A 130,016-nucleotide genomic window follows, 5' to 3' on the forward strand; every position below is an offset into this window, starting at 1 on the left:
TCAATTCTTTGTGTGGAATACGCAGCGGTTTGACACCTGCTCCATTACCAGGTGTCAAAACGCAGAGGAAATCCGCAGGTAAAACGCAGGTCTTTTGACCTGCAGATTTAGCCAAATCCGCGTGGAAAAATCCGCAGCAGAACTGCAACATGTGCACACACCCTTAAACCACACATGGGATATCGGTGAGCTCTGGACCGCAAAATTTTGCAATTTCTCCAATTTATCCTGTTACCTTTGTGAAAATATTAAATTTGGAGCTAAAAAAAATATTTTTCTAGGAAAAATTTGATTTTTTTTTAAATTTTCTGGGCTCTTGTTCTAAACTTCTGTGAAGCACCAAGGTGCTCATCACACATCTAGATAATATAAGTTCCCTGAAGGGTCTAGTTTCCAAAATGATGTCACTTGTGGGGGGTTTCCACTGTTTAGGCACATCAGGGGCTCTCCAAACACGACATGGCGTCCGCTAATTATGCCAGCAAATGTTACTTTCAAAAAGTGAAATGGCGGCCCTTCCCTTCTCTGCCGTGTGCCCAGTTGTTTTTTCCCACATATGGGGTATCAGCATGCTTAGGAGACATTGCACAACACATTATATGGTCCATTTTCTCCTGTTACCTTTGCGAAAGTAAAAAAAAATTAGGTCTAAAGGAAATTTTTTGTGAAAAAAAGTTGAATGTTTATTTTTTCCATCCACATTCCATTAATTCCTGTGAAGCACCTGAAAGGTTAATTAACTCCTTGAATGTTTTGACCACCTTGAGGTGTGGAGTTTTTAGAATATTGTCACTTTTGGGTATTTTCTGTCATATAGGCCCCTAAATGTCATTTCAAATGTTAGGTGGTCCCTTAAAATGGTTTTGCAAATTTTGTTGGAAAAATTAGAAATCGCTTTTAATGCTTATACCTTCCCCAAAAAAATTATGGTTCAAAAATTGTGCTGATGTAAAATAGACATGTGGGAAATGTTATTTATTAACTACTTTGTGTGACATGACTCTCTGATTTAAGGGCATAACAATGAAAAGTTTCAAAATTGCTAAATTTTCCAAATTTTCTCCAAATTTCTGTTTTTTTCCACTAATAAAAGTAAGTCATATCAAAGAAATTTTACCACGATCATGCAGTACAATAAGTCACAAAAAAAGTCTCAGAATCAGTGGGATCCATTGAAACGTTCTAGAGTTATCACCTCATAAACTGATAGTGGTCAGAATTGAAAAATATGGCCTGGTGAGGAAGGTGAAAACAAGCTTCGGGGTGAAGGGTTTATACAAAATGTTTGTATTTGTCTTTTAATATGAACTTTACTCACCAGAAACTCCAGTTCTGTTAAGATTTTAAGATAAAACTTAAAATAGAAACAAAATGAACATGTAAGGAGGTGTACGAGAGAGAAGACGAATACAGTTGATGCCTGAGTGACTGAAAGCTAACATCGCCATCTGCTGGTCAAATGTGAAAGTAAAAAAGAATTATACTAGTAGGAACCCCAAGAGTAGAAGTGCATATTCTGGGGGGAAGCGGTTGACGATGATGCCGAATCAGGTGACAGTTGTGTTACGGTTGCAAAGTATAAAAGGCCTGGCCGGGCCGAGAAGGCGGGAGTTGGTGCCAGAATCTGCACCAGGCAGGTCATGTGGCTGCGAAGTAAGTCTATAGTCACCATCACCACAGAAGAGTCCGAGAGCAGTCAGACAGTCAGATGCTGGAGAAGGCCTGAGCTGAAAGGAAAATTAGTGCCCCACGCCAGTAGAAATCCGTGACCCCAGCCAGTAGAAGTCTCTAACCAGAGCATTACCAGGCTCGAGAGAAGATTCAGCTGTAGCAGAGGACCATTCCTGTGGGGCAAAAGAAAGACGAACGGAGGTATCACTTATGCGCTGCTGAGATGGAATATCCTTAGAATAAAAATATTTATTGGAACAGGTTAAAAGGCAACGCGTTTCGAGGTCATGCAGGACCTCTTCATCAGGACAAACCTGGTGAGACTGTATGGTGGGGCTGTCTTTTATGCTGTATTTCTTGAAAAGCCTCCAAACCGGGCACATGGTGTGTCAAAGTTCAAATATGTCACGAGGACGATCGCCTATATCAGCCAATTTTCCAATTTCAGAACCAAAATACAATTAACACAAAAAATATTGGTATGCTTTTAAAATGTCCTTACAAAAACCCAAGAGATAAAACAATAAAACACATAGATAAATGAAGTAACAACAATCCATTAAAAAATCAATCACAAAATGTGTATAGGATTCGAACTGATGAGTGAACTATACATTGCAGCGTCTGACAAATTGAAGATTGCTGCTGTGTACCACTGCAGCGCTTAAAAACTGATAAATAAGGCTGGTTTCACATTAGCGTTGAAACAACGCTGCGCACTGCGTCGGTAAGCCCCGCCCCGATCTGGCTCCCTGCCCGCCCCATCCGGGATCACCGCCTACTTTCGCATTTGCACGCATGCGATCGGCGCACCCTATCTTTAGCATAGGGTGCGCAGATCATGCGCTGCCACTGTGAAAGTAATGTGCTGCACATCTTTGACGGTGCGCCGTGCGCGCCGAAATGCAACATGCTGCATTACGGCGCACCGTCAAAAGTGCGCAGCACGCTACTTTCACACTGGCAGCGCATGATCTGCGCACCCTATGCTAAAGATAGGGTGCGCCGATCGCATGCGTGCAAATGCGAAAGTAGGCGGTGATCCCGGATGGGGCGGGCAGGGAGCCGGATCGGGGCGGGGCTTACCGACGCAGTGCGCAGCGTTGTTTCAACGCTAATGTGAAACCAGCCTGAATTAAGTATTATGCGGAACCAGTTTAGCAATTTACACTAAAACTATAAAATAAATTATTCTATAAAATTCAGAGTCTATAATTTAAAAAACAGAGGGATTAATATGATCTATGTGAGGTAAGGAGTATTTAAGTGATACAGTAATTTAAAATATATGAAACAAGTTATTACTCAACATTTCAATTGTGAAAAAATATGAAGAGGATGCTTAAATATTGTGAGTACATGAATATATGAGTAATATATAAATATAACAACCTGGAATTGTGTCACTGGAGGAGATGTTGGGAGTGGAATATGAATGAACACGAACTAATACAGACTTGTAATTTAAGGGCGAAGGGGGGGGGGGGAGCTAGGTGAATGATGATATCCAGGTCTGCTAAAGCACAGAGTTGGATGGTAAGTGGGAATAGGTGTGAAAAGAAATCACATGAGGAATTCACAAAAGGAATACCCACGGGGGTCCTAGTGATTACTGGGAAGGATCACAGTGCGTATTGCCGGCATGCCTGCACAGCAAAGAGAGAGAAAGCCACATCCTGGAATGATCATGGTAGAAAAGGAGATACAGCTTGAGAACAAGAAAAAAAACAAAAATACTGGATTTCTGGAATTCAAGCAGGTGCCATACTGGAAGAGGAGTGGTAAATCAAATTGACAGAATTTATTTGAAGTGTTGTTGTGTAAAGAACAGTTTTTAATGTGCTGTGCTGATGAAAAATCAGTGGAAGGCAATAAAGAAGGAAGGAAAATGAAATGTGAGTAATAATACCAATGAAATATTGATGAAATAGAATAATGAATAGTTTATAATGAATAAATTAATTATTTGAAATTAATTAATTATTAATTTAATTGGTAGATTTTATGAACACAGCGAAGTACTTCCGGGACATAGCAAATCCGGCGCATGCGCACTAATGCTTTTTGGCTTTGCCCGTAGTAGGGCAAAGCATACTGCGCACGCGCGGGAGACAATTTGAATGCGCACGCGCGGAACCTGTATAGAAAAAGGCTATTCACAATATAGAATGCGTACAACACGCCGATTTGGGGTGGAGAGAGGAACCAGAGGAACTAATATCCCATATCTTTTTATCTTTTTGCACTTTTTATCATTTTTGCAGGATGCAGCTAGACCTCTTTATGTTGGCTTGGTTTTTTCTGTGTGATGCATATATATAGTGCTGAGCAGCCCCCCTGCTAATACTATGGGCGTCATTAATAGGCTGTTCAGACACTTTGCACCACACTTATCTGTGTGACTGATGTCCTATGCAAGCCCTATTTGTGTGCATTTTTTCCACTAGGCAGCCAGACCCTCTTGGGTTACTGGCTGCTTTCATCAGTGGTTTGCACCTGTGCTGCCCCAGCCTTTATCATTGGAGGTCTGCTGCATCCTGCTAGTGCATTAGTCAGGGTTTTGTGAGTCAACCTTTTAAGGCCATGTGCACACGATGCAGATTTGCAGCGTTTCCGCAGCAGATTTTACCGCGCAGAAACGTTGCATATCCGCATTGTGATGTACAGTACCTTTAAAATGAATGAAAAAAAAAAACGCTGTGCAGACGCTGCGGATTTTTCCGCGCGGTTTTCCTGCGGTACAAAATCCGCAGCATGTTGCTTCTTTTGTGCGGTTTTCTATCTCCCCTGTTACCAAATCCGCAGGGGGAAGACCGCAATGGAAAACCGCACAAAAACCGCATGAAAACCGCGTGAAAAATGGAAGAAATCCGCAGGAAAAATGCAGGTCATTTGACCTGCGGTTTTCTTCCATTCTGCACGGAAAAATCGGCAGGGCTCAAAACTCCGTCTGCACTCAGCCTTAATGTGTTTTTTTTGGAGAGAGGAACCAGAACCAACGCCCATCGGACCGGACCGAGGATATTACCATACAGCAAGGGGGCAATATAAAAGTTTTTTTATGGGGGATTCATGGGGAGTCAGGGGGTTTCACAAGTAGTTGGGGAATGTATAGCTCACACTCTATTAGATGATAATTTTAATTGATAGGCCAAAAAACTGGTGACAGATTCCCTTTAAGTGCTGCAGTGGTATACAGCAGTAGTCTTCAATTTGTCAGACACTGCAATGTATAGTTCACTCATCAGTTCGAATCCTATACACATTTCGTGATTGATTTTTTTTTTTATGGGTTGTTGTTATTTCATTTATCTATGTATTTTATTGTTTTATCTCTTGGGTTTTTGTAAGGACATTTTAAAAGCATACCAATATTTTTTGTGTTAATTGTATTTTGGTTCTGAAATTGGAAAACTGTCTGATATCGGCGCTCATCCTCGTGACATATTTGAACTTTGATACACTTTGTGCCCAGTTTGGCGGCTTTTTCAAGAAACACAGCATAAAAGACAGCCCCACCATACAGTCTCACCAGGTTTGTCCTGATGAAGAGGTCCTGTGAGACCTTGAAATAAGTTGACTTTTAACCTGTTCTAATAAATGTTTTTATTCTAAGGATATTCCATCTCAGCAGCGCATAAGTGATACCTTTGCTCGTCTTTCTTTTATACCTGTGGTCGTCCTGTCGACCGGTATTTGTGCAGCGGCTGTTACATGCCTTTTGTGAGTTGCTATCTAGCAACTCAACAAGGTCAGTGTATCTCCCCCTTTTACTGACACCCCATTGTCATTGGATAAGACCCTATTGCACTTTTTCACTTTTTGTTTTCCCAGTTTCTATTCGTATTTATTCCTGTGGGGCATTACTTCCAGCGTAGACGCACGATACAGGGTGTGGGCTGAGGCCATGCTTCAGGAAATGAAGACGGTCATTGTGACGTGCATACTCTGTACCAAGTGATGAGCATAGCTAGGACTTGCGGCCTAGCTGGAAATACCGGTGACCCACATTAGGGCCAGTGTAATGATCAAAGGCGCTTAAAGAGAATACAACGGTGACGGACCTAGTATTGAGATTCATGTCTGTTAAGCTGAGACATAAAGGCACTAATAGTCGTTTAACTGCTAGATAATAAGAACATTAAGAACAGTTGTAGGGGTTTTACTCACTTTGGAGCGACGGGAGGAAAACAGGAGGTTTGTTCCTTTTAAAAATTCATGGAGGTTCATTGCTTCATAAACCCCAGAAGCAAAACAGAAAATAAACAGCCTTTAGATCAGGCAAATACAACACAAAATGTCCATAGCAGGGTTCTGCTCCGCCAGGCCTGTGGGCACACAGGCTGGGTTAGTGTCCAGTTTTCATTCTCGGTCTGGAGCAAATGAACCTCTTAGTGCTTACGTGCACTAAAGAAAATACTCCGGGTTGCATCACAGAGAGCAGCGATCTCTGTGACACATACCTCCCATCGACTATGTGGCCACTAGCCTCCTTACGCAGTGTATATAATAGAACGTTGCATACTATCGTATTTAGTCGCATCGCTGTGTTCTGATAGTGTCATACCATAGCGTATTGACCTTACTACTGTCACCCACAATATAGTGCTTACGTGTGTGTATGTATTGTGGGGAATAGATAGCTCAGCTGGGATCTTTGCTTTGGCACAAGCGTGTGGCTATGGAGTCACTACAGCAGACTAGCAAGTTCCACATGGATATTGACACGGCATATTTATTGTGCACACTTGTTAATCAATGTTACACATGCCAAACATGAAATAAAACGTCTAAGGCCGTCTGGCCACTAACTAACAATAGCAGGCTAACTACAAAATAAACCTATATAACAGCAAAGAAGTCCATGTAATCTTACTGTGTCAGCTCCCAGCTCAGCAGAGGAGATAGACTGCGAGATCCCAGCTCCTCCTGATTATATCAGCTGGACCAGTCAGGAAACCAAAACCTGGATTGAATTAGTGGAGGGGGAACTACCAATCCTTCCCATGCTGATCACTAAGGAAACCAGGAATGGATTACAGTGAAATAAACTGGCTTCATCATCAGTACAGGGAGACATATGAAATGAAACGGGGAGAAAAATACCTGTTTTCTAGTACCTCTCCCCTTGGCACCTCACACACCCCCCTCCTCTGTTCGAGCCCGTGGGGTCGGACACGACGAGTCACCAAGCAGTGCGTTCTAGACAACGCATCTGCATTTCTGTGCGCTGTGCCCGCCCTGTGCTCAACGGAAAATTTAAACCCTTGTAATGCTAAGAACCAGCGTGTCACCCGCGCATTGCCCTCTTTTGCCCGGGACATCCACATTAGGGGCGAATGGTCCGTCACTAGCCTAAACTGGCGACCTAGTAAATAATAGCGCAAGATGCACAGGGCCCATTTCACAGCCAGGGCTTCCCGCTCAACTACACTGTAGTTCTTTTCTGCTCTCATAAGCTTTCTGCTTAGATAGGCCACTGGGTGTTCCTCGCCATTTACTTCTTGAGACAAAACCGCGCCGAGGCCCACCCCAGAGGCATCCGTTTGGACAATAAACTCCCATTTAAAGTCTGGTGCAACCAACACTGGATGGTCACAGAGGACTGTTTTCAATCGTTGAAAGGCCTCCTCTGCTTCTGCGTTCCACTTTATTGTGACAGATTTCGACCCCTTAGTAAGATCTGTGAGAGGAGCTGCGATGGTCGCAAAATGTTTGATGAACCGCCTATAATAACCAACGATCCCTAAAAAAGCTCCAACCTGTTTTTTGGTTACCGGTCATGGCCAATTTTGAATAGCGTCCACTTTATTGGCTTGAGGCTTCATGACTCCTCTCCCTATGCTATATCCCAGATAGCGAGCCTCTTCCAATCCCAACGCACATTTCTTGGGATTGGCAGTCAACCCAGCTGTTTTTAGGGAGTCTAAGACGGCTTGTACTTTTTACAAATGCGTGTCCCAGTTATCGCTAAAGATAATGATGTCGTCCAAGTATGCGGACGCATACTGGCCATGGGATTTTAGGACAATATCCATTAGACGTTGGAAGGTGGCTGCGGCACCATGCAACCCAAATGGCATATCTTGGTACTGGAATAATCCCTGGGGCGTAACAAAGGCAGTTTTCTCTTTGGCTGATTCTATGAGGGGAATCTGCCAATAACCTTTTGTTAAGTCAATAGTGGATATGTACCTGGCCGAACCCAGTCTCTCTATCAGTTCATCGACTCTTGGCATCGGGTAGGCATCGAATTTCGATACTTCGTTTACTTTCCGAAAATCGTTACAAAATCGGATAGTCCCATCGGGTTTGGGCACCAGTACGATAGGGCTAGCCCAATCACTCCGGGACTCCTCAATGACCCCGAACTCTAACATCATCTTCACTTCCTGGGCAATGGCTTGTCTCCGAGCCTCCGGAATTCGATATGGTTTTAGCCGTACCCGCGCCTGTGGATCAGTAACAATGTCATGTTTAATTAGGTGAGTCCAGCCAGGGAGTTCCGAGAAAACATCTGCGTTCCTCTGTATGAACTCCCTGGTCTCTCGTTATTGGCTTTTGGATAGCGTGTCTGCAATACCCACTTCTGGCAGAGCTACCTGGGGGTCCTTTACCTTAGAAGGTGGTGCCCCTCGAGGCCCATCCTCAAGGGCAGCTCCTGCCACCAGACTCTCCCTGTCCCGCCAGGCCTTAAGCAAGTTTATGTGGTATATTTGTTCGGGCTTTCTCTTGTCTGTTTGGTGTATCTTATAATTTACTTCACCTATTCGTTCCAGCACTTCGTATGGTCCCTGCCATTTCGCAAGAAATTTATTTTCTACGGTAGGTACCAATACCAATACCCTGTCTCCAGGTTGAAAGACTCGTGTTTTAGCCGCTCGGTTGTATACCGTGCTTTGGGCATGTTGTGTGCGCTCCAAACACTCTTTAACTATTGGCATAACTGCTGCAATTCGGTCCTGCATAAGTGTTATGTGTTCAATTACACTGCGATAAGGAGTCACCTCTTGTTCCCAAGTCTCCTTGGCAATATCTAACAGGCCTCTAGGACACCGCCCATAAACCAACTCAAAAGGTGAAAAGCCTGTGGAGGATTGGGGTACCTCACGTATAGCGAACAGGAGGTATGGTAGTAGGGCATCCCAATCTCTACCGTCCTTATCCACCACCCTTTTCAACATTCCCTTTAGGGTTTTGTTAAAGCGCTCCACCAAACCGTCAGTCTGAGGGTGATATACTGAGGTACGCAAATGGGAGATTTTTAGTAGTTTACATAAATCCTTAAGTATACGAGACATAAAGGGGGTCCCTTGATCCGTAAGTATCTCTTTCGGAAAGCCGGTGCGGGAAAACATATTAACCAGCTCCTTTGAAATTGATTTCGCATTGGCATTCCGCAAGGGCACTGCTTCGGGATAACGCGTGGCATAATCCAATACTACCAAAATGTACTGATGACCCCTGGCAGATTTAACTAACGGTCCGACTATATCCATTGCTATCCTCTCGAAGGGCACCTCTATTATTGGTAAGGGCACTAAGGGGCTTCTAAAATGTGACATAGGTGCGGTCAATTGACACGTAGGACATGACCGACAGTACTGGGTCACGTCTCCCACTAGACCCGGCCAAAAGAAACGTTGCAGAATACGGTGTTTTGTCTTTTCTACTGCCAGGTGTCCTCCCAAGGGATGTTTATGTGCCAACTCTAAAACTACCTGGCGAAAGGACTTAGGTACCACTAGTTGTTCTACCACCACTCCTCGCACCTTGTCTATGTGATACAGCATATCCTGCTGCACCGCTATGTGTGGGAACTCGGTTTGAGCCCCTGGGTACAATGGTCTTCCCTCGGAGACCTTTATGTTTTCCCACGCCCTTGCTAGAGTAGGATCCTGGTGCTGAGCGGTCCCGAACTTACCACGGGCCAGCTCAAGATCAGGCATTTCTAAACATCCTCTAGCTCGTCTGCCTCGCCTGCATACACAGCCAGAGGAGAGTCCACAGATCCTGGTACTTCCTCTGCGATGGGTTCTCCGTCGTCTTGCTGTAATGGTTCATGGGCTAGCTCCAGAGTACCGTCATCAACTAGAGGGTTCATGCCACTTTTGAAGTTCCACAAGTCCCAAAATAAGGGAAAGTCTCTCCCCAGGATTACACTATGTCCCATAGACTTTATGACTGCCGCCTGATGTCTTTTGGTCCCTACTGGCATGGCAAGAGTAACCCAGGCAGTGGGGTAGTTCTTAGTATCCCCATGGATGCAACTAATGCCCACGGTTAAGTTTGTTAGGGCGCTAGAGTCCACCAAACTGGCATGTACCAAAGTTACTTGACTGCCGGAATCCAAGACGGCATTCACACTATAACCGTCAACCTCGACGTGGCACACGTGTTGTTCATTTCCCGTGAGGGTCTCCGCCACACAGACTGACTGCACATATAACGAAAGACGTCTCATAGCGTTACAGTCCATTGGCTCTGTAGTCATTGGGCAGTTAGCTGCTACATGGCCAAGCCCGCGACATCGCCAACATTGTATAGGCCCTTGCCTCCTCGATGGAGATCTCAGACGAGGTCTGCTGGCTTGCTGTGAGCCCGTACCACCTCCATAGTCCTTTGTAGGTCTGCCACCCTTCATTGTGACGTTCTCTTCTTTTGAAGATGAAGTAGGTTTCGCAGGACTCTCCAGCGCTTTCTTGCGGAGTCAGTGGGGTGCTAACGTCCCTTGGAGTAGGCTTTCAGAAGCATTGTAGCGTTCGACCATATTCACCAACTGGTCAGCGGTAGTTGGGTCACCCTGTCCAACCCACCTCTGGATCTTAGCGGGTAAGGACCGCAGGTACTTGTCTAGAACAACACGCTCCACCATCTGTGCGGACGTCAAAGCCTCTGGTTGCAGCCATTTTTTTACTAGATGGATGAGATCATGCATTTGTGAGCGGGCTGGCTGATGCTCCACAAAAGTCCATAAATGCACCCTCTGTGCCCGTACATACGTGTTTACTCCCAGCCTTGCCAGGATTTCGCCTTTGAGTTTGATATAGTCCATAGCATCCGCTCCACTCAGATCGTAATAGACCTTTTGTGGATCTCCGCTCAGAAACGGAGCAACTACCTCAGCCCATCTGTCCAGCGGTAAGTGCTCACGTTCTGCAATACGTTCGAACACGGTGAGGTATGCTTCCACATCATCGTCTGCGGTCATTTTAAGCAAAGTCTTTTGTACGGCTTTCTGCGCACTAGCAACGCTTTGTGCACGGTCTCCCTCATCTCGGGGTTGCCGAACCAAGGCCTGTTTTATTGCCTCCAACTGCTCTTGCTGCATCTGGTGTTGCTGCTCCAGAGCCTTCTGGAAGCAAGTATTAGTCTGCTGTTGTTGCACATTTGCTTGCAATAACTGCTTCACTAGTTCCTCCATATTACTGGACTCTTGGCTCTTCAAAAGCGCAGAAGCTTTCAGCCAGGACATACACAGCGTTTTCTCTGTAGTCACAGTCCAGCAGCCACAGTTGCCCGCATTCGAAACACCATTTGTGGGGAAAAGATAGCTCAGCTGGGATCTTTGCTTTGGCACAAGCGTGTGGCTATGGAGTCACTACAGCAGACTAGCAAGTTCCACATGGATATTGACACGGCATATTTATTGTGCACACTTGTTAATCAATGTTACACATGCCAAACATAAAATAAAACGTCTAAGGCCGTCTGGCCACTAACTAACAATAGCAGGCTAACTACAAAATAAACCTATATAACAGCAAAGAAGTCCATGTAATCTTACTGTGTCAGCTCCCAGCTCAGCAAAGGAGATAGACTGAGAGATCCCAGCTCCTCCTGATTATATCAGCTGGACCAGTCAGGAAACCAAAACCTGGATTGAATTAGTGGAGGGGGAACTACCAATCCTTCCCATGCTGATCACTAAGGAAACCAGGACTGGATTACAGTGAAATAAACTGGCTTCATCATCAGTACAGGGAGACATATGAAATGAAATGGGGAGAAATATACCTGTTTTCTAGTACCTCTCCCTTTGGCACCTCACAGTATATATATATATATATATATACACACACACACACACACATGTACTTACATTTATAGATATATTTTCTTTCTGCGTCTGTCAAACAAATAGTGTTAGATGATTACTACTGTTTAGTTTATAATTTATGTCAATGCTTGACATAGTTGAGATGAAGCCGGAAGTGCCCACACAAGAAAAGTTTGTTGATTGGTTGCACTGCAGCCTTTCAACAAGCTTTGTTCGGTCTACTAAACATGGGAGAACTCCGTGTTTGGGGTCCATCCACGGACACCAGGTGTTTGGTACGGACCCCGAACTTTACTTTTAGGGTTTACCCATCTCTAGTCACAGGCAAAATAAAAAAAATCACATGCACAAGTCATACGTAATAAGACATATTTTACTGTGACAGTGAAACTACACCTTTCAGTATAACCTTAACCATCAAAATGATATGCTGGGAGTTTTTTCACAAAGAAGAAAGCTATGCTGGGAGTTTTTTCACAAAGAAGAAAGCTATAATCCGTCATCAATTTGCATGACATAAAGTGACTAAAGTACTAATCGTACACATTCAGGAGCACAATTAAACACAACTAGTTGTGAGTCGTTCTTTCTTTTCTTCTCTAAACATTAAAGCGCCTTTTTCTGGCCATGAGTCGTCTCTGCAGAATTTACTGACCAAACGTTTCTTGCATTTGCAGCAGATCCACTGCTCCAAAATGAAAAACTAGGCTGTGGTCAGATGAATAAAAATATGAAATTCTTTATGGAAACTACGATCACTGTGTCCTGCAAACTCAAGCTGGATGGTCCCACTCCTCTTAGCACAGTTCAAAAGCCGGCATCTCTGCTGGTATGGGGCTGTATTACTGCCTATGGCATGGGGCAGCTTGTATACAGATCATGAGAAGCACGATCAATGCTGAGCATTATAGACGTTTTAGAGAAACAATTGCTCCATCCAGACAACATCTACAGTATTTCAGGTAAGGCTATATATCTTTCAGATAGTTTGTGTGTGTATAGTGTAAGTGTACAAGTAATATACACTGATCACCAGTGACATTGTACACAGGAGCTCTGCAGATGGTATATTGTAAGTGTACAGGTAAAGCCAGTGAATCAACAGTGATATCTACAATTGAAATAATAGACTTTTGGACTTTTCTTTTTCATAGCAGACCACTTTGACTTTGTTTATAGCACACTCCCCAATTTTTCGCCCACTTATACACTGCGCCGGATGAAGAAAACTATAATAGTACCACCCTGGTGCCCAGTAACAATACCTCCCTTCTGTTCCCCCTACAGTAAAATTATACCAACAAAAATATACTACAGTAATGATGTCCAACTTTGTGATCTTCTCACAGAAAAAGTTGTGGCCCCATAAATTATTGTAATAATAAAGTTCCCCCATTGTGGCGCCATAAAGGAATAAAATCCCCAAATGTGGTCTTAATATAGTAATAATGTCATCCATATAGTAAATAGTATTAACATCTTCCATTCTGGTCCCGATAGAATAATAGCGTCCTCTATTCCTGCCTATACTAAAACAATATACATCCCAATTCTGGCTCCCGATATAGTAAAAACGTCACACATTCTGGCCCTAATACAGTAATAATATTCCTCCATTTGGGCTGTGTCCCCTGATATAAAAATAATGTCCCCCATTCTGGCCCCCAATACAGTAATAACGTCCCCCATTCTTGCCCCCAATACAGCAATAATATCACCCTTTCTGGCCCCCAATACAGTAATAACATCCCCCATTCTGGGCTCCAATACAGCAATAATATTCCTCCATTCATGCTGTGTCTATTATGGCCCCTGATATAAAAATAAATTTTGGCCTCAATACAGTAATAACATCCCCCATTCTGGCCCCCAATACAGTATTAATGCCCCCCATTCAGTAATAACATCCCCCATTCTGGCCCCAAGACAGTAATAACATCCCCCATTCTGGCCCCAAATACAGTAATAACTTCCCCCATTCAGGCCCCCAATACAGTAACAACATCCCCTATTCTGGCCCCCCATACAGTAATGTCCCCCATTCTGGTCCCCAATAGAGTAATAATGTACCCCACTCTGGCCCCAATACAGTAATAACATCCCCATTCTGGCCCCCAATACAGTAATAATGTCCCCCATTCTGGGCCCCAATACAGTAATAACGTCCCCCATTCTGGCCCTCAATACAGTAATAACATCCCCCATTCTGGCCCCCAATATAGTAATAACGTCCCCCATTCTGGGCCCCAATACAATAATAATGTCCCCCATTCTGGCCCCCAATACAGTAATAATGTCCCCCATTCTGGTCCCCAATCTATACATATAAAACAATGTATGTATGTGTGTATCACCAACCAATCACGAAGCATCTTTCATTTCATCAGAGCTGTTCAAAAGAAGCTGAGCTGTGATTGGTTGCTATGAGCAACAGTTTTCCGTGCAACCAATCACTAAGCATCTCTCATTTCACCAGAGCTGGATAAAAGAAGCTGAGCTGTGATTGGTTGCTATGAGCAAGTTTTCCCACTTGACAACACCTCAGCAGACACTGATATAGTGGGAGAAATCTAGCATCCCTGGGAACATAAGCTCCCAGCCATTGTCCGCCCCCCAGAAAGGAGCAGCGAGCACATGACAGAAATCCCCCTCCTGTGCCTATATACCCATTGCACATCCTCCATACCAAACCGTCAAAGTGTGAAAAAACGGATCCGTTGCAGATGTGCAAAAAACTGATGCGCCGGATCCGATTTTTGGACGGATCTGTCGCAGCAGCCAGTGTATGAAATTTAAAAGAACAGAACTCTGGAAAAGGGGAGAGAGAGAGAGACCCCAGGGTCTCATAAAGGGCTCATTAGTATGGAAGTTAGGGCAAATCCACACTGCGCTTTGGTACTGACCCTAGGCCTTTTTTAAAGGGATCTCTGGTATGGAAGTCACGGCAAATCCATCCAGCGCTTTGGTTCTGACCCCAGGCCTCTCTTAACCCCTTTCCTACATTGGACATAATATTCCGTCCATGTGATCTGGGACCTAAGTCCCAAGGACGGAATATTACGTCACAAGCGAAATGCGGCGCTCACGGGGGCAGCGCCGCTGATCGCGGCTGGGTGTCAGCTGATTATCACAGCTGACACCCGACACTATGTGTCAGGGGCGGTCACGGACCACCCCCGGCACATTAACCCCTGGCACACTGCAATCAAACATGATCACAGTGTAGCGGGGGCATAGGAGAGAAGCGCGCAGGGAGGGGGCTCCCTCCGTGCTTCCCTGCGACCCCTGGAGCGACGCAATGTGCTGCGTCGCTCCGAGAGTCCTCTTACCTGCAGGCCCCCGGACCCAATATGGCCGCGGGGGCCTTCGGGGTCCTGCAGGGAGGCGACTTCCTCACTGCCTGCTGAAAGCAGGCATGAGGAAGCCTGCAGCAGCGCCTGTCAGATCGCTGATCTGACACAGCACTTTTCTAAGTGTCAGATCAGCGACAGTTAGGACCGTTCCACTCAGCGCTCTGGTTCTGACCCCAGATTGATGGGATGATGTGGGATATTAGGGGGAGTAGTCCGGTGACTCAGGCTGACAGGATGATGTGGGATATTAGGGGTAGTTGTCCGGTGACTCTGGCTGACGGGATGATGTGGGATATTAGGGGTAGTAGTCCGGTGGCTCTGGCTGACGGAATGATGTGGGATATTAGGGGTAGTAGTCCGGTGGCTCTGGCTGACGGAATGATGTGGGATATTAGTGGTAGCAGTCCAGTGGTTCTGGCGGACGGGATGATGTGGGATATTGTGGGTAGTAGTCCGGTAGCTCTGACTAACGGGATGATGTGGGATATTAGTGGTAGTAGTCTGGTGGCTTTGGTTGATGGGATGATGTGGGATATTAGTGGTAGTTGTCCGGTGGCTCTGGCTGACGGGATGATGTGGGATATTAGGGGTAGTAGTCCGGTGGCTCTGGCTGACGGGATGATGTGGGATATTAGGGGTAGTAGTCCGGTGGCTTTGACGGGATGATGTGGGATATTAGGGGTAGTAGTCCGGTGGCACTGGCTGACAGGACGATGTGGGATATTAGGGGTAGTAGTCCGGTAGCTGTTTGACAAGATGATGTGGGATATTATAGTGAATGTGGTTATGCGGAGTGGGTGGAGCTCTACACTTAGCTTTATATATAAAGATATAATCATTATAATTTGTTATAACTAACCATAGTTAGTTACTATGCCCGGGCAGCGCTGAGCTCTTCAGCTAGTACAGTAATAACGTCCTCTATTCTGGCCCCCAATACAGTAATAACATTCCCCATTCCATTTTATGGCTCTCATGTAATAACAATGTCCTCCATTCTGTCTGGCGCTCTTCATATAGCAATTTAAAAAAAAATCCTCTCATCTGTCCCTGTTCCCACAATGAGCAGATTCATCTTTCAGTGTCATCAGTGTGCCGCCTCTGATGGGATGCCGTCATCAGCTGCTGGCCTCGGATATGCCGGTGGAGTGAATAGGCATTGCAGGGCAGGAAACTAGTGGCTCAATGCTTTGCAATACTTTTCAACTGGATGTGCATCAGGGAGCACATCCAGGTGAAAACAGCTGTAGCAAAGGTGGCCCCCTTCTGGTCGCATCCTTACTGTAATACCCTGTCCTGTGGAGAGCCAATCCAAGCCTGTCTGCCTCTAATATCAGTGGTTGGAGCTTTCTTTGATCTCTACTTTTTGCTACTTAGATGCAACTGATTGACAGCAGCTCCCCAAATTAGATGATCATGGGGAGCTGATGGGTTAACACGGCAGCCATGGGCCTGCTGAATGCCCCCATGCCTGCTATTTTAGTCAAGGCTGGGCGTCATATGATAACTGCAATTATACTATATACTGAAGTACTATTACATTGCAGAATATGGAATAAGCAATTGTTCAAATAAACTAAAAAATAAGGTAAAAATGTAAAAAAAAATTTCAGAAATATAAATAAACATATACAATAATATAAATGCTCCCTTTTCCCTATTTAAAAATAAAGAAAGGATATATTATTCTATCTGATAGTCATACCATGCACATTATGCACTTTTTATTTCCTTATTGGCTCTCTAGCACTCTACAGCAGTTGCTCAATCAATTGATCTTTGAGTATCCATCTTCTTAAGTCGCCTGGCCCTTTAATATAAATTCTGGCCTTTCTTGCCCTGCGTTCTGGCATCTTAGTAGTGGTGCATCGCATGCTAATGTCATCAGTAAAAGGGGTATTCCCATCTATAATATCCCATCCAAATATGCAGTAGGTGTAACAATAATAATATTAACAAATATCTTCAATTAGAAATGTAGTATAGTTCTTCTGATTTACCCCAAGTGCAAGGCTTTGCAGTTAGCACCACTCCTATAGTGACAGATAGTTAAGCTGTTAGTAGTTGTAATCATGGACACCTAAGCTACTGTAAAGTCCTGCACATGGCGTAAGCTACAGAGTGAATCAGAAGAACTGTACTACATTTCTAACTGGAGGTATTTGATAATATTATTACACATACTACATATTGGGATAGGATCATGGAGATGGGAATCCTTTAAGGAATGCGTATTTTGCCGCAGGATGCAGTGTGGTGAGGGGTTGATAAGGAACAGGAAACTTTTTTAATTGATTTTAGGTCTTGATTTTCTATCTGTCCGTTGGCCAGATATAAATTAAATACAGGTCTCTGGGGAGATGACACTACCTGACAAAGGTTTTCCGAAATGCAAATTGGGATTGGCGTCATTCCAGAGGAAATTCATGTCTACGTCATGGTTATTTTTTTGTCATTATTTATTCTATACAAGTATCCATAGGTTCTACTTAGGGCCATCTCTAGGATCATGTAACTCGCCTAATTGTGTCCGGTATTTACGTTATATTTTATGGTACCATACTATCCTCTTCTGGCAACATTCAGTATTGGCCTGATATACTACTTGGGCAGGCAAGCAAAAAAATTTCCTTTTCGCTGATAACATTATGAAATATATACAACTTTATCACTCTGGGGGTTTTTTGCTTTTCTTTTTTTTTTTTTTTTAAAGCCGAGATCAACAAACACAGCAGTTTTGGCATAGCTTTATATTTCTAAGCGATTACTGAACCATTACACAGTGAAAAGAAGAAAAACAAATTAAGTGAGGATGTAAAGCTGCAAGACATAATAAACAATAACAAATTAGATAGTGACAATGAGTGCGGACAAAAAAAAGCAAAAGTATATCAGATCATAATGATGGAAGTAATATAGCAACAAGAGCAAAATGTACTATTTAATGAAGCTGCCAGTTGAGGACCTGTGAGGCGTCGATTTCTCAAACTACAGACTAATGTGTACTTGTCTTGTTGCTCAGTTGTGCAGCAGGGCCTCCCACTTCTCTTTCTACTCTGGTTAGAGCCTGTTTGTGCTCTCCTCTGAAGGGAGTAGTACACACCGTTGTAGGAAATCTTCAGTTTCTTGACAATTTCGCGCATGGAATAGCCTTCATTTCTAAGAACAAGAATAGACTGTCGAGTTTCACATGAAATTTCTTTTTTTCTGGCAATTTTGAGAGTTTAATGGAACCAACAAATGTAATGCTCCAGATTCTCAACTAGCACAACCCCTATCTGTGGACGTTGGACACTCAGACCATTTTCATGGAGACGGTTTCTAACCGATTGTGCAGACACATGCACATTTGTGGCCTGCTGGAGGTCATTTTGCAGGGCTCTGGCAATGCCCCTCCTGTTCCTACTTGCACAAAGGCTGAGGTAGCGGTCCTGCTGCTGGGTTGTTGCTCTCCTGCGGCCCCCTCCACGTCTCCTGGTGTACTGGCCTGTCTCCTGGTAGTGCCTCCAGCCTCTGGACACTACGCTGACAGACACAGAAAACCTTCTAGCCACAGCTCAGATTGATGTGCCATCCTGGATGAGCTGCACTACCTGAGCCACTTGTGAGGGTTGTAGAGTCCGTCTCATGCTACCACGAGTGTGAAAGCACAACCAACATTCAAAAGTGACCAAAACATCAGCCAGAAAGCATTGGTACTGAGCTGTGGTCTGTGGTCCCCACCTGCAGAACCACTCCTTTATTGAGGGTGTCTTGATAATTGCCAGTAATTTCCATCTGTTGTCTATTCCATTTGCACAACAGCATGTGAAATTGATTGTCAATCTGTGTTGCTTCCTAAGTGGACAGTTTGATTTCACAGAAGTTTGGTTTACTTTGGAGTTATATTCTGTTGTTTAAAGGGAATCTGTCACCCTTTTTTCGAATATGAGCTGCTGGCACCGACATCAGGGGCTTATCTACAGCATTCTGTAATGCTGTAGATAAGCCCCCGATGTAACCTGAAAGATAAGAAAAAAGAGTTAGATTATACTCACCGGGGGGGCGGTCCGGTCCGATGGGTGTCGCAATCTGCAATCCGTGAAAAACCCTATCAAAATAAGAGCCAACAGACTGACAGGGAAAAAGGCCCTGAAGACACTAGGCTTCAAAAAGACTATGTCAGTACTCAGGTATTTTCTGAAGACAGAGCAAACCGACAAAAAATGGATTCAGCTCACCCCACCAGGGAATGGCAGAATCCAGAAAAGCAAGGCAAACTAAAACCAAACCACAAATGCAAAAAGGCAAAGCAGAAAATTTAGCTTTTGAGGAGCAGGAATCAGACTGGTCTCCTAGAATTCCACAGAGAAATCACCAGCGAGGCAGAAGGGCGTCGGCTGCCTTATATCCAGTCAGAGATCCCCGTCGCCCAGTCATCCTCTCTCAGCTCAGGTGCTTGGTAATCAGCCTCACTAGCTTCCTTCACCAGAAGAGGGAGTTCATCAGACCTCAATGGTGAAGGGGAAAATGAACTCATAACACTAAAGGCTGACTACTCTGTGTTTATGCTGCTGGGGATATGGAGCAATAAACCCAGGAGAACTTTTAAGGAAATTGAGTCTTCCTGTATGTTATAGCGCTGCCAAGCACACGTTCCCCAATGCACTCAGTGAGTGCTGCCTTACATATGGTGAAGAAGGCTAAGGGCACTTTTGTAGCCTTGTTGCTAGGGACAACGGATGAGGTCTACAAACTTGGTTGCTAAGGGCAACGGTCCAGGAGGCACGTGTGAGGTGTTTTGCTATGACTCGGTGGGGTCACAAAGTTTTCTTTTTCTTCAAGTCAGCTTGCGGTGGCTCAGTGGGGTCACAAAGTTTTTTTTCATTTTTTTTCTCAAGTCAGCGTGCTGTGGCTCGGCGTGGTCACAAAGGTGACAAGCGTCTGGCTGTAACTCGGCGGGGTTACGAAGGTTGCTGTGGATCGGCGGGTCCACGAAGACGGCACAGCGGAAGCATGCAGTGACTTGTGGCAGCGGGATCTGCAATTACGGTTGCAGCAGGAGCTGCAGTGGCACCATCAGCTGCTTGTTCGGCTGCCGGAGGTGCCGGTGGTTTGTGGCTACAGCAGGAGCTGTGGCAGTGCCAGCAGGAGTTGGTGGGGTGTCATAAAAGACATTAGTGGTCCAGGTCGCACAAACTCTTAAAGAGCCAGTACAAGCCCAGAGGCATACGTGTACAGTGCGAACTAGGGCCTGAGAGTGCCGTGGGGGAGAGAGTGTGTACCTGAATGGTTCAGGGTACAAGGTCCTGGAGGGTCAGTGTTGGGAGATCCTGGGAGGAGGATCGGATACCTGGAGCACGTGCTGTGACTTTGGACCTGGTGAGGCATGAGTGTTGGATGGTCTCAGGAGGGGATGGACATCCTGAATAGCACCCGCTGAGGCCCTGGACCTGGTGGCCAGTGTGTTGGGAGACCCTGGGAGGGTCAGATCCCTGAATAGCACACGGTGAGGCCTGTGTGTTGGACAGTTCCAAAGTGGGGATGGAAGTCCTAAATAGCACACAGACAGGCCACCTGTGTTTGCAGAGTCAGTGACGGCCCTGCGTTGGTGGGGAGAGCTACCAACCTTCTGCGGGTCTGGACTATCAGGAGTGCCCTGGTCACATGGACGGTGATCCCAGCAAGGCAGCTTCCCCTGGAGAAAACGGGGTGGTGTCCCAAAAATGGAGGCGGTAACCCAAATGGTGATGGCTGCCCAAAAAGGGGTGGAGTCCCAAAATGGGGCTGTATCCCAAGAGGGACTATTTGCCCAAAAAGGGGTGGTGTCCCAAAAGGGGGCGGTATCCCAAAAGGGAGTAGTTGCCCAAAAAGGGGTGGAGACCCGGGGGTGGAGCTTCCCAAAGTTAAAGGGGTGGCGCAGACAGACAGTTGCCAGGGGCAAGTGTACTATGTGAGTCCAGTCTGCTATTTAAACTACCCACCCGGCAAGAACGTGTGCCCTGCAGATGAATGAGACAGAAATGTACGGACTGGTCGATTCTGGGACCCCAATGACTATGGTGAGGGTGGCGCCCCAAGAATTTGTAATACCCAATAGGAAGGTCGGGGTCACTTGCGTTCATGGGAGCACTATGGACTATCCAGTGGCCAGGGTGATCCTTGAGACAATCTGGGACAATACCGGACAGGATGTCGCTATAGTCCCGAATTTATGTTATCCGGTATTCATAGGCCAGGGGACTCTTAGCTTTTCTCTGACTTGTTGTAGAGGGGAGCGGCTCTACAGCAGGAGGATGGAGGGCTCTTAGCTGAGGGGGTTGTGTACCTTAAGGCGGTAATACCTCCTAAAATTGACGGGTCAGACGCAGGAGTAACCGGAGGAAAGGGTACGTTTGCCCAACTTACTGACCAGAAGTCACCTGACAGGTACCACAGTGTGACGGATAGCTGAGCTTACACCCGAACAGAGTGCAATTTGTGCATTTACCATACTGTGGAAGGTGACACAGGCGCCAGGGGTGACGTGTTGTCGCCGTTAGCCACCACTAAGGCAGAGGACAACCTTGGGCGGACAGAAGCTCGAACATGTTGTCGCCGTTAGCCACCACTAAGGCGGAGGACAACCTTGGGCGGACAGAAGCTCGAACCCAGAGTAATGATAGTGTGCCACAAGGTGAAGGCAGCATGACGCTGGTAGTCCTACCAGAATGTGTGACCATTGAAGATGGGGAAGCTCCGGGAATGGGGTCTAACACTGTTAAAAATGGGGACCGCTGCTTACAGAAGGACCGGTCGGGTGGTGGTGACTCCCATTCAGACGGTGACGACAGTGGCAAGGAGTGCTGTAAGACTGACTAAGGTCTAAAAGCAGGGCTTCCATCAGGGCATTACTGCCCTTACTGGCGTATGGGGCCCAATGACCAGAAGAGGCTCGCATCGGGCCCCCTCTCCTCTGCTCACCGAGCCTGCAGTAGCAGGCTTCTGTGGCTCAGTAACTGCCCGTGCATCCTCAGATGCACGAGCAGTTAAAATTTGTTGTTGTGCGAGAGATTCCCGCAAGGCAACAGTTAACAGCCACCGGCCAATCATAGGCTGGCAGCTGACGTCAGTGGGAACATCGCCGGCATATGACGTCATTGTCATACGACTCTGCGTGCCTCAGATGTGTCGGGTGGAGGATATCGCTGGAGCTCAGCCAGGTAAGGAGAAACTTTTTATTTTTTTGTAAAGCCGCAGTATGGGGGAGCATGGTACCTCTATGGGGGAGCATTATACCCCTGTGAGGGGAGCATGATACCCCTATGGGGTGCATTAAATTATGATGAGCATGATACCCCGGTGGGGTTCATTATATTATGGGGGAGCATTATACCCCTATGGTTGAGCATAATATCCCTATGGGGTGCATTATATTTTGGGGAGCATTATACCTCTATGAGAGAGCATGATACCCCTATGGCATGCATTATATTATAGGGGAGCATTACACCCCTATAGGGGGAGTAGTATACTCCTATGGGGTGCATTATGTTATGCGGGAGCATTATACCCCTATGGGAGAGCATGATACCCCTATGGGGCTGCATTATATTATAGGGGAGCATTATACCCCTATGGGGGAGCATTATATTATAGAGGTGCATTATACCACTATAGGGCTGTTTTATACCACTATGGGGTGCATTATACCGTTATGAGGCTGCATTATACTGCTATATATAATGACTATGGGGCTGCATTATACTGCTATGGGGCTGCATTATACTGTTATGGGTCTGCATTGTACTGCTATATATGACTATGGGATGCATTATATTACTATATATGACTATGGGATGCATTATACTGTACTATTATGGATGACTATGGGGCAATATGGAAAGACATGAGGCAAAATGGGAGGACACGTGGGGAAGAGAATGGGAGGACATGTGGAGTCCACAATGTGGGATATTACTGTAGGGGCTAATTAAAGGATGTTATTATTGAGGATACTGTTTTCAGTGTGGGGTATGGGAGGTTCTGTTACTGTGCAGGGCGACACAGTTGCTTTTTCTTCATCTGGCTTAGTATAGAGGTTGGGGAATGCGCTCTAGATATCTGTGTCGTTTCGTTCAGAGATGAGTCCTGGCTGGAAGAAGTGATGGCAGTCTGAACTGGATGAAGAAAAAAAGTAAGGATGAAGGGACTTCAACTAGAGATGTCACTGGTGAGTCAGTGTGTTACTTGTACACTTACACTATGTACTGTATACTATATACAGAGCTCCTGTGTATAATGTCTCTAGTTATCACGGTATTACCTGTACACTGACATTATATACAGAGCTCCTGTTTATAATGTTGCTGGTGATCCCTGTATTACCTGTACACTGACACTATATACAGAGCTCCTGTATATAATGACATTGGGGATCCCTGTATTACCTGTACACTGACATTATATAAAGAGATCCTGTGTATAATGTCACCGGTGATCACTACACAGACACTGTATACTAAGTACAGAGCTCCTGTGTATAATGGCATTAGTATTGTGCTTTTTTTATTAATGATCAGTATTGTAGTATTTGGTCACTATGTGGTGGTAATATATGATCCAGTCATGGTGTGGCAGTATTTTCTCCTTGTATGTGCTATTATTTGATCGCTATGTGATGGTAATTTGTGGTCAGATCATAGCGTGCTGATATTCGTCCCTTGTATGTGGTATAATTGGTCTACATGTGGTGGTAATATGTGGTCTGGTCATGGTGTGGTGATATTTGTCCCTTGTACGTAATATTATTGGTCATTTTAAACATTGAAAAATAAATAAAAATATATTTAAAATTGTATTGGATATTTTAACAAATGTTTAACAAGTTACAGTAAAGTAGAGCCCGGCCAAAAGAGTCTACCTAGTCATGGTGGCGGATTAAAAAATCCTTTAGCCAAAACAAAAGCTGCTAGCTATGTATGTGGCTATGGGAACTGTTAATGTGCGATTGGTGAGGACATGGTGCAGAAGTGGAGTTTTTCCAAGAGAGGCTGGTGGGACTGTGGAAGGTTCAATGAATGGAGGCGGAGCTGGGGTGGAGCCTGGGCGGAGTTTCAAGGGGCCCTGAAAATTTTGCCAGTATGGGGCCCCGAAATTCCTAGTGCCAGCCCCGTCTAAATGGCAAGTATACTGCCCGTCGCCGGAGATGTAAAAGGCAAAAAGGGGCTGAACAAATGGCTGCCTCTGAGAAGATGGATAAGGAGGAGACAGAGATCTGTCAACAGCTGGCAAAAGAGTGTTTAAAGGTGGCAGATTTACAGGCCGAAATAAAGACAATTAAAGAGCAGATCGTATAAGAAAAGGCCCTGAGACAAACGGCTGAGCACAGAGTGGATGACCTGGAGAAGGAAGTCTCTGAGCTCAGAGGTCACCTATCAGCGTGTCAAACCATGAACCAGGCTATACTGAAAGATATGGAGGTGCTCAGACAGGTCCAAGAGAAGCATCAGCAGGAGCTTCTCCGGAGAGAGGATGAGAATCGCTGCCTGGCAGAGGAGTGAGATACAGATCTTCAGAAGCTCAAGATAGAGAAGGAGGCTAATGCCCAGCTCCAGAAACACACGGTTGACAGGGAAATCAAACTGTCGCACTCTCTCGGTTTGAGGGCAATGAAGCAGAGTGAGCTGGAGAGGCTGACCAGAGAAGGAGCCTCCATGGAGGAAGAAATCCCGCAGAGGAAGAGCCCTGCAGGTGGACACATAAGGGAGGTCAACGTCTTGGAAAACTGCGCTGTCTCTCAGGACAAGGAGGTCCAACAGTATGTTCAAGAAGGAGAGACTCCGGGTTTCAAACGCATAATAGAGATACCCGAAGGCATGCGAGAAGCATGTGCTAGTGAGAGTGTGCATGAGGCCTTTAAAAAGGCAGTAAAAGAATCCAGTGTGGACTGGGCCCCCGAAACGAACCAGTTGGTGATACTGGCGGATAGCGAGGTCACAGAGAAGCAGGTGGCTGTCCTGAGGGATATGCATCTACAGTGTCTCCGCACAAAACAGAGGATCATGGTGGGTAATATGAAAGCCGCTCGACATCTGGAGCTTGCGAGGGAAGCTCACAATCAACTGGGCTTGGTGGAAGACATCATTACGGTACCCAGAAATCTGGTGGGGAAAGTCATTGGAAGACTTGGGGAGGTGATGCAAGAGCTCGTGGATAGATCCGGTGTGGTGAGAGTGAGGATTCCACCGGATGGTGAAGTCCGGGTAGTAGATGAAGATGGCATGGTTCCTTTCATTGTTGTTCGCTCAGTGGAAACCGTTGGGAACCTCCGCATGCTCCTGGAATATCAAGTGACGTACCTACAAGAGGTAGAGCAGCTGATCCAGAAAAAAATGCAGATTAAGGTACAGCTACAGGAGTTGGAAAGGAAATGGTGACTGCTTCCGGCCTGGGATATGGAGAGACGAGGGGCTTCTCTTGAGACGGGCAGTACGTCATCTGAAACAAAGGGGGCTAGAGGGGGCGACTCCTCTGTTAACGCAAGGGCTGAAGCCCAAGGCAGACATACTGACCGCTGGGGGCGGGGGTGGCCTAACAAAGAGGTGATGCGGAATGACGCCCAAACCTGACTGAGACGTCCTCTCGACTTGCGGGGCAAGGTGACATGGGTGACAGGTCTCGAGGCCCCGGGTGTGTGACAAATGTTCAACCCCACAAGTTTGAACAGGGGGGGTATGAAATGCAGTGACCCCAGTTATAGCTAGGGGGAGCTATGTGGGCTCCCCAGGTCATGTATACATGCGTTCCCTCTGTGGTGATGCAGAAACAGTGACTGGCAGGGTTGTGAATGGCCGATATATGTCACAGGGATGGATGCTCCCTGAGATGCAACCCGGAGCGTTTTATTATTAGTGCACGTGAGCACTAATATAACGGTTAGTGCAGCTGGGTCCGGGGTGCTATGAGAGATGGGAGGGTCAGGCTACCCATATTACCTCACCTTTCGGTGAGGGTGCTGGCTGTACCCCTGTTTTGCTTCAAGACCTGCAGGTATTTTCAGGACCTGCCGTGAGGTCATGACCAGGTGACCAGCCAAGTGATCCATACCTCACCTGGGGGTGGGGTTACAGCCTACCTAATGAAGGTGTGCTTAGCACATGAGAGAGTGTTGGGAGTCTGGATTGTGCAGAGTCTTTCATGTGTCCAAGTGGGACACTACAGAGTTGTCTGTAACCTGGGAGGTACAAGGCCTCCTGTGTGTGTGGCTCCAGTTCAACCCTGCTTGCTGGATATCGCACAGCCTGGGGAAGCAGTGCTGGCTTTCCTGAACCAGAGGAATGAGGTCTGTGAGATACCTCCAGAGTGGACGGTCGGACAACCGTGAGTGGCACTGACCTCGGTCAGTAAGAGATTATACTGTCCTATGGAAGAGAGTGTATAACGGACATTGCTCTGGCCAGTGTGTGAACAGGGTCTCAGGGAGCAAAGCCCTGTTTATGGACACTATTATTTTATGTTGCCGGACCTAATGGCTCACTACTCTGTGTTTGTGATGCTGGGGATATGGAGCAATAAAACCAGGAGAACTTTTAAGGAAACTGAGTCTTCCTGTATGTTATAGCGCTGCCAAGCGGGCGTTCCCCAATGCACTCAGTGAGCGCTGCCTTACAATATACACACCTATACTATGTGTAAACATGTATTCTATCTTTTGTATTATAACATGTCAGTGTGATTATACTGTATAGCCGCATATGAATTGCCGGCTTTTCAAAGGACACCGGTGCGTAAAATCGGACAGCACTCGCATGGTGCGAGTGCTGTCTGATTTTTTTCTCGCACCCGTTGACTTGCATTGGTTAGTCACGTCCAAGATATGCAGCATGCTGCGATTTTTTTTCTCAGTCCGATTTCAGCTGAGAAAAAAATTGCAGATGAGATGTAACTCATTGAATAACATTGATCCGAGTGCAATCCAATTTTTTTATCAGATTGCACTGGTCCGTATTTCTCGCAAGTGAGTATGAGCCCTAAAGCAGAGTGCCGAATTGGCATCCCATCTACAGTATGTTTAAAGGAAATGTTTCTTCAGAAATTTTCCTATTGTTTAAATGAGGTTTTTGTGTTAAATATATATATATTTTTTAAAGATTGTCAATGCTGGGGAAAGGGAAGAGAGCAGGGGGGACAATTCACCCGGAATGGCTCAAATGTTTAAACATGGGAACTATTAAAAATGATATTGTTGAGTTTTTTCAGTTAAACGAAGGTACTGCGGATCCACTTATTGTATGGGATACCATGAAAGCTTACTTGCGGGGATTATTCATACGAGATATCTCGAGACAGAAGACACGAACGAGGCAAGTGAATCAGGAGGCAGCAGATAGGCTTAGCAGGGCAGAGGAAGAAATGATAGTTAGACCCAATGCCGACACCCAAAACGCATTAAAAGAAGCACAAGAGGAAGTAAATAAGTTATACCTACAAGGGATAGATAAGAAAAGGGCATTCCAAAAAGCATTGTTCTATGAGGAGGGGGAAAAGGTGGGACATTTATTATCAGTGATTACTGCAGCACAGAAAAAACCCTCACAAATATATGAAATTGTCACTAAAGATGGGGCAGTCCATAAGGATACCACCGGGATATTGGAGTGCTTTAAGGAATATTATGTTGAACTGTATACCTCGGAATTGAGGGCCTCGGATCTGGAGATGGATAGATATTTACAAGAGATAGAGCTACCTAAGTTAGATGATATTGATAAACAAAACTTGGAAGAATTATTTACTGTGGAAGAGGTAGAGAAGGCTATCCTATCATTAACAAATGACAGGTCACCTGGATCTGACGGGATCCCAGGAGAAGTGTACAAAGAATTAATAGAAATTGTAGCACCCAAACTTAAGCACGTACTTGAGGTGGCAGTAGAGAAAGGGGTATTGCCAGGATCTATGAGGGAGGCTGTAATCGTGGTGATTCCTAAGGAAGGGAAGGATGCCTCATCCGTAGAATCCTATAGACCAATCTCGTTATTGACATCAGATGTTAAAATACTAGCCAAAATGTTGGCGATAAGAATGTCTAGCGTTGTCCCCAAATTGATACATCCAGACCAATCAGGGTTCTTACAAAATAGATCCACCGCCATTAATCTGCGAAGACTTTTTTTAAATATTCAAATTCCAGCAGATAATAGGGGGGAAAGGGTGGTGGTCTCACTGGATGCACGAAAGGCATTTGATAGGGTAGAGTGGAAGTATTTATGGGCAGTACTGAAATGTATGGGATTTGGGCATAGATTTATCTCCTGGGTTAAGTTACTGTATGTAGACCCGAAAGGATATATTAGGATTAATGGGGAGACTTCGGGGGCATTTGGGTTGTTCAGAGGAACTCGTCAGGGATGTCCATTGTCACCGTTATTGTTTGCTGTAGCGATGGAACCGTTAGCGATAAAAATTCGTAACTCCAAAGAAATACAAGGCTTTAGATATGGGGAATTGGAGGAAAAGATCGCCCTATACGCGGATGATATACTCCTTTTCTTAAAAGACGGCGGAGAAGCATTGACTGAGGTCATGGGCCTTATAGGGAAATTTGGATACTTTTCCGGATTGAGAATTAATTGGGACAAGTCATGTATCATGGGGATTGATAGAGAGCTGGGAGATCAAGATGTGGGGGGGGTAGTTAGACACTTGAAAGTAGTTAAGGAATTTAAATACCTCGGAATATGGGTATCTATGCCTATATCTAGATTTCTCTAACTAAACTTGGACCCATTACTAGTTAAATTTAAAGTTAAGATGACAGCGTGGTGTAAGCTAGTACTATCAATAGTGGGGAGGACAAATCTAATTAAAATGATTCTGATGCCTCAGTTGATGTACGTCCTCCATAATGCCCCGGTTTGGATTCCCAAGAAAAAATTTTACAAAATTAATACCATTTTTAGAGAATTGATTTGGGGGAAAAAACAAGCAAAAATTAAATTGGAAATACTGCAAAGGGGGAAGGAAGAGGGTGGGTTGGCGGCGCCAAATCCATGGATATACTTTGTGGCAACGCAGGGGCAGCACTTTAGGGGTTGGCGAGAGGAGGGGAACTTGAGCGTTATGGGGAGAGTTTTGGCCCAACTGACCAACAAGAGAACATTGGTACAGAGTCTAGAAGCAGGAAACTTTGGGAGATTAGGGAAGGACATGCCCACATTTGGACTAATGCACAAAATATGGCAACATATCAAAATTCTTAGAAGAGTTGAGGAATTGACGACATACACACCTATCTGGGATAATGTGAACCTTTCTGAACTATACAAACTGAAGGACTTTATTGATTGGGAGAGGAGAGGTTTGCAATATGTGTGGCAACTATTGGAGGGGTCTGAGATCAAGTCTTTTACTGTTTTGAAAGAAGAGTTTGGACTCCCATGTAGCGGGGAATTTCGATATTTTGGTCTCAGGCATGCATTTCAAGCGCAGAAACCGATAATGAATATGACGGTGCAGAGGGATGTGGTATTGGACTATGTGTGTGCGTCCGGGGGTACGAGAGGTGTTATATCTACCATCTATAGAGATTTATTATATTCTTACTTGACTGGGTTTCCTCTAACAGTAAAATCTAAATGGGAGAGAGAAGTGGGGGAAATAGTAGATGACACATGGGAGTCTATTTTAGAGTATATACCTAAACTCTCTTTGAGTGAGCCAGGTAGGATATCGCAAATATATATTGTACATAGAACATATAAGACTCCAGAACTTATGAGGAAAATGGGCTTGAGGGATAATGCGGAGTGTCCAAGATGTGGGTATGAACCTGCGGGAATGCTCCATATGCTTTGGTCTTGTCCAAGACTTTCATTATACTGGGAGGAGGTTATAGGGCTTGTTGAGAAGATATACCGATGTGATATAGGAAGGGACCCAGTAACGTGTGTGTTGGGGTATGTGGAGGAGGTGTCGGTGGGGAATGCCTATAAGTCCATCATAGCAAAACTCTTATATATTGCCCGTAAGCTGATAGCTCAAAAATGGATCGATGCTGAACCCCCAACGACTGGGGAGTTTGTTATCCGTGTGAATAACGTAATCCGATTGGAGGAGAGAATTTATAGAAGGCGACATACGGAAGCTCACTTTGAAAAACTCTGGGCCATGTGGTTACAGTGGAGACAATCACATTGAGAAAGTCTGTATTGCAGTTGGGAAGGGGGGGGAGGGAGGAGGTCGGGTTAGGTTATCTTCTTTTTTATGACGGGGAGGAAATTGAATGTCGAGTATTCTTCTATATGCAATGGAGATTATTTGAAAGCTTTGCTTGAATGTAATTATAACGACATTTGAATATAATAAAAATCTTTGGTTTAAAAAAAAAAAGATTGTCAATGCTTTTTTTTCTTATTCAACATCACAATCTTTATTAAAAATAAAAATTAGATCTTGAAATATTTACACTGGCCACTGAGGCCAAATTTCATATTATTTCAGAAAAATTATATGTACATGCCACAAAGAACAGACTCAATGAGCGTGTGCAACAGTCAATGTAAAAATGACGGTGAGCAGGGTCAGCAGTAGTATCGCCTGATTTAAACAATAGGCAAGATTCTGATCACACATTCCCTTTAAGAGCTTATTAACACGTCAGTATTTTGCATCAGTGTTTTGTATCCCAAAACCAGGCGTGGAACTTACAGATAAACTATAAGGCCAGGATCGCACAAGCGAGGAATACGGCTGAGTCTCACATGTTAATACCCGACACTGCCGACGGCACTCAAAAGCGGAGCATGCGGCTCCATGTATTGCTATGCGGACGCACGCTCCGATTCGAGTGCCGGCGGCAGTGCCGGGTATTAACATGCGATACTCGGCCGTATTCCTCACATGTTTTATCCCGGCGTAATTGAAAGATTGACAGCTGTTCTGTGTTTTGAAGACATTCCTGCTTTTGGCTTACACATACAGGTGAAATACTGATCAAAAGTACTGATATGTGAATAAAGCCTTAAGGGCATGTCACACTAAGAGATATCGCTAGCAATATCGCTATAACTAATGACGTTATAGCGATATTGCTAGCGATATCGCTGTGTCTGATACTTACCTACGACCGACTCCCCCGCTGGTTATCGCTGATTGCGCGAGAACGTTCAGGACTGTTTCTCGTCGTCAGCTTCCTGCGGCGCTTCCAGCTGTGACGACGAGCGACACGTGGAGCCGGGCGGGAGGACGCAGGATCACCTCGTCTGACAGGTAAGTAGCGATCCCCGTCCCCAGCAATGTCGCTAGTGAGATCTTCCTGTGTGGCAGCTCACTAGCGACCACTTAGCGATGTACCAGCGATCCTGACAGCGTCATATCGCTGGTCGGGATCGCTGGTACATCGCTAAGTGTGACAGTACCTTTAGACATAGAGGATGGCCCACAATTCTTAAAGCGTGGTTTAATTTGTATTGCTGCTGTTCAGCATGGCACATTAAGGCCGTTTTCACACATGTAGTGTAGTTGCTGTGCTTTTCCTGCTTCTTTTAATCTCGATTTTTTTTTTTTTTCACACCAAAATACAAAATAAGAATCTTTTGCTTTGCTATTATTGCATTTTTTTGTATTTTATTTTAAGTTTTCCCCTTAATTTGTTGCATTTTTTTGGTACAGATTTGGCGCAGAATATTGAATGTTTATTTCAGTACAGAAATAATTTTATTCTGCACTTAAAAACACAGCTGCATGTTTAACATGTGTTTTTTTTTCATGCTTCCCATAGAAGCATTTAGATAAAAAATGTACAGTTCAATGGCGTCTTTCAACACATGGTGGTTATAAGTTTTCATTAAATCACACCCACTTTGCTTGGACAGTTCGCAGCATATTTACTGCACACAAGCAAAAAAACTCAACAGAAAAAAAACTTCTCTCCTCAGGACATAATAGTACATCATTGGGAGGAGGTGGGTGTATAGGGCAGGCTCAGAAGTTGCGCCTGCTGCATCCAGGTCTTGTCCCAACTGTGTTACACATTCACATCTGTTCTATTATATAAAGCCGGTTAGGTGGATTTGTGAGTGGGTGGACTGGCTCAGTGATCGTATTCTACAGTGTCACTTGTCTTTCGCTAGGGGGACTTGTTAGGGAGTCAGAAAAACACTGAACTTTAGGAAGGCAAGATTTGACCAGCTTAGAGATGCCCCTAATCTGGTTGACTGGGACAATGTCCTCAGAAATAAGAATATAGATAGTAAATAGGCACTGTAAGCGGTTTATACCTTGTGGGAATAAAAGGCCAAGAAATAGGAAAAACCCAATGTGGATAACCAAAGTAAGAGGGGCAAATAACAGGAAAAAGAAAGCATTTAAACTACTAAAGCAGGATAGCACCATTGAAGCTCTAAAAAACTATAGGGCTAAAAATAATTTAATCAAAAAAACTAATTACAGCTGCCAAAAAGGAAACAAAGAAGCACATTGCTAAGGAGAGTAAAACTAATCCCAAACTTCTTTTACTACATCAATAGTAAAAGAATCGTAAGTGAAAGTGTAGGCCCCTTAAAAAATTGTGAGGAAAGAATGGTTGTAGATGACGAGGAAAAGCTAATATATTAAACACCTTCTTCTCCACGGTATTCACGGTGGAAAATGAAATGCTAGGTGAAATGCCGAGAGACAAAGAAAACCCTATAATAGGCTATGTGCCCACGTATGCAGAAAATTTCTGCTTCAAAAACAGACTACTTCCCAGAAAACGCGCGTTTTATTTCCGTGCGTTTTCCGCATGTTTTTTGCTCAAAAAACACGCGTTTTTGATGCGTTTTTTTCCGCGCGTCTTCTGACTCATGGGAAATAGCTAAAAACGCAGACTTTTCCACAAAATTAATGAGCATGCTGCGTTTTTAACCGCTAAGGGTTTTATTTGCGGGAAAAAAAATGCATCAATTGGCACAAAAAAGGCAAAATGCATTAAAATGAATGGGATGCTTATTTTAACCCCTTCATGACCCAGCCTATTTTGACCTTAATGACCTGGCCATTTTTTGCAATTCTGACCAGTGTCCCTTTATGAGGTAATAACTCAGGAACACTTCAACGGGTCTTAGCGATTCTGAGATTGTTTTTTCGTTACATATTGGGCTTCATGTTAGTGGTAAATTTAGGTCGATAATTTTTGTGTTTATTTGTGAAAAAATCAGAAATTTAGTGACGTTTTGGAATGCAGACTTTGATGGAATGGTCTGCAGGCATCATGTTACATTTGCAGAGCCCCTGATGTACCTAAACTGTGGAAACTCCCCACAAATGAAATTCATTTTGGAAACTAGACCCCCCCAAGGAACTTATCTAGATGTGTGGTGAGCACTTTGAACCCCCAAGTGCTTCACAGGCGTTTATAACGCAGAGCCGTGATAATAAAAAATCATTTTTTTCCTCAAAAAAAAAAGATTTTTAGCTCACAATTTTTTTTTCACAAGGGTAACAGGATAAATTGGACCCCAAAAGTTCTTGTCCAGTTTGTCCTGAGTAAATATGTGGGTGGGGACCACTGTTTGGGCACACGTTGTGGCTCGGAAGGGAACTAGTGGCATTATGAAATGCTGACTTTGATGGAATGGTCTGCGGGCGTCATGTTACATTTGCAGAGCCCCTGGTGTGCCTAAACTGTGGAACCCCCCACAAGTGACCCCATTTTGGAAATTAGACCCCCCAAGGAACTTATCTAGATGTGTGGTGAGCACTTTGAACCTCCAAGTGCTTCACAGAAGTTTATAACGCAAAGCTGTGAAAATAAAAAAATCATTTTTTTTCCTCAAAAAATGATTTTTTAGCTCGCAAATTTTTATTTTCCCAAGGGAAACAGGAGAAATTGGACCCCAAAAGTTGTTGTCCAGTTTGTCCTGAGTACGCTGATACCCCATATGTGGGGAGGAACCATTGTTTGGGCGCACATAAGGGCTGAGAATGGAAGTTGTGACATTTTGAAATGCAGACTTTGATGGAAAGGTCTGCGGTCGTCGTTACGTTTGCAGAGCCCCTGATGTGCCTAAACAGTAGAAACCCAACAAGTGACCCCATTTTGGAAACTAGACCTTCCAAGGAACTTATCTAGATGTCTGGTGAGCACTTGGATCCCCCAAGTGCTTCACAGACGTTTATAACGCAGAGACGTGAAAATAAAAAAATCATTTCATTTCCAAAAAAATAATTTTTTAGCACCCAATTTTTTATTTTCCCAAGGGTAACAGGAGAAATTAGACCACCAAAGTTGTTGTGCAATTTTTCCTGAGTACGCTGATACCCCATATGTTGGGGTAAACCACTGTTTGGGCACACGTCGGGGCTTGGAAAGGAGGGAGCACCGTTTGACTTTTTGAACGCAAAATTGGCTGGAATCAATGGTTGCACCATGTCGCGTTTGGAGACCCGCTGATGTGCCTAAACAGTGGAAACCCCTCAATTCTAACTCCAACCCTAACCCCAACACACCCCTAACCCTAATCCCAACCATAACCCTAACCCCAACACACCCCTAACCCTATCCGTAACCCTAATTCCAACCCTAACCCTAATTCCACTCTAACCCTAATTCCAACACTAACCCTATTTCCAACCCTAACCCTATTTCCAACCCTAACCCTATTTCCAACCCTAACCCTAACCCTCTTTCCAACCCTAATCCTAACCCTCTTTCCAACCCTAACCCTCTTTCCAACCCTAACCATAATGGAAAAATAAAAATAAAAATAATTTCTTTATTAGTTGATCCTGCCTATGGGGGTGATAAACTGGGGGTTTATTTACTTTTCATTCTATTTTGATCACTGTGAGAGTTTATCACAGTGATCAAAATAGAATGAAGGGAAATTGCAGCCAGCGGGAGGACTGCGCATGCGCCCGCCATTTTCAAGATGGCGGCGCCCATGGCCCGGGACCGCGGGACACCGGGAGGCGCAGAGGGACATCGGAGGTACTGGGGGGGGGTCGGAAGGTGGGGGGAGCACAGAGAAGGGGGAAGGGAGCCGATGATGACGGCGGCGGCGGCACATTGCCGCCGTCAGTCGGTATCGGGGGCCGATCGGCCCCGTGAGCCGGTGGGGGGGGGTCGGATCACGGTCTCCAGTAATGTCCGATGCTACTGCAGCATCGGCCATAGCTGGATTGTAATATTTCATCAATTTTCATTGATGAAATATAACTATCGCTCTGATTGGCTGTTAAAAGTGAAACAGCCAATCAGAGCAATCGTAGCCATGTGGGGGCGAAGCCACGCCCACTGAAGAACAAAGCCCCCTGTATCTGCGGGTCGGGTGACCTTTCAGTGACCTAGGTCACCCGACCCGCAGGGGGGTTTTAAAGTCATGATGCCACATAGGCGTCATGGGTCGTTCTGGCACGACTTTTCATGACGCCTACGTGGAGTCAAAGGTCGTGAAGGGGTTAAGCGTTTGTGAAGCGTTTTGACCGGGACAAACGCTTCAAAAACGCTTACGTGGGCACACAGCCTTAAGGGTCACCAATCTAACCCAAGAAGAGGTGTGAAACCGGCTAAATAAGATTAAAATAGGTAAATCTCCAGATCCGGATGGCATACACCCACGAGTACTAAGAGAACTAAGTAATGTAATAGACAACCATTATTTCTTATATTTATGGACTCTATAGTGACGGGGTCTGTTCCACAGGACTGGCGCATAGCAAATGTGGTACCAATATTAAAAAAGGGCTCTAAAAGTGAACCTGGAAATTATAGGCCAGTAAGTCTAACCTCTATTGTTGGTAAAATATTTGAAGGGTTTCTGAGGGATGTTATTCTGGATTATCTCAATGAGAATAACTGTGTAACTCCATATTAGCATGGGTTTATGAGAAATCGCTCCTGTCAAACCAATGAAATCAGTTTTTATGAAGAGGTAAGCAATAGACTGGACCAAGGTGAGTCATTGGATGTGGTATATCTTGATTTTTCCAAAGAGTTTGATTCTCTGCCACATAAGAGGTTGGTACACAAAATGAGAATGCTAGGTCTGGGGGAAAATGTGTGTAAATGGGTAAGTAACTGGCTTAGTGATAGAAAGCAGAGGGTGGTTATAAATGGTATATTCTCTAACTGGGTCGCTGTGACCAGTGGGGTACCGCAGGGGTCGGTGTTGGGACCTATTCTCTTCAACATATTTATTAATGATCTGGTAGAAAGTTTACACAGTAAAATATCGATATTTGCAGATGATACAAAACTATGTAAAGCAGTCAATACAAGAGACTATAGTATTCTGCTACAGATGGATGTGGATAAGTTGGAAACTTGGGCTGAAAGGTGGCAGATGCGGTTTAACAATGATAAATGTAAGGTTATACACATGGGAAGAAGGAATCAATATCACCATTACACACTGAATGGGAAACCACTGGGTAAATCTGACCTGGAGAAGGACTTGGGGATCCTAGCTAATAATAAACACACCTGGAGCAGCCAGTGCCAGGCAGCGGCTGCCAAGTCAAACAGGATCATGGGATGCATTAAAAGAGGTCTGGATACACATGATGAGAGCATTATACTGCCTCTGTACAAATCCCTTGTTAGATTGCACATAGAGTACTGCGTACAGTTTTGGGTACTGGTGCTCAGGAAGGATATAATGGAACTTGAGCGAGTACAAAGGAGGGCAACAAAATTAATAAAGGGGATGGGGGGACTATAATACACAGAGAGATTAGCAAAATTAGGATTATTTAGTCTAGAAAAAAATATGACTGTGGGGTGTTCTAGTAACCATGTATAAGTATATAAGGGGAAAATACAAATATTTCTCCGAGGATCTGTTTATACCAAGGGAGGTGACGATCACAAGGGGTCATTCTCTGCGTCTGGAGGAGAGAAGGTTTTTCCACCAACATAGAAGAGGATTCTTTACTGTTAGGGCAGTGAAAATCTGGAATTCCTGGAGTGAGGGTTGGTGATGGTGAACTCAGTCGAGGGGTTCAAGAGTGGTTCAAGAGAGGCCTGGATGTCTTCCTGGAGTGTAACAATATTATATCTTACAGTTATTACGTTCTTTAGAAGGACGTAGATCTGGGGATTTATTCTGATGGAATATAGGCTGAACTGGATGGACTAATGTCTTTTTTTCAGCCTTGCAAACTATGATACTATGTTATCGTACTCAAAGAGTAGTGATAAATGGTTGCACATCCAATTGGAATAGTGTTTCAACTGGGGTACGACAAAGCCCTGTCCTGGCCCCAGTGTTGTTCAACAACACTTTTATAAATTATCTAGATAAGGGAACTCAAGATAGAAAAAAGATTTAGAAGGACCTAGATAAGCTTGAACAATGCGCAGCAACTAACAATATGGTATTTAACAGGGAGAAATGCAAGATTCTTCATCTGGGCAAGAAAAATAAAAATGACATCTACACAATGGGAGGAATAGAACTAAGCAACAGCACGTGTGTTGTGAGTTCATTTTTCCCTTCACCATTGAGGTCTGATGAACTCCCTCCTCTGGTGAAGGAAGGTAGTGAGGCTGATTACCAAACACCTGGGCAGCTAGATGATGACTGGGTGGCTGGAATTGAGGACTGGATATAAGGCTGCCGACGCCCTTCTTCCTGGCTGGTGATTTTCCTGCTGGATTCTTGGAGACCAGTCTGATTCCTGCATCTCACAGCTAAGTTTTTCTGCTCTTCTTTGTACTCTTCAGTTTTGTTTTTGTTTTGCCTTGTTTTTTGGGAGTTCTGCCATCCCCGGCCGGGGGTGAGCTGAACTCCATTTTTGTCTCTGATCTGTTGATATTTTGCTCTGTCTTCAGAATATACCTGAGTGCTGATATAGTCTTTTGAAGCCTAGCGACTACAGGGCCTGTTTTTCCTATCAGTCGGTTGGCTCATTTTGATAGGGTTTTTGCGGATGGCAGACAGCAGCTTTCCTATCCTGTCCTATGTAGTTAGCTTGGGCCCCATCATTTGCTCAACCTATCTTTCTATCTGTGTTAGTGTTTTCATCTTGCTTCACCGTCATTATATGTTGGGGGCTGCCTATTGCTTTGGGGTCTGCTCTGGGGCAGTTTAGTTTTTCCCCTTTCTGTCTTTAGGCTATATAGTTCTCCGGCTGTGATCGAGGGGTCTAGGGCACCGTAGGAACCCCCCACGGCTACTGCTAGTTGTTGTGGATAGGTTCAGGGGTCTGCAATCCAATAGCTGCCAACCTCTCTGGTTTTTCTGGACTTAGATGGTATTTTGTTTTTTCCTCCTTCGGTTACTCATCATAACAGAATCACCAGCCATACCGCAGATCCTAGGGTACTCAATAGCAGGAGAGAATTGTAAAAAAAAAAAAAAAAAAAAAAGGGTGTCAGAATTTTTTTATTTTTTTTTGTGTGCATATTTTTTCTTCTATATCTCTGAGGCCGTAGGGGGAATTTTTCTCTCAATAGAGATGAAGCAATTGTCTGATCGTGTGGAGCAGCTCGCTGCTGAAGTGCGGGGAATTTCCGCCTATCTTGCTCATTCACATGCTGCTGAACCAAAGATTCCTACTCCTGATGTATGTTTGGGGGATCGGTCTAAATTCTTGAATTTCAAGAATTGTAAATTATTTTTTGCCTTGAAGCCTAACTCGTCGGGGAACTCCGCTCAGCAGGTTAAAATTGTCATCTCTTTGCTGCGCGGCGATCCCCAGGATTGGGCGTTTTCTTTGAAACCTGATGATCCTATCTGAATAATGTGAACGCATTTTTTCAAGCCTTGGGGTTGTTGTATGATGAACCTAATGCTATTGATCAGGCTGAAAAGACCCTGTTGGCATTAAGCCAGGGTCGGGATTCGTCAGAGTTGTACTGTCAAAAATTCCGAAAGTGGGCGGTCCTTACTACCTGGAATGATGGTGCCTTGGCAGCACTCTTTCGGAAGGGTTTGTCAGAAACTGTAAAAGATACTATGGTGGGATTTCCTGTTCCCTCTGGTCTTGACGATTCTATGTCATTAGCCATTCAGGTGGATCGGCGTTTAGGTGAACGCAAAACTACACGAGAGATGTTGCCACCTGTTGAACAAATGTCTGAACCTATGCAATGTGATAGAGTTTTGTCTAGGGCGCAACGTCAGGAGTTCAGAAGGCGTAATAAGCTGTTTTGTTTTTTTTTTGTGGAGATGCCTCGCATATTATTTCTGTCTGCCCTAAACGAGAGAAACGTTGTGCACATACGTTTTCTGTGGGTGGTGTTCAACCTAAGTTTCTTCTGGCAATTGCTCTGATCTGCTCCCTGTCCACATTTTCCGCTAAGGCTTTTGTGGATTCGGGAGCAGCTCTGAACCTGATGGACTTGGATTTTGCTAAACGTTGTGGATTTCCTATGACACCTCTGTGGACGCCTATCCCTTTGAGGGGTATTGATGCTACTCCTTTGGCGAAGAATAAACCTCAGTTTTGGACCCAGGTGGTAATGCAGGTCGCCCCAGACCATCAAGAAAATTGCAGATTTTTGGTGTTGCATAATTTGCATGATACCATTGTTCTGGGGTTTCCCTGGTTGCAAATCCATAATCCAGTTCTGGATTGGAAATCTTTGTCTGTGGTGAGTTGGGGTTGTCGGTGTGCCCTTGGTGATGCTCCTGCTTTCTCCACCTCTCCCCAGTCGCATGATGTTCCTGACTATTTGGCTGACTTTTATGATGTATTTAGTGAGAATGAGTCTGCGTCTTTGCCTCCTCATAGGAGTTATGACTGTGCAATTGAGCTGAACCCGGGGTGTAAATTCCCCAAGGGTCGGCTTTTCAATTTATCTGTACCCGAGCACGAGGCTATGCGATCCTATATTAAGTAGGCATTGGAGAAGGGTCATATTAGACCATCCTCTTCACCCTTAGGTGCTGGTTTTTTTTTCGTGGCTAAAAAGGATGGTTCATTAAGGCCTTGTATTGACTATCGTGCCCTCAACAAAATTACTGTTAAATATCAGTATCCGTTACCCCTGATTTCTGATCTATTCTCCAGAGTTAAAGGTGCTTGCTGGTTTACCAAGCTTGACCTCAGGGGGGCGTATAATCTTATTCGCATTAAGCATGGGGATGAATGGAAGACGGCGTTTAATACTCCGGAGGGACATTTTGAGTACCTGGTGATGCCTTTTGGGCTCACTAATGCCCCTTCTGTCTTCCAGTGCTTCATGAATAATATATTCCGAGACTTTGTGGATAAATTTTTGATTATCTATCTGGATGATATTTTGATCTTCTCCAAGAATTGGGACTCTCATGTGGAACATGTTCGGACTGTGTTCCGGATTTTGAGGGAGAATTCCCTGTATGTCAAGGGATCGAAATGCCTTTTTGGGGTACAGAGGATTTCATTTTTGGGATTTATTTTGTCTCCGTCAACTATTGAAATGGACCCGGCCAAGGTACAGGCCATTTATGACTGGGTTCAGCCCACTTCTTTGAAGGCCCTCCAGAAGTTTTTGGGTTTTGCTAATTTTTATCGGAAATTTATAGCTAATTTTTCTGGTATTGCCAAGCCATTGACAGATTTGACTAGGAAGGGTGCTGATGTGCTGAATTGGTCTCCGGAGGCTGTTTCTTCCTTTCAGGAGCTGAAGCGAAGATTCACTTCTGCTCCGGTTTTGCGGCAACCTGATGTCTCACTCCCATTTCAGGTGGAGGTGGACGCTTCTGAGATTGGTGCAGGAGCGGTGTTGTCCCAAAAAGATCCTGTGACATCTAAAATGAATCCTTGTGCTTTCTTTTCCCGAAAGTTCTCCCCATCCGAACGTAACTATGATGTGGGGAATTGGGAACTGTTGGCCATGAAATGGGCATTTGAGGAGTGGAGACATTGGTTGAAGGGAGCTAAACACCAGGTCGTGGTCCTTACTGACCATAAGAATTTGATTTACCTGGAGTCGGCCAAGCGCTTGAATCCTAGACCGGCTAGGTGGGCCTTGTTTTTCACACGTTTTGATTTTGTGGTCTCTTTTCTTACGGGCACTAAGAATGTCAAGGCAGACGCCCTCTCTAGGAGTTTCCTTGCTGATTCTCCTGTTGTGACTAAGCCTGCTACCATCTTAGGCGAGGGGGTAGTTCTTTCTGCCATCTCGCCCGATTTGAGACGTGCTCTGGAAGAGTTTCAGGAGGACAAACCTGAGCGTTGTCCCAGTGGAAAGTTGTATGTTCCTGACCAGTGGAGGAAGAGAGTGATGTCTGAAGTTCATTGCGCTGCATTGGCTGGTCATCCAGGTATTTTTGGTACTAGAGATCTGGTGAGTTGGTCTTTTTGGTGGCCCGCCTTGTCTCATGATGTCAGAAATTTTGTGCAGTCCTGTGGGACTTGCTCCCGGTCTAAACCTTGTTCTCGCTCTAGTGGCTTGTTGTTGCCTTTGACGCTGCCCAGGAGGCCATGGACCCATATTTCAATGGATTTTATCTCTGATATGCCTGTCTCTCAGAGAATGACTGTTATTTGGGTGATTTGTGATAGCTTCTCTAAGATGGTCCATCTTGTACCACTCGCTAAGTTGCCATCTTCCTCTGAGTTGGTGCCCTTGTTTTTGCAACAGGTGGTTCGCTTGCACGGGATTCCTGAGAACATTGTATCTGACAGAGGAGTTCAGTTTGTGTCTAGATTTTGGAGGACTTTCTGTTCCAAGCTGGGAATTCAGTTGTCCTTCTCCTCTGCGTTTCACCCTCAGACCAATGGGCAGACGGAGAGAACAAACCAGACTTTGGAGTCGTATTTGAGATGTTTTATTTCTGCTGATCAGGATGATTGGGTTTCATTTTTGCCCTTGGCCGAATTTGCTTTAAATAATAGAGCTAGTTCTGCCACTTTGATGTCACCTTTTTTTTGTAACTTTGGTTTTCACCCTCGATTTTCTTCAGGGCAGGTGGAGCCTTCTGCCTGCCCAGGTGTTGACACTGTGGTGGAGAGAATGCACCAGATCTGGGACCAAGTAGTGGATAAGCTGTCTCTCTCCCAGGAAAAGGCCCAGCGGTTTTCCAACCGGCGTAGGACCGTTGGTCCCCAGTTTAAGGTGGGTGATATGGTTTGGTTGTCATCAAAAAATATCGCTATGAAGGTGGCTTCTCCTAAGTTTAAGCCTAGATTTATTGGACCTTACAAGATTTTGGAGATTATTAATCTGGTCTCTTTTCGGTTGGCTCTTCCTGTCACATTTAAAATTCATAATGTGTTTCATAAGTCCTTGTTGAAGAGGTTTGTTGAACCAGTAGTTCCTGTGGTGGCACCTCCTGACCCTATATTGGTTGAAGGTAACATGGAATATGAGGTAGAGAAGATACTGGATTCCCGTCTGGCTAGACGGAGACTCCAGTATTTGGTTAAGTGGAAGGGTTATGGTCAGGAGGATAATTACTGGGTCTCTGCCTCTGATATTCATGCCGAAAGATTGGTGCGTGCCTTTCATCGGGCTCACCCGGATCGCCCTGGTGGCATGGATGAGGGTTCGGTGACCCCTCCTCAAGGGGGAGGTACTGTTGTGAGTTCATTTTTCCCTTCACCATTGAGGTCTGATGAACTCCCTCCTCTGGTGAAGGAAGGTAGTGAGGCTGATTACCAAACACCTGGGCAGCTAGATGATGACTGGGTGGCTGGAATTGAGGACTGGATATAAGGCTGCCGATGCCCTTCTTCCTGGCTGGTGATTTTCCTGCTGGATTCTTGGAGACCAGTCTGATTCCTGCATCTCACAGCTAAGTTTTTCTGCTCTTCTTTGTACTCTTCAGTTTTGTTTTTGTTTTGCCTTGTTTTTTGGGAGTTCTGCCATCCCCGGCCGGGGGTGAGCTGAACTCCATTTTTGTCTCTGATCTGTTGATATTTTGCTCTGTCTTCAGAATATACCTGAGTGCTGATATAGTCTTTTGAAGCCTAGCGACTACAGGGCCTGTTTTTCCTATCAGTCGGTTGGCTCATTTTGATAGGGTTTTTGCGGATGGCAGACAGCAGCTTTCCTATCCTGTCCTATGTAGTTAGCTTGGGCCCCATCATTTGCTCAACCTATCTTTCTATCTGTGTTAGTGTTTTCATCTTGCTTCACCGTCATTATATGTTGGGGGCTGCCTATTGCTTTGGGGTCTGCTCTGGGGCAGTTTAGTTTTTCCCCTTTCTGTCTTTAGGCTATATAGTTCTCCGGCTGTGATCGAGGGGTCTAGGGCACCGTAGGAACCCCCCACGGCTACTGCTAGTTGTTGTGGATAGGTTCAGGGGTCTGCAATCCGATAGCTGCCAACCTCTCTGGTTTTTCTGGACTTAGCTGGTATTTTGTTTTTTCCTCCTTCGGTTACTCATCATCACAATGTGTGAAAAAAGACTTGGGTATACTAATAGATCACAGACTGCACATGAGTCAACAGTATGATGCTGCAAACAGTTCTGGGATGTATTAAGAGAAAAAAAACGAAGAAGAACCGACCATAAAGTTCAGATGTAATGAAGAGGAAAAATCAATATTAGTTTATTAAATTACATTATAGCAGGCAAAAATAACAGAAAAAAACACATCAATATATATATAACAAAGTAAAAAAATAAAAACAAGGCTACACACTCAGATATGAAAAATGAGGCTAAATGTTGAGTGCCAATCACTACAAGTCAATGGATAAATGTACAGGAATATGATTAATATAAAATAGAAATACAGTATATAAGGAAACCACGGAGTATGTAAGGTGCATATAAAGAGTTGTGCAAAGTGTTTATTTAATAATAAAGTGCAATTCAGCTCCAGTAGGTGTCACCATAGATCCATGGTATTAGTATACACAATCATGATGGTATCAGAGCACAATGAAACATAGCAATGTATTAGAAAGAGAAGAGACCATATGCTGCTGTGAAAGATCAGTCCAAAGTGGAGCGGCAATGGTACTTACAAGGGCAGTCTAGGTCTCAATCTCCTGGATGGTGTCCTCCGCAAAGCGCATTTCGGCATGCTGCCCACTGAGGAAGCAAAAAAAGCAGGTATCAGTTTTAGCTGCGTTTTTGGTGCAAAAACCTAAGGAAGTTAAATCATGCATTTTTGGGCCACTAAACTTTATCAACATGCAAGAGACAATAAAAACGCTGCAATAAAAACACATTCTATAATGCTGTAGATAAGCCCCCAAACCGACCTGAAAAATAAAAATAACTTATATTATACTCATCCGGGGGGCGGTCCTGTCCGTCCATTGGATGTCACAGGTCCGGGTCTGGCGCCTCTCTTCTTCTTGCGATGCCGCCCTCCTGCTTGCTTCATGGCTCCCCGGCATCACGGTTCTGCACAGGCGTACTTATCTGCCCTGTTGAGGGCAGAGCAAAGTACTGCAGTGCGCAGGCGCTGGGCCTCTCTGACATTTCCCGGCGCCTGTGCACTGCAGTACTTTGCTCTGCCCTCAACAGAGCAGATAAGTACGCCTGTGCAGGAGTGCGATGCTGGAGAGCCATGAAGCAACAGGAGGGCGGCAATCATAAGAAGATGGGAGGCACCGGACCCAGACCTGGGACACTCATCGGCCCGGACCGCCCCGCAGGTGACTATAATAAAAATTATTTTTCTTCTCTTGCAGGGTGGATCGGGGGGCTTATCTACAGCATTATAGAATGTTTTTTTGTGTTATAGAATGTGTTGAAAGGCGGTGGTTGTATCTCATATTGGCCAAACCTGATGACAAGTTCCCTTTAACCCAAAATGGTACCATTAAATACTACAGCTCTGCATGCAAAAACAAGCATTCAGTTCCATTGCTGGGTTACCCGGGGATCTTGGAAAAATGGAAAAATAGCCAGAGAAACTACTTTTTGTTACACAAACTTCAGAATTTTTTAAAACTACTAAAATAATAATAAGGCTGTGTACCAACGTTGCGGATTGTATGTGTTTTTGCTGTGTTTTTCGCCTCGAAAATGCAAACAGAACGCACCCCATGCATTCCCATGGCATTCTGCACCTGCTGTGCTAATGCTGCGTTTTTTTCCGCGGCAAAATTGCATAGCGGAAAAAAACGCAGCAGGCTCATTATTTTTGCGGAATCGCCACAAATCCGCAAAGAATCGTCGCAATTCTGCACACATAGGAATGCATGAGATCCACTTACTTTCCACTTGTGGCTATGCCCACCTTGCGCAAAGTGAGCGGCTCATGTGCAGATGGTACCCACGGTCTGGAGGAGAGGAGACTGTACTCCAGGCCCTGGGTACCATACCCCTGTAAAAAAAGAATAAAAAATAAAAAATCGGGTTATACTCACCTTCCGGCGTCCCACGCAGCCTTACCAATGCTCCCGCCAACTCCCGTTCCCAGTAATGCCTTGCGGCAAGGACTTGTGATGAGGTAGACCGCTACAGTATCGTAAGAGGTCTTAGTCGCAAGGCATCGCTGGGAACGGGAGCATCGCTGAGGCCTGGGGACGTTGCGCAGGACGCCGGAAGGTGAGTTTATCACGATTTTTTATTATTATTTTTAACATTCTATCTTTTACTACTGATGCCGCATAGGCAGCCTCAATAGTAAAAAGTTGGTCACACTTGTCAAACACTATGTTTGACGAGTGTGACCAACCTGTCAATCACATTCCAAGCGATGTTTCAAATCGCTTGGTATGCGCTTGAATTCCGTACACGAAAATCACGTGAAAAACGCTTGTTTTCGCGGGAAAAACGCATGCAAATTCCATGCGTTTTTCCGGCGGTGGGAGTCGCGGAAATGCTGCGGAAATTTCCGCAGCATCTCTGCAAAGTGGGTAGCTATAACTTTGGTCTTAACCCCTTAGTGACGGCACCAATTTGCAGCTTAATGACCGGGCCAATTTTTACAATTCTGACCACTGTCACTTTATGAGGTTATAACTCTGGAACTCTTTAACGGATCCCGCTGATTCTGAGAATGTTTTTTTGTGACATATTGTACTTCATGTTAGTGGTAAAATTTCTTTGATATGACTTGTGTTTATTTATGAAAAAAACGGAAATATGGCAAAAAAAATTGCAATTTTCAAACTTTTAATTTTTTAATTGCCCTTAAATAAGGGAGATATGTCAGAAAAAAATACATAACTTTTCACACATGTTTGCCTTACATCAGCACAATTTTGGAACCAAATTTTTTTTTTTGTTAAGAAGTTATGAGGGTTAAAATTTAACCGGCGATTTCTCATTTTTACAACAAAATTTACAAAACCATTTTTTTTTAAGGACCACATCACATTTGAAGTCACTTTGAGAGGTCAATATGACAGAAAATACCCAAAAGTGACACCATTCTATAAACTGCACCCCTCAAGGTGCTCAAAACCACAATCAAGAAGTTTATTAACCCTTTACGTGCTTCACAGGAACTGAAGCAATGTAGAAGGAAAAAATTATAATGTTTGTAAAAAAAGTTAAATGTTATTTCAGAACCAATTTTTTTTATATTCACAAGTGTAAAAAGAGAAAATGAACCACAAAATTTGTTGTACAATTTCTTGTGAATACGCAGATACCCCATATGTGGGGGTAAACCACTGTTTGGGAGCACGGCAGGGCTTGGAATGGAAGGAGCACCGTTTGACTTTTTCAATGCAGAATTGGCTGGAATTGAGTTGGACGCCATGTCTCGTTTGCAGAGCCCCTGATGTGTCTAAACAGTGAAAACCCCCCACAAGTGACTCCATTTTGGAAACTAGACCCCCCCAAGGAACTTATCTAGATGTGTGGTGAGCACTTTGCACCCTCAAGTGCTTCACAGAAGTTTATAACGCAGAGCCGTGAAAATAAAAAATCATTTTTTTTCCTCAAAAAAGATTTTTTTAGCCATTTATTTTTTATTTTCCCAAAGGTAACAGGAGAAATTAGACCCCCAAAGTTGGTGTGCAATTTGTCCTGAGTACGCTGATACCCCATATGTTGGGGTAAACCACTGGAGCACCATTTGATGCATGTCGCGTTTGGAGACCCCCTGATGTGCCTATATAGTGGAAACCCCTCAATTTTAGCTCCAACCCTACCCCCAACACACCCCTAACCCTAATCCCAACCCTAAACCCTAGCCCTAATCCCAACCCTAATTCCAACCCTAACCCACCCCTAATCCCAACCCTAACCCTAATTCCAACCCTAATCCAAACCCTAACCCTAATTCCAACCCTAACCCCAACACACCCCTATCCCTAATCCCAACCCTAACCCTAATCCAAACCCTAAATCTAATCCTAATGGAAAAATTAAAATAAATATATTTTCTTTATTTCATTATATTTCCCTAACTAAGGTGGTGATAAAGGGGGGGGGGTTATTTACTATTTTTTTTAGTTTGATCACTCTGATAGGGTAATGAATGAATGGAATCGGCAGGCCGGCAGATTCGGCGGGCGCACTGCGCATGCGCCCACCATTTTTTTCCTGGATGAAGATGGCGGCGCCCACCGGAGGATGCAGGAGGGCCCGAGGACCACCGGGAGGTACCGGGGACCCTATTTCTCTCTCCTCTGATGTGCGAAAACATCAGAGGAGAAAGTAAATGCAAAATCGAGGCTTTTTTTTTTGCGGTCACTGTTATATGGTTATTAACGGCGATCGCAAAAGCGACCCGAATCATGCTCTCTGGGGTCTCAGCTACCCCTGGCAGCCGAGACCCTGGAGAAAATCCGACTCTGGGGGGAGCTATACACTTTTTCCACAGCGCCGTGCTGTGGTTTAAGTACGCTTAACTACAGCCGTTAAAAGGCGTATCGGCTTTCGTTAAGGGGTTAATTCTACAATCATGCTACCAGGTTATTTATACTTCACAATGGACCTGATGAACCATTTCACCCTACATGGGATTATTTTCTTGTATTCTGGTACATTGTAAGGAAGGGCAGAACAGTGGCTCAGTGGTTAGCACTGTACTATATATAGGGCATCATGGTGGCTCAGTGGTTAGCACTGTACTATAGGGCAGCATGGTAGCTCAGTAGTTAGTATTGCACTGTATTTAGAGCAGCACAGTGGCTCAGCGGTTAGCACTGTAGTATATATAGGGCAGCACGGTGGCTCAATGGTTAGCACTGTACTATATATAGAGCAGCACAGTGGCTCAGTGGTTAGTACTGTACTATACTATATATAGGGCAGCACGGTGGCTCAATGGTTTGCACTGTACTATATATAAAGCAGCACGGTGGCTCAGTTGTTAGTACTGTATTATATATAGAGCAGCACGGTGGCTCAGTGGTTAGCACTGTACTCTATATAGAGTAGAACGGTGGCTCAATGGTTAGTACTGTACTATATATATAGCATCACAGTGGCTCAATGGTTAGTACTGTACTATATATAGAGCAGCACGGTGACTCAATGGTTAGCACTGTACTATATATAGAGCAGCACGGTGGCTCAATGGTTAGCACTGTACTATATATAGAGCATGGCTCAGTGGTTAGTACTGTACTATATATAGAGCAGCACGGTGGCTCAGTGGTTAGTACTGTACAATATATAGAGCAGTATGGTGAATCAATGGTTAGCACAGTAGCTCAGTGGTTAGTACTGTACTATATATAGAGCAGCACTGTACTATATATAGAGCATCATGGTGGCTTTATGGTTAGTACTGTACTATATATAGAGCAGCACAGTGGCTCAATGGTTAGTACTGTACTTTATATAGAGCATCACGGTGGCTTTATGGTTAGTACTGTCCTATATATAGAGCAGCACGGTGGCTCAATGGTTAGTACTGTACTATATATAGAGCAGCACGGTGGCTCAATGGTTAGCACTGTACTACATACAGAGCAACACGGTGGCTCAGTGGTTAGTACTGTACTATATATAGAGCAGCACGGTGCCTCAGTGGTTAGCACTGTACTATATATAGAGCAGCACGGTGGCTGCATGGTTAGTACTGTACTATATATAGAGCAGCATGGTGGCTCAATGGTTAGTATTGTACTATATATAGAGCAGCACAGTGGCTCAGTGGATAGGACTGTACTATATATAGAGCAGCATGGTGGCTCAATGGTTAGTACTGTATCAACATGTTAGGGCAAGTTAGGATAGGATATGGGTTGAACTAGATAGACTTAAAGTCTTCCTTCAACCTTAACTATATATATAGCAGCACGGTGGCTCAGTGGTTAGCACTGTACTATATAGAGAGCAGCATGGTGGCTCAGTGGTTAGTACTGTACTATATAGAGGGCAGCCCTGTGGCTCAATGGTTAACACTGTACAATATATAGAGCAGCACGGTGGCTCAGTCGTTAACACTGTTCTATATATAGAGCAGCACGGTGGCTCAGTGGTTAGCACTGTACTACAGTGCCTTGCGAAAGTATTCGGCCCCCTGGAACTTTTCAACCTTTTCCTACATATCATGCTCCAAACATAAAGATAACAAATGTAAATTTTTGGTGTAGAATCAACAAGTGTGACACAATTGTGAAGTTGAACGAAATTTATTGGTTATTTTACATTTTTGTGGAAAGTAAAAAACTGAAAAGTGGGGCGTGCAATATTATTCGGCCCCTTTACTTTCAGTGCAGCAAACTCACTCCAGAAGTTCATTGTGCATCTCTGAATGATCCAATGTTGCCCTAAATGACTAATGATGATAAATATAATCCACCTGTGTGTAATCAAGTCTCCGTATAAATGCACCTGCTCTGTAACAGTCTCAGGCTATGTACCCAAGTATGCAGAAAATTCCTGAATGAAAACCGGACTCCTTCCCAGAAAACGCGCGTTTTGTATGCGTTTTTTTCCGGTGCATTCCCAGTCTCATAGAAAATAGTTAGAAATGCGGATTTTTCCGCAAAATTAATGATCATGCTGCGTTTTTTACCGCAATGCGTTTTTTTCACGGAAAAAAACGCATCAATATGCACAAAAAGTGCAGAATTCATTAAAATGAATGGGATGCTTCTAAGCGCTTTGTAAGCTGTAAGCGACTTGCAGCTGTAATCCCAGCAAAAGGTGGCGCAACAAAGTATAAAGTTAAAGGGGCTGAATAATATTGTACGCCCCACTTTTCAGTTTTTGAATTTCCACAAAAATTTAAAATAACCAATAAAGTTCGTTCAACTTTACCATTGTGTTCCACTTGTTATTGATTCTTCACCAAAAATTTACATTTGGTATCTTTATGTTTGAAGCATGATATGTGGGAAAAGGTTGAAAAGTTTCAGGGTGCCGAATACTTTCGCAAGGCACTGTGTATATAGAGCAGTATGGTGGCTTTATGGTTAGTACTGTACTATATATAGGGCATCACGGTGGCTCAGTGGTTAGCACTGTACTATACAGGGTAGTACGGTGGCTCAGTGGTTAGTACTGTACTATATATAGGGCATCGCGTTGGCTCAGTGGTTAGCACTGTACTATAAATAGGGCAGCATGGTGGGTGGCTCAGTGGTTAGTTCTGTACTATATATAGGGAAGCACGGTGGCTCAGTGGTTAGTACTGTACTATATATAGGGCAGCACGGTGGCTCGGTTAGCACTGTACTATATATAGGGCAGCACGGTGGCTCAGTGGTTAGCACTGTACTATATATAGGGCAGCACGGTGGCTCTGTGGTTAGCACTGTACTATATAGGGCAGCACAGTGGCTCAGTGGTTAGTACTGTACTATATATAGGGCAGCACGGTGGCTCAGTGGTTAGCACTGTACTATAAATATGGCAGCACGGTGGGTGGCTCAGTGGCTAGTACTGTACTATATATAGGGCAGCACGGTGGCTCAGTGGTTAGCACTGTACTATATAGGGCAGCACGGTGGGTGGCTCAGTGGCTAGTACTGTACTATATAGGGCAGCACAGTGGCTCAGTGGTTAGCACTGTACTATATAGGGCAGCACGGTGGCTCAGTGGTTAGCACTGTACTATATAGGGCAGCACGGTGGGTGGCTCAGTGGCTAGTACTGTACTATATATAGGGCAGCACGGTGGCTCAGTGGTTAGCACTGTACTATAAATAGGGCAGCACGGTGGGTGGCTCAGTGGCTAGTACTGTACTATATAGGGCAGCACGGTGGCTCAGTGGTTAGCACTGTACTATATAGAGCAGCACGGTGGCTCAGTGGTTAGCACTGTACTATAAATAGGGCAGCACGGTGGGTGGCTCAGTGGCTAGCACTGTACTATATAGGGCAGCACGGTGGCTCAGTGGTTAGCACTGTACTATATAGGGCAGCACGGTGGCTCAGTGGTTAGCACTGTACTATATATAGGGCAGCACGGTGGCTCAGTGGTTAGCACTGTACTATAAATAGGGCAGCACGGTGGGTGGCTCAGTGGCTAGTACTGTACTATATAGGGCAGCACGGTGGCTCAGTGGTTAGCACTGTACTATATAGAGCAGCACGGTGGCTCAGTGGTTAGCACTGTACTATAAATAGGGCAGCACGGTGGGTGGCTCAGTGGCTAGTACTGTACTATATAGGGCAGCACGGTGGCTCAGTGGTTAGCACTGTACTATATAGGGCAGCACGGTGGCTCAGTGGTTAGCACTGTACTATATATAGGGCAGCACGGTGGCTCAGTGGTTAGCACTGTACTATATAGAGCAGCACGGTGGCTCAGTGGTTAGCACTGTACTATAAATAGGGCAGCACGGTGGGTGGCTCAGTGGCTAGTACTGTACTATATAGGGCAGCACGGTGGCTCAGTGGTTAGCACTGTACTATATAGGGCAGCACGGTGGCTCAGTGGTTAGCACTGTACTATATATAGGGCAGCACGGTGGCTCAGTGGTTAGCACTGTACTATATAGGGCAGCACGGTGGCTCAGTGTTTAGCATTTTACTATGCAGGGGGGACAGAAAGTATTAAGACCTCATTAAATTTTTCACTCTTTGTTTCATTGCAGCCAAAAAATTCAGTTCACTTTTTTCTCATTAATGGACACTGTGCACCCCATCACGACTGAAAAAAAACAAATGTAGAAATTTTTGCAAACTTATTAAAAAAGAAAAACAAATGATAATTTGTCTTGGGCGGGGGGAACAAGCCCTCATTCATCTGTGTAGATAGAAAAAGAAACTCTTCAGACTCCCGGACAAAAAAAAGAAAACAGAAAAATAACCCCGTATTGAAGGGGTTAAACAGTTGTGGCAAATCCGCCCCTCGCCTGCTCACATCGCGGATCCATGCGCACGCCGCGGCGCTCCTGTCATGACCCGAGACCAGAGCCACCAAGGGGAGAAACCGGTTTAGTAAGTATTTCCTGACGGGCCGGTGTGTCCTGCTCACCCTGTGCTGAGGTGCCGACCGTGACCGCACAGTCCGCCCTCCATACCCCGCACTATCACTGGTATTACGTCCATTTTAAAGGCGGGCTAGGAGCCACATCCGTGACTGCAGACGGCGCCACATCCGTGCGGGGGCGGGGCCACAGTGACGCGCAGCGCTGTGTGTAGCCGGCAGGGGGCGGGGCCGAGTCCCGGAAGTGCTGTGTGTATGTGTCAGGCTCAGTCAGGACAGACAGGAGCTGAGTGTCTGAGCGGAGTGAGTATGTCCGTGTCCTGTGTGCAGGGAGCACGGCCGCCGTGCAGCCCCCGTGTCTGCAGCTATCCCAGCTTATATGCAGAGAGTTGTATGGTCTGTAGTCACGTGTCCTCACTGACAGGTGGGACAGCAGTGTGACCTGAGCACTCCCTTTAAGTACACAAATGGCTTTCTGTGCATCACCTGCTGTATGCTGCATGCACCCATATACTATACACATGGCAGCTGTGGTGTTTGCTTTATGGCACAGGTTGCAGCCTGGAATGTCACATTGTTGAGGCTTCTCCCATTATTTCCTGTCATTTTGCATTATTAGTAATTTTCATATGGGGAAGAAATCAAAGACGTCACCTAGCAGAGCAAAGCTAGCGAGTGCCCCTGTACGTGTCTGCTGCACCAGTGACCCACAAGCCGCGCAGCCCCTGAGGACCGCTAGCCGTAGGGTGTTTGTGCTCCACGTCTGCTCCGAGTTGTCTTATCACTGATCATCTCTGTATTTCCATACAAAGGAGCAGAGCTAAATGTAGCAGTGATCTCTGTTTAAAGGGATTGTCCAGGATGTGAAATGGTTAAAAAAAAAAAATTCCCCCACCTCTCAGCCAATCAGGGGTCTGTTTGCTTTGCTGTAGTGATGTCAAGTGCATAACGTGACAGCTGCCCAGGCACTAACCTGTGGGGGGTGCTGTAAGCGTGTATGTGACTGCATCGCTGCAGCCAAGTGCACAAAGGGCCAGAGGTGACCACCAGAGGAATGGGGGCTTACCAGGTGTATATAGTGTGCGCAGTGAGGCAGCATTGGGAGGGGGTACATATGGGTTGTTGGCCTGGACACAAAATTCTTACGAGTGTGAAATTTCATGAGTAGAAAAAAGTAGTTATAGTGTATATAGTGCCAGAGATCTGGGGCAGTGGAAAAGCCATAGACTTTTGGCTGTGTGTACCAGATCTCCTGATGGCACCACCTTGAGCTGTATGGGTCCCGTTACACTAAGCGATGCACCAGCGATCCCAACAACGATATGACCCGGTCAGGATCACTGGTGAGCTGTCAAACAGGCAGATCTCACCAGAGATCAGGACCAGAGAGGACGCGGGTAAATAAGCACGCGCAGCGCTTAGTTACCCGCTGTGTACCCTGAATACCAGCGTGCTTGCGCTGGGAGCTGGTATCCAAGGTAAACAGCGGGTAACTAAGTGTGCACAGCGCTTAGTTACCCGCTGTTTACCTTGGATACCAGCTCCCAGCATCTGCTTACAGCGCCGGGAGCTCACTGATCGTTGGTCTCCCACTGCCACACGCAGTAATGTGTGCTGGCCAGCTGGAAACCAATGATCAAAAAATGGCCCAGGACATTAGTGCACGATCAGTGATGCGGGGGGGGGGGGGGCGGTCGCTGATAGGTGTCACACACACAGCGAGATCGCTGCAGAGGTCACTGTTACGTCACAAAACTTGTGACTCAGCAGCGATCTCGCTTAGTGTGACGGGGGGCTTATCCATAGGAGCATGACCCTAAGGCCACACATCAGTATTTGTAGCCAAAACCAGAAGTGGAACAATCAGAGGAAAAGTATAATAGAAACCAATCACCACTTCTGGATTTATCACCCACTCCTGGTTTTGGCTTACAAATACTGAGGTAAAAAACTCACCAAATACTGAGCATGTGAACTGAGGGATAATAATAATAATAATAATTATTTATATAGCGCCAACATATTCTGCAGCGCTTTACAGTGTAACAGTTTCAAAACACAAGTCATAAGTAACAACGCTAACAATACAATCATTAAAGCAAATTAAGCCGAAATAAGATGACCCTGCTCGTGAGAGCTTACAATCTACAATGAGGTGGGGGAGATACAAAGTACAGGTGTGTATTTACAATGAAGGTCCGGCCATCTTGAAGGAGTGAAGGATGGATGGAGATAGTGAATGGGCTACGCACGCACACTTACACATAGAATGACTGTGATTAGTGAACGTGATAGGTCTCTCTGAACAAATGTGTTTTGAGGGAGCGCCTGAAACTATGCAAATTGTGGATAGTCCTAATTTTTTGGTGGATCCTGTGGTGGAGCCGGGTGCCGTAGGTTCTCTCCCTCGCCACTCTCTGTGCCGCAGGCTGTTGTATGCCCACTGCCTACAACACACCCACATCCCGTATGAGTGACACCGTAATGTCCCTGCTTTGCGCTACCCATGAAAAAGGGGAAAAGCGCACCCAGTCTCTTGCATTTGGTGTGTAAAGACTTGGTATGGGGTGGTGAAAGGTGACATTAATACTTTTTAAGGGGGCACTCTGAGAAGGGGGCATTAATGGTATTGAAGGGTGTTGTGAGCTCATTTTCGGGTTTGCCTCTGGCTTCTGGTGAGGGTTATGGAGCTGGCTGTGCTGACAGAGGAGTAGTGAGTTCTCTATCTGGACTCCCTCTGTTGGTGAAGGGAGGTAATGAAGCTGATCTAAATGGCAGAGACCAGCCACCTGAGGAGGAGGACTGCGATTGGACATCAGGAGTTTCTGATTGGATTTAAGGCAGCCGACTCCCTAGTTTCTTGCTGGTGATTTTTCCTGACTCTGGCTCCTGGTTTCCAGTTTGGTTCCTGCCTTCCTAAAGCTAAGTTTTCTCTGCTATTGTTCATATGAGTTTTTGTCTGGTTTACTTCGTTTTTGTGTTCAGCCAGCCCTGGCTGGAACTGGGCTGAATCCCCATTTTGTCTCTGATCAGTTGATCTCTTTTGCTCTGTCTTCAGAATATACCTGAGTGCTGATATAGTGATTTGAAGTCTAGCGACTTCAGGGCCTTTTTCTATCAGACGTGTTGAACATTCTTTTTGGCAGGGTTTTTTTGTGTGATTGCAGACAGCAGCTTTTCTTTCCTGTCCTTTCTAGTTAGCGAGGGCCCCATCATTTGCTCAGCCTATCTTTCTACCTGTGTCTGTGTTTTCATCTTGTTTCACCGAAAATACATGTTGGGGGCTGTCTATTGCTTTGGGGTCTGCTCTGGGGCAGTTTAGATTTTCCTTTTCTTTCTTTAGGCTTATTTAGTTCTCCGGCCGTGACGAGGCGTCTAGGACCACCGTAGGCACGCTCCACGGCTACTGCTAGTTGTTGTGGATAGGATCAGGGGTCTGCAATTCGCTAGTTACCAACCTCTCCGGTTTTCAGGGCTTACCTTGCTTTGTTTTTTCCTCCTCGGTGACTCATTCATAACAGAAGGGGTACTCATGCATTATTACTGGGACAGAGGATGAAATGCTTGCATTGTTTTAGATTCTGACAACCCACTGTGTATGATATATATATTGTCCCAGGGCGGCTCCCACTCACCCTTTTACTGTGTAAACTTGCTTGGTGTCCATTGCCCGGACACGACACCACTTCAGTGCCAGCACATGTGAACCCTGCAGGTGTTTTACGTGCTGCTGGATTCCTGTAGCACAAAGAGCACTGCATCAGGCTAAACCCTAAAATGTAGTGATCAGTGAGCTGTCCCAAGCATTGTTACTTCTCCTTTTACCTCCCTCCACTCTGTTGGCATTGGGCAGTTTGTTTTAGCTCTCTATTTTATGTGCCGTATGTCACTGTGTCATGTACTTTCCAGTTGCACAACTCTTACCTCAACGCTCTCCCTTTTGTCCTCGTAAATCCTCTCGCTTTCGTGTCAGTATGCACATTACTTTAGTACGGTATATGATATTGACATTTTAATTTTTCTAAAAAATCTCTCCTCAAATCATTCAAACTCATTTGCCACACATACTATAGTATTTTTGGGGCTGGGTTATTTATTTATTTATTTTTCCTCCTTTCTCCATCAGGCCTGATAGAGGGTATCCGCCATCCCAAATCGATAGTATAAAGTAATTCTCTCCATGGCACCTGTGAAAATCACAGCCTTTGATGTAAACTGCTGCCTCCTTTTTGCAGAAACTGATGTATAACATAAGGCTATGTGCACACGCTGCGGATTCTGCTGCGGATCCGCAGCAATTTCTGCTGCGTTGTACTGTACCATTGTTTTCAATGGTCAAACCAAAAACGCTGTGCACATTCTGCAGATTTTTTTGCGTGGATTTGCTGCGGGTTACAATCCGCAGCATGTTAATTCTTTGTGCGGAATCTGCTGCGGTTTCACACCTTATCCATTGTAAGGTGTGAAACCACAGACTAATCCGCAGGTAAACCGCAGGACTTTTTACCTGCGGATTTTTACAAATCCGCGGGGACAAATCCGCAGCTCTCCAAACTACGTGTGCACATAGCCTAAGGCTGCTTTTACACATGCCGTATTTTTGTGGGCCGTTTTTGCTGCCCCAATAGATTTATATGGGGCCGCAAAATCAGCCCGCAAAAATTAGTAGGAGGGCCGTGCTCCGTATGGCCATGAGGGCCGTATTTGCGGCTGTGAAAAAATATTGAGCTTGCTTGATATTTTTCATGGCTTACGGACACGACCGCAATGCATGTCAATGGTATCGCAAAAACAACGGTAGCTTGTTTATGCTGTACCCCGTATTTGTGGATTGCCGTATTTTTCCCAGCAATTGTTTAAAATAGGGAAAAACAGCGATCCAAGACGTTTTTGTGCTGCCTGTTTTTGCGGGAGACCGCAAAAATCATGGAAATACGGCCCGTAAAAAATGCGGTAAGTGTAAAAGTAGCCCAAGCAAGCTAATTTTGGTGCTTGGTGTGGCCAAGGGGCTCAGTGCATCATTCCACCCTTGGGTTTTTTTTTGCGCCACCTCCTTCACTGGTGAGTGATAGCGCTGGCTTAGGCCTGTTTCACACTTCCGTTTTTTTCAAATCCGTCAAAATCCGTTGTTTTCCGTAAAAAAACGGATCCGCCATTTTTTGCAGGATCCGTTTTTTTTGTCCCATAGACTTCCATTACGGTTACCGCGGATCCGTCAAAAAAACGGATCCGTTTTTAAAAAAACGGATCCCTTTGCATCAGTTTCCGTCAAAAAAACGGAAATGGATCCGTTTGGCGGACACAAAAACGGAAGTGTGAAACAGGCCTTACCTGAGCTTTGTGTGGAAACGGTGATTACTACAGACAAACCAGAATTGCCAATCACCAGTGAGGGAGGTGGGTAAGGAAAGCCAGCGGGTGCACCCTAATTAGAGTATCTGATTAAACTTTAGTTTCTGCAGAGCTGAAACAACGATTAGAACAGTGAAGGGGTTTTGTACTTATTTTTTTATGATATACTGTATATATAATTCTTTTACAAGTCTACGTAATAAATTTATTGTCAGTTTGTACTGAGACACGCCCTTTAACACCTTTACAACCTTTGACGTACCTATACGTCATGGTCAGTAAGGGGCTCTTGACTTTTGACGTGTACCTCATGGCGATCAGCTGTGCCCGCACAATCACGGCTAGGAGCTCTGCTTAAGTGATAGCTGAGCCCTGACTGTCACAACCCAGAGAAGTGCCCGCACCTCCCCAGACTGTCTAACCCTCTAAATGCTGCGATCAATAATAATTACAGCATTTAGGAGGCCGGCAGAGGGAGGGGGCTCCCTCTGCCGCTCAATCGGCAGGCCCACAATGTCATCACATGCTGCCTATGTTGTATGTATGTTGTATGTGTGTACAGTTAGGTCCATATATATTTGGACAGACAACATTTTTCTAATTTTGGTTCTAGACATTACCACAATGAATTTTAAACAAAACAATTCAGATACAGTTGAAGTTCAGACTTTCAGCTTTCATTTGAGGGTATCCACATTAAAATTGGATGAAGGGTTTAGGAGTTTCAGCTCCTTAACATGTGCCACCCTGTTTTTTATAGGGACCAAAAGTAATTGGACAATTGACTCCAAGGCTATTTCATGGACAGGTGTGGGCAATCCCTTCGTTATGTCATTCTCAATTAAGCAGATAAATGGCCTGGAGTTGATTTAAGGTGTGGTGCTTGCATTTGGAAGGTTTTGCTGTGAAGGAATCAGGTCGTCAAAGGACCTCTCCATGCAGGTGAAACAAGCCATCCTTAATCTGCAAAAACAGAAAAAACCCATTCGAGAAATTGCTACAACATTAGGAGTGGCAAAATCTACAGTTTGGTACATCCTGAGAAAGAAAGAAAGCACTGGTGAACTCATCAATGCAAAAAGACCTGGGCGCCCACGGAAGACAACAGTGGTGGATAATCGCAAAATAATCTCCATGGTGAAGAGAAACCCCTTCACAACAGCCAACCAAGTGAACAACACTCTCCAGGAGCTAGGCATATCAATATCCAAATCTACCATAAAGAGAAGACTGCATGAAAGTAAATACAGAGGGTTCACTGCACGGTGCAAGCCACTGATAAGCATCAAGAATAAAAAGGCTAGACTGGACTTTGCTAAAAAACATCTAAAAAAAGCCAGCACAGTTCTGGAAGAACATTCTTTGGACAGATGAAACCAAGATCAACCTCTACCAGAATGATGGAAAGAGAAAAGTATGGCGAAGGCATGGTGCAGCTCATGATCCAAAGCATACCACATCAGCTGTAAAACATGGCGGAAGCAGTGTGATGGCTTGGGCATGCATGGCTGTCAGTGGCACTGGGTCACTAGTGTTTATTGATGATGGGACACAGGACAGAAGCAGCCGAATGAATTCTAAGGTATCTAAGGTATTCAGAGCCATACTGTGTGCTCAGATCCAGCCAAATGCAGCCAAACTGATTGGTCGTCGCTTCATACTACAGATGGACAATGACCCAAAACATAAAGCCAAAGCAACCCAGGAGTTTATTAAAGCAAAGAAGTGGAATATTCTTGTATGGCCAAGTCAGTCACCTGATCTCAACCCAACTGAACATGCAATTCACTTGTTAAAGACTAAACTTCAGACAGGCCCACAAACAAACAGCAACTGAAAACCACCGCAGTGAAGGCCTGGCAGAACATCAAAAAGGAGGAAACACAGCGTCTGGTGATGTCCATGAGTTCAAGACTTCAGGCAGTCACTGCCAACAAAGGGTTTTCAACCAAGTACTAGAAATGAACATTTTATTTACAATTATTTAATCTGTCCAATTACTTTTGGTCCCTTTAAAAACAGGGTGGCACATGTTAAGGAGCTGAAACTCATAAACCTTTCATCCAATTTTAATGTGGATACCCTCAAATGAAAGCTGGAAAGTCTGAACTTCAACTGCATCTGAATTGTTTTGTTTAAAATTCATTGTAGTAATGTCTAGAACCAAAATTAGAAAAATGTTCTCTGTCCAAATATATATGGACCTAACTGTATGCTGTATGAATGTAGTATGTATGTTGTATGTATGTTGTATGACTGTAGTATATATGAAGTATGTATGTAGTATGTATGATGTATGCTGTATGAATGTAGTATGTATGTTGTATGACTGTAGTATATATGAAGTATGTATGTAGTATGTATGGTGTATGTATGCTGTATGAATGTAGTATATATGAAGTATGTATGTTGTATGACTGTAGTATATATGAAGTATGTATGTTGTATGAATGTAGTATGTATGCATGCATGTAGTATGTATGTTGTATGAATGTAGTATATATGTAGTATGTTTTTGTTTTTTTTTACATTCAACACATTAGCCGGATGATGGGACTACTATTGTTCCATCATTAGCTAATGTGTCACACTGTCATTGTAGCAGGCATAGCCCGATGGGACTTGTAGTCCCATCGGACGATTCCTGCGCGCACACACACACACAACCCCCGGCAGGCCCGCACAGACCCCCGAAAGGCCCGCACAGTGTCCGCCCACACTCTTCCCCCCTCCGGAACTGGATGTACAAGTAAAGAAAGGGTTTTTTCTAATTCCGATATTTCTGTCCCATTGACTTGAATTGGGTTTCCGGTATCGGAATCGGCGATACCCGATACTTTTTGGGTATCGCTCCGATCCGATACTTCACGGTATCGGATGGTATCGCTCAACACTACTCAAGACTGAACGCCAGAGTAATCGGTGATGGAAGGCCTAAGAAGTGTAGTGCCAAGCTCAAAAATAAAGTGTGCACTGTGCAGGGGTAAGTTACCAAGTACACTGCTCAAAAAAATGGAACACTCAAATAACACATCCTAGATCTGAATAAATTAAATATTCTCATTGAATACTTTGTTCTGTGCAAAGTTGAATGTGCTGACATAATCACACACAAATCAAATTTATTAACCAATGGAGGCCTGGATTTGGCGTCGCACACAAAATTAAAGTGGAATGTAATGTCCTTTAAAATAAGTCAAAATGATGCTCGGTATTGTGTGTGTGTGTGTGTGTGTGGCCTCCACGTGCCTGTATGACCTCCCTACAACGCCTGGGCATGCTCCTGATGAGGCAGCGGATAGTCTCCTGAGGGATCTCCTCCCAGACCTGGACTAAAGCATCTGCTAACTCATGAACAGTCTGTGGTGCAACGTGACGGTGGATAGAGCGAGACATGATGCCCCAGATGTGCTCAATCGGATTCAGGTCTGGGGAACGGGCGGGCCAATCCATAGCTTCAATGCCTTCATCTTGCATGAACTGCTGACACACTCCAGCCACATGAGGTCTGTCATTGTCCTGCATTAGGAAGAACCCAGGGCCAACCGCACCAGCATATGGTCTCACGAGGGGTCTGAGGATCTCATCTCGGTACCTAATGGCAATCCGGCTACCTCTGGTGAGCACATGGAGGGCTGTGCGGCCCTCCAAAGAAATGCCACCCCACACCATTACTGACCCACTGCCAAACCAAAAGATGAAAGGGGAACAGCATCCACTCCAGGTGAAGAGGTAAATATATTTTATTCCGCCAAAAATAGATACAATGTTTCGGGCCCTCAGACCATCCTCATGGAGTCAGTTTTTAACTGTTTGTGCAGAAACATGCACATTTGTGGCCTGCTGGACGTCATTTTGCAGGGCTTTTGCAGTGCTCCTCCTGTTCATCCTTGCACAATGGCGGAGGTAGTGGACCTTTTGCTGGGTTGTTGCCCTCCTATGGCCCGCTCCACGTCTCCTTGTAGCACCTCCAACCTCTGGACACTACGCTAACAGACACAGCAAACCTTGCCACAGCTCGCATTGATGTGCCATCCTGGATGAGCTGCACTAATTGAGCCACTTGTGTGGGTTGTAGAGTCCGTCTCATGCTACCACGAGTGTGAAAGCACAACCAACATTCAAAAGTGACCAAAACATCAGCCAGAAAGCATTGGTACTGAGATGTGCTCTGTGGTCCCCACCTGCAGAACCACTCCATTATTGAGGTTGTCTTGATAATTGCCAATAATTTCCATCTGTTGTCTATTCCATTTGCACAACAGCATGTGAAATTGATTGTCAATCTGTGTTGCTTCCTAAGTGGACAGTTTGATTTCACAGAAGTTTGATTTACTTGGAGTTATATTCTGTTACCTGTTCCCTTTATTTTTTTGAGCAGTGTACATACCAGAAGACACTCTGCCAAGGTTGCATTCAGAAAACTATCTGTGAAGAATCCTCCAACTTCATAAGGGCAGAGGTGAAGGATTCCAATAAGTCACTTATTCAAAAGGAAGGGGGTAAAAAGAAGAAAAAATCTAGGCGACAGGTGATTCAGATGACTCTATAATGTCTGAAGATAAAGATGAATCCGACTCTTCCTCATCCTTCGATAGTGATACAGGGGGTAGGCCGTGTTTTCCCATAGAAGACACTGATAAATTAAAGCCGGAAGGGTGACTATGGGGTAAGTTGGATACAAGGAAAAAAAGGCACCTTCAGGATCAGTGAATCTGAAAGGGTTAAACAGATTTCTGGTGTACAAGCCCTTCAAGATGGAGTTCATAAAATTGGCCACAAAGATGCTGTTCCTAGGTTGCTACAGGAGTGTGCTAAACCTGAAGGACACCTATTACCCTGGCCAGAGCCTTTCCCTTCGGCCTGTCCATGGCCTCAAGGGTGTTTGCGAAAATCATACTGGAAGTAACTGCGCATCTCCATGAACGCAACACCCTAATAGTTCTGTCCTCACTAAATGAAGCAGAATTCATGTAGCTTATACAGGCAGATAAATCGCTATACAGGGGTCCAATAAGGAGACTGTAGGTTGAATCTGTGCTTTATTGAACGTGATGGTATATTGCCGCGTTGAAACTACAAACAAAACATATATGCATACAATCAATACTGGGTTCATCAGGGATTCATATATACATAATGCATCATCTGCACTAATGGCTAACCAGGGGAGAACTAACTAAACAGGCTAATATGAGATAGGAATTGGATACAGGAAAAATAAGTACATACCAGCGATGCTGTCACAAGGGGAGAAGAGAAATGAGATGCTTCCTGAATGCAGGCAGAAGGAAAATGGTGGACTGGAAGGAAAGTGGGGGCTGAACTAACCATAATCCTTTGCAATGCAAAGTAAAACACACAATAACACTGCGGTTATGACTCTCATCACTAGATGGAACCAGAAAACACTGTAAACATTAACAAGCAGATAATCGGGGATTATGAATTAAATGTCGGAGACAGAACACTAATAATTCCGTACTTGGACTATTTTTTTTTAGTAGTAGGCAGGTCAATAGAACACTGCATTTGTCAGCTGATAGGAGTCAAGACCATCCTGACAAGGCTGAGTTTTCTTCTAAACCTAAAAAAAAAATAAAAATTGGAGCCACTGAGTTTACTATTTCTTAGGTATTATTTTGGACTACTGCTCGAAGAAAAAAATGATTACGGTAAGGGCCTTAGTGTCAGCAGCAGTAATCAGACCTAACGTGACTCTGAGAAAAGCAATGTTGCTACTAGGGACAATGACCTCTTGTATTTCAGCAGTCCAGTGGGCTCAGATACACTCCAGACAATTACAGTAAGACATTCTGAATGGTGAAAAAAGACTGAGGCTGTTTAGAGGGAAAGACAACTTTCTCCGGTGACTATCGATTCCCTAGCATGGTGGCTGGAAGTAAGGCTAGGTTTATATTGCGTTAACCCAGCCCGTTCAACGCATAGCGTTGACAGGCTGCGTTAACTGTATAGCAAAACGCGATCGCGTTATGCTATACCCGCTAGCGCAGATGATCCATCTGTGCTAGCGGTGACGGAGCCTCAGACGCTGCAGCCCATGTCCGAGGCTCCGTCACTGACGGCACATCGCGAGTGCATGCTGCTTTACGGCATGCTTTGCGATGCGCCTGATAATGAGGGGGTCAATTGCAGTGTTAACAGACTTTGTTACACTGCGTTATGCCGCGGTGTAACGCAGTCAGTTTAAAGGACTGCCATAACGCAATGTGATCCTGGCCTTTGAAATCTGTCACTTGGGGTTCCTTGGTTACATCATTATGTTTACATCCTATCGGACAGCAGTACACTTAACGGGCAGCGAGATCGCTGTGTGTGATGGGGATCAGCGACCGGCCCCCCTGCCGGGTATCGCTGATCGTGCTCGATCGGCCTGGGCCATTTTTTTGATCGCTGGTCTCCCACTGGCCAGTGGCAGCGAGAGATCAGCGACGCTGGTTTCTAATGTAAACATCGGGTATCCAGGAGCCGTGGCTCTTGGATACCCGCTGTTTATCTTGGAAACCGGCATACACGCTGGTTTCCAAGGTAAACAGCAGGTATCCAGGAGCTGCGCGGCTCAGGACCAGCGTGTATGCCGGTTTCCAAGGTAAACAGCGGGTATCCAAGAGCCGCGGCTCCTGGACATCCGATGTTTACTTAGAAACCAGCTTGCTCGCTGGTCCTGGTCGCTGGAGGGGCTGTCTAACGATGTCCCAGCGATCCCATCCATGTCGAATCGTTGGTGGGATCGCTGTGAGATCGTTATGTGTAACGGGGCCTTTAGTCAAAACCAGCTAACAAAGGCGAATGGGTGCTAAACCAGACAGACCATATTCCAACAGATTGTAGATCTGTGGGGCCAGCCAAGCATAGATCTGTTTGCAAACAAAACAGGAAGTTGAGAAGATTCTGCTCTCTAGAGCCAAACTAGAAACCCACAAAGTAGTTGTTTTGCAGATTCCCTGGGACTTAGACCCTTCAGATATGCTACCAGGAATTGATGCAAAGTGGAACGAAAAAAGTAATTTTGCTGCAAAAATGTTGCTTTAGTCCCAATTTGTTGCACTTTTGCAAGAGAACACCAAAATTGGACCCACAGTTTGTTACCCACTTCTTTCTTTCAAGCCCAGCGATACCCCACATGTAGTCAAAAAGTTCTGTTTGGACAAGCGGCGGAGCTCGAAATGGAAAGAGCAACATTTGAATCTTTGAAACAAACTGGCTGAAATGGATTGCGGGCGACATGTCACATTTGTAGAGCCCCTAAGGTGTCTAACCAGCAGAAAGCCCCCACAAATTACCCCACTTTGGAAACTACACCCCTCAAGGATTTTATCCAGGGGCATAGTGAGGATTTTCAACCCAAAGGTACTACACAGAATTTAACATTAGGTCGTCATATTGATATGTCACTATTAGTGTTGAGTGCAAGTGCATGCTACTCTAGTTTGTAGCGGATGTTTGGGTATGCACTGAGTATCACTGGTGCTCGAGTGACATGCTCGAGTCCCCGCACTGCATGCAGCGAGCATTACGCTCAACACTAGTTGTCATGTTGTCAACATTTTAACTTTTGAAAAAACCCTAAGCCTAACCCTAACTAAAAAATTTTATACTTTGCAATTAAGGGTTTGAGAACAGGATTATTTACTAATTATTGGGTTTTTGATCACTGTGATGCGGTCTATCACGATGATCAAGTCTTGAACCAATTGGAAAATTACCTGCTGTTGCCAGATGTCGGGATTCAGTTTGCACATGTCCCCGCCATTGTTTTGGTTTTTTTTTTAATGATGAGGAGTCGACGGGATGGAGCAGCAGGGCCTGGGGGGATAGCGGAGGTACAGAAGGGGGCTTGGGGACAACATTTCTCTCTTCTGACATGTTTTATTATGTCAGAAGAGAGAAAAAATATTTTTATAGTGGACGCAATTTTTTTTTTTTTTTTCCCATGCATAATAGGCGGGCTGGAAAAACTGACCCTGATCGTGTTCTCCAGGCTGCTCAGACCCCAGGGTTTTTCAGACTGAGGAGCGCTATAGACTTATTCCTGATCGCAGTTTTAAAGCAACAATGAGGGAATAAATCCCCTTTGCGACCACCACTTTAATGTGTATTGGCGGACATTAAGGACTTAATCTAATTTACCTGGAATCCTTCTATAAGCACACAGCGCACCTTGGTGCGGGTCACATGATTAATTTGCAGACACTCCTCCTTGCACTATTGTCTGACTCTCTGGCCTACTTGCCTCAGGATTCGGACAGAATTTTAGGAGAACGTCCTTCTGCTCCTGATGTGGTGGAGCTGGCTTGGAAAGATTGACAAGTGTGTCTGAGCACACAAGCTGAGATGAGTCTTCCCTGTCCTCTGCACTGATCCGAGCATTGGGCCCTTTAATTGACAAGTGCCGTGATGTTCTGGTCATTAGAAAGAATGAAGCGCCCTATTTTAATCCAAAAATCTTTGTAGTGAGAATGCAAGTCTTCCATTGTCCTGATTGGTGCCAGTTTCAGAATACCCACCCATCAAGGATTTATGACACATACTGTTTTACTGCGACGTCCAGTACTATGTATATGTATACTATGCATATGTTGCCACCTCTTCCAACTAAAAAAAAAAATATTTCCGGAATCCATTCTTTCCTCAACCAATATTCTGCTAAAATGTTGGTGCATGCCCCCATCTCCCGCCTCGACTACTGCAATATCCTAGCTGTGGCCTCCCTGCTAAGGCCTCTTTCACACTTCCGTTTTTTACAATCAGTCACAATCCGCCAGGTTTTGAAAAAAACGGATCCTCCAATTTCTTTTGAGGATCCGTTTTTTTTCCCCATTGACTTGCATTAATGGCGGATTGCTGTCCGTTGCATCCGTTTTTTTTGAGGATCCGCCAAAAGTTGCTGTCCGTCACCATCCTCAAAGATTTCAAAACGGACCTTGTAACGTTTTTTTCTCTGGCGGATCCTCCACACACTCATTTAACCCGAAATTCTTTCTGGGTGCCGGACAAAACAAAAAATCTCGCTCTCGCGCTCTCTCTCTCGCGCTCTCTCTCTCGCGCTCTCTCTCTCGCGCTCTCTCTCTCGCTCTCTCTCTCTCGCTCTCTCTCTCTCTCTCTCGCTCTCTCTCTCTCGCTCTCTCTCTCTCGCTCTCGCTCTCTCGCTCTCTCTCGCTCTCTCGTTCCCGGCCAGCATTTCCATTATATTTCCTCATTTTCAGGATCCATCTGAAAACGGATCCTGTGGCATCCGTTCGCATCAGTTCAGAACGGATCCTCTTGTCTGACTTTTTGGCAGATTGGAACTGATGCTAAAAAACTGAAGTGTGAAAGAGGCCTTACACTCTCACTTCTCCAGACCATCCTTAACTCTGCTGCACAACTAATCCACCTCTCTCCTCGCTATTCCTCACTTTATTCCCTTTGCAAATCCCTTCCTTGGTTCCCAATTCCTCAACATATCTAGTTCCAACCATTGACATTGACCTACAAAGCTATCCATAATGTGTCTTCCCTGGTTCGGAGATACACAATCTCCAGTTGCCTTCCAACGCATAATCTCCAAATGGGAATTGCTATTTATGCCAACTAACAAAACATTTTGTAATGGTATAGAAAGTGGTATGCTTTGTGCAGAATAACAAAACTGACAAGCACCTCCTAGCAAAATGACGCAAATGTACAGGTATGACTTGATGTGAAAGTATTGTCCTAGCAGACAAACAATTACAACCATTCACAAAAGAGAAATGTTCCGCTCGCCCAATGGGGGGGAAAAAGTACTCTGACCAAATGGATTTGGAAACATTGAATATATAAATTTTGAACTGCATTACAGCTATACAAACTGTATAATTATACAATTGGGATACTTGGCCCACAGTTTGATTAAATTGTTTGGCTCATTTTACAATAACGAGGGGACCCTTGTAGATGCGAACCTACACTGAGGCCCCTTTCACACGTCCGTGTCTCCGGTACGTGTGGTGACAGTTCTCACATGTACTGGAGACGCGTAGACTCATTCAGATGAATGGGCCTATGCACATGGGTCGCCCTCCCAGGGCTGTGGGGTACTCGGTACCGGGCCGGTATCAGCGGGATGTGTCACAGCAGTGGGGACCCGGTCCGTGGCCCTGGGCGCCCAAGTAATGGGGGAATGTAATGATTTGAATGTAGTTAGATGAATAGTTCGTGACGCCACCTGTGGTGCTCTGCAAGGGAGGTGTTAAGCCAACGCTGCATGCAGATCCGCTGGGACTGATGGTATGGTGCAGCAAAGATGTAAAAGCTCCCCACAGGTGAAGCTGTAGTCCCAGGGCAGTGTAGATGTGGTTGGCACGGGGATGTAACAGTCCCGGAAAGGTAGGAAGCAGACAAGACACAGCGGGGTGCAATTTCTGTACCTTTACTTGATAAATGCAGTCCAGGGTCCTGATTACAGATGGTACCGGAGCAGGCTAGCCTGGAAGCAACTCAAGAATTCTCTCTCAGCAGATGGGATGTGCAGTCTCCTTCCTAGCGCTAACTTGAGGGATCTCCAGTACTGAGTTACACTGGAGCTCCTCCTGTCAGATGTTCCCAAGAACTCTACTTGTACGGCAGACAGCTGTAGCCTGTTCCAGGGACTCCTTACTCCTAAGTCCCGGCTCACTATCCGTGTTGCTGTTGTGTCCTCAAGTCTTAGATGGGAGTATTGCATTTACAGCCTTCTACTCCTCTGGTGTCTGCTTTAGGACCATCAGTGTCCATACAGCCGTGGAGACCAGGCTCCAATTCATGCGCTCTTACGGGAGATGAGCTCTTCCTCTCAGCTCTAAGCCCTCCGCAGACTAACTAACCCTCCTTCCTCCTGGCCCTCAAAGAGCACTCCTCCCCTTAATTCCGGTCCAGAGTCCCCCCTGCTGGCCTGGAGTGGAACTGTGTTGCATGCATAGATTGACTGCGAGAGAGACCCGTCATTGCCTCCAAGCCTGGCATTACCCTCCCTGGAGGAAGGCAAAGCCACGGTGGCGACCTTACTCCTGAGGGCGCAACACACATGTCAGTGTTTTTCCACGGACCGTGTGTCCGTGGGCAAAACACGCTGACATGTCAGTTTTTTGCAGTCATCACGGACGGCAAAACGATCTGCACACGGAGAACACACATTGTTGTCCTCCGTGTGTCACGGACACCGGGGAAGAAGCGCTACTGTAAGCGCTATTGCCCGGCGGCTGGTGCTGAAGCCAGCTGTCATTCTCCCCTGCACTGCCGGCGATCAGATGAGAATGATGAGTGCTATATTAAGGTCCGAACAACAGCAGGTGGGGGCTTTTGAGACTCTTACCCCATCATCTGACACCTGCTGTCGCTAATAACAGTGACAGTAGGTGCGGATGATCGCGGTATTCCACAGCCCCCACCTGCTGTCTTTGGACTTTATTATAATGATCATCATTCCTGTCCTTTGGGGGGGTGTCTTTTTTGATTTTAGGACCACAGTATGAACTGCGTAAGATAGGAGGAAGGTCACTGAAGGTTCAGTGACTTGTAATTTAAGCCCATAAGGATAAATATGAGGTCAGAGCACCACACAAAAGACCCCCTGCAAGCCACCCCAGAGCTTGAGAATCTCATTAACTGGAGACTGCAAATACAGATTTCATCAACCAAGGTATCATTCTAATCAGTATAACAGCGCCGACCTGACACTGTCTGTAGTTTAGTTTGCAAAATCCTTTCAATTTAAGTAAACTGCGATTGTATTTCATATTCATTACTGTTTTGTGAATGCATTTTTTTTTTTTTTTAAAGGAAAATTCCAAAAATAAAGTGTCAGTGAATTATCGCATATGTGTAATGGTCACCATTTTATGTAGTCAGAAATTACCTTTTTTTTGTCCATGAATTTTCATCTTTACAGCTCTGCAGTGCGGACATTGTGGCCCAGCTTACACACTTGTATAGTTCTTGCGACATTGTTTTAGCACCTGAATTGGAAAAGTTGCATTTTTTTAAACCATGTGGGCTGGATTTGGTGTATTTTCTATTCTAACTTGAAATTCCACATTCTTTAGTGGTGTGTGTTTTTTTTTTTTTTTTTTTTCCTGAATTCTGACGCTTGTAAGATATTCGGATTCAGTGTCTGATCGTTGCTGGGTTTTTAAGTCGTTGCCTTTACCGGACTAGAGGAGAGCGATATATCAGTATCCTGTTGACTCTTTGCATGGACTTAGTATACAAAGACCCGCTGTTTGCACTGACTTTCCCTCTGCCAATATGTAGCTCCCTGGATCCAGCATTTTGCATCCTGGAACAGTGTGTGCTGCTGTGAGCAGATCTGGATGAATACTTCACCCACTGGAGACTAGAAAGCTCCACACAAGCTTATATGTTGGGCTGTGATGTCTTCCTCTTACGTGCCTTGATCCCTTACACCCTGGTTTGGTGACATGGCAGTAGAGCTGCAGAGTTGCTCCTCCTGTTACACACCTTTTTGCTATGCAAGTCCCAAAAGGAAACTTGCAATCCTCTGCCTGAACGATGGCACACACTCTTATAAGAGTGCTGCAAAAGTGGGGGAAAAGGTAATTGTGTGGAGTCTTTAAAATGAACGGGAACTTGCAGAGAGAACTTATGGCTGATCCAGAGGGAGAGGAAACTGAAGACCCTAAAATCACTGAAACGGTATGTATCCACTCACTTTGGTGTTAAGGAATTCCTTAATACCACTCTATACATTTACACTTCTGACCTCTTGCATAGCTTTGCAATGCAGAGCATAGGTCTATCAGCGTTTAGCTTAAAAGTAATTTTATGTTGGTGTTTTTCTCCACTTTACTGCTGCTTGTTTATTTACTTTTTTGCTGAAAATGTTTTTTTTGAGATGTAACAAATGAATAGCATATATCAAAATGTGAAGAATGTTTGTGCTGAAGAACAGGCCTTGTTGTCCCAAAACTGCACATCTATGGATAAACAGCGATGTGATAACCTGAAAGTTATTTATTTTTATACAACATAAAAGAAGCGCATGTGTCAGGTTTTATTAAGTTTTTTCAGAGATCGGTTTGTATTGTTTTGGGACTGAAGTAAAGGTTCTCTTGCTTTTGAGTTTTGACAGCATGGCCCGTTGTCACAGATGTGATACGTGATTGTAGTTGTGTTCTCTGATCTAGCCTTTTAAAAAAAAAAAAAAGTATGCATAGTGGAATTTTCAGACACCCTATCATATTTTCTCTAGTCTAAGATTGCGGGTGCGTCCGTATCTTTTTTAACGCTTAGGTTGTAGCTTTTAAGATATAAGAAACAATTTTTTTTTTTTTTATTCAAATATAATGTTCTGATTAAGCGGTATTATTGAAGATTCCCGAGTGGAGGTTAATAATCTCTGTGGAGTTTTTAAGTTTTGCTCCAAAATTGTTTGGTAGTAGAGTAGCTCTGCCGAATATGCAATACCTTTCTCGGTTCTCGGTCGTATCACCCGCTTATAGGTCATTGACTTGAGTCAATTTTGCGCAGTAGGTATTTTATATCGTACGACACATTACACATCATGGAAAGTATAAGCTGAAATTTAGAGGATCCGCCTCCAAGTCAAAACTAGTTGGTTTATTCTGCCATGTGTTTCCAGAGATATGGGGCTTAACTCCAGCATTTTTGGGGGGGACTTTTTCTTTTTTTTATATATGTATGTGTGTGTGTATGTATATATATATATATATTCATAGAATCGTAGAGTTGGAAGGGACCTCCTGGGCCATCTGGTCCAACCCCCTGCTCAAAGCAGGATTTCTCCCTGTTAAAAACCATTCTGTTAGTTGCTGCCCACTTCTCCAGTTTATTTAAATCTTTTTGAATCCTCTCTCTCTCTTCTCTAGTATTAGCTATCCCTCCTAGCTTTGTGTCATCAGCAAATTTAATCAGTTTACCCTCAATTCCTATATATATATATATATATATATATATATTAGCGCTGGAGTGGTGCTTTTATTCCATGGACTCTAACCCATAGTCTTATACTTGCCTGACGCCATCTTCACCTTCCATCGATGCCATCTTTATGACCACAACTTCTGACTGACCTCACAGACACTGGCTCACTCCACCAACCACTGGGGAAGCCGGCAGGTCACGACCAGCTTGAGATCGACTAGAGCGATGGAAGGTGAAGGCTATGGCGAGTAAGCATGAGGGTATGGGCAGGGGACTTAGATTAAAAGCACCACTCCAGCCCTGCTGTGAAGCTTTAGGCTATGTGCACACGGTGCGGATCCTCTCTCGGATTTTACTAAATCAAATGACCTGCATCTTTCCTGCGGATTTCTTCCTCTTTTTTTTTTGCGGTTTTACTGCCGTTTTTGTGCGGTTTTCCACCTGCGGATTTGTAGAATGGAGCAGGTGAAAAACTGCAGCAAACCCGCACAAAAATGACATGCTGCTTTTTTTTCCGCACAAAAACTGCGCGGAAAAATCTGCAGCATATGCACAGCGGGTTTTTTTTGTTTTTTTTTTACATAGGCTATAATGGTACTGTACATCACCTGCAGTTCTGCTGCAGATTCACAGCGGCAAATCCGCTGCGGATCCGCAGTAGAAACCGCACAGTGTGCACAGAGCCTTATGATCCAAGGGGCTTCCCTCACAGAGTAAAGACTCAGAACAGCTTAAAAACCTGCCCCTGGAAGAATCCTATTGGATCACACCCCTCCCTTGACATAAAAATTGGCGCTAAATAAAGACACATATCTCTGGAACTGTAAGTTGGGCTGAAAAAATTAACAGATTACGCGGAATCAGTAGGAATGAAATAAGGGCAAAGATGAGCCACGTTTGACCTGGTAACCCCTGTACTATTGAATGCAGGAAGATATAAGTAATCCCAGTTTAGCCGCTATCATGCAGGGGGTATAGTTGATGTGTAAACTTGTGTATGGTGCTTGGCTGTCGTCTATTGAATATAGCCAAAGTCTGATTCCTTTCCTATTTAACACACACACACTTGCCCTTATGTTTGCCTAGAGCTAACATATTACCTATTTAGCAGGTCCTGATGCATTTCCCCCTCCCTTAGTAATCTTGACGATCCATCAGAGGATTGGATAAATCACAGCTCTGAGGTCTATTCTGTCTTGTATTTGTAATACGTGTTCACATTGGAATACAAATACCTGATGGCATACAGTAGATATCTAAGCTGTGTGAGCAGGGTGGTCTTTATCTGTTATGGTGGGGGGTATAGGCTTGGTCTGCATTGAATCTATCTATTGTGAGTTCTACTACAGGGGGTCTTTCACCTCTCCAAGGTTTTTTTTTTTTTTTACCTTATCTACCTTTATTTACCTTATCATTCTGGCAGGTTATACAATTCTTTTGTACTTTAGTGTTTAGGGACCATTTCTGTTGTTCAATGTCCATATAAAATGTAGGTCAGTATAATTGCTACTGTATTTCCCAATACTCCCATCATTCTGATGGATTTGTACTTGTCATAACATTTGTTTATTTTTGACTGCCTGCGCTTTTTATATGGGTGTTTTTTAAAATGTTTTTCTTTAGTATTTGTGTATTATTGTTAATGGATACAATTTTGATATTTTGCATATTGTTTGCTTGGTATTTAACGTTAACTTTTTTGGTGAGGTGATTATTGGTTTATGCTGTGGTTGTTTGGTACCCCAAGTTTAAGCTATATACTGCATAGTTATCTTGAATAGAAGTCTTGATTTTCCAGTGTGGGTTAATAATGTGTCACTCACTAGTCTGGTACATTTTTATTAAAAAAAAAAAAATCAGTTTTCTCTGCGGCAGATCTACCAGTTCTGTGAAGGCTGAGCTCCACGTAAGCCTGGATAAATCTGTGCTTTTATCAAAACTACATGAAGCAGCCCAGTATTTGACACATCACTGGAATCCGTGTCTGCATCTTGCTGCTCTCAGATGGGATAGCAAAAACCACCTGTTGACAGTTTCCCTTAACCCCCTCACAACTTTTGAAGTATGGCGTAACAAGAGGAATAAAAATCAAAATGCCAGTATTGGGGGCGGTGAGTTTTGGCCACCACAAAACATTGTATCTACCCCAAATTGGAATCCATAGAGCGCAGAAAAATAAGTCCTCACACAGCACTAGATCTTGAAAGATGAAAACATTATGGGTCTCGGAAAATGATGACACAAGCGAAATTTGTGGGTTTTTTTGTTTTGTTTTTCTTAACATAAACCTTTACAAATTTTGTAAAAAAAAAAAAAAAAAAATTTTTCCACCACTTACAGTTTGATATCTGTGTACTGGTTCTTACCTGGAGAATCATACTGCCTGATCAGTTTCACCTAATAGTGAACGTGGTGGATAAAAGACCACCCCCCCCCCCCCCCCCCCCCAATTTTTTTTTTTTTTTTTGCGATTTCAACACACTTGGAATTTTTTTCCCACTTTCCAGTGTAGCACATGATAAAATGTATGATGTCATTCAAAAGTACAAGTTATCCCATAAAAAAAAAAGCCCTCATGCAGCTATATCGACAGAAAAATAATGTTATGGCTCCTGGAAGAAGGGGAGGAGGGGTGGAACGGAAAATTACCTGGGGGTGAAGGGGTTAAGAGTAGCTGTCGCCAATCTGGGGCATGCAGAAGGACGGCCCCATATTGGTGATGGGTACTCTTTTTAAGTTGTGAGCAAAATTCAGAAAATGATTTCGGGGGAAAAAAGTCACCATTATGACCTGTAACTTTTTGATTTATTCTGTCGGTGGAGCTGTAGGATGACTTACAGTGGGGCAAAAAAGTATTTAGTCAGTCAGCAATAGTGCAAGTTCCACCACTTAAAAAGATGAGAGGCGTCTGTAATTTACATCATAGGTAGACCTCAACTATGGGAGACAAACTGAGAAAAAAAAATCCAGAAAATCACATTGTCTGTTTCTTTTTCATTTTATTTGCATATTATGGTGGAAAATAAGTATGTAGTCAGAAACAAAATTTCATCTCAATACTTTGTGATATATCCTTTGTTGGCAATGACAGAGGTCAAACGTTTTCTGTAAGTCTTCACAAGGTTGCCACACACTGTTGTTGGTATGTTGGCCCATTCCTCCATGCAGATCTCCTCTACAGCAGTGATGTTTTTGGCTTTTCGCTTGGCAACACGGACTTTCAACTCCCTCCAAAGGTTTTTTATAGGGTTGAGATCTGGAGACTGGCTAGGCCACTCCAGGACCTTGAAATGCTTCTTACGAAGCCACTTCTTCATTGCCCTGGCGGTGTGCTTTGGATCATTGTCATGTTGAAAGACCCAGCCACGTTTCATCTTCAATGCCCTTGCTGATGGAAGGAGGTTTGCACTCAAAATCTCACGATACATGGCCCCATTCATTCTTTCATGTACCCGGATCAGTCGTCCTGGCCCCTTTGCAGAGAAACAGCCCCAAAGCATGATGTTTCCACCACCATGCTTTACAGTAGGTATGGTGTTTGGTGGATGCAACTCAGTATTCTTTTTCCTCCAAACACAAGTTGTGTTTCTACCAAACAGTTCCAGTTTGGTTTCATCAGACCATAGGACATTCTCCCAAAACTCCTCTGGATCATCCAAATGCTCTCTAGCAAACTTCAGACGGGCCCGGACATGTACAGGCTTAAGCAGTGGGACACATCTGGCACTGCAGGATCTGAGTCCATGGTGGCGTAGTGTGTTACTTATGGTAGGCCTTGTTACATTGGTCCCAGCTCTCTGCAGTTCATTCACTAGGTCCCCCCGCGTGGTTCTGGGATTTTTGCTCACCGTTCTTGTGATCATTCTGACCCCACGGGGTGGGATTTTGCGTGGAGCACCAGATCGAGGGAGATTATCAGTGGTCTTGTATGTCTTCCATTTTCTAATTATTGCTCCCACAGTTGATTTCTTCACTCCAAGCTGGTTGGCTATTGCAGATTCAGTCTTCCCAGCCTGGTGCAGGGCTACAATTTTGTTTCTGGTGTCCTTTGACAGCTCTTTGGTCTTTACCATAGTGGAGTTTGGAGTCAGACTGTTTGAGGGTGTGCACAGGTGTCTTTTTATACTGATAAGTTTAAACAGGTGCCATTACTACAGGTAATGAGTGGAGGAAAGAGGAGACTCTTAAAGAAGAAGTTACAGGTCTGTGAGGGCCAGAAATCTTGATTGCTTGTTTCTGACCAAATACTTATTTTCCACCATAATATGCAAATAAAATGAAAAAAAAACAGACAATGTGATTTTCTGGATTTTTTTTTCTCAGTTTGTCTCCCATAGTTGAGGTCTACCTATGATGTAAATTACAGACGCCTCTCATCTTTTTAAGTGGTGGAACTTGCACTATTGCTGACTGACTAAATACTTTTTTGCCCCACTGTATTTTTTACGTTGTGAGCTGATGTTTTTATTAATGCCAACTTGTAGTCCACACTAGCGTATGGAGGAGCTGCGGAGGGATGCGGACTTCCTCCGTGAAACTCCGCCCACTGCCACACCTCCTCCATTCAGCTCCACCTACTTCGGCGTGCGGCCTGCATACCCTATCTTTAGCACTGGGTACGCAGGCCATGTCGATATATGCGGATTCCTCCGCATGCGTCGTTTTGACGGTGCGGAGACCGCAACAACATCTAACACGATGCGTGGTGCAGGTCGCCGCACCGTCAAAACGACGCATGCGGAGGAATCCGCATATATCGACATGGCCTGCGTACCCAATGCTAAAGATAGGGTCCGCATGCCGACGTAGGCGGAGCCGAACGGAGGAGGTGCAGCAGTGGGCGGAGCGTCACGGAGGAAGTCCTCATCCCTCCGCAGCTCCTCCATACGATAGTGTAAAACTAGCCTTAGTAATGAATTTTCTGATGGAGGTGTGGCAGTCCCCCCCCCCAAAAAAAAACCCCAAAAAAAAACAAAACACAATTCTGGTGTTTTTAAACTTCTTTTTACAAGGTTTACCATAGGAGTTAATTGTGACTTTTAATTGGATTTTTACAGACGCAATGATACCAAGTGCCTTCATTTTTTACATTTCTTTGTTTTAGTTTGAAAAAGGGGGGGAGGTAAGTCTATTTTTTTTTTTTTTTTTTCCTCTTATTTGAAAAAAAAAATAACTTTGGCAAATTTTTTTTTCTTAAATGATGAAATGGAAGTGATCAGAGCGAGCTCTGACTACTGCTGTTACAGGCAGATGCCAACTGTGTAACACAGCCGCCATCCAGTGTGATGGATTCAGCTTTTTAGCCAGCTCCATACACGGGGGGTCTTGATGTAGGACAACGTCCTCTGTTGAGATGGGGGTGATTGAATTGGACAACCCCTTTTAACCATAGTGCCTTATCAATATCCCAGCTTTTAATAAAAAGGACTAATCCGTGTAATTCTGATTTATCCATTTCACTGTTTTACTAAGCCATGTCTATAGGCTATGGCATCTATCTATATAATCGCCAGTTTGATACTTCCGGCCGCTGTCCCCAAATCCCATAAGGCACCGCGGCAGTGTCACTCGCACAGTTCATGGCCGCAAGGCCACGAACTGCGCCTGTGCAAGTGACATACACGTCTCCGCTATTCCCGCGCATGCGCAGTAACAAGATAATTTCACCGCACTCCCGATGCGATGGCATCGGGCCTATTTCTAGTTCTGTATAATAAGCAGCATAAATATACTAAATGGTGTTTGTGTGAATAGCATTAGCCATGTCGTTTACTAACCTGTCTTATAGCAGAGGTAAATTTCTAGTTAATTACTGAGCAAACATGAAGTGATTAAGTCTGCAAATACAACATGCTTATAGAGGAAAAATTACATTGTAGCTGAGCAAACCTCGTTACGGAGCTGATATAGTTTCTGGGGAAAACAAGAAAAGGAATGTAATTAAGATGTTGCCAGGAAAACAAGTGATTTTTGGAGATTTGTGCCAATTTTATTGAATGCCACGTGTCTCTTAAAAAATGTGGACGCTAGTCACCGTTCTGATGGACAAGCGTTACTTCCTACCAGACTTAATATATTTGACAACGTGAATCTCCTTAAGGCTGGGGTCACACTTGCGAGTGTGATGCGAGAAACTTGCGCATCAGTACCCGGCACCGCCGCCGGCACTCGGGACCGGATGCATAGATGCAGCTCCACACTAAGGTCCCGAGTGCTGGTGACAGTGCCGGGTATTTGATGCGAGAGACTCGCGCAAGTTTCTCGCATCACACTCGCAAGCGTGACCCCGGCCTTAAGACCAAGATAATTTTTCTAGTCACTTCCCAAGTTTGTCAGGGGACAAGAAAAAACACAAATTGTGCTGCCAAAATGTCATAGCTGTTCGTAGTATTAATGGATCAGAAATGCCTAGCATGATGTCATATCAACTGGTATCTTAGAGGGCTTGACCCATCTTGGGCATTTATGGGATGTTCTCTGGGATCACCATGTTTTTTAGTAAATAGGGCCCCATTATATATGCTGCCTGGACTGGAGAGGTGGCTGCACATAACCTGCTCTCTCCACTCATTTGCATGGTAGGTCTAAGAATTGAAGAGCAAATAAACTAACTTTCGTAGCTCGTATACAAATCAACAAAGGGAGTAGAGAATATGTTACAACTTCTCCATTGACAGTTTTGGGCCCTGTTCTCTTCTTTTCCAATAATTTTTATTGAACATTTAAATACAAATAAGAAAGGAGGGGAGTGGGAAGGGGGGAACGGGGAAAAAGGGGGGGGGGAGGAAGGGTGGGCCCTATTCTCAATGTTGTCCAACCCTCTGGGATTTACGGCTCCTCTTATATGTGGATACAGAAGATCGACTCTCCACTCTACTCTCAAGATCACATCTCGCCACCTGTGCACTTAACCCGATCCCATCCCACTTCATCCCAAACCTCACCACAGTCTTCATCCCAACCCTAACCCATCTCTTCAACCTATCACTAACAACTGGTGTTTTCCCCTCAAGCTTTAAACATGCCTCCATCACACCTATCCTCAAAAAGCCCTCTCTTGACCCATCCTCTGTATCTAGCTATCGCCCTATATCACTTCTCCCCTATGCCTCCAAGCTACTGGAACAACACGTCTACCTTGAACTGTCCTCCCATCTCTCTTCTTGCTCCCTCTTCGACCGCTTACAATCTGGCTTCCGGTCACACCACTCCACTGAAACTGCCCTTACTAAGGTCAACAATGACCTCTTAACCGCCAAGAACAAGCGACACTACTCTGTCCTCCTCCTGGACCTGTCGGCTGCCTTTGACACAGTGGACCATTCCCTATTATTACAGACCCTCTCATCCCTTGGCATCACAGACTTGGCCCTATCCTGGATCTCATCATACCCAACAGACCGGACATTCAGCGTCTCCCACTCACACACCACCTCACCTCGCCCCCTATCTGTCGGAGTCCCAGAAGGTTCAGTCCTAGGACCCCTGCTCTTCTCCATTTACACCTTTGGCCTGGGACAGCTCATAGAATCTCATGGCTTTCAGTATCATCTTTATGTTGCTGACACACAGATCTACATCTCTGGACTTGATATCACCTCCCTACTAACCAGAATCCCTCAATGTCTCTCCACTATTTCATCCTTCTTCTCTGCTAGATTTCTGAAACTTAACATGGACAAAACAGAATTCATCATCTTTCCCCCATCTCACGTGACACCCCCCCCCCCCCAATGAACCTATCCATTACAGTAAATGGCTGCCCACTCTCCCCAGTCCCACAAGCTCGCTGCCTCGGGGTAATCCTTGACGCTGATCTCTCCTTCAAACCACATATCCAAGCCCTTTCTACTTCCTGCCGACTTTAACTCAAAAATATTTCACGAATCAGTTCATTCCTCAACCAAAAATCTGCAAAAACCCTAGTCCATTCCCTCATCATCTCTCGCCTTGACTACTGCAACCTCCTGCTCTGTGGCCTCCCCTCGAACACTCTCGCACCCCTCCAATCTATTCTAAACTCTGCTGCCCGACTAATCCACCTGTCCCCCCGCTATTCCCCAGATTCTCCCCTCTGTCAATCCCTTCACTGGCTCCCCATTGCCCAGAGACTCCAGTACAAAACCCTAACCATGACATACAAAGCCATCCACAACCTGTCTCCTCCATACATCTGTGACCTCGTCTCCCGGTACTTTCCTGCACGCAACCTCCGATCCTCACAAGATCTCCTTCTCTACTCCCCTCTTATCTCCTCTTCCCACAATCGCATACAAGATTTCTCTCGCGCATCACCCCTACTCTGGAAGTCTACCACAACATATCAGACTCTCACCTACCATCGAAACCTTCAAAAAGACCCTGAAGACCCACCTCTTCCGACAAGCCTATAACCTGCAGTAACCGCCGATCGACCAAACCGCTGCATGACCAGCTCTACCCTCGCCTACTGTATTCTCACCCATCCCTTGTAGATTGTGAGCCTTCGCGGGCAGGGTCCTCTCTCCTCCTGTACCAGTTATGACTTGTATTGTTTAACATTATTGTACTTGTTTTTACTATGTATACCCCTCCTTACATGTAAAGCGCCATGGAATAAATGGCGCTATAACAATAAATAATAATAATAATAATACACCATAGAAATTGGAGATGGGATTAACACTTTTACAGAAGTACAATGTAGAAGTTCCTTAAATCGCTTGCCTGGTCTAAAGCTCTAAGTCTGCTGTCACTCTGTGAATTCTACGGTGCCACTAGCAGGCAGTCATCTGACTGAATATATGCAATTTTCATATTCCCTGCCACATTCCAACTAGACAGACTCAGCCTTATCAGTGCAAGTGTTTTGTGCGAGGCCAGAAACAGTCTAGTAGGAATGTGGCATATCACATGACCACCTGCTCCCAGTACTGGAAAATCCTCAGTGCACGATGTGAGGATTCACAAGTCTGCAGTCAGATAGTGACTGTGGACTTATCACTTTAGACTGGACAACCCCTTTAAGCCAGCTATGCACATTAAACGGTTGTCCAATGCCTCGGCCATTTATTTGTCCGACATTCATCTCTCCCATCCACGAGCATATGTTAAGTCAGGTGCTCTAGTGTTCTTTATGCTATGCCTTCTGCCTATAGTACACAGACACAGGAGAGCAGGAATCACTCATATCTAAGTAGCATATGTTCAGAAGAAGCAGAAAATTCAGCTCTAGGATGAGATGAAACACTTACTAGAAAGCAGCAGCCCAGTCTCTCTGCCTATGCTTTTCACCCTGATGTATCCTCCAGGGCTGTGGAGTCGGAGCCCATTTTGGGTGATGTTGGTGTCTTGGAAATTGAGGAGTTGGAGGTTTGGCTTACCGACTCCACAGCCCTGGTATCCTCTCCACCATAGACTTCAGTAGCCAGCTGTAGCCTGATCCCTATGAGCTTGGCAGTAGGTCTTGTCTTGAACAAGATGGATTTTAGCTGTGTCGGGATGTTCACAAAGCGGAGGGATGGGAAGAAATGTCTTCTAAGCAAATAAAGAGGCATGTATTATTGATTTATGCAGTTGCTGTAACAGTGACCAATTAAAATAATAGAGCCGGGCACCTGCAGAGATTCAGATTACTGGTACTTCTCTGCAGGTCCCGTCCGTATAAAACAGCTAATATTCTCTCAGGGATTGTTGCCCTCCTCACAACCCACCATGAACAGGACCAATATACTACTTATGGTGCCAATGGGGAATTCCAGAAACCTCGTGTTGGTGTTTACCAACCTTAATTAGAACCATTTATACAGTATTTCAATAGCTTTTTTTATTACAGCTTTAGCTGATAAGGCTAAACCAAATATAATCACCCCAGGTCTGACGGTAAAGCGATGTCCCACGTTGTCATCAACCTATGTAGGAGCGTTCACAGAACCTACATAGACTGTAACCAAACAGCAAGGGTACATGCCCGTGATCCATAAATGGCAGTGCTTTGGACATAGCGTATTTTCGCTGCGTTCAAATACGAAGTTAAATCTGCATGTGTTCGTTGCTCTAAGCAGATTTACCGCATCCAATACATTCTGTTGTGGAAATTTCTGTTGCAGAAACTAGCGTCTCTGCAACAGAAATTGACCTGCTGCAGCTCATAAACCCTCACCTGGTGAGTTTACACAGTGTCAAATAGCATTGTGGCCATGGGATTTCTATAAATCCCATCCACTGTGCTTGTATCGTAGAGCACAACAGTTTTTTGTACACAGCGCAAGTGAGCTGTGTCAAACGCTTCTATTCCTGATCGTGGGCACATACCCCAACTGGCAGAACTCGGCGCGCACCTAAATACCTGCTGACACACGGGTTATTCCAATTCATATCGACGGGCTCCCAAGCTGACATTTATTTATTTGAAAAAAAAATGTTGTGGGCTTCTGTGTAATTTTCATAACCAGCTGATGTTAATATTCTGAGAAGGAGCCAGTAGCCATAAAGGATCCCAGGCTATTATCAGCTCACAGCTGTTTGCTTAGCCTTTACTGGCTAGTTTACAGAGGGACCCCAGAAAAAAATCGATATAGGGTCCTGCTATAAACTGTACACAGCAAAGGATATACAGACAGCTGCAGGCTGGTGTTAATTGCCTAGGAAAGGGCCATGGTTATTGGCCCCCTCTCTGACTAAAAACATCAGCTCTCAGCCGCCCCAGAAATGGCGCATCAGTTAGATGCACCAAATCTGGCGCTTTGCCTCCCTTTTCCCACCTGCCCTGATGCGATGGCAAGTGGGATAATAGTTGGGGGGAGTTCATGTCAGCCTCTTATTGGCAGCTGACATGAAGCCCAGGGGTTAGTAATGGAGAGGCATCTATAAGACACCCCCATTACTAAGCCCGTATACAAATTGTAAATAGACACCCAGAATAAAGTCCTTTATTTTAAATAAATTATCAAACATTTGCACAGCATTTAAAGGGAACCTGTCACCCCCTCCAGGCGTTTTTAACTAAAAGAGCCACCTTGTCCAGCACTAATGCTGCATTCTGTCAAGGTGGCTCTTTTATTTGGCGTCCCATCCACCGCAGAAAGAAGCGTTTTAAAAATTTGTCAGTCATACTTGAAGTTTGTCCGTGGGCAGGTCTTTCCCCCCGGACACAGACGCCTCACATCCATCAGTCCTTTCCTCTTGGTGCCGCCCCCGCAGTGTTCATTTATTTTCCTGGCGCCTGCGCTGTTATTTTTTTTTTCTTGGGCATGCGCGGTTAGCGCTGTCCGTCCACTGACCATCACATGATGTCTTCCTTATCATGGATGCGTGGCCTGAGATCCCGCCCTGCAGTCTCTTCTGATTTATTCACACTGCGGGGTGGGATTTCGGGCCTCGCGTCCACGCAGGCGCGATGAGGAAGACATCATGTGATGTCAGTGGACGGGCAACGCTAACTGCGCATGCCCAAGACAAGGGCTTTGTGAACCACCTTCTAAGGAAACTCCTGATTTCGTAGGCCCAGCGAGACGTCATCGGCACACGATACATCACGCCAGGCCTACTAATTGGAAGAGATGTGGAGGATTCCAGCTAACGGCTCTGGTCCGTCAGTCACAGACTAACAACTTGGCCACTGGACAATGATCCTGAGGGTAGTGTGTGACATTTATTTAAGTTCAATGTGTAACTTGAGCGGCGTTGGGAGAAGCCAGCCCCAGACTGCATCGGACTAGGCGGGTCTCTCCCATTAGTTCTTCTCCGGCTTTTAGAAAATTTGTTCTGAAAAGCTGCAATGCTTCAAGGATAAGACATACCTGACAGTCCTGGCACAGCCAGGCTCTTTTACATGCTACCCTCTCTTTAAGTACGATATGATTTTATTTTTGAGCATAGAGCTGACCTTCTTATTCATTACAGACCCCTTGAATCACTTATTTATTCTATATATGCAATAACATTGTCCTTTCCAGTGTAGAAATCATTCTTGTCACAGTATAAGATCTGAGGGGAACTGTGCTGAACTGTTTGACGATCGTCTCCACAGTCACAGACAGGAGAGTCAAATTTTCGCCCCTTATACATAAGATCTGCACAGACACCAAAGTTTGTTCTGATACGATTCAGAGTAACCCAGGTTTTCCTTGGTAGATTGAAGCCTGGTGGTGGATTTTGTAAGTGAGGAAACATTTGAAGCTCACCATCTACTGCACTGACCCTAAGTTCTCGCCATTTCTCTTCTAAATTGAAATCATGTTCATAGAAGGTAATTGTGGTTCGGATGGGTGGGCATCTTGATTTCAGTTGCTGTATTTGAACATCTTGGATATTTTGATGTATTGGGAGATTTTCATTATTCAGTACTTTAGTGTATTCTTTAAGTAGGAGCTTTTGTCTTCTCAGGTTTGCAGGTGCTATATGGCTCAAGACAGGTAACCAGTGGACGGGTGTAGGTCTGATGGCACCAGATATTATGCTCAGAGAATTGTTCAGCTGGGTGTCGATTGCATTCACATGACAACTATTCAACCATACTGGAGCACAATATTCTGCGACAGAGTACACCAAGGCAAGGGTAGACTTTCTCAAGACAGTTGTTGAAGAACCCCAAGAGGATCCACAGAGTTTCTGAATAATATTATTCTGTGCTTTCAGTTTCTGTGCTGTCTTATCCAAGTGAGATTTGAAGGTTGGGGTTCTGTCAAGGATTACGCCTAAATACTTAGGATTGAAATTATGTTTGACAAGTTGACCTTGAAAACGTACTTTGAGTTCAGTCTTAGCACTTGCATTGTGTAAAGGAAAGCAGCATACTTCTGTTTTTGATGGATGGGCTTTAGCCTCCATTGTCGAAAATACTTTCCCATTACACTAAGATCTTCTGTTATATCTTCCTCTGCTTCCACCATTGTTTTGCTCACTGTAGCAAGTGCCCAGTCATCGGCGTATCCAAATTTCTGTGATACTGTATCTGGAAGGTCAGCTAGGTACAAAGAAAACAAGAGAGGTGCCAGCACTGATCCCTGGGCCAAACCATTGTTTAAGGTTTTCTTACAACTGGTTGAATCACCCATGATAAGTTGAAAGGTTGGATTTGCAATCATATTATTCAAGAGGTACATCATTTTCTTACATGGAATCCTCTTCGGAAACTAGTATAGAAGTCCTTCCCTCCACACAGTGTCATATGCAGCAGAAAGATCAATGAACGCCACTGAAACCTTCTTGTTCTTTTGAAATTCAGCCGCAATGAGAGTTGCCAAGGCTAAAACTTGGTCACTGCAGTTTCGAGCAGGTCTAAAGCCGGCTTGCTCTAAAGGGCCTGTCACACTAAGCGATATCGCTAGCAATATCGCTATAACTAGTGACATTATAGTGATATTGCTAGCGATATCGCTGTGTGTGATACTTACAACCCGGTCCCCCGCTGGTTATTGCTGATCGCGCGAGAACAGGCTGGACTGTTTCTCGTCGTCAGCTTCCTGCTGCGATTCGTGTGGAGAGACGAGCGTGGACGCGGGAAGGAGGACGCAGGATCGCCTAGTGTGACAGGTAAGTAGCGACCCCTGTTCCCAGCGGTGTCGCTGGTGAGATCTGCCTGTGTGGCAGCTCACTAGCGACCACTTAGCGATGTACCAGCGATCCTGACCGCGTCATATCGCTGGTCGGGATCGCTGGTACATCGCTAAGTGTGACAGTACCTTAAGGGTGTTGAGTCAAAAATCTTTGAATTGATCTTATTATAGATTAAGCGTTCTAAGAGCTTATATAGGCAACTCAATAATGCAATGAGTCTATAGCTGATGGATTATCTTCAGGCTTCCCAGGTTTTAACAATGCAATGATCTTGGCGCGTTTTAATTTACTAGGGACTTGAGCATTCTCCATGATATCTGAGAGGAACTTTGCCAGCCATTTTTTTTCACGTAAGGTCCACAGTTTTTAAGAAAGCTCCTCGATTTGATGGGATTCATCCCGAAATTTGTTACTTTTAGTATCAGCAAGGGCAATTTCAATGTAAGTTGTAAAAGTATGATTTTAGTAGCTTAAACTTTTAAACTTATTTTTAACTTCTATAGTATGAGCTCGGTCTTTAGGGGCTCTTGAGGTGTTCACAATATGTGCTGTAATTGGTTTGAAGTTACAGCATTCATTTTCTGTTTTGATTTACGGCTTCCTTCTAGTTTTCTTAAGAGGCCATGCTTTTCTACTGGACCTTTTTAAAGTCCAAGTTCTCAACTGTGTCCATCCATTTGGCCCGACGTGCTGCATTGTTTGTTCAGCAACTTCTCACCGATTTCACCATCTCCACTCTCAAGGAATTATCTGTACAGTTGTTCACATTCAACAGTCCAACCTGGAATGTATTCTTTACGAAAGCCACGTGGTATTGATTTCTTTGCAGCTTTGATAACCACATTACAGAACCGCTCATAGTTTTTACTGATTGGGGGTTTCCACTTATCAAGATGATCAGCAAAAGTTTTCCAGTTGGCTTTGACAAAATTCCATCGCGGACGTGGGTATGAAGTTACAAGAGGAATGGATACTCCAACGGTGATGACAGGATGATGCTGACTACGAGGAAAATGTTTGACAACACACCGAGATGTAGATAAAGGTTGTTTCTATTGCATGATATAAAACATAAATCGGTTGTATCCTCTCTGCCAAGCTGCAGATTGGAAGGTTGGAAAATCCTTTGCATCAAAAACCAGGAATGTGTTGTGCACGTCAGACCAGTTTACCAAGTGCTCACCATTGTCGTCATTGCTAGCATATTGCCAGAGCTTGTGGTGACTGTTGAAATCTCCTATGTGCACGGTAGGATGTGTATGGCCATGAAAAACTTCTGTGGGCCGTTGTACTGCAGGAGGCTTGTAAATGTTAACAATTGTGATATCACCAACTTTAATCACAGCTTCATGGATGTCATTTTCAACAGATGTGGATTCAAGTATTGCATTTTCAATATTACATTTCACATAGGTAGCTACACCGTAGCGCGGGTCATATGTAGCACCAATTAAATCAAAACCAGAAATGGCGCCACGAGCTAGAAGTTGATCTTCATTTTCAACGTGAGTTTCCTGAAGAACAAGAAAGTTTATTTTGTCATCAGTGAGAAACTTGTGGAGGAGATCACATTTTGAGCGGCTGACACCTTCAATATTGAGTGGGCAGATTTTCACAGTAGGTCCAAGGTCTTTGATTTGAGGAGTGTCATTTGTGATGGTACCATTATTATTTGTAGACATTTTCAAATTTGATCCTTTGTTGATTATCTAATATGATCTAAAATATATTGGCCAAGAGATCTAGATGTAGTTTGATTGTTTGGTCGTCGAGAGTGTTAGTCCTTTAGCGTTACCCAGGGTGCACCACGTGGAGGCGGATTAACGTTGCTCCTTTGATCATTTCAATCACTGTTTATTGTTCGTTGTTTATTCTTGTATGATGTTGAAATATATGTTCATACGATTAAATTAAAAAAAACTTATTGCATTTTAGAGCGAGAAAATTGCGTCGACCAACAAAAATTGTCCTAATTCTGGCATTTATTATCTTTTCAGCCTTCATTGTATGTAATAAATATTTTTATATTTTCAGAGCAGTTATATGCAATGCAATACTAAATATGTGTCTTCATTGACAATCTCACCTGGCAAACACTGAAACCTTCAGAAGGCCCCTACCTGTCATTGAAACTGATGGGTGCCTCATCACATCTCACTGATGGTTATCAGAAGTGACAGCCACCATATTGACACCATTTAAATGCCATTGTCGCGCTTGACAGCATCATTTAACAGGTTGCAATGGGATGTTGATGTGACTGCATCAGTTATCAGGTGCCATCTATGCAACGGAGCAAGTGCCCTGCTGTATGGAGCGGACTCTACTTTTAAGTGGACTTCATACAGTTATGGTGCACGAACACCGGCCATGTATTACAGCCATCGCCATGGAGGTACAGTAATATTTCAGTGTTGCCAAGAGACATGACAACCTGTTTTAAACCTGTTTTCCAAACTTGTTTGTTTGGGGTTGCTACACAAGAGCTCAAGTTAGAAAAGTATCAAAAAGGGCTGGGACACATCAGTTTGGAATAGGATCGACTAAAGGCCCCTTTACATTTAGCGATGCACCAGCGATCCCGACCACGATACGACCCGGTCAGGATCGCTGGTGCATCGCTAAATGGTCGCTAGTGAGCTGCCACACAGGCAGATCTCACAGCGATACAGCGGTCGTTACTTACTTTTCACATGCAGCGATCCTAGCGTCCTCCCGTCCGCGTCCACGCGTCGCTCGTCGACGCCAGCAGGAAGCGCCCGACGAGAAATGGAGCTGCGCAATCAGCGACAGACAGCGGGGGAGCCGGTCGGAGTTAAGTATCACACATAGCGATATCGCTGCTGCGTCACCATATCGGTGATGCTTTAGCGATATTGCTAGCGATATCGCTATGTGTAAAACCCCCTTTAGTGTCTCTTAGTTTGAGACCAAAATTTTGCAGTGTTAAATACTGCTTAAAGGGGGATAAGTGAATTTTTAACAAAGTGAAAATTAATGTTCAGGACATTCACACAGTTGCTCCAGGTTTGCAGAGAATTCAGAAATCTGTGAATGCAATGAATGATTCAATTATTTTTTTAATGCATAGTAAAATAGAAGATGAGAAATTTTTATTATCAGAGAGATCTGCTTGTTTCTCCTCCTGGACTGATGTTTCACTCTCCGTTCACGAGTAAAGGGTTTTACACATAGCGATATCGCTATAACGTCACCGATTTTGTGACGTTATAGCGATATCGCTATGTGTGATACTTACCTGCGACCGGCTCCCCCGCTGTCCATCGCTGATCGCGCGAGAATGTCCGGCTCCATTTCTCGTCGGGCGCTTCCTGCTGGCGCCGACGAGCGACGCGTGGAGGCAGGCGGGAGGACGTCAGGATCGCTGTGTGTGAAAGGTGAGTATCGTGCGCTGCGTCACTGCTGCATCGCTGTGAGATCTGCCTGTGTGACAGCTCACTAGCGATCATTTAGCGATGCACCAGCGATCCTGACTGGGTCGGATCGCTGGTCGGATCGCTGGTACATCGCTAAATGTAAAGGGGCCTTAAAACCTATTTTCAGTGAATACAGATATTCCCATTGCTGAGATGTTAGTTGGTGCTCATTCAATTCCATGGGTAGGAGGAAGATGCTATAGCCAAACATTCTGCTGCAAGTTCTCCCGAAAAGACAGTTATACTTGAATCCTAATATGTCCAAAGCTTTATTTTGTGATATTTTGAGGATCTGAACAAGAGGAGAAATGATCCAGCTCGAGACGGAGGCGGCTACAAGTTTGCGAAGCTTTATTGGACAACTTTAATAATGTATAATGTTCTTCAAAAAATATGCCCAGCAAACACTGGGTACACCAGTGGGGACAAGCAACGCGTTTCAACTAAGAAGTCTTGCTCAGATCATGAGTAAGACTTCATAGTTGAAACGCGTTGATGGCCCCCCCTACTGGTGTACCCGGTGTTTGCTATGCATATTTTTTGAAGAACATTATACATTTTTAAAGTTGTCCAATAAAGCTTCGTAAAGTTGTAGCCGCCTCCGTCTCGAGCTGGATCATTTCTCCTCTTGTTCTCATCTGGCGTGGGTGCTCACCCCGATCTGTGCTGGGCGTTGGCAGGCTTGAGGATTTCATCGTAGACGGTTAGCTTTTTTTTTTTTTTAACTTATTTTGAGGAGCCGATTTAACACTCTAGGGGGAAAAAAAAAAACCAAAAACTGACCAGGGATAATGGACCATACTTTGGGACACATGTTAGTGATGGAGAATGGACTTGATTGTAAAAATGTAGCTCTGGCAACAATGAGGGTACCTTCCCATGATCTATGTCTGTTCAGGCTTTCATGCAGCTGAATTTCCCCATGAATCCTGCAACTCTGCTCACTTGCACGTTTAACGCTTGCGTTTTTGTCTCTTTGGCATGTTAGATTAGATTTGCAAAGCTATAGATATGGGGTAGATAGAAAAATATCTAAGATGCATAATTAGTACCTTATGTGTGTAGCTTACTGTACATGGAGTAGCCAAATAAATTAAGAAAAACGACATGGGGTGCACCTTATTTTTTGATAACCAGCCAAAGTAAAGCAGACAGCTGGTCCTGATATTATCAAGCTGGGAAGGTCAATTGATATTGTCCCTTTCCCAGTCTAATAACACCAGCCCACAGCCTGGCACCAATTCTGGCGCTTTTTGCTCATCTCTTCCTGATTGCCCTGGTGTGGTGGCAATTGCAGTTAATGACAGCAGGGATTTGTCAAAAATCACAGCTGCCATCAAACCCTGGGGTTAGACACTTCCCCATTACTATCAGACACTCCCATTACTAACCCAGTAATCAAAAATAAAAACATAGAAAAAAAATCACTCCCGCACACTATCCCTTGTTCACCAATTTAATGAAAAAAAAACAAACAAACAAAAAACATGCAGGTCCGCAGTAGTCCTGAAAATGCTACCTGAAAAAACATAACAAAGAAAAACAAGAGACACTCCCTTGTTCACCAGTTTATTACCCAAATTATTTCCAGGAAGCTCTGCCATAGTCCACGTTCCTCAGTGTCTCTGGCAACTGAATAGCAGTAAAGTGACTTCTATTCACAGGCGTCAGGTAGTGACCACAATGCTCATCAGTGATGAGCGAACATGCTCGCATAACGTCTTATCCAAGCACGCTCTGGTGTTATCCGAGCATCTGGGCGTGCTTGTATATTATGTTAAGGCCCAGTCACACATAGCGAGATCGCTGCTGAGTCACAACTTTTGTGACTCAACAGTGATCTCACCAGCGAGATCGCTGTGTGTGACAGCGATCAGCGACCGGCCCCCCTGCCGGTATCGCTGATCGCTGCAAGAAACCTCTGGACATTTCTTTCGTCGCTGATCTCCCGCTGGCCAGCACGCATCGCTGCGTGTGAAAGGCGGGAGACTATCGATCAGGTGTAAAATAATAAAAAAAAATAAAAAATATTGTTGTTATTCTCACCTTCCGGCGTCCCGCGCAGCATTCCCGCTTCTCTCCACGCTCCGGTCGCAGTAAACCTTTGCAAGAATGACCGCGAGACTTCGCGATCCCACGAGAACTGACGTCATCGCGGTAATTCTCGCAAAGGATTACTGGGACCGGAGCGTGGAGAGAGGCGGGAATGCTGCGCGGGACGTCGGAAGGTGAGAATAACTATATTTTTTATTTTAATTCTATTTTTTACATGGATCCATGGCATCAGCGCTAACAAACACAGCGATGTCGCGCGCGCGGCGTCGCTGTGCTAATCGCTGGTGAAGCGGTCTGTGTGACAGCTCACCAGCGATCACATAGCGACTTTCCAGCGATCCTGACACGTTGATATCGTTGTCGGGATCGCTGGTAAGTCGCTATGTGTGACTCCAGCCTTAGTCTCTCCAGCTGTATGATTTGCGGATGTTGGACAGCCTCAACACATAGGGATTGCGTAACAAATCATGTACGAGCACTCACAGATGCTTGGATATCACCCGAGCATGCTCGTATAAAACGTTATCCATGCACGTTCGCTCATCACTAGTGGCCGAGTCTCGTTGAGTGTAGCAGGAGCCAGTGACGCTGTTGAGTTGTTGTGAGCACGCTCACCCATCATATTGATACTTGAACAGAACCAGAAGATGAAAAGGGTTTGTTGTCTCAGTCCCTGCTAGAGCAAGATTTGTAGTGTACCGCGCAAACCTACCGCTGGTAATTGTAAAACCCAGATCATAACTTTTGAAGGGAAGGTGCGTTTGCCAAATATTTTAATATCTACTGATTGGATTGATAATTGCTCTCGCTTTCATGTGATTAAGACTCCATCCACCCCATTAGTATACATGAGTGTGTAAAACGCCTGTTAAATATAGCCACTTCCACAATCCAAACTGATGAACAGTCAAACCGGTTAGGTTGGCAGTTGGCTAATAATTAGGAGCAAGGCTAATGGCGCCGAGTCTTCAACTCAATAGTTCAAAAGACACTTTTCACATACGAATGAATTCGGTCATTGCACTCAAAAATTACTCGCCATTATCAGATTCGCAACATACGGCCTTTATAATTTGACTTCCAAGTTCACGTGAACTTTTTTATTCTCACTTGCAGAAGTGTCCAGAATCCACAATGGCATCTCACCTGAAGTATATCTCCTTGGGGATCCTAGTGTTTCAGACCACCAGCCTGGTCCTGACAATGCGCTACTCTCGAACACTGAAGGAGGAAGGGCCGCGCTACTTGTCTTCCACGGCTGTGGTGGCCGCAGAGGTGCTCAAAATTGTAGCCTGCATCTTTTTGGTTTATAAAGACAACAGTAAGTATATACTTAATTATCTCCAATGCCAATTTCCATGATGATGGTGTTGTGTCTGCAACAATTCCTCATTGTCTCTCAAAACCAGTTAAAAACAAGAATGAGTTGGTTAATTCCTTTTATCTTACCGCCCCGATCTTACCGCCTCATCTTTAAACCATATTAATAAAGCAGACAATTTTTGTTTTAGCGCTTTCATTTACTTTTTTTTTTTTTAAATTCATTTATTTTTTTAACCCCTTCCTGACATTTGTAGTATATGTACGTCCTGATCAGCAAGGACTTCCTGACAAATGCAGTACATGTACATCGTGGTGATCGTATGCACACGGGGCTATGTGCTGGCGATCACTTCCAGGTGTCAGCTGTTACCTATCTGTCAGTGCCAGGAGCAGTCCCGCTCCTGGTACTTTTAGGGTAAGTGCACACGTTGCAGAAAATTTCTGCACAAAAACCTGAATCCCTTCCCAGAAACCGCACCTATTTTTCCGCGGCGGTTTTTGCGCGTTTTTTGCGCGGTTTTGATGCGTTTTTTACCGCAGCGGTTTCTAAAAGCATGGGAGAAGCCTAAACCGCGGAAAAAAACGCAAAATTAATGTGCATGCTGCGGTTTTTACCGCGATGCGTTTTTTTCGCGGTAAAAAACGCATCAATGTGCACCAAAAGTGCAAAATGCATAGAAATGACTGTGCACCTTATTTTTAGCGGTTTTATAGCGGTTTTATAGTGAAAACCTCGGTAAAAACCGCTAAAAAAATGCTGTGTGTGAACTCAGCCTAAACCTCTAAATGCTGTGATCGAACTCGATCGCTGCATTTAGGGAGTGGGCAAAGGGAAGAAAGCACCTCTGCCTTTGGATCAGAGACAACATCTGGGTCACCAGGCACTAGGAAGTTAGTTAGATCATGCGCAGTGCGTGATATAACTAACTTGTCTCTGCAGCACTGACAGGTTATAAGGTATAGCAGTGTTCCTGCATTACTATCTCTATATATATAAAACTGTATGTATGTGTGTCACCAACCAATCACGAAGCATCTTTCATTTCACCAGAGCTGTTCAAAAGAAGCTGAGCTGTGATTGGTTGCTATGAGCAACAGTTTTCCTTGCAACCAATCACTAAGCATCTCTCATTTCACCATAGCTGGTTAAAAGAAGCTGAGCTGTGATTGGTTGCTATGAGGAAGTTTTCCCACTTGACAACACCTCAGCGGACACTGACATGGTGGGAGAAATCTAGCATCCCTGGGAACATAAGCTCCCAGCCATTGTCTGCCCCCCAGAAAGGAGCACAGAGCACATGACAGAAATGAATGTGGGATATTAGGGGTAGTAGTCTGGCAGCTGTGACGGGATGATGTGGGATATTAGTGGTAGTTGTCTGGTGGCTCTGGCTGACGGGATGATGTGGGATATTAGGCGTAGTAGTCCTGTGGCTTTGGGTGACGGGACAATGTGGGATATTAGGGGTAGTAGTCTGGTAGCTCTGGCTGAAGGGACGATGAGGGATATTATAGTGAATGTGGCTATGCAGAGTGGGCGGGGCTCTACACTCAGAGAGAGAGATATATATATATATATATATATATATATATATATATTAATTATAATTTGTTATAACTAGAGTTGAGCGACTTTGGTCGGATCGGGTTTCGTGAAACCCGAATGAAACAAAATAAGTTTCAGATGAAACTCGTCCGACTAGAGCAAAAAAAGTCGGAGTTTGTTTTGCTCTAGTCGGACGAGTTTCATCTGAAACTTATTTTGTTTCATTCGGGTTTCACGAAACCCGATCCGACCAAAGTCGCTCAACTCTAGTTATAACTAGCCGTAGTTAGTTACTATGCCCGGGCAGCGCCGGGCTCTTCAGCTAGTACCTTATAACTGCGATCAGACTGCAGAAAGTGAAAGTCCTATCCTATGGAGGGACTAAGTAAAAAATCAAAAAAAAGGAAAGTTTGTGAATTTTAAAAAATAAATAAAAAAATCACAAAATAATGATAAAAGTATGTGTATATACAGCTCTGGCAAAAATTAAGAGACCACTGCACAGTTTTATAAAAATCAGCTTCTCTACAAGTCTGGCAGCCATTCCATTCCAGTGTCAGTTGAATTCCAACCAGAGTACACCTCATTCTACTTAATGTGCTTCTGATTAGGTGATCACCTGAACCAAAGCTTATTTAACGAAGGAAAGTGTAGAAAACCCTGCTGTGGTGTTCACAATCCCCTTGCAATAGGACAAGCTGGATGGCAAAACAAGTGCTAGTAATATCCCAAAAGTAATAGGAATGAAAAAAAATAACTTTTAACCATACCAAAGGAGTTGAAAAGAAAAGTCTTGAATGAGGAAAAGAAGGGCTCAATTCTGGCATTAATAGCAGAGGGATACAGTGAATGTCATGTTGCCTCCATCCTTAAAATTTCTGAGACGGCAGTCCATTACAACAAGGTCAAGCAGCAGACATTGGTGACAACAAAGCTACAGACCAGCAGAGAGCGAAAACTACTCTCCACTGACCGGCATGACCGTCCTCTTATTCGAATCTCACGCAGCAACCGCAGGATGACATGGGAAAAAAAAAAAAATAAAAGCACCTACACATTTGGTATCGCTGCGTCCCCCTTTAGTGAACACCGCAATAAAAATAAAGCATTGGGGTTTTTTTGCTTCTTTTTTTATCATACAGCTGAACATAAAGTAGAATAAAACGCAATCAAAAAGATGAATGTAAATAAAAATGGTATAGCTGAAACAGTTATTTTGTCCCGCAAAAATATAGCTGCCATACAGCTAAATCAGACGAAAAAATAGTTACAGCTCTCAGAATAAAGCAAGGCAGAAATAATTACCGGTATTTTTTCTATAAAATAGTTTTTGTGTAAAAGGGCCGAAACATAAAAACATATAAATGGGGTGTTGCTATAATTGTACGGACCCGAAGAATAAAGGTTCCGTATTTTACCATACGCGGAACGGCTTTAAAAAAAAAAAAACCCCAAAAAACAATTCCTGTATTGTTGGTTTTTGTTTATTCTGCCTCCCAAAAATCGGAATAGAAAGTGATCAAAAAAAGTCATGAGCCCGAAAATGGTACCAATAAAAAAACGTAAGCTCGTCTCAGCAGACGTGCCCTCATATGACTTTGTCAACTGAAATATGGAAAAATTATAGCTCTCAAATTATGGTGATGTGCAATAAAAAGCATCTTTTAGTGTGTGACAGCAGCCAAACAGAAAAAACGGATATAAATGTGGTATCGCTGTAATCTCATTGAGCCGAAGAATAAAGTCGTCTGATCACACATGCCGCACAAGGAGCGGCGTAAACATTACCAATTCTTCACATGCTATTTTTTTTTTTTTTTTTCATTCTGCCTCCCAAAGATCGCAGTAAGGCTCGGTGCACATTTATCCTGCGCTGAGCACTTACACCGGGGTTTCCGTGTAAATCACTGAAACGTGTGATTCAAACAGAACTCACAGAGGAAGATTCCCTATAATGAGGCACTATAATGGAGCCACTGTGGACGCTGTCTGACCTCTGATCCGGCGGTGTCTGTCTTTTTATTAGGATTGCAGAAGTGCCGTCGGCCACAGTTTTCTGCACCAGAGTAAGGGTATATGCCCACGATCAGTAGTTGCTGCTGGTTTGATGCTGCGTATTTATGCAGCGTCAAACCTGCAGTGAGTGGCTGTGACAGCATAGTGGATTGGGAATAAATCCCATGTCCACTATGCATACACAGACGTCTGCGGCTCACCTGCGGAGACTAATATGCAGCGCATCTTTTCAGACTGCAGCATGTCAATTTCTCTTGTGGAGAAGAAAGTCTCCGCAAGAGAAATATCACCAATAGAATGTATTGGATGCTGGAAATCAGCATGGTTCTGTGAACACATGATTTACCTGTGTTCAATAGAAAGCAGCACTTTGGCCGCTACAAACATACCTGCTGTGAGCCTAAACAGTATTTACCCCCACATATGGGGTATTTACGTACTGAGGAGAAATTGAACAACAAATTGTATGGTGCAATTTCTCCTGTTACCCTTGTGAAAATGCGAAATTTGGGGCTAAAACATTTTTTTTTTTTTTTTGGTGGGAGGGGTTCATGGCTCAATGTTATAAACTTTTGTGAAGCACCTACTAGGGTTTCAAGGTGCTCACCACTATCTAGATAAGTTCCTTTGAGGGATCTAGTTTCCAAAATGGTGTCACTTGAGGGGGGTTTCCACTGTTTAGGCACATCAGGGGCTCTCCAAATGCGACATGGCGTCCCCTAATTATTCCAGCAAATCTTTGCATTCAAAAAGTCAAATGGCGCTCCTTCCCTTCCAAGCTCTGCCGTGCACCTCAAACCATAGTTTTCACCCCACATATGGGCTATCAGGTTACTCAGGAGAAAACGCACAACAAATTTTGCGGTCCATTTTTTTCCTGTTACCCTTGTGAATGGTGTCACTTTTGGGTATTTGCTGTCGTATAGATCCCTCAAAGCCACTTCAAATGTGGTGTGGTCCCTTTAACCCCTTCCCGACCAATGACGCCACATAGGCGTCATGAAAACTGGTGCCAATCTGACCAGTGACGCCTATGTGGTGTCATGACTTTAAAGCCCCCCTGCGGCTCGGGTGACCGGGGTCACTGAAAGGTCACCTGACCCGCAGATACAGGGGGCTTTGTTCTTCACCATAGGGGGCGTGTCTTCGCCCCCACGTGGCTGCGATCGCTCTGATTGGCTGTTAAAAGTGAAACAGCCAATCAGAGCGATAGTAATATTTCATCAATGAAAATTGATGAAATATTACAATCCAGCCATGGCCAATGCTAAAATAGCATTGGACATGGCTGGAGACACTAAGTTAACCCCCCCCGCCGACTGACGGCGCTGATCGGGCGCCGCCACCGACTGACGGCGGCAATTGGCCGCCGCTGTCACAATCTGCCCCGCTCCCCCCCACCTTCCGATCCCCCCCCCCACCACACGATACTCACTAACCCCCCCCGGCCGTCCTGGTGTCCGGCCGTCCCGGTCCATGGGTGCCGCCATCTTGTAAAATGGCGGGCGCATGCGCAGTGCGCCCGCCGGCATTTCCCTGCGGCAGATTCAACCTGTCTTATGAGGAAAGGTTGCAGGATTTGGGAATGTTTAGTTTGCAAAAGAGAAGACTGAGAGGAGACTTAATAGCTGTCTACAAATATCTAAAGGGCTGTCACATTGTAGAAGGATCAACTTTATTCTCATTTGCACAAGGAAAGACTAGAAGCAATGGGATGAAACTGAATGGGAGGAGACACAGATTAGATATTAGAAAAAACTTTTTGACTGTTAGAGTGATCAATGAGTGGAACAGGCTGCCACGAGAAGTGGTGAGTTCTCCTGCAATGGAAGTCTTCAAACAGCGGCTGGACAGACATCTGACTGGGATGATTTAGCGAATCCTGCTTTGAGCAGGGGGTTGGACCAGATGGCCCAGGAGGTCCCTTCCAACTCTACGATTCTATGATCACTGTGATAAACTCTCATAGTGATCAAAATAAAAAAAAGTAAATCACCGCCCCCCTTATCACCCCCCATAGGGACAAATAATAAAATATTTTTATTTTTCAATTAGGGTTAGAAATAGGGTTAGGGTTAGGGCTGGGCTAGGGTTAGGGGTGGGTTGGGATTAGGGTTAGGTTTGTGATTAGGGTTAGAGTTGGTATTAGGGTTAGGGGTGTGTTGGGGTTATGATTAGGGTTGGGATTAGGATTAGGGGTGTGTTGGGGTTAGGGTTGGAGATAGAATTGAGGGGTTTCCACTGTTTAGGCACATCAGGGGGTCTCCAAACACGACATGGCGCCACCACTTATTCCAGCAAATTTTGCGTTCAAAAAGTCGAACAGTGCTGCCTCCATTCCGAGCCTCAACGTGTGCCCAAACAGTGGTTTACCCCCACATATGGGGTATCAGTGTACTCAGGAAAAATTGCACAAGAACTTTGGGGGTCTAATTTCTCCTGTTACCCTTGGGAAAATTAAAAATTGGGGGCTAAAAAATAATTTTTGTGGAGAAAAAATTATTTTTTATTTTCACGGCTCTGCGTTATAAACTTCTGTGAAGCACTTGGGGGTTCAACGTGCTCACCACGCATCTAGATTAGTTCCTTGGGTGGTCTAGTTTCCAAAATGGGGTCATTTGTGGGGGGTTTCCACTATTTAGATACATCAGGGGCTCTGCAAATGTAACATGACGCCCGCAGATCACTCCATCAAGTCGACATTTCAAAATGTCACTACTTCCCTTCCAAGCCCCAACGTGTGCCCAAACAGTGGTCGCTCCCCCACTTATGGGGTACCAGCGTACTCAGGACAAACTAGACAACAGCTTTTGGGGTCCAATTTATCTTATTACCCTTGTGAAAATAAAAAATAGTGGGTTAAAATTCATTTTTTTGAGGGAAAAAATATTTTTTATTTTCACGGTTCTGCGTTATAAACTTCTGTGAAGTACTTGGGGGTTCAGAGTGCTCACCACACATCTAGATAAGCTCCTTAGGGGGTCTAGTTTCCAAAATGGGGTCACTTGTGGGGGAGCTCCAATGTTTAGGCACACAGGGGCTCTCCAAACACGACATGGTGTCCGCTAACGATTGGAGCTAAATAGCGCTCCTTCCCTTCCGGGCCCTGCCATGCGCCTAAACAGTGGTTTATGACCACATATGAGGTATCGGTGTACTCAGGAGAAATTGACCAACAAATTTTAGGATCCATTTTATCCTGTTGCCCATATAAAAATGAAAAAACTGAGGCTAAAAGAACATTTTTGTGAAAAAAAAAGTACTTTTTTTTTTTTTACGGATCAATTTGTGAAGCACCTGGGTGTTCAAATTGCTCATTATGCATCTAGATAAGTTCCTTGGAGGGTCTAGTTTCCAAAATGCGGTCATTTGTGGGGGAGCTCCAATGTTTAGGCACACAGGGGCTCTCCAAACGCGACATGGCAACCGCTAAATATTCCAGCATATTTTCCATTCAAAGAGTCAAATGGCACTCCTTCCTTTCTGAGCCCTGCCGTGCGCACAAACAGTGGTTTATGACCACATATGAGGTATCTGTGTACTCAGGAGAAATTGCCCAACAAATTTTAGGATCCATTTTATCCTGTTACCCACGTGAAAATGAAAAAATTGATGCTAAAAGAAAATTTTTGTTGGAAAAATTAAAACGTCCATTTTTTCCTTCCACGTTGCTTTAGTTCCTGTGAAGCACCTGAAGGGTTAATAATCTTCTTGAATGTAGTTTTGAGTAGCTTGAGGGGTGCAGTTTTTAGAATGGTGTCTCTTTTGGGTATTTTCTGCCATATTGACCCCTCAAAGTGACTTCAAATGTGAGGTGGTCCCTAAAAAAAATGGTTTTGTAAATTTTGTTGTAAAAATGAGAAATCGCTGGTCAACTTTTAACCCTTATAACTCCCTAACAACAAAAAATGTTATTTCCAAAATTGTGCTGATGTAAAGTAGACATGTGGGAAATGTTATTTAGTAACTATTTTGTGTCACATACCTCTCTGGTTTAACAGAATAAAAATTCAAAATTTTAAAATTGCTAAATTTTTGCCAAATTTTCATTTCTTTCACAAATAAAAACATACAAAACAAAACAAACATAACAAAAATTATCGACCTAAATTTACCACTAACATGAAGCCCAATATGTCACGAAAAAACATTCTCAGCATTGCTAGGATCCGTTGAAGCGATCCAGAGTTATTACCTCATAAAGGGACACTGGTAGGAATTGCAAAAAACGGCCTGGTCATTAAGGTCAAAATAGGCTTGGTCATGAAGGGGTTAAAAAAAAATTTGTACATTTTGTTGGAAAAATGAGAAATTGCTGGTCAATTTTTAACCTTTACAACATCCTACCCAAAAAAAAAAAAAAAAAGTTTCAAAAATTGTGCTGATGTAAAGTGGAATGAAATGTGGGAAATGTCATTTATTAACCATTTTGTGTGACACCACTCTCTGATTTAAGGGCATAAAAATTAAGTTTGAAAGTTTTGCTAAATTTTCATCAAATTTTACATAAAAACGCAAGTCATATCGAATAAATTTTACAAGTATCATGAAGTACAATATGTCACGAGAAAACATTGTCTGAATTAGTGGAATTCATTGAAGCGTTCCAGAGTTTTTACCACATAAAGTGATGGTGGTCAGAATTGTAGAATTTGGCATGGACATGAAGGTAAAACAGGCTTGGGGGTGAAGGGGTTAAATATGCTGTTCTTGTATAGCGCCATCATATTGCACAGTGCTTAACACACAGCACTGTCCCTATTGGGGCTCACAATCTAAATTTCCTATCCATATGTCTTCGGAGTGTGGGCGTAAACAAATACAAACTCGGGGAGACCATACAAACTAATTGCAGACTTTAGACATCCCAATACCGAATACACCAGAAATTTGTCGTAAAAGACTTTGATAAGTCACTGTTGTATGTAGGACAAATCAGTCGTCTTTTAAGCACACAGGAGTACCAATATGGCGGCCAATTGGCAAAGAAGTTGTGAGAACTAGAGGAACTCCTAGGGTGGACCCTCTGGACCACGACAACAAACCTCCCTCGGGCGAGCTGACCTGGTGGACCACCCCTATACACAGGGAGCGTTAGGGGCAGGCCCAGGGGACACTATCGCCACGGCAGCTGATACCCAGGGGCGAACAACAGGAGTCACAACGGGAGACAGGGAGGACAGGCGGGAGGACTTACACGGCAGAGACACAGGAACACTGGCAGGACTGAGATGCAGGCACGGCTGTGACACGAGAACACGGACGGAATGGAGACACTGGCAGATATGCACGGCTGAGACACTGGAACAGGCGCAGGACAGAGACACTGGCTGGCAGACACGGCAGAGACACGAGAGCGCGGGCCAGTTGAAGACACTGGCTGGTAGGCACTAGGAGAGAGCAAAACAGAGGACGTAGGTAAGGACAGGGGATAGGCAGCAAGAGCTTGCGTCAGAGAAGGCAGAGAGCGCAGGGAGACGTGGGGCCAGAATCACTTGTGGGGCACAAATGACAGTCAGGCAAAGCCAGGAGGAAGAGGTGGCCTGATACAGCAGAGTGCGTGGCGGGACTTCCGGTTCATGGTCCGATGGGACTGGAAGCGGGTGTAGGAGATCTGAGGGTAGCTGCCTAGGGACCTTGTTCTTGGCACAAGACAGACAGGAGGCTATAAAGCTTTGGACATCTTGGAGAAGGTTTGGCCACCAGTAGTAGTGGGACACGAGGATGAGTCTTTTTGAGGCCAACATGACTTGCAAGTTTGGAGGCATTTCCCCAGTGCAAGACTCGCCTCCTGTTGTACTCTGGAACGAAAGTTTTACCCGGAGGTAGAGAAGTTAGACTGACAGGTGTTACCGTGATGACCTTGGAAGAGTCCATGATGTGCGTGGGTTCTTCCTCTGTATCCACTGACAAAAAGGACCTGGACAACGCGTCAGCCTTGAGGTTCTTATTACCGGGACGGAAGTGAAGCTCAAAATCAAAACGGGCAAAGAACAGGGACCATCTAGCTTGCCAGGGGTTAAGTCTCTGTGCCGATTGGATGTATGCCAAGTTCTTATGGTCCATATAGATCTTAAAAGTATGTACGGCGGCTCCCTCCAAGAAGTACCTCCACTCCTCTAACACCAACTTGATGGCCAACAGCTCCCTGTCACCAAAGGAATAGTTCCGTTCCGAGGTAGAGAATGTCTTGGAGAAGAAACCGCTGGTAACAAGCCGCCTGGAGGAAGACCGCTGAGAAAGTACCACTCCGGCCCCAGTGGCTGAGGCATCTACATCAAGAATAAAAGCTTTGTTAGCCTATGGATGATAGAGTACAGGAGCTGTGGTGAAGGCTTGTTTCAGGGACAGGAAGGCGTTTTCGGCCTCCGACGATCAATCATGAGGGTTGCCCCCGTTACGAGTCAGAGAGGAGATGGGGCCGGTCAGCGGAGGAAAGTGAGGGATGAACTGCCCGTAGTAATTTGCGAAACCAAGAAATCGCTGAATTGCCTTGACACCATGAGGACGCGGCCAATTGAGCACGGCGAACACCTTCTGTGGGTCCATGCATAAGCCTGAGTCAGAGATGATGTAACCCAAGAACGGGAGAGACGACTGTTCAAAGGCGCACTTCTCAAGCTTAGCATTAAGACTATTCTCCCTCAGGCGCAGCAGTACTTGACGGACGTTTTTTCTATGGGTAGGCAGATCCGGAGATAAAACGAGAATATCGTACCACCACACGAGTACAATAGATCTCGGAAAATATCATTCACAAATTCCTGGAACACTGCAGGGACATTGCACAAGCCGAAGGGCATGACCAAATAATCATAGTGCCCGTCCCTGGTGTTAAAAGTGGTCTTCCACTCCTCTCCGGAGAGGATATGGATTAGATTGTAGGTCCCACGGAGATCCAGTTTAGTGAAGATTCATGCTCCCCGCAGTCGGTCGTACTCTGTCATGGCTTGGGACTCGAGAGGATTCAGTGGATAAATTCGGCCCCTGGGCGGAGTAGAGCCTGGAACCAGATCGATCGGGCAATCATATGGACAATGCGGGGGCAGGCTCTCCACCTCCTTCTTGTTGAAGACGTCCACGAAGGACCAGTAGGCCGAAGGCAAGTCTGCAGGCACCGTGGTAGGCGAGAAGACTTTACTGGCTGAACGGGAAGCAGGCACTTTGTCTGGCAGGATTGACCCCAACGTAGAATGTCACCAGATCGCCAATCAAGGATGGATTCGTGAGTTCCTAACCAAGGAAGGCCTAGGAGGAACGTATAGGACAACGAGGGCAGCACGTAGAAGGCTATCTTCTCCCGATGCAAGGCTCCGATCTGTAGCTCCACCTCCTCGGTGACCAAGGTGACTGTCTCCTGCAAATGCATACCGTCGACCGAAGCTATCCGCCGAGGAGTCTCCAGGGACCTGACAGGAATCTGAAATTTTGTGACCGCGTCGAGCTGGATGAAGTTCCCTGCTGCTCCAGAATCTATATAGGCCATCTCCGAGAAGTGACTAAAACCCAGATTCAATAAAACAGAGGGTCAAGGGTAGAGAGGTATCACTGACATCTAGGGAGGGCCTCCCTTGCCTGTCCTAGGTGGAAGCCTCTCCGGACAAGAATGCAGAAGATGGGAGGCGCTGCCACAATAGACGCAGAGACCCTGTGCGAGTCTGTCTTTACGGCGCTGCTCTGCCGGCTTGAGACGATCTACCTGCATGGGCTCTGGTGCCAAGGTCGCAGAGGCGAGTCGCAAGTGGGGGGGCTGCATGTAGCCGTACATAGACGGGGAAGTCTTCTCTCCCTTGCAGCTTCTCGGGAACGTTCCTGGAAGCGCAAGTCAATGCGAGTTACCAGGGAAATGGGATCCTCCAAAGACGTTGGTCTCGCTCCCAGAGGGGGTTCATCCAGGCCAAAGCCTCGCCCTCCAAGTGCGACACCACAAAGGCCACCTTAGCTCGGTCGGTGGGGTATTGTTGTGGCAGCAATTCAAAATGTAATTGGCAATGGTTTAGGAACCCCCAACACAATTTGGGATCTCCGCTATACCGCGGAGGTTTAGCCAAACGGGGCGGTGGGTGTGGAGCCGGAGTCTGGGCAGGGGCTGAGGCGACGGACTGTAGAGAGAGAAGTCGGTTATCTACCAAGGCCATATAATTAAGGATGTGGGATTGGGTGTCGCATTGCTGGGCAAGTTCCTGCTGGAGACTGGCTAGCTGGGACGCGTTCCCCGGATCAGAGGGCTGTAACGCCGATAAACGGGACTCCATGGTCTCTAAAAAAGCCATGATCCTGGTCTGATTTTCTCGTAGGAACACCAGTTCCTTTTGGGAGGAGGCTGAGGTACCAGCGGGGTCCATGGCCTGACTGTACTGTGAGAACTAGAGGAACTCCTAGGGTGGACCCGCTGGACCGTGACAACGAACCTCCTTCAGGCTAGCTGACCTGGTGGACCACCACGGCAGCTGGAACCCAGGGGTGAACAACAGGAGTCACAGCGGGAGACGGGGAGGACAGGCGGGAGGATGGACACGGCAGAGACACTGGAACACGGGCAGGACTGAGATGCGGGCAGGACTGAGATGCAGGCAGGCACGGCTGTGACACGAGAACATGGACGGAATGGAGACACTGGCAGACAGGCACAGCTGAGACACGGGAACACGGTCAGGATGGAGACACTGGTTGGCAGACATGGCAGAGACACGAGAGCGCGGGCAGGTTGGAGACACTGGCTGATAAGCACTAGGAGAGAGCAAAATGCAGGGCGTAGGTAAGGACAGGGGATAGGCAGAGAAGACAGCGCAGGGAGACGTGGGGCACAAATGACAGTCAGGCATATCCAGGAGGAAGAGGCAGACTGATAAGCAGAGTGCGCAGCAGGACTTCCGGGTCAGGGTCCTCCAGGGGCATAGAGCAGGCTGGAAGGAGTGGCAGACATCACAGAGAGAGGTGTGCGCATGCACCGCTGAACCCAGTGCGCGCGCACCCGACAGACAGGAGCCGGAGCAAGCGCCAGGATGCCGAGTACCAGTAAGTGTGCCAGGGCTCGGGGGGGCGGCGGCATGACAGGCGGCAGTGTGACAGAAGTGTAAGAGCGATGGGTGCTCAAATGGACTCTCCCCCAGGATGTTGAAAGTTTTAAATGCTGCCATCATTGTTTGACAGGAGCATTTCAGCAGGATAAACAGCAGAGTTCAAAGCCTGCTTTGATCTTTATCCTGTGTACTGCACACCCCCTGACCCACTACATAATGGATATGTACATCATGGAGTTTGTTTAGAAATAATTTCAGCCATCCAACGCTCATTCACCGGGTGGCTGTCAGCCTGTTTACACTGCCCAATTATTGGAAAACAAGCGTAGGAACAGTCGGCCCGTGTAAAGTCACCCATACAAACTTCTACAGCAGCAAAATGGTAGAATATTTTTAATGAACACTATTTAGAAAGCTGCTTAACTTTGCATTACGCGGGTTTTCCAGACACGCTGATAATTTCACATGGACTTTACCGTGAACTTATTTGCTGGTAAAATTCTTCAGCGTTCCTGAGCTGTCACATGTGGGCCATGATCTCCAGCTCGTTACATCTGGTTACAGCCGTTCAAAGCGCAGAACACAGCGATTTCCTGACAATGCTTGGAACGGCATGTAGCCGGTCAGTCGCGCACATGCTGGATTGTAAATACTGATGTCAGGGGGGTCCCTGGCCTGTGATTCTTGGCAAGTTGCGAGTGACTGGGGATGTGTACAGGGAGGGAGAGCAGAAGCCACAAAAATGGTTGAGGTCCCACAGAGAATAGGAAGCTTATCTAGAGGCCAGAGGTCCTAGTGGTGCCGGTCGTTCCTGAGTGGTACACTGGTATATATGGACACTTATCACACTCGTTGCTCGCCTACAGCACACTGATCCTGTGTGGTGCCAAGTGTCAGCACGCACGGCATTGACTGCAGAAGAGTCCCATGATGGTGCAGAGTAGGTGAAGTGGGAGACTGGTGCTCTGTAATAATGACTCATCCGCATTGAGCTGCCTTCTCTGAAGCATTTTGGTGAACAAGTGATCCAGCTCACCAATCAGAGCAACACTGACCATATCTAGTGCTTTGCAGGAGGAGCAGACGAGCACTGAGGGTTGAAGTATGTATGTCGGCTGTGGAGTTGAAACAACTTTGGCCGAGAACATAGAGCATGCTGTATATTGGGAAATGTAGTGTAGCGGCACGGAAAGAAAGCTAGCGGGGAGTCTAGATTGTGAATGACGACAATCCAGAAGGAAGGCTGAATGGGAACTTTTTAAATGATTCTGTAAGCAGGTTTTTGCTACATAATCTTATGGCAGCATGATGTAGAGACAGAGACCCTGATTCCAGTGATGTCACTTACTGGGCTGTGAGTTGTAGTTTTAATACAACCTATGTTTTATCAGCAAGAGATTGTAACACGATAAAGCCACATTCAGTATTCGGTCTGTATGTGTAAGACAAAATTAGGAGTGGAACAATCAGAGGAAAAGTATAATAGAAACACGTCCCCATTTCTGTATTTATCACCCACTCCTGGTTTTGACTTATAAAACATACATACTGATGTAAAATACTGAACAAATGGTGAATGTGGCCTAAGAGGCACATGCCTTGTGGTCCACCCTCATCCCCAGCAACGATTAGCAGCTCTCGGTCACTATACCTTGCACACAAAGTTGTGGTGTGAGCGGGTTATACAGGGCTCAACATCTGAACTCTGCTAGATTTGCAGCAGAGAAAACCATGACTCTCACAGTAAACTAAGTGATACATCGCTGGAATCAGGGTCTCAGTCCCTACATTATGCTGCTCCCGGATTACATAGAAAAAAACCTGACAGTCCCTTTTAACCCCTTAACGACCAGGGGTACGGTATTTCAGTTTTTGAATGTCCGTGTTTTGCTCCTCCTTCCCGAAGCCATAACTTTTTAATTTTTTTTTTTGTTAAATCGGCTTGTTTTTTGCGGGACAAGTTGTACATTTGAACAGCACCATTGGTTTTAACATATGGTGTACTGGAAAACGGGAAAAATATTCCAACCAAATTCCACTGTGTGTGTGTGTTTTTTTTTTTTTTGTTTGTTTTTTTGTTTTTTTTTTACAAAAATGTTCACTAAATGCGAAAACTGACCTGCCATTATGATTCTCCAGGTCATTACGAGTTCACAGACACCAAATGTCTAGGTTCTTTTTTTGTTTAAGTGGTAAAAAAAAAAAACATACAAAATTTGTTTAAAAAAAAAAAACATTTTCTGAGACCCATAGCGCCTCCATTTTTCGTGATCTCGGGTTGGGTGAGGGCTTATTTTTTGTGTGCCGCGCTAGCGTTTTTAATGATACCATTTTGTTGTAGATATGATCTTTTGATCACCCATTAGTGCATTTTATTGCAATGTAGTTGCGACCAAAAAAAAAGTAATTCTGGCGGTTTTAATCTTTTTTTTTTCTCGTTACACCATTTAGCGATCAGGTTAATTACGCCCAGTGTCGGAAAGGGGTTACACCTTTCACTCCCCCATCCCCGAGCCTATTTTTACCTTCATGACCAGGCCAAATTTTACGACTCCAACCACTGTCCCTTTATGAGGTAATAACTTTGGAGCGCTTCAATGGATCCCAGTGATTCTGAGACTGTTTTCTCGTGACATATTGTACTTCATGATGGTGGTAAAACTTGTTCGCTACGACTTGCATTTATTTATGAAAATATCAGAAATTTTGTGAAAATTTTTAAAATGTTGCTCTTTTCAAACTTTTAATTCTTATGCCCTTAAATCAAAGAGGCATTTCTCACAAAATAGTTAATAACATTTAAGAGGCAGAATGAACAAAAAACAGCAATTCTGGATTTTTTTTTTCTTTCTCTGGGGGAGTGAGTGTTATGCCGTTCCACGCGTGGTAAAATTGATAGCTTTGGTATTCCAGTCAGTACAATTAGAGCAATATCACATTTATATCATTTTTTTTGGCACTTTTACACAACTTTTTATTGATGTTTTTTAAGAGCTTTATCTTTATTTTTTCCACTGATGGAGCTTTATGGCGGCTTGTTTTTTGTGGAACAAGATGTTTTCAATTGAACAATTTTTTTTACATTCGTGTTTTTGATCATGTTTTATTCCACCTTATATTTGGCAGTATGATGAAAAAGCAGGGGTTTTTGGTTTTTTTGCCTAATTTTTTTTTTCTTTTTCAGTGTTCACTGAAGGGGTTAACTACTGTATTTGGCATAGAATAAACTTAAATGGTTATAATATTTATTACTAATAAAGTTTATAATTAGTTGTAATGTTGTGTCCTGCATTGTTCATCTTGTTAATGTGAATTTGATATATGCAGATAGGACTGTTAATAAGGGAATCTATAATGACCTAATAGTGGCCTTCTTAAACGCCAAAATTTGGCTTTCAATTTTGTAGGCTGTAGTGTACGAGCTCTGAATAGAGTCCTTCATGATGAGATCATCAATAAACCGATGGAAACTCTGAAGCTTGCCATACCTTCTGGCATCTACACCCTGCAGAATAACCTCCTCTACGTTGCACTGTCCAACCTCGATGCTGCCACTTACCAGGTGGGTGCAGTCAGAACATCATTATATGATTTGTTCTATTTAATGGTTGCCTTCTTTTCCATTATCATTCTACTTTTTAGAAGTCTAATGAAACAGAACACATAAATGTGGGATTTTTGGGTTCTTATAAATCTCAGATTAATCAAGTACCGTATATACTTGTGTATAAGCCGACCCTCCCCTAATTTTGCCACAAAAAAATAGGAAAACTTATTGACTCGCGTATAAGCCTAGGGTGGAAAATGCAGCAGCTACTGGTAAATTTCAAAAATAAAAATAGATACCAATAAAAGTGAAATTAATTGAGACATCAGTAGGTTAAATGTTTTTTGAATATCCATATTGAATCAGGAGCCCCATATAATGCTCCATACAGTTCATGATGGGCCCCATAAGATGCTCCATACAAAATACACCCCATATAATGCTGCAAAAAGGTTAATAATGGCCCCATAAGATGCTCTATAGAATAATATGACCCATATGCTGCTCCATAAAGGTTATGGCCCCATAAGATGTTCCATAGATTATGCCCCATATGCTGCCCCATAAGATGCTCCATAGATTATGCCCCCATAAGATGCTCCATAGATTATGCCCCCATAAAATGCTCCATATATTATGCCCCCATAAGATGCTCTATATATTATGCCCGATAAGATGTGCCATAGATTATGCCCCGTATGATGCCCCATATGCTGCTGCTGCAAATAAAAAAACAAAACAAAACTATATACTCCCCTCCGTCACTGCTCATCAGCGTTGCCGACTCTGCAGTGACTGTTCAGGCAGAGGGCGCGTACTAACTACGTCGTCATGCCCTCTGACCTGAACGTCACTGCCAGAGGACGCAAGACAGCAGAGCGACCCGCAGCGGTGGAACGGGGACAGGTGAAGGACTCCCAGCCCCCCACCCCCGTCACACTCACCCCCTCCTGGCGCAGGTCTCTGCAGCCCCCCTGCTTGTTCCATGTTCTCGGCGCTGCTGCTCTCCCTGCGTTCAGCGGTCACGTGGTACCGCTTAATAAAGTCATGTATATGCGCATATTCATGACTTTAATGAACGGTACCACGTGACCGCTGAACGCGGGAAGAGCCGGGGCGCCGAGAACATGGAGCAAGCAGGGGGGACTGCAGAGACCGCGCCAGGGGGGGTCAGTATGATCTCTGACACTCCCCCTCCCCGGCCGACCCCCGGTATATGATTCGCGTATAAGCCGAGAGGGGGACTTTCAGCCCCCCAAAAATGGGCTGAAAATCTCAGCTTATACGCGAGTATATACGGTAATTTTATAGGATTAATTTTTCCACAAGAGCTTATATTCATGATATAATCTTCATTTTTTTTTTCTTTGCTCTTTTCCAGGTCACCTATCAGCTCAAAATTCTCACGACTGCTTTATTCTCAGTGTCCATGTTGCAAAAGAAGCTCACAAAGTATCAGTGGCTATCTCTGATAATTCTTATGGTCGGAGTAGCGTTTGTCCAGGTAGTGTAAAGACGATATGTGACCCGTATATTTTGAACAATGATTTTATATCTCAGTCAAAATCTTACACGCCTGTTGATCTTATTGTTATGAAGTTTTGGAAATTTTTATTATGTCACTAAAAAGGCAGACTCGGTACAGAATTATTTTAACGTTTATAGTTATTATTAGGAGTCGGGTGGTTCCCGCCATAGAGTTTGTATGTCGTTTTATATCATATCTGAAACATACTTTAGGTTCCACTCTGCCCACTTTATACTAAAAATTGTCACATCCACACCACCTTCTTTTCTTTGTGATCAGTCTGCTTGGATGGTGAAAGAGGCAGTCCCATCAGTGTTTATATATTGCAATCATCATATTATATAGCACTGTATACTTACAATTGCTCTTTTTGCCGTTCTACCCAGCTTATTCTTCTTTTCTCTGCTTTATGTATAAACAGGAAGTCTCTTTTCCCTTTAAGGGTCACACTCCTCTTCAGCTCCTGACCTGGGTGCTCCATCCACCGCTCCTCCCCCGTCAGGGACTTTTGCAGTGATTAATGACTCATTCTGGAGAAAATTGACCTCCTGTTTCTACATGGTGATTCAGTCACTACCTTACACGGAATATTGCTGTAACCTCTAGAAGACTATCTTTTGTACTGATGAAATTTGGTCTGGATATACGTTAGTTCGTGAGAAACTGATGTTTTAAAGCAAGTCTTGAAAATGTCCACTGTTCGCATCCAAGCACACCTGCATGCGCTGTTCCATATTGTTGAATATATTTCACAGGATGTCTGGGCTCATAAACTGAATTTCTCTGTGTATGTTCTCTCAGAGTGCCTGTAATGTTAATGGCTTGTTACTGAAGGCTGTATACCCAGCCTTTAGGAAAACCTCAGACGTTGTTAAATCAGATGATCTTGATGACCAGTCTCTTGGAAATGTACTAGGACATCAAAGAAGGCTTCAATACACAGTTTAGACCAGGGCCCACTTCCACTTTGCCTGTTTTTTGGCCATGGGCACCTTAATTCTAATAGCAGCAATGCACGTGGCCACTATGTGGCCTGGCACTGCCCCCATCGCTCATTCAACTTATCGGCATCATAGACGCCGATACAGCTGAAAGCAGTGGTGGAGGAGAGAGCGTCAGACGCTCCATCTCTCACCACTCCCCCTCTGCTTGTGACTCGGCGTGTGTGTTGGGGAGAACTGCACTGCACTGTACTGTGTGTTGGTGGGGAACTGCACTCTACTGTGTGTGTGGGGGGTGTTGCAAGTTATTTAAATGTTTGAATAAATATGGTTGGCTAATGTGTAAGTTAATAATTTTATACGGACCCTGAACGCTATTATAAATTTCCAAATTGCCCTTGGCAGAAAAAAAGGTTCCCCACCCCTGGTTTAGATGATGGATTTAGACCTCCAAATTTCTTCATATATTCACTTTGGCACCTCTTTATAGGGAATCTGTCACCTATTCTTTCGCATATAAGATGCGGCCACCGCTATCAGGGGCCTATCTACAGTAATCTGTAATGCTGTAGATAAGCCCCCAATGTAACCTGAAAGAGAAGAAAAACACGTTAGATTATACTGACCGGGGGCTGGTGCGGTCCGAGTCTGATGGGTGTCGCGTTCCAGTCCGGGTCCTCCCATCTTCTAGTGATGTCCTCTTTGTGTCCCATCACGGCTGTAAATAAGCCCCTGATGGCGGTGGCCGCATCTTATATGCAAAAAAATAGGTGACCGATTCCCTTTAATGACTCGCAATGAAAACACTCTGCTCCAAGCTGTGTCTGTACATTTTTAACAAATGAAGAAGGATTTCGGCAGGAGTGAAATGGAAGCACCACACACAAAGCTACCGACCCGCAGAAAGGCTAGCAACAAGTCGGTGAGATCACTCGACTTAAGGACGTTCCTCTGTTGCTGACGTTCTTTGCATTCTCACTTCTCATGAACCTAAATATGTACAGTCTGAACCTCAATACGGTCGATCTTCTTCTCTTTTAGACATTACAGCAATTTTTCCGGGTAAAGTAGCAAGTGAGTCCTCTTGGAAGGATTCCGCTAATCCGTTTTAAATCCCATGATGTGTGAATTCTATTTTACGTTAGGTCTATCTTGATAAAAAGGCAAAATGAGCAATTGTAAGTACACAGTGCTATATAATATGATGACTGCAATATATTAAGAGGAGAAAAACATTTATGGGAAGACTGCTTTTCAAAGAAACAATACGTTTTTACTTTGGCGATCTATTTGGCACATATTGCTCTCTGCCATTATGAGAGGCACCGGCATCCAAACCGTCTCCTCTGGTTTTCCCTGCACCATTCGGGGGGTTTTAGTGCCCAGGAGTTTCTTTTATTTTTCATTCAACCTTTGCATAGATCTTTTCTGAACCTCTTTGATTAACTAACTGAAGAGGTCATATTGCTCTGTAGGTGACCTATCCAGACATCCGTTATTTTCTGGAGATGATTCATCAATCACAAATTAACTTTCTCAAATACTTTCAGTTCTGCTTGTATGCTGTTATTCTTCAGATGATTAGCAGTAAAGGGAATGTGTCATAATCTCCTATCCACATGGTCTTGTTGGAAATGGAGCTACAAAATAAAAGAAAAATATTCTAATTTTTTAAATCTGTTCTTACCATTGTTCTTTATTGAGAACTTTATTGCAACATGATAATTTGTGACTCCCCTTGAAAAACCTTTGTGGTGGCTAAATATCTTTCTTGGTTCCCAACCTTATTTAGCAAGTTAACACTTGCTCCTATATTGACTGACACTTGTGCCTTCCCCAGAGCCATCGCCATGTGACGATAATCCTCCAGTATGCCACACTGTTTTTATGCAGGAATGAATGCACACATCAACCTCTGCGCTCTGTCATATCAGTGTGGCATGCCAGAGGTTTATCTTCACACAGCACTGACTTGTCAATCAACAAACTAGGAGGCGGCCATGGCATGTGTGTCAGTGGGCCAGGGCGTTTCGCTTACAATAAAGCAGCCATGTTTTTTAGAATTCCGTTAAATGCTACAGTTAGAGCCTTAAACGGTGTTATCTCCTATCCTATGATATTCCCTTAATGAATATATAAGGCTAGTGAATTCTAAGGGTATGTTCAGATGTGGCAGTTTTGCAGCTTTTTTTTTTCTGCAGCAAAAAAAAAGCCTTTTACAGTACCAATAAAGTGCGATTTTTAAGAAACTCTGCTTTTTTTGTAGTATTTTTCTGCACCCATAACCAAAGTGTGGATATACCCTAATGGAGTTTTACGCTGTCAGCCTGGACATGGCCAAAGATCTAGCTGTAAAATATACATCACAAATATCTGTAAAGGATTTTCAGACCCCTTTAAATTTTTCACTTTTTCTTTGCAGCCATTTGGTAAATTCAAAAAAGTTCATCTCATTAATGTACACTCTGCACCCCATCTTGACTGAAAATAAAACAGAAATGTAGAAAGTTTTGCAAATTTATTAAAGAAAAAGTGAAATATCACATGGTCATAAGTATTCAGACCCTTTGCTCAGTATTGAGTAGATGCCTCCTTTTGAGCTAGTACAGCCGTAAGTCTTCTTGGGAATGATGCAACAAGTTTTTCACACCTGGATTTGGGGATCCTCTGCCATTCTTCCTTGCAGATCCTCTCCAGCTCCGTCAGATTGGATGGTGGATGTTGGTGGACAGCCATTTTCAGGTCTTTCCAGAGATGCTCAATTGGGTTTAGGTCGGGGCTCTGGCTGGGCCAGTCAAGAATGGTCAGAGTTGTTCTGAAGCCACTCCTTTGTTATTTTAGCTGTGTGCTTAGGGTCATTGTCTTGTTGGAAGGTGAACCTTCGGCCAAGTCTGAGGTCCAGAGCACTCTGGAAGAGGTTTTCATCCAGGATATCTCTGTACTTGGCCGCATTCATGTTTTCTTCAATTGCAACCAATCATCCTGTCCCTGAAGCTGAAAAACACCCCCATAGCATGATGCTGCCACTACCATGTTTCACTGTTGGGATTGTATTGGGCAGGTGATGAGCAGTGCCTGGTTTTCTCCACACATACCACTTAGCTTCATCTCATCAGACCAGAGAATCTTATTTCTCATAGTCTGGGAGTCCTTCATGTGTTTTTTTTTAGCAAACCATATGTCTGGCACAGAGGAGAGGATTCCGTCGGGCCGCTCTGCCATAAAGGACCGACTGGTGGAGGGCTGCAGTGATAGTTGACTTTGTGAAACTTTCTCCCATCTCCCTACTGCATCTCTGGAGCTCAGCCACAGTGATCTTGGGGTTCTTCTTTACCTCTCTCACCAAGGCTCTTCTCCCACGATTGCTCAGTTTGGCTGGATGGCCAGGTCTAGGAAGACTTCTGGTGGTCCCAAACGTCTTCCATTTAAGGATTATGGAGGCCACTTTGCTCTTAGGAACCTGGTACTGCAGAAATTCTTTTGTAACCTTGGCCAGATCTATGCCTTGCCACAATTCTGTCTGAGCTCCTTGGCCAGTTCCTTTGACCTCATGATTCTCATTTGGTCTGACATGCACTGTGAGCTGTGAGGTCTTAAGGGGATTTTACATATAGCGATATCGCTAGCAATATTGCTAAAGCGTCACCGATTTTGTGACGCAGCAGCAATATTGCTAGCGATATCGCTACATGTGATACTTACCTCTGACCGGCTCCCCCGCTGTCCATCGCTGATCGCGCGAGATTGGCCTGGTCCATTTCTCGTTGTCGGCTTCCTGCTGGCGCCGACGAGCGAGCCATGGACACAGGCGGAAGAAGACCTCATCGCTGCGTCTGAAAGGTAAGCGCGACCGCTGCTGCATCGCTAGTGAGATCTGCCGGTTTGTCAGCTCGCTAGTGACCATTTAGCGATGCACCAGCGATCCTGACCAGGTCGTATCGTAGTCGGGATCGCTGGTGCATCGCTAAATGTAAAGGGGCCTTTATATAGACAGGTGTGTGCCTTTACAAATCAAGTCCTATCAGTTTAATTAAATACCGCTTGACTCCAGTGAAGGAGTAGAACCATCTCAAGGAGGATCACAAGGAAATGGACAGCATGTGACTTAAATATGAGTGTCTGAGCAAAGGGTCTGAATACTTATGACCATGTAATATTTCAGTTTTTCTTTTTTAATAAACTTGCAAATATTTCTACATTTTTTGTTTTTTTTTCAGTCAAGATTGGGTGCAGAGTGTACATTAATGGGGAAAAAAATGAACTTTTTTGAATATACCAAATGGCTGCAATGAAACAAAGTGAAAACTGTAAATGGGTCTGAATACTTTTCATACCCACTGTAACCTAATTAAAAATTCCTTGGCTTAGTATTATCATGTGCTTAGTCCTGGGCTGCACTCAGGTGGGATTTATTTTTCCTGGAACACGTTTGAGACCTCCATTGAGTTTTGGTACTTATTGACTATTTGTTTTTTTTTTTTACTGCCGGAAAAATCAGCTGCAAAGTGTTGACAGGAAAACACTGTGTAAAGTACTTGCTGTTTTGATGCTTTTTACATGCTTTTTTTTTTTTTTTTTCAATTTATTTCAATAGGTGAAGAGAAAGCTACAAAAGCTCTGAAAGAATTGCTATGCTGCAGCTTAGAAAAATGCAATAGTTCAAATCTATAGGGCAAAAATAAGCCGCGTGTGCCCGACATTTCTGAATACTCATTCACTATGTTTGTACTGTGAAACTTATTTTTTTCCCGTGGCAAAAACACTGCACGTCATCAAGCCCTCAGTATTTCTTTCCATCAGAGTGACCTTCATGACCGTATACTGACTTGCGTTGATACTTAAAACTTCTTCTTTCAGCACCACTCAGATTTGCATAATTAGAAATCTTAACACCCCATTCTAAACAAGCGGCACTTTGTTTATGATGGCAGAAATCTCCAGTAATACCATGGGTTTGTGAAACTTCTAGATGTGGCACGCCACCTTCGTATTCATTGACTTCACTGTGATCATTGTCTCTGTCGCCCTTGCAGTGGCCCACAGATTCTCCCAGTGCTCCTTCAAAGGAAGTATCAGTCGGTTCACGTTTTGTGGGGCTCATGGCCGTCCTTACTGCATGTTTCTCAAGTGGCTTTGCTGGTGTCTACTTTGAGAAAATTCTTAAAGAAACCAAGCAGTCTGTGTGGATTAGAAATATACAGCTCGGTGAGTATACAGTATATAAGAAATATACATGGATAGTAGTTCCTCACTATTGAACACGGTACCATGTAATGATCTTAGTAGGGTTGTTCACAATTTGCCCGGCACTGCTGCTCAACCAGTTTACATACAGGAGTTGAAACTCTTCATTTTTGGGCATCAGTGTGTTCAAATTCAAAAATCAGCATTCAGTGGTTTTGTGTATGGACTCTGTGGGATCCTAGTATTGCTGCTGTTCCTCTCATCCTTTTAATCTTGAAGATGCAATTTAGTGTAGAACTTAATGAAAGCTGATAATATAACTAATTACATCAGGGTATAGTCATCTGGAGTAGTGATGATTTGTTCTTTGTCAAATGGTGACCACCTTGGACTTCCTTTCAGGTTTCTTCGGTGGTATATTTGGCATGATGGGAGTTCTTGTTTATGATGGAGACCGTGTCTCGAAAGAGGGATTCTTCCAAGGATACAATCATCTGACCTGGACAGTTGTGGCTCTTCAGGTAATTAGAAAATGTCACCACCCCCTACATGGGTCATCATTCAGATAGAAGGGCTACTTTCATAATCAACTGCTGTTAAAGAAGAAAATATGCAGAACTGACGACATTATGATGAAGTGGCCGAAGATCTGAATAGATCTCCATTGCGTAAATATTAGCTTGTAAATATACGCGTATCGTAATGTACGTATGTATACTCCAATTTCCACTCAGCCCAGGTGGCACTTGAGCAATCACAAGCAGGATGTGTCGTGCAGGGTAAAAAAAAAAATGTACACTCAGTGTGATGAGAGGTGTGGTGTACGATCACTGCTCGTCACATTCACAGCTCGGCATCAGTTCCAGTTACAGTGGCATTATCCACCAATATCTGGGATAGATTCAAAATGCGGTTAGTAATAATCCTACACAGAGAATGCTGACCTTCTCTGGTGGCACATTTTGGTTTGTTTTTTTACTCCATTCCCGTTGCACGACACCACCTGCCTGTGATTGGGTAACCTCTTACAGGAGAAAAAGTAACCGCCCCATTTTATATTAGTGGAAATTGGCATATGAAATGTATAAGCCAATATCTCCTCATTGGAGATGATAGACTAAAAAAGATACCGTACTCGTGTATAAGCCGAGATTTTTCAGCCCATTTTTTTGGGCTGAAAGTCCCCCTCTCGGCTTATACCCGAGTCATATACCTGGGGTGTCGGCGGGGGAGGGGGAGCAGCGGTGTCAGAGATCATACTTACCCCCTCCTGGCACAGTCTCTGCAGCCCCCCCGCTTCTCCACGGTCTCCCTTGCTGCCTTTAGCAGTCACGTGGTACCGCTCATTACACTCATGAATATGTGCATATTCATGAGTGTAATAAGCGGTATCACGTGACCGCTGAAGGCAGGAAGGGAGACCGTGGAGAAATGGGGCTGCAGAGACCGCGCCAGGAGGGGGTAAGTATAGCAATATTCACCTGTCCGGGGTCCATCGCTGCTCACCGCTGGGTCCTGTGTGAGTGACGTTTAGGCAGCAGAGGGCGCGGTGACGTGGTTAGTGTGCGCTACGCCCTCTGCTGGCTGAACAGTCACTGACACAGGAAGCGGCAGACAGCGGTGAGCAGCGATGGACCCCGGACAGGTGAATATCTCAGGTGCCGGGTCCTGAGCAGGAGAGGTGAATGTGGCATTTTTTTTGCAGCAGCATATGGGGGCATATTCTATGGAGCAGCATATGGGGGCATATTCTATGGAGCAGCATATGGGGGCATATTCTGTGGAGCAGCATATGGGGGCATATTCTGTGGAGCAGCATATGGGGGCATATTCTATGGAGCAGCATATGGGGGCATATTCTATGGAGCAGCATATGGAGGCATATTCTATGGAGCAGCATATGGAGGCATATTCTATGGAGCAGCATATGGAGGCATATTCTATGGAGCAGCATATGGAGGCATATTCTATGGAGCAGCATATGGGGGCATATTCTATGGAGCAGCATATGGGGGCATATTCTATGGAGCAGCATATGGGGGCATATTCTATGGAGCAGCATATGGGGGCATATTCTATGGAGCAGCATATGGGGGCATATTCTATGGAGCAGCATATGGGGGCATATTCTATGGAGCAGCATATGGGGGCATATTCTATGGAGCAGCATATGGGGGCATAGTCTATGGGGCAGCATATTGGGGCATAGTCTATGGAGCAGCATATGGGAGCATAGTATATGGGGCAGCATATGGGGGCATAGTATATGGAGCAGCATATGGGGGCATAGTCTATGGGACAGCATATGGGGGCATAGTCTATGGAGCAGCATATGGGGGCATAGTCTATGGGACAGCATATGGGGGCATAATCTATGGAGCATTTTATGGGGGGCATAATCTGTGGAGCATCTTATGGGGCCATAACCTTTATGGAACATTATATGGGGCAAATTATTCTATGGAGCATCTTATGGGGGCATTATTGATCTTTGTGCAGCATTATATGGGGCATATTTTGTATGGAGCATCTTATGGGGCCATCATGAACTGTATGAAGCATTATATGGGGCTCCTGATTCAATATGGATATTCAAAACATTTAACCTACTGATGTCTCAATTAATTTTGCTTTTATTGGTATCTATTGTTATTTTTGAAATTTACCAGTAGCTGCTGCATTTTGCACCCTAGGCTTATACGTGAGTCAATAAGTTTTCCCAGTTTTTTGTGGCAAAATTAGGGTGGTCGGCTTATACACGAGTATATACGCTAATTATTCACTTCTTAAACCATATCTTTATGGGGTGGTTTGTTAAACACATTAAATGTGGTGAAAAGTCCTCTTAAAATGAGAAATACTCCTTTTTTTTTTTTACCACATCACAATCTGTAAGTAAAATGTAATAAATAGAAGTCGTGCTATTTTCACACAGACCATTGGGGCTTTTTATGCTCTAACTTCCTGTTTCTGGAAACACATGTACAGTGGGGGAAATAAGTATTTGATCCCTTGCTGATTTTGTAAGTTTGCCCACTGACAAAGACATGAACAGTCAATAATTGTAAGGGTAGGTTAACTTTAACATTGAGAGATAGAATATCAAAAACAAAATCCAGAAAATCGCATCGTATAAATTATATAAATTCATTTGCCTTTTTGCCATGAGAAGTATTTGATCCCTCTGACAAACAAGACTTAATACTTGGTGCAAAACCTTTGATGGCAGGCACAGCAGTCAGATGTTTTTTTGTAGATGATGAGGTTTGCGCACATGTCAGGTGAATTTTGATCCACTCCTCTTTGCAGATCATCTCTAAATCATTAAGATTTTGAGGCTGTCACTTGGTAACTCGGAGCTTCAACTCCCTCCATAAATTTTCTATGGGATTAAGATCTGGAGACCGGCTAGGCGACTCCATGACCTTAATGTGCTTCTTTTTGAGCCACTCCTTTGTTACCTTGGCTGTATGTTTTGGGTCATTGTCTTGCTGGAAGACCCAGCCACGACCCATTTTTAATGTCCTGGCGGAGGGAAGGAGGTTGTCACTCAGAAATTGACGGTACATGGCTCCATCCATTCTACCATTGATGCGGTGAAGTAGTCCTGTGCCCTTAGCAGAGAAACAATCCCAAAACATAATGTTTCCACCTCCATGCTTGACAGTGGGGACGGTGTTCTTTTGGGTCATATGCAGCATTTCTCTTCCTCCAAACACGGCAAGTTGAGTTAATGCCAAAGACCTCAATTTTGGTCTCATCTGACTATAGCACCTTCTCCCAATCACTCACAGAATCATCCAGGTGTTCATTGGCAAACTTCAGATGGGCCTGCACATGTGCCTTCTTGAGCAGGGGGACCTTGCAGGCACTGCAGGAATTTAAACCTTTACGGTGTAATGTGTTACCAATGGTTTTCTTGGTGACTGTGGTCCCAGCTGCCTTGAGATCATTAACAAGTTCCCCCCATGTAGTTAAAGGCTGATCTCTCACCTTCGTCATGGTCAAGGATACCCCACGAGTTGAGATTTTGCATGATGCCCCAGATCGATTTCGATTGACAGTCATTTTGTATTTCTTCCATTTTCTCTCTCACCCATGACGGCACCACGGAGAGAGGGGGTCCGCCCATCAAGGACAGGGACCTACAGATAAAAAGGCGGCACCTCTCCTCCGCCCCCAGTTGGGTTCCTGTCCTTGACAGGTGACCCGTGGCACCAGCAGCAACGGCAGCAGCTTACCTTGAAGAGGAGTCCAGGGTCGTCCCGTCCGTAATGCTGGCAGCGGGGAGGCCCCTGTCGCGGCGGGGTCAGTTCCTGAAGTCGCCACCGCTGTAGCCGACAGGCTTCACAGGGTGAGCTGGGGGGAGAGGACAAAGCCGCCGCTCTGGAAAGGAGGCTGGGGGTGTATAGAGGTGCTGCCTACCATTGTAATCCTGTCTCTGATAATAAGGAAGTTCCTGAAAACTCTTTCTGAAAGAACAAAAAGTCTTTGCCAATAATTGAAAATAAAATACACGAAACACAAAAAAGCTTTTTTTCAACTATAGGTTGTTTTCTGATGAAAGCTTTCCTTTAAACATGCTACAGATCAATGAGGGTCTGGGTCCTGAGACCCCACCGATCGCTTTAGACTGCTCTCAGCTGCTCACTTCTGTACGTAGCATACCTCAGTGTATGGCACCTAAAACGCACTATGGAGCACAGATGATTCTGTCCACTCGCTGATGCTGGATCTTACCGCTGCTGATGGGAGTACTTGAGAGCTTTCTTTTGATTTGCCATTATTGATTTGCATTGAACTTTGCATTGGATGTATCACTGCTAAGCTCCATTTAGCAAGTAAATACTTATTTTCACCTGACCAATTTTTTTTTATTCTTTTTAATATTTTTTAGGCTCTAGGTGGATTAGTGATCGCTGCTGTAATCAAGTATGCCGACAACATCTTGAAAGGTTTTGCAACTTCCCTCTCAATTATTCTGTCAACCCTGATCTCCTACTTTTGGCTGCAAGATTTTGTCCCGACCAGGTAGTGACCTCTATCTACAAAAAAAAATCAGCAAACATTTCTTTGTAAAAGTTTGCAATTTCTGTACTGCATGAAAACCAGTGGAGACTTGGCAATCTGCTTTGCTGGTCCTATTTATCTTCTGTAATATTGTACTGTAACGTGACTTGTCAAGCTCGCTGTCGTCATCATTGCGGCTTTCATAGGCTGCGGTGGTCACGTATTGGGAAGACCCATCATCCAAGTGGAATAAACTTAAATATTAATTTTATTTTTTGGTGTAAATTAATATAAGAAGCTTTAATTATTTTTTTTTTTTCCTCTTTTACTAGTGTGTTTTTCTTGGGAGCAATATTTGTAATATCTGCAACCTTCCTCTACGGCTATGATCCCAAACCATCTGTAAACCCAATAAAAGCATGAAGTCTGTGAAGGGTGCAGTGAAGTATTGTACGGAGCGACCTCTTGCTGCTTCAGAAATGAGCAAGGCTGTACAAGGAGAACTACGCCACAAATGCTGCTGAAAGCAAAGAGCCGGCTGGTGAAGTCACCGCTGCTCTTTCTTGTGATGGACCCGATTTTATTTTAAAAGAAAAGTGCTATATATTTTTTTTTTTTTTTGTTAATACTTGAACCTGGAGGCATTGATTTTTTTGATTTCGGGATGTTGCACAGAGCTCACCTGATCAGGTATATGATATTGCAATTCTTCTATTGGAGATATTTAATATGGTGGTTTCTGGGCTGGGATTCCCACCAGTGTCTGACCTCAAATAATTGCATAAGTGCAGCTTGTAGTAACAGCTGGATTATGCGCCATTAGCATTTTTTTACTTGAGAGACAAGTGAATACCATAGGATGTGTTTTGTATATATTTGAATGACTCATTGTCTTTGCGAGTGGGGTTGTCATACATTGTATAGAATAAAACTAGGGAAATTAAATACATTTTTACCAAACCTTGTGTTTGTCTGTTTCCTGTTTCTGATCACAGGGAGTCCTGCCGCCGTGGCCACTGCCAAACCCGAAAATTGTGCGGAGGTTGGTCATGTGCACCACACTTGATTCATTCTTAGTGGGAACGCAGAAGATTAGCAGATGGCAGCAATCGACTTGCGCTCCTATTAGTCAGTGGACAGGCCGTGCGCATGACCAACCTCTGTTCCATTCAGCTAGGGCTTTTTGGAGCCCCCGTTTTTAGGATCTGTGGGGGCCACAGTGATTGGTTCCCTAACCATAGGAAAAGCTATCCCTTACTCCATGGATAGGAGATAACTTTCAAACTTGGACACCCCATCACAACGAAGAACAGGTAAGTCTGGGAGTGACGGGTAAAAATGGAATGGGCTAACTCCAAACCTTTCAAAAGCAGCAAGACATTAGGGCATAATGTGGTGAACAAGAAACGCTGCTGTTGACTGACATTTCAGATCGACATGGTCTCATGGCCGCGTTCACGCCAGCGAGGTGATCTGACCTACCTGTTATGTTTGCTTTGTCTTACAGAACCGGGCCACACATGTGCACATTACTATTATGGTTCACCGTCGGTCATCATACTGAATAACTGCAGATCCTAAATTGTCTCCATATTCCTGTTAGATACTTGTCCTTGCATCTGGTGATATTCTCCTAAAGTCTACATAAGATTGCTGTAAAAGAGAAATGGCACAATAGTGCATTATCTGGTGTGCAGATAACAATTGCAAGTAATACACTCACCAAATGGAGTTTTGTTACAGGCAATGGAGGATTTACTGCTGCAGAACCACAGATCCACGAGGGACCAACATAGAAGATTCAGGATAGGAAAAATGTGGTCAGACAATCCGCGCTGCGAATCACTAAAAACTCGGATTAGTAATACAGTGGTCTTTACTCTATGCGTTTCAGAGTCTCACAGAACTCCTTCCTCAGGAAAAAACCACCACATTTTTCTTATCCTGAAAAGTCTACATAAGAATATGAGCAGGTGCACAGATAAAGGGTTACATGCCGATCTTGCTGGAGATTACATCCTATACACTTAAGCAGGTTTCACCCTTTATCTGGCAGAAAAGTTGCAGATCTGGTGGATTTGAAAGTCCACAGCATGCACCATTTTCTGCACTATTTTTTTTTTTTTTTTAATTTCTTTCCCATCTTGCTACATTTTGAAAACCCCCGTCCTGTGCACTTAAACTTCACAATTCTGTAGTATGTGACATTATCCTAAGACCATGATCACACATTCAGTATTTCCCCTCGGTATTTGTAAGCCAAAACCAGGTGAGGAACAATCAGAGGAAAACCATAATAGAAATATTTATAAATCCAAAATCCTAATTAATAGACTTTTTTTTACCTCCATTATCAATGATAAACCATGAATCCCAACAATAAACATTTAGAAGGGATAACGAGGCATCAACAGGACACATAGCAAAACTTGGTAAACTAAAGAGTTTATGACTAGTTTCTTTTAAGTCACTTGACGATATAGTATCACATAAAACATAGGTGGGAAACTTATAGGTCCTTATTCTTTTTCTTTACAGAAAGTGCAGAGTGCTAATTTGATAATCAAATCCAGAATACTTTTTTGCTATATGTTCGTAATCTGATATGATTGTAATGTTGAGATTTCCAGCAGCATAGTATTGTGCCCCTTGCTAATTTTTACTGAAATATCCTTGTTTAAATTTTAAATGATTGTTTTAATTATTGATTATGAATACAGTATTTATATTTTAATGCTTTCTGTTGATGCCTCTTTATCCCTTCTAAATGTTTATTGTTGGGATTTATGGTTTATCTAGAATAGAAATATGTCACCAACTCTACATTTTATCACCCACTCCTGGTGTAAAATACTGAAAGTGTGAACGAGGTCTAATGTGTACAGTGCCTGAGGACAGAAATGCCCAGCAGCTCAGTCCCATGACTGTAACTCCTGCTAGTATGGAGAGCAGTTCATAAGGATCAGCACACTAGAAGAGACTTCTCATGTGGTGCCATAATATTTAAGCAACAGCAACAATAAAGGGAACCAGATCGTAAATGCATGCTGCCCGAATCACAGACATTATGAATCAGACGTTGGCTGGATAATGCAGCCATATATCTTAGGCCTCCTGTACACATCCCTGTTTCCAGTATGTGTTGTATCAGCTTTTTCTTGGATACAACACGTACCCATTATAACCTAAGGTACTGTTCACATGTTTGTGTTTTTCATGGAATGTGTGTCAATGCAAAACACACTGAGATTGTCTATTATTTTTCCATCAGCACGGATGACAAAGGCCAATACAAATCTATGGGTCCGGGAAGAACGCGTATGGCATCAGTGTGCGATCTGTGTGCTGTCTTGTGTTTAACATGACAAAGTATAGGAGAAGCGCTGTCATGTAGTTCTTTACTTTTCCATACTGGAAAAACCCTGATACCAGTACTGTACGTGTTTTATATGGATGTGTGAAGAATGCTTAAATGGAACCTGTCACCTCGTTTTTTAGCTATAAGATGTGGCCACTGCCTTTCGGGGCTTATCTACAGCATTCTGTAATGCTGTAGATAAGCCCCTGATCTAACCTGAAAGATAAGAAAACGAATTAGATTATACTCACCCGGGGCGGTCCAGTCTGATGGGCGTCGCAGGTCCAGCGCCTCCCGTTTTCATACAATGTCGTCAACTTCCTTGCTTCGTGTCGTGGCTCCTGTGCAGGTGTACTGATCTGCCCTGTTGAGGGCAAAGTACTGCAATGCGCAGGCGCTGGGAAAGGTCAGAGAGCCATGACACGAAGCAAGGAAGATGACGACATTGTATGAAAATGGGAGGCGCCAGGGCCGGACCTGCGACACCCATCGGACCGGACCGCCCTCGGGTGAGTATAATAAAACTTGTTTTTCTTATCTTTCAGGTTAGATCGGGGGCTTATCTACAGCATTACAGAATGCTGTAGATAAGCCCTGAAAGGCAGTGGCCACAGCTTATAGCTGAAAAACGATGGTAACACATTGCAAGCTTTTGAGACTACTCAGGTCTCTTCATCAGGCATTGACTAATACAATACTAATACAAGATGTTATATTAGTCTATGCCTGATGACGACACCTGAGTAGTCTCAAAAGCTTGCAATGTGTTACCATCTTTTCAGTTAGCCATTAAAAGGTATCAACCACTGAGGACTCTCAATTCTGAATATTTTTGTCTCTGGACCAGAATCTTTGTTCAACAGTGTAATAGAAACATTCATTTTTTTCTGACAATTTAGAACCTAAAAATTGGCAGTGAGCGCCACAGCAAACAAAGGGGGTGGGGTGTTCAGACAGTATAAATATAATTAGAATAGGAAAAATTAAGCTATGTGTGTGTGTATATATATATATATATATATATATATTATAAATCCCTGCCCACTCCACAGCCCTGCCTACTCTACATAGCCACACTTACTCCACACGCAAAGCCCCGTATAATATCAAATATATATATACTGTGTGTATATATATATATATAATTAAAATAAATATCTTGTATATATTTCATAGGCACATCTTCTTGACCACAACAGGTTACACTTGCCTGTGTTGCCCATAGCAACCAATCACTAAGCATCTTTAATTTCACCAGAGCTGTTTAATAGAAGCTGAGCTGTGATTGGTTGCTATGAGCAACAGTTTTCCCACTCCGCAACACCTCAGCAGACACTGACATGGTGGGAGAAATCTAGCATCCCCGGGAACATAAGCTCCCAGCCATTGTCTGCCCCCCAGAAAGGAGCAGAGAGCACATAACAGAAATGAATCCCCCCCCCTCCTCTATTACTGCCAGATTCTATTTTTACCGGCGTAGAAAATTGCATCATCAGTGGCCGCACTGCCAGGTTACATAACAACACATTTCCAGCAACTCCCTGCTCCGTGCCACCCAGCTCAGGACTATGGGATGGGAGGATGTGTGATCGATATATGGGCACGGGACTATGGGATGGAGGATGTGTGATCGGTATATGGGCATATGTATGATGCGCATGGGACTATGGGACGGAAGATGTGTGATGGGTATATGGGCACTGGACTATGGAATGGAGAATATGTATGATGGGTATATGGGCATGGGACTATGGGATGGAGGATGTGTGATGTGTTGTGAGTTCATTTTCCCCTTCATTACTGAGGCCCGAGGAACTCCCTCTTCTGGTAAAGAAAGGTAGTGAGCCTGATTGTCAAACACCTGAGGCTGATGATTGTGACTGGCTGAGTGGAGTTACGGACTGGATATAATGCTGCCGACGCCCTTCTGCCCTGCGGGTGATTTCTCTGTGGGATCCTTGGAGACCAGTCTGAATTCCTGCTCCTCCAAAGCTAAGTTTGCTGCTCGGCCTTTTGCTTTTGTGCTTTGACTTTGTTTTTGCTTTGTTTTTCTGGATTTCTGCCATTCCCTGCTGGGGTGTGCTGAATTCATTTAGCTCTGTCTTCTGAAAATACCTGAGTGCTGATTCAGTTTTTGAAGCCTAGCTGCTTCAGGGCCTTTTTTATATCGGCTGGTTGGCTTATGTCTTTGATAGGGTTATGGCAGATTGCAGACAGCAGCCTTCCTGTCCGTTCCTATCTAGGTAGTTTTGGGGCCCCGTCTTTGCTCAGTCTATCTTTCTGTCTGTGTTAGTATTTTCATCTTGCTTCACCGTCATTATATGTTGGGGGCTGCCTATTGCTTTGGGGTCTGCTCTGGGGCAGTTTAGATTTCCCCTTTCTTTCTTTAGGCCTATGTATTTCTCCGGCTGTGATCGAGGGGTCTAGGGCATCGTAGGAACCCCCCACGGCTACTGCTAGTTGTGTTGATAGGTTCAGGGGTCTGCAATCTGATAGTTGCCAACTTCTCTGGTTTTCTGGACTTAGCTTGTATTTCTGCTTTTGCCTGCTACGGTGACTCATTCATAACAGTGATGGGTATATGGGCACTGGACTATGGGATTGAAGATAATCATTATAGTTTGTTATAACAACCACAGTTACTATGCCCGGGCAATGCTGGACTCTTCAGCTAGTACATATAAAAATATTGGAATACTGAATACAGAACACTTAAAAAAAGGTCATAAAAATATTTGGTAGTGTATCAAATAATAAGCAATTCAGTCTTTGTATCTGTTATTTCCTTATGTATTCAAACTTTAGGTTTTTTTTTTTACTTCTTTAAACAGCAGATTGTTTATTTTTTTTTTTTTTTTTTAATTTTGGAGGCTGAGAAAGTGACAAGATGGATCAATTGTGTATGTCCATGATGAGCATCATATCATATTTCATTAGTGTATTACTGGTGCATTAATACCCTTTGGCCACAAGGTGTCACTGGTTCACAGAATGATTTTGCAGATCATTTAGTCCGTATGGATTCAGCGATTGCAATGTGTAAATCCAATTGATTTCTCTTCAGTTTCAGATCTATTGAACACGTGTTCTCGGATGTAACGGGTTGCATGGATGCAGGATCTGCCATACTGGGATGGCTTTAAATGGGTAGTCTGGCCTTAGGCTACAAGTCTACTGTGACTCTCTATCTATTCTTCAACATTGACATGACATAACATTAGGAAGGAAAATTAATGGAATTATGAGAACCACAGGATGGATAGACATGTTAATGATGTGCAAATGAGGAAAATATAGAAGTAAAATGTTGAAAATGTCTTGATTTCAATGTAGAGTATGAGCACTGACTGTAAAATTAGAGACTTCTAGCTTTAAAAAAGGAAATTTACTATTGATTTTCATTCAATAGACCTACTCCTTCCCAAAGAAAAAGTAGTTAAAGAGAAACGGTCAGCTGATAAATGCTGCTCAAACCTTAGAATCATAGCCTGGCTGCACAACTGGAGTCAGGTATTCATTTTCCTTCTTGTTACATCGCCTATTAGCTATTAATCCAAAAAGATATCTCGTGATTCTCCTCGTCATTTATCTCGTAATTTTAAGTTACAATTATTGTCATTAAAGGGAATCTGTCACCCATTTTTTTGACACATCATGTAAAGATATCATTCATTTGTGTGTTGCATAAGGATTCTAGTAGTACTTTTGATTCCCCCCCTGATCCCGCACCTTTGATGCAGAAAAACCTTTTTTTATCACTCTTGAGATGTATTTAAATCGCCGCGGTCCAGTCCGATGGGCGTGGCTTATTCTACTTCTCCCCCCCTCCTTGGCTTGCTGGACGTAATTTCATCTGTGAATATCACAGATGCCGTTGTGTATTCGCGACTGCGCATTGAAAAGGCTGCTCGCCCTTGCGCAGTATGCTTTGCCCAGCTGTGGGCAAAGCATATTGTAACACCCGGTCCCTGTCCTGGCACGGCGCCCAGGTCTGCCACTGTTACACCTGGTCCCCGTCCTGGCGCTGCGTCCAGGTCTGCCGCTGCCCCTCGCTCTGGGAACTCACATCTAGCCTCGCACGCTGTCCTTAGGCAGCAGCCGGCCTCCTCTGAGTCTCATGCTGCTGCTCTACATTCAGGTCTCCCTCCTGCCTCCACCTCCTGGCGTCCTGTCGGCAGATCTGTAACTAAAGCTATTAGGGCCCGTCCGCCCACTCTCCTGCCTTCTTAAAGGGACAGCGTACATTTTTCTAAAAGTGCAATTAACCAATGGCAGCACACAGGCTGTTATTTCTGGCCTCTCCATAGGGAGAGCGCCAGAGCAATGAGTATCAATCATTGCTACATCCAGTTCTCTTGCTAACCTGTCTGCACTGCGTCTGCAGTCTCTGTGCATTCTCTAATGCTATCTGTCTCCACAGAGTATCAGTATCCTGTGCTCCCTGATTATATCAGCAACCATCTGGGCGAAAGCCATCCCGTTCCGCCAACAGTCATCCGAGCCTGAGGACTGTGTGAAGCTCACTGGAACCAACTACCTATCAACTACCCGGATCCAGGATCCGTCTCATTACGGACTCTGCTGTAACTACTGTTATCCCTTTTGGTCCCGCTGGGCCAGCTGCCACGTATCCGAGGTCTAACTGGAGGTAGCACCTGTGTCCTCCGAGTATTCCATTCTGGCCCTGTCTGAGGGGCTTTACGACGGGTACCCGGGGCTCACTAGTCACGCCCCCTGGACCGTGGTCCCGAGGTTCCACTTTAAAAATAAAAAACGAATGTGAACTTCACCATCTCTGCCTCCGCTTCCATTCGTTACACATATAATCAGTACTGCGCATGCGCCGGTATATTTCCCTGCCGTCTATGACCCGGAAGTCTTCCCATGCAAGACACACCCTTTCAGGACGCCGGATACCCGAGTAAAGCCCTGCGCATTACACTGGAAGCTGAGGAAGAAAACAGTTCAATAGATGATAGGGGTGCACTTATGGGCTTTTTATTTTAGTCTGCCACCAAGAACACAATTTGGCCTTTTACCTACCATCAGGGCGCACTCTTAGACTTTTAAGCCTGCCACCGGGGTGCACTTTTTGGCATTTTTCCTGGTATCTTTCCCTCGTCATTTAAAAGTGTCAAAACTAAAGGAACACAAAGAGCGCAATAGGGTCTTATCCGGGTTAATGCTGGAAAAGTAATTTAGATTATACTCACCCTTTTTAGGAGAGGTTCAAGCATGTAGGATCAGTAATCTGCTTGCTGCACGTCCAAAGGACAGCTCTGTGACCGCTTACACATCAGATTTTGGAATAAATTCTCGGACTTTTGTGCGCTACCAGATAAATTCACCAATCCAATATTTAGGAGAAAGATTAATCCATTTATTTCCCAACGCGTTTCGAAATGTATACCATTTCTTCATCAGGGGATGACAATATATGATCAAACAGAACTGTCATGCTGTATATAACCTGTGACAGTTCTGTTTGATCATATATTGTCATCCCCTGATGAAGAAATGGTATACATTTCGAAACGCGTTGGGAAATAAATGGATTAATCTTTCTCCTAAATATTGGATTGGTGAATTTATCTGGTAGCGCACAAAAGTCCGAGAATTTATTCCAAAATCTGATCCCTCGTCATTTAAACACGCCAGCATACTTCCATTACTTAAAAAAAAAACATCCCTCAACCAAAACTGTGCAGCTAACTATAGACCTGTCTCTAATCTTCCCTTCATCTCTAAACTCCTAGAACGCTTGGTCCACTCCCATCTAATCCGCTGTCTCTCAGAACATGTCATGGCGCAGTAATGGGAAAACGGGACGAGGAACCTGGGCCCCTGAACTGCCCCTCAGGCTAAGGGGGTGCCCTGAATTCCTTAATTTAGGGTTACACTTGATGGTAGTGAGGCCCAAGTCTCCGACCTGTCCCTATCACCTGTTTAGCCCTGAGCTAAACCTCCAACCCCCTCTCTAGGAGGTGAGACAGGGAAAAAAGTGTACTGCATCAATAACAC

The 130,016-nt window shown here is 44.4% G+C and overlaps 1 protein-coding gene and 1 long non-coding RNA gene across 5 annotated transcripts; both read left to right on the top strand.

Annotated features, from left to right (window-relative positions):
* The first annotated feature begins 52,087 nt into the window (after window positions 1-52,087).
* SLC35A3 (solute carrier family 35 member A3) lies at window positions 52,088-121,597 on the top strand. 4 transcript variants are annotated; one of them, XM_073571635.1, is made up of 8 exons: window positions 52,088-52,224; window positions 91,636-91,840; window positions 107,835-107,989; window positions 109,356-109,478; window positions 115,477-115,648; window positions 116,030-116,148; window positions 120,525-120,658; window positions 120,970-121,597. In XM_073571635.1, exons 1-8 carry the CDS (start codon window positions 52,159-52,161, stop codon window positions 121,058-121,060), a joined length of 1,065 nt encoding a protein of 354 aa, XP_073427736.1. In that variant the 5' UTR covers window positions 52,088-52,158; the 3' UTR covers window positions 121,061-121,597. The 4 variants fall into 4 exon arrangements, with proteins under 4 accessions (XP_073427736.1, XP_073427737.1, XP_073427738.1 ...); XM_073571636.1 differs by lacking the exon at window positions 52,088-52,224 and adding an exon at window positions 52,384-52,516; XM_073571637.1 differs by lacking the exon at window positions 52,088-52,224 and adding an exon at window positions 52,619-52,637.
* Window positions 121,598-126,865: 5,268 nt separating this feature from the next.
* Window positions 126,866-128,786, top strand: LOC141085958 (uncharacterized). The gene is made up of 2 exons (XR_012231448.1): window positions 126,866-127,505; window positions 128,416-128,786. It is a non-coding gene; the product is annotated as an uncharacterized lncRNA (long non-coding RNA).
* Window positions 128,787-130,016: the final 1,230 nt, after the last annotated feature.

The sequence above is a fragment of the Dendrobates tinctorius genome, unplaced genomic scaffold (genome assembly GCF_039654945.1).
Source record: "Dendrobates tinctorius isolate UK_male_01 unplaced genomic scaffold, ASM3965494v1 ptg000029l, whole genome shotgun sequence".
Classification (NCBI taxonomy): domain Eukaryota; kingdom Metazoa; phylum Chordata; class Amphibia; order Anura; family Dendrobatidae; genus Dendrobates; species Dendrobates tinctorius.

Bases quoted from the DNA above. Each gene is read 5' to 3' on its own strand.
- SLC35A3 (XM_073571634.1), top strand. From the start codon at position 70,163: ATGAACGGGAACTTGCAGAGAGAACTTATGGCTGATCCAGAGGGAGAG. The intron at 109,479-115,476 runs GTAGTGTAAAGA...TCGCCCTTGCAG, and splicing joins TCGGAGTAGCGTTTGTCCAG to TGGCCCACAGATTCTCCCAG. The intron at 120,659-120,969 runs GTAGTGACCTCT...CTCTTTTACTAG, and splicing joins CAAGATTTTGTCCCGACCAG to TGTGTTTTTCTTGGGAGCAA.